The 115,297-nt window shown below is 46.2% G+C and overlaps 2 protein-coding genes, 1 long non-coding RNA gene and 2 pseudogenes across 4 annotated transcripts; 2 read left to right on the forward strand and 3 right to left on the reverse strand.

Annotated features, from left to right (window-relative positions):
- Nucleotides 1-13,321: 13,321 nt before the first annotated feature.
- Nucleotides 13,322-32,886, reverse strand: LOC144102554 (histone-lysine N-methyltransferase PRDM9-like). The gene is made up of 8 exons (XM_077635799.1): nucleotides 32,757-32,886; nucleotides 32,361-32,444; nucleotides 20,109-20,152; nucleotides 18,932-19,043; nucleotides 18,241-18,363; nucleotides 17,264-17,365; nucleotides 16,780-16,856; nucleotides 13,322-13,402 (listed from the first exon to the last, which is right to left on the reverse strand). Exons 1-8 carry the CDS (start codon nucleotides 32,884-32,886, stop codon nucleotides 13,322-13,324), a joined length of 753 nt encoding a protein of 250 aa, XP_077491925.1.
- Nucleotides 32,887-43,282: 10,396 nt separating this feature from the next.
- LOC144102556 (uncharacterized) lies at nucleotides 43,283-108,626 on the reverse strand (annotated as a pseudogene). Its single transcript, XR_013308219.1, has 10 exons — nucleotides 108,615-108,626; nucleotides 106,111-106,179; nucleotides 104,210-104,885; nucleotides 102,270-102,438; nucleotides 97,887-98,063; nucleotides 80,851-81,982; nucleotides 70,770-70,818; nucleotides 65,672-65,730; nucleotides 49,025-49,260; nucleotides 43,283-47,230 (listed from the first exon to the last, which is right to left on the reverse strand). The product of XR_013308219.1 is annotated as an uncharacterized LOC144102556 (transcript).
- On the forward strand, nucleotides 63,699-64,877 carry LOC144100486 (uncharacterized). The gene is made up of 2 exons (XR_013307685.1): nucleotides 63,699-63,875; nucleotides 64,713-64,877. It is a non-coding gene; the product is annotated as an uncharacterized LOC144100486 (long non-coding RNA).
- LOC144102555 (uncharacterized) lies at nucleotides 99,003-102,331 on the reverse strand (annotated as a pseudogene).
- An 821-nt stretch (nucleotides 108,627-109,447) lies between the features above and the next one.
- Nucleotides 109,448-110,533, forward strand: LOC144101962 (uncharacterized). Its single transcript, XM_077635202.1, has 2 exons — nucleotides 109,448-109,740; nucleotides 109,824-110,533. Exons 1-2 carry the CDS (start codon nucleotides 109,543-109,545, stop codon nucleotides 110,100-110,102), a joined length of 477 nt encoding a protein of 158 aa, XP_077491328.1. The 5' UTR covers nucleotides 109,448-109,542; the 3' UTR covers nucleotides 110,103-110,533.
- Nucleotides 110,534-115,297: the final 4,764 nt, after the last annotated feature.

Below are 115,297 nucleotides of genomic sequence, written 5' to 3' on the forward strand. Positions count from 1 at the left end.
AATGAAAGCCGAGCACTTTTAGCTAGAAAAGGCCACGAAAGAACAATGTACTGACTTAAACGCATTTATTTGAATGGCAGTGCCTCAGCCGAAACTTTATCGTTTTCGACTTGCAGTCATGGGGTCTATATCTAGCTCTTGTCAATAGCGTCACGGTTTTGAATATTTCAGTGAGAAGGAAAATAACACAGCATAGATTCTCGGCGATACCTTAGACGCTAAAAGTTACTGCCTACACAAACTGCCATTTGCAGCAGAGGAAGAGGAACGCACTTACCAGTGCACAAGCAATGCAAGTCCATGCGTAGCTGTCGCCGCTACATGCGACTTCATGGTGCACACCAGGGGCCCCGTCCATGTCTCTGAAAAAAAAATTGAAGGGAACACTTAAGCTCTACCTGAAGGTGTGACGTCATAGTGTGATGGGTTAATTTCCATATAAGCAGAATGTCATTCTCTACTTTACATTCATACATGCCTGGAAGTCCTCATACCCCTCCTGTCACAGTGGTGCAGTGGTTAAGTGATGCGCCACTGCCCTGCGATGACAGCTGTTCCCAGTGGTGGACCTTGTACGGACGGCCCAGGTTGATCTTCCCGAGCCAGCAATCGTTAATTTAATTGCCACCTGACACGGTGGGCAGTTTGCTCCCTACACGGTGGGCAGGTTGTGATGACGCTGCAAGGTCACGTAACCTACGTGCCCACCTGCCTTCTAGGTTAATCTCTGGGCACCACCAGCCATGGGCATGCTCGCGATTTTTTCCTCACAACGCCAACGCCGGATTTTCTAGGTAACGGGCCTTTAACGCTGTGACGTGAAAAGCATATTTAGGCTTATCACACACGCTTACTCCTAGCGTGGATGAGCTAAATGCAAATGCATTCATGATTTCATCTCACTGATGGTCACCCTCCTTTTAGCATCCCTGTATTTGCTGTTTGAAGTGACTTGGTCCATGTGGAGAACGTAGTCACGCGTCGTTTTTGAGAAAATGTCTCCACAAAAAACTGATTATCTTGGCAGTCGGGTACCAAGCAGCTGTCGCTAAAAACTTGTCCACGCTAATGCACATACAATCAAATCGTAGAATTGCACCTTGGGTAGAATATATTTAGACCTCGAAAGACAAGCCATTTAATTCTCGCGCTACGATGAATGTCATGAATAAGCCCTAGTTGGTAGGAATAAGCTTCAAGAATTCTGGTTTTCAGCTAAATATATCAAGCTAATAAAACCTGAAGAGAAACTGAATTCAACCTGCGTCGATAGACTATGTAAATTTAACGATATAAAGGCCACTGTCACCGAAAACAGGGCTTTACAAAGATACCAAAGCAGCAAAATACACGTGCTGCCATCGCCGGCAGATTCTGGAAGTAAACTGCATGCGTCGACACTGCATTTTTGGGGCGGATCCCAGAGGCCATGCTACACCGCCATCGACTTCAAAACGGCGACAACCGGTCTTTTCGGTGTAGACGTCGACTTCAAACGTTGTGGCGGGAAAATTTCTAAATTCAAACAGGTTTCCTGCTGCCGGACAAATATTTACATACCCTCAAAAAGATAGAAAATCGATCTTTACGATGAAAAACAGCATGGATTGGTCTTGTGATTCATTAATAAACGAAACATTCTTCACCGCTTCAACACATTGTGTGACAATGAACAGGACGGGCGCTGTCAACAGCCCCTGTCAAGCCTGCTGTATACGTCTGGTCTTTAAGCTGCGCAACTTCTCGTTCATTAAGTGTCATGGCTAGAACAGGTGGCGCGTGCTTAATACCGCGGTACAAAGCTAGAGCTGATGAATTTTGATAGAACTGGGGGGGGTGGACAACAATTGCTGGTGGTGGACTTCATTCTCACATCAGATTTACAGACTTGTTAGGTTTATACATTGTTGGACGTTGAACTTTTCCGTCAGCCTAAGTTAAACATTTAGCCTCGCGCTAAAAGAAGCACAATTCATTAGAACCACAGATAAGTAATGCAGTTTTATACCTTCAGTACTTTCCTATCGACCGCAGAAATAGAAGCTAATGTAAACGCTTCAGCTCAGCTTTAGGACACCAGGGCCTACTTGGAAAGGGAAAGAGACTAGGTGAACCTCTGAGAAAAAAGGAGGAAAGTAAATTAGAAAACAAATTCGAGTTCATTCGGAAATAAAAAGTGGGCCCGGTCGGCACATCAAGTGCATTAAGCCGACTACAGGCGGCCTGACGCAGAAAAGGCCTAGTTGGAAGGCGTTGATGGAAGCCTTCCTACTCTTAGGCATTCCTTACTTTTGTGCAAATATATAAGTTTCATGCTCACCGGAAGAAAGAAAGAACTTACCCTAGAGTTCAGATTAAGTGCGAGCGGCTGTGGACGAGCAGAAATGAAGCGCTCTTCTGCGGCACACTGAAATGGCACTTCACTGCGAAGGAAAACATATTTCAGGTTATACTTCAGGTTATATAGCAGACCCGCCGCGGTGGCTCAGTGGTTAGGGCGCTCGGCTACTGTTCCGGAGTTCCCGGGTTCCAACTCGACCGTGGCAGCTGCGTTTTTATGGAGGCAAAACGTTAAGGCACCCGTGTGCTGTGCGATGTCAGTGCACGTTAAAGATCGCCAGGCGGCCGAAATTATTCCGGAGCGCCTCCACTACGGCACCTCTTTCTTCCTCTCTTCTTTCATTCCCTCCTCTATCCCTTCCCTTACCAGGCGCCATTTCCTTTCCCCAAAAACCAATTAATATTATTATATAGCAGACAGACGTTCAATATGTGCTAACTGGACGCGAACAACGCTGTTAAACAACATGCGAATAACAGCAAAGACAAAGTAAATCATCAACATTATCATCATCACTATCATCAGGCCAAACTGGTTATGTATAGAAGAAAGGCCGCTCAATGACCGTCAGTTCAGTTGTATTCCAGCGAAACGACTTTACATCCTCCCTTCCCTACATTAATTCTATATCTCATAACCACAGCTGATTCTCTTGGAGACCCTGCCACATATGCTACCCCTATACAGAGTGTTTCGTATTTATCTGCCGAGGTTGTAGAAATTTATTTTGCGCAAACTATTTGCTTGTTTGGGCTCAAGCACACGAAATTTGGTAGCTTATGATAGCCTACGTTTTCCAATAAATAATTTAAACTTGAGAACTGGTCTGAATTTTCTGGAACCGGCGAAAAACTGCAGTCGTCGGCGCGGGGAATTTTCGCCTAGGCGAACGGAGCAGAACAATTTGACAGGCTGCGCCATCTCGGAACTGCGAGACCTACGCGAACTCTAAGGAGGGATATTGGCTGCGTAGTAGTTCGCGAGATCGCGCAGGCGGCTTTAGATTTTCCCTGATTCCAGGAAGGTCAGGCACGATTTGATGTTAAATTATTCTTTTAAAAACGCAAACTGTTACAGGCTACCCTGTGGTCTGTGCTTGAGCAGACATAGACCAGCGATTTGCGCAGGAGAATTTTTTAAACCCAGACAAATAAATATGGAACGCCCTGTATATAGTGCGCGATTCGAAGGGACTATTATTTTGTTCCTTTTGCATTGCATACCCTGCTCACGATTACTACTACATTTAGGCTAGGTTACCATCTCCCATTGTTTCCCTGACCCACTTATTTTGTGGGTCAGGGCACCATCAGTGAAGAGGCTGCAGCGTTGGGGCGCATGCGTTGGCTGTGGCTTCATTACTTTTCCCTCAGAATTTAATGGTATATCGCCCCTCCGGCCTGAAGTCTCAATACGCACTGCGAAACAGTATGAAATTCAATGGGGTTATGTGACACCAAAGCGCTGAGGGCCTCATTCATTTTGCGCGGGCTCACGTTGCTTTCGTCGATAGAACACGCCTTTTTAATGCGGTTTGGTTCTATTCGCAGCATTTTTGCCTATTTTCTCGACCATTACAATGTTTCCACCTTGGCAAAATGGCACTAGAAAACAGCAGCTAACAACCATCTGTGGATTATAGAGTTCATTAATGTTTTAAACGCAGAGGCGAATAAAACATCTTAGGACATCGCGGTATTAGACAAGAAACAACCTTCCTTCATATGTTTAATCTTGTGAGTGGCTTTCTGTGTTTAGGTGCTAAGAAAGCCACCAAGAACTCGCTATTTTACTTGGAGATGGGGAGGGGGTGATTTCATGGGCAAAGCTTCACTGCATACTTGAGTTGCATGCTTACGCATACGCGAAAACCATTCATATAATCTAGTTCCTTGGCAAGTGTGACGACTCTTAGCTCTTAAAAAATTGCTCGTGGTTTAGCTCCGGTTGAACCTAGTGCTTATGCGATAGCGATCAACGGGTTAAACGGGGTCAGTTTAGTTTGGGCAACCCCTCGTTTGGCTCCCCTTGCCAGGCCATCCTCGCTTCTTGGGCTCGCTGCTTACCCGCCTTGTACTATCCTACAACTTCAGGATCCGTCGACGTGGCTTCGAGTATCCTGTACTGCTGTCGTACTGAGTACGTGCGCTGACATTCCGCCTCTTCACGCATCGCGCATCTGACTAGGGAGCGCTTTGCACCGCCTGTTTATATGGAGGCGAGCAACGGCTCGCGGCGCATGCTCTACTGCGCATGCGTGGCTATGGCATAACGCGCGGCTCCGGGGCAGCGATGCCGGCGGCGGCAGTGCACCTGCGACGTCACGCGCGGAGTTTGCGCAGTAGAGGGGTGTGTCAGGCACGGCGAATCTGGCTCTACATGGCGTAATGAAGCTATCGCTGCAATAAATATGCTCTCAGCATCACAGCTGTTAGAGGTTTTCTCGGCAATGGTCACTCACCCGGCCGATGAGGTGAAACGGACGCTGAGAGTGACAGATCCTCTTGCAGGTGTCCACACGCGATGCAGGTATGCCACATGAAGACGAGGCTTGGCTCGCACGGCGGCTCACCTGCGCAGGAAAAGAGTCAAGTGAATGATAACGTTGGCACTGCGGAAGCTTACTCGAAAAGTCCTGCAGCTCAGAACAAAGTGATCAAGGACGAAAGCAGCTCGAGCTATGTCAGAAAGACTCCACTTGAGCTTCTGACGACTGCGCGTACGTTTATAAACAAACCCTAAAGTAAACGGCAGTCCGACGACATTCTAGGCCTAAGACGATGTGACGCGGCATTCGCCAGGACCAAAATGAACTGTTGTTATAAATGAAGTGAAAAGTTCTTCCTTGTTACAGCAAGCGAAAAATCACCTAAAACCTGATGAAGCGGTGCATTCGTAGCTGTTGATGAAACCATGCGACCACGCATCATTCCTCAGATAACGGCAATAGCTCAGTGTGCAGTGCAATATACCAGGTATTGCAGCGAAGGTGAATCAGAGTTTTTTATAAATAGGCATTTTGAGGTATGACGGTGGCTTTTGCGGCATAGTATTACCAGTGTTGTCCGGACACCAGAAAACGTATCATTTGTTTTAAGTAATTAGCTCATTAAGTTTTAATAAATAACTTTTTAACTAATATCATTTAAGGCGCCTAGTTGCAGAGATTTGCAGCCAATCTTTAGTAATAGCCATATCAGTCTTTAGAATTTCGAAAACACGATTATCCTTGGCGCTGTGGCCCAACATATTTTGCTAACATCGTTACAAAAAAAGATGGCTATTTCTATCGACCGGCTACAAGTCTCTAACTGCAGCCAGTAGCCTAACTGTGATATTTAAGAAGTTAATTATGAGAAATTCCTGTTATAGTTAAAGAAGTAATTATCACACCTGAAAAAACCTATTTTAAATCATTTTGGTTAATCTTCGCTGGTTCACCTTGTAGGAAAATTATGTGTTGATTATTGATTTCCAAATCTTAATGTTGAAATTCACAGGTTTTAATTTGTGAAAGTTTTTGTGATGACCGGAGTCTTTTATAATGGCTGAATACTAGCGCTGACTTCTAGTCGTAAACTGGAACGGTGACTACAATGAACCTTCAAATTACGGAGGCCAGCATCAGAGTTACCAATATCATATGTGCTTAAATATGCATATAAGTCTGTATATATCAGCATATAACTATTTCTTAATTGCGCTGAGCATGTGCGAGAACCTGTTTTCGCTTTCCTCTGGCTGGCGCGACTTATATTCCAGATTTCCAGTTTGACCGGCCTGCCATTGCTATTAGCGAAGAGAAACCCTTTGCTTTCGTACCCCCCGTCCTCCTTTCGCCCTTTCGCTGCCTGGCATTTCGTTCGGCCTCAATTCTAAGTTATGTTCTAGTTTATTCATCTAAGCCCAACTAGTCATACCATGACACCATGTCGCAGCTCCCCACGTATGGACACACACAGCCCTTCAAGCTCATGTTTGAAGGTTTGAGGGTTTATCTCCGCAACTAGGTGTTGCGAGGACAACCAGGAAAAAAGCTGTATAGACAGCTTGAAAGGTCCTGGCTTCCTCTTACAGTGGAGCGGCAGAAAAAGACATCAAACAAAATGTAAGGAAAAAAAACACGTATGTTTAGTACATAGAACGACACATGTACGTTCAGTACGCAGTACATTCTGCATGTAAAGGAAAAAAGAACTACTTTAGGTCCAAGAGCCTATAAAGGCAAACGCAGAGAGGAGAAAATAATTGACAGCAAAATTGACACATCCACTTAAAATGGTAATAGCAAGAAAAAAGAACTACACGAACAATTGGGGCAATTCTTTCAGAGAAATATTGGAGACATCAAGATTCTTGTGGCAGTACAACTGGTCCAGAAGTGTCGGTAAAGTATGCTGCAACATTTGTTTACCATAGATTGTGCGGCATTTCTTAACATTCCAAAGCTCTGCGGCGCGGGTATCATACACAGTTCTGCTTTGCTCTAACCCAGCAAGTGTAAGTAAGGAGTCATCATTTTTCATCATGTTCGCTGTCTTCCAACGTCCCCACCATAATGATTCTCTCTATTGAACTGGCGTATTTCTTTCCAAAGTTTTGAAGGTCAACTGGGTAACCCTGTTTAAGAGCCATCTAGCTGGACAAGCTTCCTGACAAAATAAATTCACATGCAACAATTCCTTGCCCAGCAGGTGATCCCGCACATCCTTAAAATTTCCCACGGGCTGAAAAGTGCGTTTCAAAAATTTTATCTCTAATACACATTAAACAATACAAGCATGCGAGACCAACCACCGCCGAACAAAGTTCTTGTGTCAAAGCGACTCAGGCTATGAAGGACGTCGTAGGGAACGGCTTCGGGAATTTCGACCCCCTGGGGTTTTTTAACGTGCACCGTCATCGCACAGTACACGAGCCTCTAGAGTTCAGACATCGGCTGCAAGGAACACTCCTCTGTGGGATTCATGCGTACGCTTCCCAGGGGTCCCTCTAGCCATGCATCAAAGATGTGCATGGCATTGCGTCAGTACATGTGGGGTAGCAAAGGGTTTTGTCATATAACAAGTACCACTGCACAGACGTGTACAAAGAGCTCAGTTTGAAGTGACCGCCGCCAGGACAGCAGGCTACGCGAAGCCCAGTTTGTCGTTCGCTGCGACCTCTACTAGCAGGCAGCAGAGGCAAAGCTCAAATTTCACAGCTGTCGCTTCACGCGCTGCGTCAGAATAACTGCACGGTATGAGTGCACTACACATCAACTGGCATTCAAAACTTATGCTACATAAACTGACGTGAAGCTCCACTGTAAATGCACACTTAAGACCATGGCAGTGCAAAATTCGGATGGTGCCAATGTGCCCAATTCGCTACCGATTTGCAGTGGGGTGCATGGTGTGCTGTTACACGAAGACAGCTCAGATGCCGCAGCAGTAGTAGCGGAGAATCTGCGTCGAATGCAGGATGTGCGGGATTCGATATCCAGTGCCGCCGGGTACCCATCGGGGGATACAATGGATACAAGCTTTCGCCTAGCCGGGTGCCCGGCTTCTTTAGGGTGAAATGCTTGAGTATTGTGTCTTCGACCCTGCCTTAAGACTACGAAAACCCATTGTGCCATGGTGCTCTTTGGCCCCAGATGCCCTTGTGCCATAAAAATACACAATCATCACGAAGTCAGCTGAGAAGCTTTCCTTATTAAAGCGATAATTACTGTGCTACAAGAACTAACCGCATCGCGATACTCGAAGCGCTTTTTCTAGCTTCAGATCAGACTTCAGCGAGTTGCCCATTGTTCAGTCAGGAACGATTTTAGCGCAGAGACATACATTATAGTTTTGGAATGCGAGATTTTCGCAGACTTTATTTAGAGTCCGCGCTTCGCGACACAGATTTCGCGCCTAAATTGCAGGGCTAATGGATACAGGGTAATGCACAAGCTACCCTGAATAAGATATCCTGCATAACGCCACCCAAGTCTTTGATACACGGCGTGAATGGCCGCGTAAAGAGCATAGGTAGGATGATGCGTATTCCTTGCTAAGCAGACTAGCTGAGTAATACCTCAACATGATGGTTTTGATAGGGTACACAAGGCTTGAAGGAGCAAATCGTGGGTATGCAGTTTTGCTGCAGTTGCAGCGAGTGTTCCAGGTGTGCAAGTACAAAGTTTCCCATCCTCAGCGGTATCAATGCAATAAAGCACGCAGGTCAGTTATGTGCGTAATTTTATGCTATGCACCTGGTGTTAGTTCACACTGGAGAATATCCCTTGCCCCTTCTTCATACCTGATCACTCAGCGGGGAGCACCCACGTGATGACTGCACTCCACCCGTTGAGGCAGGATTCAAATTCCTTCCACACCGATGTCTGTTCGCGGTTATAAGTAGGCAAAGAAAAAATAAACAGGGCACACTGTTAGGAAGCTCGAACATATAAAAGTCCTCTTAAAATCTTTTCGAGGTCATGCACATACCTGGTACATCAAGGATTGTCCGAGCCTGACAGCAGACGGCAGCGGTTGCTGGAAATATAAAATGACCACCAATGCCGATCATGACGTCACTGCAAGGAAATCTGATATAGGGAGGCCTACGTACTGAGCGCTTTCGGTTTCTGCATACGGGTCTTTCGAGTGTGAAAGCAGTAATCCTCTCAAACAGAAAGATCAAATGGCGTGCGGCGTGCAGCCTCAGAGGGTGTCCCGAACGGAAATGAAAGGCGCATAACTGGCTTCCTGAGTCAGTGGACACCTCAATAGCGCTTTCCGCTATGAGTGGTGATACCGATGTGCGCTGCTTGCCTTGGGGTTGACAACGTTCCAGAAAAAAATACGGCACTGAAGGAATAGACCACCGTTCATTGGCGCTGACGTTTTAAACTCTATTGATTTTAAACAAAGGAATGATGCATAAGTGGCAGGCTGCCTGGGTAAGTTCACACCTCAGTCATGCTCTGGGGTACGTGGCGGTTGTCCACAGCGGAAATCTGTGCTTTCGCACAATATTTAATAATCATAATAATAATTGGGTTTTTTTGGGGGGAAAAGAAATAGCGCAATATCTGTCTCATATATCGTTGGACACCTGAACCGCGCCGTCAAGGAAGGAATAAAGGAGGGAGTGAAAGAGGAAAGGAAGGAAGAGGTGCCGTAGTGGAGGGCTCCGGAATAATTTCGACCAACTGGGGATCTTTAACGTGCACTGACATCGCATAGCACACGGGCGCCTTAGCGTTTTCCCTCCATAAAAACGGAGCCGCTACGGTCGGGTTCGAACCCGGGAACTCCGGATCAGTAGCCGAGCGCCCTAACCACTGAGCCACCGCGGCGGTTGCACAATATTTCGCACTCAGCCATGCTGAAAAATTGAAATTCAAAATTAGTTTTTGTGGAAAGGAAATGGCGCAGTATCTGTCTCACATCTCGGTGGTCACCTTAACCGCGCCGTAAGGGAAACGATAAAGGAGTGAGTGAAAGAAAAAAGGAAGAAAGGTGCCGTAGTGTAGGGCTCCTGAATAATTTCCACCACCTGGGGATCTTTAACGTGCTCTGATATGGCACAGCACACGGGTGCTTTTACGTTTCGCCTCCAGCGAAACACTGCCGCCGCGGTCGCATTCTAACACGGGTACTCCGGATCAGTAGCCGAGAATTGCCTGCACCGAAGATTAAAGGATTACCTGATACCTGATTTAATATCTGCTGCTGGTCCTTGCACCTAAGATATTAAACTTATTTTTGGAATATGATGGAGTGCTAGACGCACTCTGGCACGGGTCGGCCCGGTATTGCACTGCCTCCGGGATCGACCCGGGTCCTGTGGACCTATTAGCGCGCGGCGTCTTTTCTTTCTATCTTTCCTCTCCTATCCTTTAATTCTCCTACTTTCGGCACGCGGCAGCGAGCGTGGCTCGGGTTGAGCCAGTAGGCAGGCCCGTGCACTTTCCTTTCTATCTTCCTGTCAGCAGCAGTACAGTAAAGCCGAGCTCCCTAACCTCTGCAATGCTAAGCCGGAAAGTTTTTGCACATTACCTCTGTGGGAACGCGGCCGCCACCACTGAAATTCAGTTTTGCGTCTTCGCGCTCAGCAGCCGATCGCAGTAACCACTGAGTTAACATGGCATACATTTATGACATACTAATCCTCTCGAAGGATGAGGTATTTCCATATCCAGTATTTGTACATAGTTTTGCTTATAGGTTATGGAGGGAGGGGGGTTAACATCTCAAATACACTAAGGCTATGAGGGACGACGTAGCGAAGGACTCTGTAAATTTCGCCCATGTGGAGTTCTTTAACGTGCACTGACATCGCACAATACACGGGCCTCTAGAATTTCGCCTCCATCGAAATTCGGGCGCCGCGGCCGGAACCGAACCCGAGCAAAACGAGCACAAACACAACTACATTCCCAAGAGTTCGCGTTACTCCATTATGATTAACGCACTCCCTAAGGCGCCCTTGCATGGAAAAAAATTGTCTGGTAGTTTAAAATTGCTGAGCACGGTTCTTTGCACGTGGGCACCACCGCCAAGTATCTCAAAGCGTGGTTGAGGTGTCCACTGAACAAGGGATCCAATTATGAAAGTCAAACTAACCCCACTGAATCTGATGAACGCCGGCGCCCTACTGAAAAAAAGTTGCTGTGGTTGAAGTACTGCTAAACCTGGTTAGAGAGCGAAAGCTGTGCTTAATCAGACCACTAGACGCGGCTTGGCGTCATTAACGTTGAGTGCGTTCATTGAATAGGCAGCGTGCCCACCCTGCCACCCTGGCATTTGGCAGTTAAAGGTTGATCGCGAGAGGTTGGTCACACAATGAAGGCTACAGCGTAATGCTGCAGTGCCGCGTGTCTGCCACAACATTGTCAGGGCTAATGCATGTAGCCCACATCTCCCTCTCACCCCCGCCGCGTACCTGCGATTGAGGCATCCACTGTCCCAGGGAGCCAGTTATGAGCCTCGAAAATGATAATTGTTTTTTGGGGAAAACCCGCCGCGGTGGCTCAGTGGTTAGGGCGCTGGACTACTGATCCGGAGTTCCCGGGTTCAAACCCGACCACGGCGGCCATGTTTTTATGGAGGAAAAACGCTAAATAGCCCGTGTGCTGTGCAATGTCAGTGCACGTTAAAGATCCTCAGGTGGTCGAAATTATTCCAGAGCCCTCCCTCTACTACGGGACCTCTTTCTTCCTTTCTTCTTTCACTCCCTCCTTTATCCCTTCCCTTACGGCGCCAGTCAGGTGTCCAACAATATACGAGACAGATAGTGTGCCATTTCCTTTCCCCCAAAACCAATTATTATTATTATTATTATTATTATTATTATTATTATTATTATTATTATTATTATTATTATTATTATTATTATTATTATTAATATTATTACTGGGGAAAGGAAATGGCACAGCACCTGTCACATATCGGCGGGCACGTGAACCGCGCCGAAAGGGAGGCCTTGTCAACACCAACGGCAATAGCCGCGTTTCTGCTACAACCTTGTGAATTCCAACGCTTGCAGCGCGCATCTGTCACTACCGCCACGTGGGTTACTGCGCGACTTAGGTGCCCATTGTCCCATGGGGCCATTTACTTGCCTTTTCTTTGCTTTCGAAGAAAATTGAAGATCAGTTTTGAAAATTGGTTTTCGGGAAAATAAATGACCCATTGACTGTCTCACATACTCTGGTGGACACCCGAACCGCGCCGAAAGGAAGGAACAAACGTGGTTGGGCTCAAGGTCGTTCAAGTTCAATCTCTTGCCCATGCGATGACAGCTTTACTTAGCGTAGCAAAGTTTTTCGCATAAAAATGGTTTTTGAGGAATGACGCAGTGTGTCCTATTATGGTGGACAACCGAACAGCGCCGTAAGGCAAGGGAGGAAGGTGGGAGTGAAAGAAAGAGCCGCCGGACTGGAGGGCTGCGGAAAAACTTAGCAAGACTGACACCGCACACGGGCGCATTCGCGTTTTGTCTGAAGCGCGGCTGCCATGCCCGAGCGCCCATCCACTGAGCCACCGTGGTGAGTGATCCACTGCCGCGTTTCTGCCACAACGTTATCAACGCCAACGCTTGCAGCGCACATGTCTGTCACCACCGCCACGTACCTAAAGCACAATTGTGGTGTCCACTGTCCCAGGGAGCCAGTTAAGCGCATTTCGTTTCCTGAAAAGAAGGCTCTTATGGAGGCCCTTATGCTTATGGAGCAGGTTTTTATGGAGGCAAAGCGCTAAGGCGCCAGTGTGCTGTGCGATGTCAGAGCACGCTAAAGATCCCCAGGTGGTCGAAATTATTCCGGAGCCCTCCACTACGGCACCATTTTCTTCCTTTCTTCTTTCACTCTCTTCTTTATTCCTTCTCTTACGGCGCCGTTCAGGTGTCCGCCGATATAGGAGACAGCTACTGCGCCATTTCCTTTCCCCAAAAACCAATTATTATTATTATTACATGAAAATTCACACAAGCTTGCAGGTCGGCGTCGGTAGGACGCCGACGGAGACGGGCGAGCCCACTCCCACTGCAGCCGAGCGGCGGAGGGGTGTCGGGATGCGCGCCTCGTGGGTTCTTCGAAACGCCGAATTTGCTTTTGTTAAAGCGGAAACAAACGCTTCTCTATACGCCCGAAATGTCGAGTTTCTGAGAAGACGCTTCCTAATCTCTATTCAACGCGGTCCACAAGGCGTCAATACGAAAACGCGAGTGAGGAAACTTGCGGCGGACGGAGCTTTCCAAGGAATGCGATTTCGGGCTTAACGAGCAAGTTCGCACAACGACCTATGCACGCGTGCTGCATGCAGTGTAAAATTGTCCAGATGAACGCTTTCGCAGTATTAATAGCAAGGCCCACGGCTACTGCGCGCCGAGACCACAATGACCAGCTGCATTTGCCCCGTCGTTGCGTTCTTCGCCCGTCGTACGGCTTTTGCCAGCGCTCACCGCCACCAAAGCTCTCGCCACTGTATGTATACGCGCGCGTTGTCATGGCACGCCATCCTCGCCCACCGACTCTCGGCCGGACTCGAGAGACTGCGAGGACTCGACGGCCGTCAAAGGTGGACACTTCACAGTTGCATTTATGAGGCGCACAAATTTGACCACTTCCGAGAACGCTTCCCATAGTGTAATATATTTGTGCAGACGGCCTACAAAGTCCAATGAGAAAAATGAGCGGACCCATGCACTCAACCCGTCACACAGCTCCATTAAAGGCGTATACGTACCTCTATGGTTGGGGTGGAAGCTATGGTTCCATTCTTGCTTCGTTTTGGTTTTGCTCTTCGCCCTCGATTCGTTCCGCCAAAATGAAGGCGCGCGAGGAGCAAACTGCAGGACTGCACAACCTCTCCCTTCTCCGGAGTTACTCCTTCTCCGGAGGTCTCCTCCGGATGTCACTGCCACTGTTGCCTGCACTCCGCGTTGACCTCCTGCATGTTTGCAAACAAACGAGGTGGCGCTGCAGCTGCTAGCGGGCTCGCGGTAGGGAAAATGCAAGGGAGTGGCGTCGCGGACAGGCGTTGATGGCGGCTTTCAAGGCTTGTAGGCGAGTTTGCAGTTTCTGCGAGTCACAGCAATGGTTCATGCTTTCAACTCAGTAATTTCTCGAAGTACACGAGCTCGCGTTGGCCACGTGCGGCGTATTCAGAGAAATAGCTTGATTATTATTGCGTTATTTCCTTTCCTCAGAAACCGGAGGAACGTTACATACAGCGATGTATTACCCACCAAATAGCGCATTCTTGGCCCGTATAAAAAGAAGTGTCATGTCAGTGCTTCAAGAAGCTTCTGCGGTATCAAATCGAAACCCAAAAGCGCTAGTGTGCTGTGCGATGCCAGTGCATGTTAAAGACCCCAGGTAGACGAAATTATTTAGAAGGCCTCCACTAAGGCACCTCTTTCTTCCTTTCTTCTTTCACTCCCTTCCCTTACAGCGCGATTCAGGTGTCCGCCGAGATGTGAGAGAGATACTGCGCCATTTCCTTTCCCCAAAAAGCAATTTTCATTTTCATTTTTATCAAAACACAAGAAGCAGCTATTACAGGTAGATGGCTTCCTATGCACTGTCTGCACAGCCCCTTGCGGGGCCTAGTTAGAGAAAAGAATTCACAGACACCACAAAAAGTCTGGCCAGCCCATAAAATCATTTTACCATATCCTTTTAATCATTTTTCTCACGCAACTAAATTCGTTGTTTATTAACTCAGCCCCAATGCAGTCAATTCACATTACAGCAAAAATATTTCTGGCCCACAGGAAATATTTCTGACCCACACTCCCTCCTTTATCCCTTCCCTTACGGCGCGGTTCAGGCGTCCAACGATATATGAGACAGGTACTGCGCCATTTCCTTTCCCCAAAAACCAATTATCATTGTTATTATTACAACATTGTCAACGCCAAAGCTAATGAACGAAATGAATGCCGGCGGCCATTCGCTCCGCTGCCGCGTTTCTGCCAGAGTTTTGTCAACGCCAACGCATGCAGCGCGTATACCTGTCACGACTGCCACCTACACAGCAAAGCGCGATTCAACTGGGCACTGAAACAGAAGCCGCAATTTACATTAAAACGACACAAGTCGGCTCCACCCAACTTTTTGAGGAAAGCGCAAAAACGTCGAATAAAGTAGAGGACGAGCAACTTATCTCCTTGTCAAAACTTGCCCTTTCCCTCAAAAAGTGGACAGGAGTCGACTTCTGTCGCATTCAAGTAACTTCAGCTATGGAGGCAGTTATCCGCGCTTCTCTTCGCAACTCTCTCAGTGGCTTCACACAGGAGTACGAGGCTAATAATGATTTCTCATTAAAAATCTCGTCGCAGCAAGTTAAAAGTTCATTGAGCGTTAGCTGTTAGCTGCAGTAAGCGTCAAAAAGAACAGCAGTCGAAAAACGCGGACGATAGAGGAAAGACGAAAACGCTGCCTAACGACAAATTTTTCAGTGCGCGTTTGTTTCTTTCCTTTCTACGATCCCCTAGCTACGTTAGCTTAACACTGAACGCACGGCAGCAACAAACGTGTATAGTACAACGCACAATACGCTCCACAGAAAAAATAGCAGTACGTGGCGGCACCAAGAAAGAAAAGTGCACGTGCCTATAGACTTCCGCCAAACAGGCCGATATCGCTGCCAGGTTCAGTTCAGAGAAATGATGATGAAAGACGTTTTTGGTGCCGCTGACGGGGCCTGAAACTAACAGGAACACGCCGCGTACGCGTGGTGAAAGTGAAGGGTGCTTCGAGGGTATATGAGCGAGGCTGCCATGACACCTTGGACCACACAACAATGCCTGCCGGTACAGAAAACCGGAAAGAAGAGAAAAAACTTGCGACCTTCTTAAACACATTCATAAACAACGCGCACACCAAAATATTTCGAAAGCCCTCAAATTTGAAAGCAGGCATACGCCTGAAAAAGGTGTTAAGCCGCAATGAAGGGGATTAGTACATTGGTTTGGATGAATCAGTCGGATTTAGTAGGTGGATTAACGTAATTAGTGGTTTATGCTTTATGGCGTCCCAAGGAGACTCAGGCTATTGAGGGACGCCTTAGAAATTTACGGAAATTTCAAACACGAGGGGTTCTTACTGGAAATTCGTAGGTGGATTAAGGGGAAAAAGTGGACAGAGTTAGTATAATCCTATATGAGAATACATCAAAAGCAAGTCGATAATTCTAGTCCTCAGATTTTTCATTTTTGCCGGTACGCACAGCTCGCGGGCGATTTATGCGTTCCGCCGCCTTCAGAACGCGGCCTCCGTGGCCAGAATTGAAAACCCTGGTCCTCCGGAACACTAGCCGAGCTCCGTAATCACTGACCCCCCACCGCGGGTAAAGCTACTCTTTGGATATAGTGTAAATACATGCTGCACAACGGAGCACACGCGCCTAAGTAATAGTCGCCCGCCTATGCTAAGTCCGACGGCTAGCCATCATTTCCGCTTAACTAACGCAAATAGCTTTAGGTTTTACCTGCCGCTAGTCTGAGGTGCCCCAGTGCAGCTTAAGAATGTGCAAAAATGACGGCCTCGTGACACATATGCTCCAGGACGCCAGGCTAGAAAAGCAGCGACGCACGGCGAACGCAGCAGCCAACCTCGTCGACGCACTATAGAACGCATCGCTCTGTCCAGCGAGTAAAAAAAAAAACACTTTGAACGGCGACCTGAAGCCCCTTTAGCCGAGATGCAGTCATGGCGGAGTTTTTTTATGGCTTATGGGGCTTAACGTCCCAAAGCGCCACAGGCTACTAGAGACGCCGTAGTGAAGGGCTCAGGAAATTTCGACGACCTTGGGTTGCAGCAATATCTCCGCTCGGCAAGTTCGCTGTCGTATTTTTCACTGGGTCACCATGTGCCGGCCGAAAACAGGCAGATGCGAACGCGGTCTGAACGCAGCTTTTCAGAATCATCATCCAAAGTTCGCGTGCTTGGCACTAACCTCCGCGTCCTTGATATGGGTCAGTGGTCCGTGTTCGGGGCAGTCGCCGGGATGGTTGATGCCGCAGTCATCGCAGACTGGAAGCAGATTACCAAGACCATGGTTTCCGAAAAAGATGTGAGAGGATACCACATTTTATACGCAATGCTCGCTGACTGGAGTGGAATCGAACTGCGCCTGAAATATGCCTGTCTCGGTGTTCAAGGCTCATCCAGGCCACGATAAAAGTGAATTCATCACAGCACTCCTTTTGTGCGTCACACGTTAACTGTATAAGAAGTTGCCCGACTGTCCGCTCCAGAAAATGAAGGATGTAAATAGCCAAGAATATTTGTGCTCAGAGCTCTCGACGCTATAGACAAGCCGCTCTGCATTTCATAAGCTCATCCATTAGCAGCTATACATAAAGACTCATTTACAATGAAGTGTGCATTTCCCATCCTCGTGTTGGAAGCCAGTAAACCGGCTTTCGCAGACAACTCACACAGGTATTCCTCGTCCGAGTTTTCCTCGCCTTCCAAGTAGTTGACCTCATTTCGCTGGCTCCTCGGGTAACAGGACCCGCTGGAAGACGTCTCGGGCGAGGCTGCATTTCATCCAAGGATAGTTGCAAGCATAGCTTGTCGCATAGAATCGCGCGCATCGAGCTGCTATAACGGAATGCTACTATTCTGCGCTGAAAAACAAACATGCTGCAGACCAATTAAGTGTCATTTACTACATTCTATTAAAGACAACAAAAACCAAACAGCAGTTCCCAGCACAGTAAAACATCGAACCACATATAATCATTAGTAATTAAGTGATGTTTCAAAACTTAAGCCCATAACGTCGCTCAAAGCTCTACTGATTCCTGGCCGGAGTATCGAGATCTCGCTTATATTCGCTTTATTGACCTATATGTCTCCAGACTGACTCTTTTTCAGCGAGAATCGGTGAGAGCTTGGCTGAAAACTGTGTGATTGCTTCCGCAGTTAATTTTCGCCGAATAAATTAGCTCGTAAAACTCACAACTAAAGAAAATACAATTTGCAGCTGGATTATTGAACTGCAACTAATGCCTTTCCAACTGAAAACCTTCAAATTCCTGCATGAATTATGCTTGTTTCCAGCTGGATTATAGAGCCAGGCATCGCGTCCACCTGAAACAGTTCTTGCTCCCAGCTGGAAAATTTTCATGCAGGAGACTCTCTTCAGCAGCCTCAAAGTGTCATTCCTGCTGGGAATTCAGCTGGCAAAGTACATTTCCAGCATTAGTACCCATGACGAAAGCCTACCTAGTCTCTATTTTCACCTGAAATAGTCTTACTGTGTCGCCCTCTTTTTCGTAACAGTCAAAGAGCTCCGACCGGGTCAATTCTGCTCGCCTTTGGTCTATAAATAGCGATGCAATGTGTGTTCTCCGGTTGGTTTAGAGCTGCCGCCCCAGCACTTCATGGAGATGGGTCCACGAACCCGCACACTCACAGGAGGGCTGGCCGGACCACCCCTGGCCGCTGTCTTCACCGTCCTCCGCGTAGCTGACTTCCTTGACGGCGGCACGCTTTGGGTAGCGCCTGCCGTCAGTTCCAACTGCACCGGTGACTGCGTCAAATAAGGTGGAGTATGTTCGGTGTTACGAAAGGCGGAGATGGATACCGCTTCTTTTGTGTGCGTAAAACATTGTCATTCCAGGAACATATTTCATTCGTTTACGCGTTTAGGGAAGCTGCATATATCAGATTGCGGCATCAATCATTCCCCACAGAACATGAAGAGGCTTTTAATCGCCACACTGTGCAAACCAAAGGCGTTTAACCCCAGCCAGGGAACGATAAAGAAAGCTAAAAGATGATAGCGCGATTCATAGGGAGGCAGAGGTAGGCAAAGTAACCTTGTGAAATCCACTAACCTTCAGAGCGAGCTAATGAAAAGGCAGTTATTAAATTTTAATTTTTTTAACTCGCTAATCTGTAGGATTTCCTCGTGAACTGACATCTGCCGTGGCTGAGACTATTTTCCTTGAAAGATTTTCTATTTCGAACATATTGTTTTTCGAAAGTTTAGAAAGTAGTCGCCGAAACACTGGTGATTATAGCAAATAAACAGATGCAATGTCCAGATGATTTTTCCCTCATCCCACATTGCAGGGGCGAAGAAATTGATCACTTACGTGTTTCAACACGGTAATCATCTTCCGAAGGTCCGCTGTTTTCTCTTTCGGCACGATGTTGCTTGACGGGAGGAGCCCACAGCTGGCGGCTCCAAGCAGCGGGCTTCTTTATCTGTATTGAGCTCTTTGTCAGCCGTGCATGGTAATAATAAGGTTCAGAAATAAATCGCTATACCCATTCCATGGTCCAATATCTGAAGCGGAAGACAGCGATGACGCTTAAAAAGGAAACGAATACTTGGTCGAAATTGTAGGAATAATATACCATCTAGATTAGTCCACGAGTGTATATAGTAGAGCTCAGATATCGCCAGAAAGTGTGGTTGATGGCCATCCAGAGTGGTATCTGGGCTTAGTTGCACATTCATTTACAACTTTACGTAAAATGCAGCAACCAGTAAAGTTGAGTTTCCTTGCAGGCTAAGCAATCTTCGAGGAACCCACTACAGTATCACCTTTCCGTAGTGTAGTGCAATATTTATACAGTACATCATACACACAGTATACTGTACTGTTACAGTACATCATACACACAGTATATCACCGTACTGCACCTTGCTACAGCATATTCATACATTCACTGCACATTGCTTCGCCCGCACGGGTCCTAAGGTCTCAGATGTTCTTATTGCATCTTAAAGGGTCTGTCTACTGTCAGAGACAAAATCAAAATAATGGTACAATCTGATCAGTCCTACTCTGTGGTTGTAGAAATGAATATAAAACTGGCGAATTGTTCAGCAATCAATAATTTAAATTTTGGAAGAGAAGTTAACTCCAAACTGGACAGGGCACGTGCAGTGCTCGGGCTTTCAATATGCTGTTAGGCGGTCTATACTGCGTAGCCTGTGTAGTCTTCATGAAGAAGACTTGAGTGCAATTCAAAGTTGCCATTATTATCGAAAAAAAACATATTCTTGTTATTACAAGAAGAAAAAGGCGGCAGTGAATTGTTTTGTAATGTAATTAGCGACAATGTACTGCGAGGTTTAGCGCATATTTTATCGTCGCTTAAAATGCTTAAGATTATATACTGCACGCCATTACAGTATTCAAAGCCAAACTCATTTGCAGCTTCCAAAGAGAAAGAAAGAACCGAGGGTGAGGGATAAGGCGACATCGGCTTGACCGCCAGCGTTGGCCCACTACAGATTGCAGGGAGCGGACCCGTACGTACTGGCGTGTCCTTGCTTTGCTTGCTGTGGTTTCGGGTCGGCGTTCCTGAAACGAATCAGTCGAGTGGATATATAAGGTATCACAAAAACAAGGATATATATATAACGCTTCTTGTTTTTCCGGAATAAATGTTGTGTACGTTATTGTGTACGTTCTGCGTGGTCAATATTTATTGTTGAACAGGTATTTATTGAAGGGGGCAGACACCGTTTCGCGTGCCATGCACTCACCCGTTCTTCTGGTTCAGGATATTCTGGCTACCTGGCCTTTCCGGTCGGGTATCTTCGTCCACGGATCGTCAACTGTTTTCGAAATTCACGGTTCAAGCCCTTACCTTGACGATCCGCCGACTATTTGAAACATGGATTCACGAACGAACACGGTGAATCAGCCCTCCCTCCAAGATTAGACAAAATCTGCCCTCATGTCTGGCAACCCGGGACATCACCTCGTGTATTTAAACGGCCACCGCAGCCACAGTCATTGGGGCAAGACACCGTTCCGCGCGCCATGCGCTCATCTGTTCTGCTTCAGGTTTGTTATTTAAATAATTCATGCACTAAGATCTGAAACCCTTCCTTGCTGATGGTGTCGTGCCCACTTGACATCAAAGAACCTGTTTCTTTTTTTTATTAAGCAGTACTTGACAGCAGTAATGCATGTTGCTGTGTCACATTTGTTGTTGATTTTGTCGGGTGATGTAGAAATCAATTATGGTCCAGATATGTCTGTGACAGGATCACAGACTGAATTATCGATGTCAGCCCTCCTAACCGGCCAATAGTCACATGTTTTGCAAGATTTAAGGAGCGGGAAGAAGTATTGGCAGCCTGTAGCAAATCGAAATGCACCGTGTTTTCAATTCGCGAGGATATTTCACACTCTGTTCGTACTGCTCGCTAGAAACTACCCGAATTCGGTCGGCAACAAGACTCAGTATTTAAGTTACGGCATGACAAGCTGACTATTGGTGGGTGTCACAAAATTCGGCGCATGTTCGAAACGAACAGGCGCTGCGCCTAAACAATCGCGCCCGCGCGCGGTAAAGTAAAACAAAAAAAACAGCGAAGAAGGACCCCGGAGCGCGCGGTGCTTTTCACTCAGCTCGCCGGCGGGGCGACAAAGTAAACATAGACACGCGCAGCGTCGATTCTTCTCGAATGTTGGAGAAGTTTTTGCTTGTTGTCGACGGAAGGGGGGTAACTTTGTGCGCACCAATTGATACCCTCCCCCCCCACTTCGCTCCGGCGCCGATGACTCAGCGTGCCGCGAATGACCTAGATTGTTCTAGAAGGTGGTTTCCGCGCTCGACCAATGGGGTCGCGCGCCCGGCGCAAGAAGGAGAAGGAGTTGGTGCGGTTGAAGCTGCGTGTATGTGCGCGCCTGCCCTGGCGCGAAGAACAAACCGACGCGGACCGCGCCTATCAATGAGGGGCTGCAACCGCTGTCTGTGAGCGCAAGCCGCCGTTTAAGCTTTCGAGAAGCGCTCGACTCCCGGGAGAACACCACTCGACCAGCCAAGGACGGACCAGTGAGGCAACGTGCGCCAGTCTGCGGATCGGCTTCGTCGTGCTCCTCAGGTCGTCGGACTGTGCAGTGCCCGGTGAAGAAATAGTGCTTTGTTTATTTGTCTCTCTGTGTGTTAGTGCACTTTGGGTGCAAAGATTTTGTTGAATTGTATCTCTCTCTGTGTTGTGACTTTGCATGACTAGCATTGTATTTGTGAATCTCTTTGTATGTGCTCGTACGAGTGATTGTAAATGCCTCTGTATCGTCTCTTAGCTGTGTAAACTTTTTTGTTTTGTGAACCTTTGGCTCCGACCCATTCTCTGGCTTGCGACCGGCGAAAGCTGGGCACCAAACGACCAACCCCCTTGTCACTTGGTAGCTGGTTTCCGGCTGAATTGAGGGCATCTCCTCTGTGACCGAGGCCGCTACCCCCACACTCTCTAAGGGCGTCTGGGAGCGCACGAAAAAGTGCGTCAAGTGGTGACGGTGGCTGTAGTTATTTTTATAACGCCGAAGCTGATGCAGCAAAGAAATAAAAAAATAATAATTTCGACAAAGCGTGTGCCTTTGCAGAATGCTTGAAAAATTGCATGAAATACACCATCGAATTCAGCTTCAGGCCCTGGCGGTATTCTGAACTTCGTTCTCAAATCATGCGCAACAATTATATTCGAATATCTAGCCATAATCTTTAACCTGTCTCTTACTATTTGTGATTTACCAGCAGACTGGAAGATGGGTAGCGTTGTGCCTGTTCACAAGGGTGGACTTCGGAACCAAGTGGTAAACTATAGGCCGATATCTTCAACTAGTGTTTGCTGCAAGAGTTTGGAACACGTTATCTACTCAAATTTAATCAAACACCTTAATAAAAATAACTTTCTTGTTGACTACCAGCATGGGTTTCGTTCTGGCCTTTCTTGTGTTACGCTGTTAATCGAATTTTCGCATGACATTTAGCTTCCTGTGATCTGGGCATACAGACGGATTGCTTATTACTTGATTTCCAAAAGGCGTTCGATGACGTCTCCCACATTCTTCTTTAGCACAAGTTATCCTTTCTCGGCTTGCCGCACAACATACTTTTCTGGATACAAAATTATTTGACAATACGCGGTCAAAAGGTCTTGAATAACGGCTCCCAATCGACAAACGTTTCCGTGCTTTCAGGTGTGCCCCAGGGCTCAGTGCTCGACCCACTACTGTTTGTGATCTACGTAAATGACATTGGCTATGGTATAACCTCCGAAATAAGAATCTACGCTGATGATTACCTCTTCTACCGAAAAATAAAACATGATTCCGACAGGATCGACCTTTAAAATGACCTGAACAGTATTTCATCCTGATGTCGCTCCTGGCTTATGGATCTAAATGTGTCTAAATGCAAGCATATGTTCGTTTTACCCGAAATCATAGACCGATCAATACACAATACTTTTTAAACGAGAAATGATCTCTCAAGTAAGCGAGGCAAAATACCTAGGAGTAACAGTTAGCTCCGACTTGGCATGGAACCACCATGTAGACATTTTAACTCTGAAGGCTGCCCGCTCTATATATTTTATCAAACTAAACTTTCAATATGCTCCACAAGATGTGAAAAAGCTGCTCTACGTAACAAATGTCCGCCCAATCGTGGAATATGCTTGGGTCATAAGGGACCCATACACGCATGTTCTTAACAACAGATTGGAAAAAAAATTCACAACCGAGCCGCCCGGTTTGTGTCCCACAAATATTCGCAGCGAAGCAGTATCACTGACATCAAAAGTAGCTTAGGATGGCCTCTTCTATCCTCATGTCGGCAATTTTTTCGACTCGTGTTTTTACGAGACTCATTTCAATGTCGCACCGTACTGAACAAAGATGCCAATCTTTTACCACCTACTTACATTTACCAGCGTCGAGATCACCCGGATATGATTAAAGAAATATCAGCGCGTACCTCAGTTTTTGCACATTTATTTTTTCCACGCACAATCACTTCATGAAATAATCTTTTCCGCGACATAGCTGTGCCTACATCTGATTGAGAATTTTCTGTTGCGCTAAAGGCTTGTCTGGTTTAACACTTATTACCGTAGTCTGTATGTCGACATGGTGGGGAGAACATTCGTTCTCTTTACCGTGTTTTAAACTTACCTAATTCTTAGTGTGCGCGGCGACATTGCCATGTATTTCCAGTCAATTCCCAGTGTTCATTTACGCTGATATTTTGTCGCATGCTCTTGCTATGTCCTATCGGAGTGCTTGCATTATCCTCTATTATTGTTTTACCTGTTTGTATATTTGTTTCCTCTGAGCTAATGTAGTGAAGGATACTGTGGTACACCCCATATAATGTCCCTGCGGGCGAATGTAGGTACATGTATAGATAAATAAATAAATAAATAAATAAAAGCACCCTTTTTATGTTATGCCCGCTCAGGTGTTCAGGGGAATTGAATAAAAAATGCATATATATATTCCTCTCGCCAGAGATACAAGTACTCACAGTGTAAGGTTGATTGTAAATTTTTACCCACAACGTTGCACGATAAAAGAACGCTCCATTATGGAGAAGTTCTTAAAAATTTTACCACAGAGGTGAAGAACAGTTGTAAACTTTTTCTGAGATATGCTGCAGTGTAACTGCAAGTTGCCTGTCCTTAAGAGGTCATTAATGCGGTTTCGTTTAGTGCTGAAGTTTTGTGGTAATATTTGAGTACTCTAACCTGAAAGATTAATGGGCGCACCGTAACGGTGGTGATACAGTAAGCACCGGCGGGAATCGGAGGAACGTTTCCACGGGTGTTCAAGGGGCTCTGAAAGGGCCTCTCAAAAAGGCGCGGTATTCCTGTGATGTTAAAAGATGCCGCTTGACGAATGTTCTCGAGCAAGAATTTTTTAAAATGTCTTTTCTATAAGCTGAGATATCTGTGGACAAAATTTAAATGTCAGCCTCTTCGTGCATTTCCTTCTCCTCTCGTCACTTTTTGCACGCTCAAAGGTCGGCGCTCCTCGCGAAGGTATCCGCCTTTTTCACGACGTGACTGCGCATGCGCCCATCCCCTGGCGGCGGTGTCGCGAAACATATTGGAAGGGTCGCTCGCTCCACTTGAGACCGGTCGTGGAAGTGTAAACAAACCGGCATTCTACGCGGGGTGCTTTGCTGCGGCCGTCAGGCGTTCAGCGCGACGCATTTGGCGATACCTACGAAATGTGTTGCATACGGCAGCAATGCCCAATATGTAAAGGGAAGTAAACTTGGATTTTTTCGCTTTCCGAGCGCTTCCCGGGACAGCCTTCGACGCGAAGCGTGGATAAAAGCAGTTCGCCGGCTCGACGATCGTGCCGCGCTTGGGAACCGTCAAGCACGTCAAGACTGTGCGGGAATCACTTTGTGACAGGTGCGGACGAGGTACTGTGTTTAAATGCGTGTGCAGTCTATCACAAAGTGTTTTATTCATGGGCAGGAAGGCCTCGAATGTCACCGCGGCACCCAGACTTCGTTCCGGCGCTTTTTGCTTTCTCAAACAAGAGGGCCAAATGGGCAAGTGCTGTGAACCGCTTTCAACGCGCGATGGAGCGGGCAACGAAAAAGAACCTACGAGAGCATTCACGCATGGTGCTAAAATTTTGTCATAATCTCCTATGGAAATTTCCTTGTTTATGCCACTACACCCTGGCCAATCCCCCCGTGTGGGTATGTGCCATGTATTAAGAGGCAGAAGAAGACGAAGGTGTGTTATGCGTGTGTTCGAATCATATCCATGATGAAGAGCTCTGCGTGGTATCGCCGGAATGGATTAATGTGCACCTCTCGCGCTCGTCTTTATGGACGCGCATGCTTGTTTAACCTATGCAGCGGTGTGTTGTGGGAAAATACAGTGAAATGCTAGCAGAGCTGCTTTGTTGCGAGTACGCTTGTGCTTTTATAGCTCGTGTAGCTATTCTGCAGCGCTTGAGTACAACGATTGCTTGTGAAAACTGTTGTCCCCAGTCTTTTTCTGTACTACGGCGTGCACGATGTAGTATCCACCTTTCATGAATGGCAGGCATATACAGCAGAAAACGCCAACCTCACTGATCGGGGATATTTCATTGAACATTATGTTCCGAATGTAGCCTTCATCTCTGAAGCGGCGGCCTTTGCTAGCTGGTGTTCGCATCGCATGCCGGATGATCGGAGATACTGAAGAATTTGCTCTTCGGTGGGCACTGCAGCTTGCCTCGGACTTTGCACCAAGCCATCAGTCAACCCTAGAAATCCTCCAGGTACCAGGTGCTGCCCAGGACACGCCATCGTTGACAGATTCCAACAAAACGTGCTCCGCAGCGGCACTCAGTCCGGCCGGGTTGGGCGCGCAGTACCCTACCAGTGAGCTTCCAGCGTTGTACGCGAGGTGGCAGCACAGGAAAATGAAAAAGGCGGATTCCCCAGGGGGTGGAGCTTCCTGACCCATCGGGGCGACGCTGCTGACTGGCCGCGGCCATGGTAGTTGCGTGACGCCTGAAAGAATCTAACCAACTGCTGTCTCTGAACAGAATTACGCAGGCGCGTGTGACGGAGAAGGACGCCGGAAAGGACTCGCCAGCTTTCGCGCGGGTTTGTGGGTTCTCTGCTGTATGTAGAAGTGCATTATTTGGCAGAGGTGTTCATGACGAAGGAATGTAGTGATTGAGCGCGATCATGTACTCTATTAAATGCGTTTCAGGGCTCCTTTGATTATAAATTCCGTCACTAATTTAGGCATGGCGTAGTTAAAACAGCTACTACGTGCCGGGCGTGTAGTCATACCGAGAATCTCCGAATTGGTTTACTAGTGCAGCAACTTCTACTGACGGAAAAGGAACCGTATCGCGTGCATTTCCACGCAACTTTTGCAAAACAGTGCGCGCATTTTTCTCTGCAAAAATTTCCCTGGAACAGTGGTCCATCCACACAAAGGAGCTCATTCATTCAAGAGGCCTATGAACGAAGGCATGGTTTACCCTGCCCAGTGGCCGTGTATTTGTAATTGCGTATGTGTGGTGGGTGCGCGCGTGCGCGCGTGTGTGTGTGCGCGCACGCCGGTGTGTGCCATTTGTTAATGCCAAATTAGGTCGTCCTCATGCAAAAACCATCGGGTTTCTCCGTAGAGTAATTCCCTGATTGGTCGAGGGGGCCATTACGTCATCAGCATCACCAAGTGTGAAAATCTGGGCAATTTTCTAGTACTTTCCACTGAATTATCATAGCCACACATCCTCCCACATCAATCCGCTCTCAAATCCCCACCAATCCACCTATCAGAATTAATATAACCCGTTAATCCGCATTAATCCATTTTAATTCATTTTATGGGGAGGGCTTACTTTCAAAATTTGGGGATCCTTCGGAATAATTCGGGGTGGGCCAACTTTCCAGTGCAATCGCATTTTATTTGAATGTGGTTAAGAAGGCCCGAAGTTTTTTAAAACTGCCATTATTATTGTAGGTGAGGTGAGGCTACCATACGCGACATGTATAGGGGCAGGCCGTGGGTTCGATACCTATCGCAGCGATGCGCGCTTCTTTTGTTCTATATTTTACCCGCTGGGGGCCCTCAGTGGATGGCACCCGGCTGTTAAGCCCCAATTAAGGACGCGGGATCGAATCCCGACCAAAGCGCACCTTCATTTTCATGGAGGCAAAGTGCAAGACACATGTTCTCTGCCATATATCACCGCACGTTAAATAACCTATAGCTAGTTAAGTGGTCTAAATCAATACAGATCCCTCCACTACGGCGCCTCCAATACACAGGTAGCTTTGCAACATGATGCAGACTTGTTGCACAATTAAACGCGTGCCGTATACAGCTTCCCTCAGATAAGCTGGTGAGTTGTTCGAGCTCAAATCGTGCCCAGAAATGGCAATAGAATTGTTTTATGCTGCATGTGGTTGGGGTTATTGCCTGAATCGATCAATAAAAAAGTCGGATATTCGCATCGCCTGCGGCAACGAAGAAACGAAACTAGCCGTTTCTCAGCGATTGCACCGGTAGCGCCATCTCATTTGTCGGTCGTGGATATTTGGCAAAGAAGTCGGGTGGGAGACGCTTTTTAGCGAAAGGGTTTATATTTAGCGGAGTTTTCGCCAAACTATGTTTTTTTCTTTGTGATCATTACTGGGTCTCTTCGATTTACAGCGTCCTGGCAGCCCGTGGCTGCCAGCAAGTTCGGCCCTGACAGGAAAGCGCATCATGATCACATGGGCTGGCGGCCACCGGAACCAGCCAGCGTCAATCACGGCGGCAAGCCAAACACGGATCACGGAGGGCAGATGCTCTGCATGGATTCGCGTTCTGCTGCGTGTCGTTGCTAGACGCGCGTACGACAGAAATTAATAGGCTGCTTGAGGTCTAAAACAGCGACCCGAAGTTATTGAGGGCTGCCGCAGACTGCAGAACCAACAGCTGATCGTGCTCGCACCCGTACACATTGGCGACGACAACGCTAGCGTGGCCTTCGGAGCACAGCGTGCTTGCTGTGTGAGCTTCGAGAAATCCTCAAAAGCATGCAATGAGCAATCGCAGTCTAACGTCTTCAGTTGACACCACGTCGGAGGCAAATACTGCCCGTGCGTTGTTCATCAGACGACACGCAGTACTCTCGGATTATCGGTGTTTGTTTACCACGCAGGAAGTATGACTGGTATATATGACCGCAGACGATCGGCCCCGCGTGGTGATTGACTCTGCGCTGCCGTCATTGCGATTTCTGCGTTCGAGAATTCATGAGGGCTGTAATCAGAAAATATTCGGTATAGGTTCCGCTCAGCTGCAGTCTGTCGGCCGCCGGCTTTTGCTGCCGGCAAGGAATGCACGCATAATTGAGCGACAAAAGCGATCAGCTGATTGAACCTTCATCTAGAACAGGCGGGTGTACTCTGCATATTTAGCTGCGTGTCGTGTCTGCAGTGCTACAGCATTACCGCAGAGGACTGGCACTCGAATGAAAGGCGCTGCAATAATAGTCCGGCCTTGCGTGTCGGCGCCACACGTACCGCCGTGTGCATGCATGCGTGATTATCCGCGCTGGGAAATTCTTTTTATCTCTTTAATGAGCCATCCGTGAGGAGATGCATGTGTAGGGTACTTCTCAGATATTTTAAGTGTTTGTGGCAGAAGGTCCCAGCATCAAGCTGTACGACAGTCGGCGATGGCAGAATCGAGCACTCTCCTCAATCGGATATGCCTGTATGACTCGAGCAATGTGCTCGTGAGGGCTTTCAATAGAGGACATGCTCCAATCAGTCAAGCGTTTCTCAAACTATATCCGCCTTTCCACTGCACAGATCATAATGAAGACCACGCTCTTATCGCGCTCAACTAACACCTCGCCAAACACGTTCAGCACATGCATATATGACCCGCCGCGGTGGCTCAGTGGCTAGGGCGCTCGGCTACTGATCCGGAGTTCCCGGGCTCGAACCCGACCGCGGCGGCTGCGTTTTTATGGAGGCAAAACGCTAAGGCGCCCGTGTGCTGTGCGATGTCAGTGCACGTTAAAGGTCCCCAGGTGGTCGAAATTATTCCGGAGTCCTCCACTACGGGACCTCATTCTTCCTTTCTTCTTTCACTCCCTCCTTTATCCCTTCCCTTGCGGCGCGGTTCAGGTGTCCAACGATATATGAGACATATACTGCGCCATTTCCTTTCCCCCCCCAAAAAAAACCAATTATTATTATTATTATTATGCATATATGCGCGCGTCTGAGCGCGTACTTGGAGCTGCAATCTGCGGCCGCCCTCATGAAAGGCCGCGAACACCATCGCAATATCAGGCAGGCGCACGAAATTAACTGCCGAAATATTTTGTGAATTAGAACTATGCGATCTTACTATGAAGCGAGCATTCGTGCTTGCAAAGTGGTGTGACGATCGAATTGCGATCACACACACGTAAGCAAAACAAATAGATAAACAGCGAGAACTATCGCAAAAGGTGTCATTGCAGGCGGCACAGACTATATGCACCGTGGTCTAGTCGAAACAAGTGCCTGCATCGCGCAAAACTTCTTATGAACAACCGCGGTCCTTCAAGTCGACATAAAAACGGCCGCGCGCGCTTCCCGCTACTGTAACCACCTCTCCGTCGTCTGCTAGATGCCCGAGCGCTGCCAGCCACGGAGGAAGATCAGAGGTCCGTTCGATCCGCCTGCACTCCCTGCTGCAGTTCTGTAAAGTTCCGTGGCGGTGCTGCGAGCGTGCAGCGCCAGTTCCAGCAGTTCGAGTGCTGTCTACTTCCAAAACGAATGGTCGAGTGCAGGCCTGGTCGTCTGCTAGCCTTGGCGTCGCCAGCAAATTACAGCTAGTAGCGTGGCGCACCAAATCAACGGCCGCCAACATCCCGAACCGCGTGAAGAATTTTCAAACAGCACATCGCAGCGAAGTGTTACCATGAATCAGCCTCGATGGAACCTCGCGGCAGCTAAGCGAAACGCACGTGTGTTCTTTTACTGAACACGACTGAGCTGCGCGCGTGCCGACTTGCATGCTAAGTGGTTGTTGCAACAACGTGCATCATGCGCTGCATGCACGTGTTTACTTTTTAGTTAACATAACCGGCTTCGAGAACTAATATAAGTTTATTAGTAGAAAGAAAAGACGCCAGTTACGGGTCCGTCGGGAGCACGATAGTCGAGAGATGCGAGGTGCCAGCGAGGGCCGCCGTCCCCACCTCCGTCGCCGCCTTCTCGGGTGGCCACTCACTTTCCATGAGAATCGGCAAGCCCGTGTGAGGCACTGTGGAATAATTTGAGTATATCCGTCGTTTATCGCAAAGCGCAATCCGTCGTCTGCTTCCATGGCGGCTGCAGCTCCACTTTCCTAATCTAGACCTGCACTTTTTTTTAAACGAATGGCGAAGTGCAGCACCGCGAGAACCAGTTCATGTAGTGTAGGCTTATCGAACGGACCGGAGGTCACACTTGTATGCGCCGACGGGGCCGTTTCATCATCTTCCATGGGCCGTATGCAGTGGCGGCGCCATGCGGAGCGTCGTAGAAGCCGCGGCGAAAAAAAAAAAATGCAGCGCCCGGGCAGACGGCTCCGGCGCTCTCTCCAGCGGCGCGCGCTCAAAGCAGACTACAAGCAGACGGCACGGCTGTTTGGTTCAGCGGGCACGCCGTGACGTTGTATTTCTGCGCCCTTAAGTCAAACAGCAACAGTTCTTGTCGGTGTCTGTCCTCAGATGTTTGAAGCGCAGCACCAGTTGCTCTTGGCCTACCAGCGGTAAAGAAGCGCGCGAGAGTGCCCTCAATAGAAGTCAGGCGCGCGCGGCTGAACGGAGGCGACACGCTCGACCGGTTGCCTTGTCAACCGAAGCCACGGCCTATGGAACTCGAGACCTGTTCACATTTGGCGGCGTCCTATGGGACTGCGTGCGCCAACTTTCGTTAACTTTTTGGCCGTTTAGGGCGCTCAATTGACCTGTTCGTTTGTCATGATATTCATCATCGCCTGCTTTCGACAAGTGATTTCACTCCTCTTACTGCCTCCCTGTGCATTTGTCCCGTCTCATTATTTTTAAAGCTAGCAATGAACAATGCAAATATGACATTTCTTTAAATTCTAGCGGTGAATATTTTGTTTGCTCGCATTCCAGGCGTGAGACTTTCTGGCACCTTTGCTATGCAATAGATGAATAATGAATACTCACAACGTAGACAAATGACAAAACTATTACATCCTTGAAGTAAAATAACTGACGCCTTCTTGCTTAAAAGGTTAATTGTAGCGCCAGGCCGCCCGTAGCTGCCGTTTCCTAGCGGCAAAAGCCTTAAACTGGAACGTGCGCGCTGGAGCAGTGTCAAATGTGCAGGTCTCTAGTTCAGTAGGTCTCGACCGAAACGGCGGTAATTTCTTTCCAGGCTGCCAGGCGCCGCCAGCATGATAGTGGCTCCGCAGGCTTGTGACCTTTTCTGGTCGCCGCAAACAGCAGAGTTTCCACTGCTAAAGGTTTTAGTCTCCGTGCTGCCAGCTGATTGATTGTAAAACATTTTATTCGCCGGGAAGAGCTTGGCAAGAGGTCGCGTTAAGTGGTCGAGAGTACATAGCCCTCGACGACTTTGTCAGCCCACTCCACCGCCAAAACTTGCGTTCGCTAAAGCAGTTGAAAAAGCGTCTTCAAACCTCCCGCAAAAGCACCCTACCCCTATTCTTTGCCGAATCTACACAGCCGGCAAACGAGATGGCGCCACTAGTGCAGTCCCTAAGATAACGGCCAGTTTTTATGGTTGTCGCCGCAGACGATGCGAATATCCGACTTTTTTTTTATATCGAATCAGGTAAGTACCCCAAAACAAATGTAGCATACAACAATTCTGCCGACCTGCTGCCCTTTCTCTGCGGAATTTGAGCTCGAACAACTCACCTAGTTTAGCTGAGAAAAGCATATTCTACGGCGCGCGTTTGACTGCGTAACACGCTCTATTTATTATCATATGCATATGGAAAGAAGCAGCTCACACTAACAACTTATGCGACCGTCCAATCTGAAAAGCTGCTTCCTCAATACCAACAAAATATTGGTTGAACATATTTTGCAACATCTATTTTAAAGGTCGAACAAAACTCATTCTAAGCGTATACAGTGTCGCGGACCTCTCCGATATATCGCTCTCAGATACGACGTGCATCTTTCCTTCAGCATATGAAGCAAGAAAGTGGCAGTAAAAATAATAAAAAAGAATTATCGCAGCACTTAACGCTGCGACAGCTCTTTATATACTTACGGGAATTGGACTTTTTTGGAGGTTTAGCCGGTATAGCTGGGGCCGGTTTTGGTTTCATAAATTCGGGAAGCGGTGGTTTCAGGTCTGCAAAAATACAGGTAAGGGTCATATCTGCTTCCGGCAATTCTTTTTTGTTTCTATCTCCTCTTATATATGCTAGCAGTCAGTGAAGCCTGTTTGTGTGCACGACTGTGAGCCGTTAATCCTGGCCACAAAATTCATTCAAATTTTCAAATCGAGGGGCATCATGCAATTTTCTAATATGCACAGCTGTTGTGTTTGAAAATTGCGTCATTCTGGTAGCCATGAGGTGTATTATTCACGGAAAATTGCTGAAGCAAGACCTATTTTGAAACAAACAGCTCCGAAGGAAGGCAGTAAAAAGAGTTCACTCACCCAGCTTCACCATCAGCTCGTAGTTCTCTTTTATGTTCGCGTACCGCGTCTTCATGTATTCCGTGAGGCTCTTCCATACTTCGTCAGTGAAATACTCGCGAATTTCTGTAAAGTCGTCCTCGCTCGCCATCTCAATCGACGGACGAAAGCCTCGGCAAATATCTCAACTGCGCCGTAACTGCCGCTCGCAAAGGCTGTCGTCTGCTTGAGCGCTTAGCGGTTTATGCAACAATAAGGCAGTTTAGGCATGCAGAATTAGTTTTGGTTAACTATCACGCATCTAGTAATTATTTTCTGAAGGTTTTGTGATGAATCGTATTAACACAGGTTATGCATTACAAACAACCACTCAGCCAGTGAAAAGTTTGGCGGGATCTAAATACTCATCTGGCCACTATGAAGTAAAACGTTTATTTTAGTTTTTTTTTTTAAACGAAGGTTGGTTGGAGGCTCGTTCAGGCGCGTTATTCGGAAGTATGTCGAGTCTCGTGAAACGCGCGGATATAGTGGTAAGGCTCACAGGCGTCGATCTAATTTTCACGGCATGAAACATGGCTCGAGCGCCGTTCATAATTTTCTGCGATGAACCGCTTCGTAGCCGCTTGTTTGAAAAGCGCGCACTACGTTTGGGTGGCGAGGCGGGCCTTCAAAATCATGCAGCGCACATAACTTTGCGGCGATCGATACAAGCCTGACGCACACTGTTCGACGTAGGTATAAGATTTTCTTCAATTCTGTGCCTGAGCGCCTGAACTTTGCGCAGCAGCTACAATCTCTTGATTGAGCTGGTGGGGTGAGCGATTCTGTATAATATGTGCAAATACTGTTCATGAACTATTCAGCTTATACGCTTAGGACAGCTACGAATGTTAGAGCAAATGTAGTTTCATGCGTACAAGTTCTGTATTGCTGGCTGCATTGCTCCTCAGGAAGGTGTCTTCAATTTTCAGCTCTCAGGCGGAAGCAGTTCCAAGTTGTAAATTGTGCAGAGAGTCAGAGACGTATTTTCGCGTATTGACTGGACAAGTATGAACTGCAGTCTTTTCTTTTTTGCTTGTTTGTACTTTCAAGATCAAAAATCACATTTGGTCCAAACTGCGAGATGCACTTTGTCACGACGCAGCTGGCGTACGTCGTGGTAAGGCGGGAGGAGAGCCGCCGAAGGGGAGCAGGGGAACGCGCCGACAAAAGGGAGAGGCTCTCAGGGCGGCGTCGCGCGCGAGTGTCGGGAGCCTCGGCCTAAGCGAGGGGGAATGGTCCGATCAGACGCATGTGTCGTAAAGGGTTTCTCTCCGCTCGTTGTGGCATGTTTCTAGTTAGTCACGGCCGCTTGCTCGATGGGCCAGCGCCGGAGGCGAGCGGGCAGCCTAGGCCAGAGCGGCTAACAGGACGCATGTGTCGTAAATGGTTTTTCTTACCCTCGTTGTGGCATGTTTCCCGTTAACCACGGAAGCTTGCTCGATGGGCCAGCGCCGGAGGCGAGCGGGAATCCGGGCACCCTAGGCCAGAGCGGCTAACAGGACGCATGGGTCATAAATGGTTTCTCCCCCCTCGTTGTGGCATGTTTCTAGTTAGCCAGGGCAGCTTGCAGCGAGTCGTGTGTTCGATATTTTGTGCTTTTCTTTTGCGTTGCAGGGCGTGTGTTTTATATTGTGTGCTTTTCTTTTGTGTAGTGGTATGTTGCTTCCGAAATGTGGCGGGAAAGTCACCTATTGGCTGAGGGTGTAGTTTTGGCGGGAGGACAAGGAGATGTGCGCGCGCTAAGGAGAGAGCGGGGTGGTTGGTCGGTGGCAGCCGGACAGATCGGTCGTGTGCGGCCGGTGGTGGTCCCGGGGTCGCAGAGTTGGAGAAGCGAGTTGCTTGAGCGGCGGCCGGGCGGGTTGGCCGTGTGGTGGCCGACGGTGGTCCGGAGTCGCGAGAGTGTTGGAGTTTTGTCTTTTTTTTAGTTAAAGTGGAGAGACCGAAATCTGTCACCAGTCGCGAAGTACGTCCCCCGGGTCACTCACGAGACCCGCCCGCTACCACTCCACGTTAACATCTGGATGCAACAACATCGCACAAGAGAGTGAGGGAAAAGCAATATCGTGACTCACTTCTTTGATCATTGCCTGTGACATCCACATCTACAACGCCATAGTCCAGACAGAAGGAACACGCACGTCACACAACAGCTAGAGCGCTGGTGCGTGCGTGTGTGTTCATTCGGTCTCCTCTTTAGCGCTGTAGATATGGAAGTTAGAAACCAACTCGCCCAGCATATTGTATTCTGGCCTGTGACATCTAGTGAAAGGGATGTTTACAATTTCTCTGCTGTGGATATATTCTTTAAATAAGGTTTTACGATTTTCTCTGCAGCGTGGACATATTTCACTCCCTGAATGCAGACCATTGAGATGTGTTGACACACACTGTAGACAGCGATGTAGACAGAGATTTAGGCAGCTGCGAGTCTCGATATCAACTAATGCATTATTCTCTGCCCACTGGCTCACCAGTTTCTTCTCCTGGACTGGCGCTTCCTGTCAGTCTCTTTTCCCATCTCCTACGCCTTCTCTCTCATGGTGGAGAGGACGGGAGAGGAATCCATCATTCGGCACATTTGCAGCACCAGAGTGCCGACCCATCTTCTTGGCGCATTAAAGACGTATGTGTTTATGAACTTTGTCTTGGAAGAAGCATTCACCTCTGATGTCTACATTACTGAGGATTTGAATTAAGCTGGTGGATGCATAAAAAAAAAGCAGGCCTGAAGACTATACACTCGCAAGAGTGACGCTATGTAGAAACATCAACGCATTGCAAGTTAAACAGAATCCAGTTGTCATTCAGCTTCAATGGTTACGTGAGTACTGATGCCATCATGCTTGCTTGCAGAGTACAGATTCTAAACAATGAAGAGAATGTAAGGACAACTGTGACTGAAGAGGCACCACATAAAGATTAGGATGGTCATCGCAGTCTCATGCCGAATTCTACCTTGGCAATAGATGTGACTAGGGGCTGAGCGTTCTGGTGGTTGGTCACAGTTGGGCATTATTTTGAATTATGTTCTCGCTACCTATGCTACACAGGAAATTGGCAGAAAAAAACTACCACATTAATTACTGTGCAATCGTCAATGTGGTTGGTTGCATTGAGGCATAATTATGAATACAATTCTTTTCACCTTTCGAAAATGGACCAAGGCCTAAAGAAACACACACTGCACAGATGACTGCTCTGTCATTGCTGATCCTATTTTGACTCTTATTCTTTGTGCCCATTGTTTACTCCTCATTCTTATCTATGTGTTATTTTTATTTACTGTTATTCGTATGCTTAAACTTATACTTTAATCCACGCCTGTGTCTTGAATGTAGGGTGAATGCAATTCAAATATTAAACAGCCAGTTCACTGTCTGCGATGAGGGAAATGATGAATTGTGTGCGTCCTTCTTGTAGCATCATATGCAATGTTACTGTATTGTGATCACTGGCCCAGCTATGCCTACTTCAAGTGGCCTCCTTATCCCTGTAGACTCCCCAATATAATCTGCTGCTTACCTTACTGTCGGTGCCGTCTTGTATGTCTGCTTCACCCGTAATCCACTCTGTTACCTAAGGAACTGTCGGTTCATGTCACTGCATAACAGATTGCAATTAGATGATGATTGTGGATTTTTATGGAGTAAGGGCATCTATGGCCAAAGAGCGCCATGGCACAAGGTGTTTTCAGATTGCAATTAGAGCTCACTCCTCTGTGGATATTGAACAAATGTGGCCGCTCATACTTTGCTATTCGATGCTGTGAGTCAGTTGGTACAGTGGAGTAAGTATGCCCTGTAAACATATGGGTGCAAATATATATTAATAGTGAAATATGCATTCGACCCATGAGTGAAAAAATGCCATGTGATTTTTTCAATTGCTTTTGCTTAGACCTAAGCCATCATTCGCACTCCTAATAATAGGTTTGCCTTTGTATCATTGATTCAAGGTTGGTCTTAAAAATCATTCTGAATAGGGAATAAGTGGGCATCATCTGTAGTGTAAGGTGTTTGTCTATGTTTTTTTGCCTATACTCCGTGCATTTTTCAGTATTACAGAATTGCACTACTTTTTCTACTAATATATAGCACCATTCAACTCAAGCTGAAATCTCTCTATTTCCTGCTCTACTGTGTGTGCACTGTGCTTGTGTTTTCAGACATCAGCATGAATATAGTCTTAGCAAGCAGACACTCATTTAGGCCAGCTGTCTCTACCAACCGTTGCTTGCCCCCTTCCTCCCCGTTCTTTGCACTGCTGTTCCACTTTTCAGTCATGCAGAACCAAATAGTCCAACGCTCAATGTTTGCGAGCAAGCCAAGGGACCCACCGCTGCTTCTGTAGTGCGCAGGCAAGCTGCGACATGATGATCCTGAGCATAACTGGGTTGGATTTACCCACACATGCTCTAAACGCTGCTTGGTGTGTACTATGTGCACTTCTCTCTCTCCCTTCACCTCCGTCATTCCTTCCCTCTCCTGGAGCAGTTCAGATGCCCAGCCAGTGTGATGCAGTTTACCTGCCTTTGCTCTCTATAACTTTCTTCTCGTCATGAAGATGAGTACATAGTATGAGAATGTCATTTACAAAAAACGTCTGCACTGAGCTGATGGTCCTCCATCACTCCCTTATCCCTAATTCCTGTTTATCTCTATACTACTGATGTGATTCCTGCCATCTTGTGATCAAGTCGGAAGCACTATAGCATTCTGTTGGCAGGTGAATTTGGCTAACTTTTGAGCCCTGCAGTGTATATTAGCGCCTAAAAGAAGGTCGCCTCTTTGGCTTTCAGCTTCATGTTCTGCCTGTTTGCAATTTTTTTTACAACAACGAGGTCGATTCAGGTCTGAAAGGCTGGGGCACAGCCGAGCGACGCAGGCTAAGAACTCGCGGCCAGCGACCATGGCTGATGCAGGACGCCAAAGCTCCAGGACCAGGATGTCAATGATACCCCTCAAGCTTCACCAAATGTTACACGGCAGCCAGCCGAAGAAAGAGACACAATGATCGATGGCAATAAGATGATTTAATGGCTGCTGGCCTAACGTGAGCGCTCCTGCCCGTGCCACTGCACAGTTCGACGTCTTCGTCACAATATCTTTCAGATGCAGCCTGCTAATTTCTTTCAAGAATGATAATAATTATTTATTTTATTCAGCCTCCAAGACAATCACAAATCTAGTGCCAGTTAAAGTTTTCTGGTTTGTGAAAAATCTTAAACCAGCAGGTTTGTAAACTGCACAGTGGGACTTATCACACCCCTTAGAGCTTTTGCTGTTTTAACGAGACGGCACTAAGGGCACTGTGTCGCAGAAAAACTGGCCTCGGCATTTTTGGCCATGAGTGAAAAATCTATGAAAGATCTCTGGAGAAGCAACCTAGGTGACAGGTGGGCCACCTTGGTTACTTGACCTTGTTACATCATCACAATCTGCCCACCAGTTTGTGAGCAAACTGCCCACCGTGGCAGGTGGCAATAAAATTAATGACCAGCTGAGAGAGGTTGTTCGGGAAGAGCACCCTGGGTCTCGCAACCTGCACCTATGGCAGCACCTGCTATCACAGGGCAGTGGTGCATTGAGTAACTGCTGCGCCACTGTACAAAAAGTGGTGAGAGGATTCCCAGGGATCTGTCAATGTAAAGCAGAGAGACCAATTCTGCATGCATGTGCTTTAACCCATTAATGCCATCACGTTCTGCCGCAGCAGTAGCTCGTTGGTTAAGGTGCTTGGCTGCTGACTCGAGAAACACGGGCTTGATCTTGGCCTCAGCGGTCAAATTTCGGTGGAGGTGAAATTCTAAAGGCATGTGTACAGTGCGATGTCAGTGCACGTTACAGAACACCAGATGGGCGAAATTTAAAGAGCCATTCACTACGGTGTCGCTCATAGCCTGAACCGCTTTGGGACATTAAACCCCCACAAACCAGCTATGGCATTCTACTTTTAAATGCATAACTTAAGCGTGCCCCTAGCTTTTTTTCTTTGCTTTTGCGCACTAAAAATCTCAGAATTCTTTCTGCTATGCCGTCATTTGGAGGTATTTGGCAATAAAAATGAGTCATTCAAAAACCTCTGGATGCATTTGGGACGGAGTTAGACGAAGTTTCTGGCGTTCTTGTATCGGGGCAGCATAGCTAAGTGAACAGTCTTTTCATCGAGATAAACACACTGCTTGGTGTAGCACATTCTTTTTCAGATGATTTTTGCTAACTGATGTAAACAGCAAAATACATCACAGTGACTAATATTTCCTTGCAAGCTTTCAGGTTTTTAAACAGCAACTCAAGCTACATCTCAAGTGCCATGCTGAGAGTCCTAATGACCATCTTGCAGATAAAGTCACACTTACTGCTCTCAGTATCATATAAAAGTTTATGGTATTTGCAGTCTGCATCCCTCTCTGCCAAAAAGCAGCACATCAATTTATGTCACCCTGAAGCTTAAGTCTTCCTGTATTGTCACGGCCATGTTCAAAAGAAGCAGTGAAAAAAAGAATTTTTTCCTGCAATAAATTTTCGAAATTCGCAACTACACTGTAATGTGGCATGAAAACTACTGCAAAAATATTTGCAGTAAGTATGTGATGCCATCTGCTGATGTGTAATTGCAGAAAAATTTTAAAGTGGAGATGGCAAATCGGCATCTTGAGAAGCAAATGGATCAAGGGAACATCAGTTATCTTGCCTTCACATTACATGCACCGCCCGTGGCCGTTTCTTCTTAATTTCAACTGGAATACTATCAACAAGTCTTTGTTCACTCACGCACTCTGCTCTTTTCTGGTCTTTTATTGTATTTTTTTCAAGGTTCAAGGTTCGTTTATTACATGTTTATGGTACAAGGTTAGAGAAAAACATTGGAATACAGAAGGAGGTCCCAAAGTCTGAGACTGTGGATGGGACCTCCTGTAAGAACAATTGTAAAAATGAATTACAGGCAGCAGATGCAAAAAAAAAAATTAAAGTTGTTGGCATCCTAAATGAGCAGTGAGTGAAATACGAGAAATAATGCAAACCCTTATTTGAATAAAAAATGATTACACACCTAATATCATACTGACCAATACAAAAGACAACTCATTGAATAATATAAATAAAAAAACTAGTACCATATACCAAGTAAAATACTATTAGGGGGATTGTAAAAACTGACGGAGAGCGGATTTAAAGGCATAGATATTAGGTGATTGCTTAATGCTAACTGGTAATGAGTTCCATAATGTAGTGGCAGTGAAACGAACTGTTTGCTTTCCATAATTAGTGTTAGGTTTAGGAAGTAAAAAGTTGATGTTATTAGCAAAACGCGTGTTGTTGCGACGCGGATTTTGATCACTGCTAGTTAACGAAAAGGGAAGTAGATTTCTAACACATTTGTACATAAGGGTGCATAATTTGTAGTCGGTTATTTTGGGCACTGATAAAATATTGTATGATAGGAGCAGACGAGGGGCATTTGCAGAGTTGTGACTAAAAGTGATAATTCGAATTGCTTGATTTTGAATAGTTTGCAGAGAAGATAAATGCGAATGATACGTGTTTCCCCAAGATGAAATGCAATACTGAATATAGGAGTGGATGAACGAGTAATAGAGGGAAATGAGAATGGGAACATAGAAATACGGGCGAACTTTAATTGATACTCTAATACCATACGCCATTTTTCAGAAAAATAAATGAGATGTGGGTCTGAAATTCAAGATGTTTGTCCAGTACTAAGCCTAAAAAGAATACGTGATCAGCTGAAAGGATTGAGTTTGAGCCTATGCTAACAGACGGGTTTTCGAAAATAATTAGACGGGTTTTCGCAAATAATTACCACTTACCATTTTCATTTTTTTGTAGCATACTGATTTGCCCTCAACTGAAGTTCAGCCCTTTACTGGAACTTCCACATTTATGCCCCTTAGATGAGTATCTTTAAGATACAGCTGGTATATACTATTCTCCTGAGAGATATTGATAAGCTACTATTAATCAACTGAGAGTGTCTACCAAGTGCACTCCAGTCAATTCTTATTCTCCTAATTATTTCACTCGTATGGTGTGGCACTGGAGTCACTGTTTGCTTTAGATAGGAGTATTCCCTTGAACATCAATGAACATAAATTCTGATAAAAACATCCTGATGTCTTTCTGTGACAAACATTATCTTTCACTTCTTAGTTACTCTTTCAGTGGCCGTGCTGTAGATAAGGTATCGGAGTAAAAGTTGTCTTGCTGTCGTTTTTGCGCATATCATGTCGTGGTCTAATCGCATTCACTACATATGTACCAAAAGCTCTAACAAAACTAGATTATCTACAGTGAAAGCTAAGGATCTCTCCAAAAGACACAATATTACTAATGTGTAGACCTCTAATCCTCCATTTTTGATGATGCTTCTCTAGTTTGAAACCCACATAAGCAGCCAGAGATTAACAAGTTAGAAATGCAATCCAAGGAAATTCTGTGAGTTTTATTTGTCATTGTTATGATCGTGACATTTCATCCTTTTGTACACTTCTTTCATAGAACTTGTTTGCACTCTCTTGCCACTGCCAAATTCAATCATTGTAATTCTTACATTTCATTGTCAGTAAAAATTCTGACATTGCATTATCAGTTCTTAGGCTACACTCTCAAATAACCATTCTATATGCTTTCTGCCAGAATCATCAGTGAGAAGACATCTAAGCTTGATACCATACTACACATGTACTCTACTATATACCGTAATGTCGTGTCAGGATTGCACCCCATTTTGGACAAGGTAACTAGAAAAAATATCATTATAATGTCATTTCGTGTATGGACTGCACCTTAAAAATTCACATCAGAATTTTTTAAAACAAAGTGTGGCCCTTACATGAGTAAATATGATGCGTTCCAATTCAGCTTCTCCCTCGCTCCATCAATGTCTGGAATTCATTACCAGGGTCCATTTGCAGGTGTTCTAACTTTTGCACCAGCCATCCAAGACGCATAATCACTGCAAATATGTGCTTGGTGGCCAATTGTAAACTTCCTCGTTTGTTTGGCCTTTCCTCTCTCTCTGCATTGTATTTTTTGTGTATAAAAGTGCTCAGTTGTGCATATCTCTGTTCGTTATACTCCGATGTGTACCTTGTACTTTATTCAACCCAATCCCGCCATAGCGCACAGTGCATTGCAGTATGTAGAAATAAATAAATGAACAAATAAAAGCTTGGAGGACACCTAATTCTCATTGGCTATGACAATGGGATAGCATAAGCACCTTGTTGTGAGCTGCTATGCACAACCACACATGCCAGATTGGAGAGGGAGATTTTCCTCCCCACTGCACCTGTGCCAAAAGTTGCACCATGTCGTAGGATCGGGGAGATGAGGATCTTTTTATGATATCACGTAAAAAATGAGTAAATTCAAGCAACATACAGTTAGAGGGGCCACTTCGTATGACACGAGTTCTAAACATAAAACCTGCGGAAGGTATGGGGCACAAGAAGGTGTAGAGAGGATGAGCACACTTTCAGTCTGAGTCTTCCATGTTCGACTCCTTCCGTTAATTTTTTTTGTTTTAGAACCAAGTTTGATGGAGTGCATCTGCTGCTGTCTGGCATAAAAGATATCTTTGATTTGCTTCACTAAACCTAAGCTTCAATCCGATGGTGATTATATTGCACCGAGTGGATATGCTTGTGTCTTAGATCATGTCTTGCTGCCACTCTGCACATTGTGTGGTGGCTTGACCTGGACCCTTTTCTTGCAGGCATGCGTGACTGCCACTACACTGAATTCAGCAGTGGTTGACCAAGGCAGTGAGTTAAGCTTCTTCCGGTTTTGAAGCCAGTGCAATGGAATATCATTAGTCTGGGCTCAATTAATTCACTACTCAGGATCATTCATCTGATTCCTCTGGCCATCTTTGTGCCTTGTAAAGTTGTGAAATAAATTTCCTTTGCTTGACTACCCATGATGCTTCTGTCATTGGCTTCTGGACAGCAGGGTGCAGCCTTTGCTGTTGTAGAGATTGGTGGGTTAGTGGGTGGCACTACTGGCAAGTGATAGCATCTGTCATTCACCCTCACTTGTCAGTGGTGTGATTTTGTGGGATGGCACAACTAGTTTTACTGTTTTAGTAAAATGCCTTGAGGGTTACCCATTTGATAACCTAGTAGACATTCACATCAGGAAGGAATATGTCTGGGCGTGTTGGTTCACCATCACAAATGCCCATCATTGTCACAAACAAAAGTGGTTCAAACGCCCCCTTTCTGCATAGACAACACACAACATAACCTTATAGTTGATAAAGTGCTGCATTCTGCGGTGACGCGCCAGGTTAGCCGCTCAGCTGAAGTGCTGTCCACAGCTGGTGCACTCATGCGGCATCTCCTCCAAGTGGACCAGCAGGTGAGTGGTAAGCAGACGATGGGCCACTCTCAAGTATGGGCCTGCGTGTATCTGGTAACACTGTTTCTGTGTGGAAAAGGATGAAAGGAGGAGCAGAGAGGGCACACTATTTATTTATTTTATTTCAAAGATACTGCCAGTTTTATTTGAGGCCTTAGGCAGGAGTGGGAAATAAGATAGAAACAAACATAACAAAGCACAAAAAGCACTGCAAAACATTTTTAGCACAGTTTTTGCATAAAAAAGTAAAAAAAATGTAGGCACATGAATGCTAATTGTAGACCATCGCTGTGGTAGAGAAAATCACAACAAATAAATAAAACAGGTTATACTTCATCTGTTTCCAATACAAGATTTACATACCTAAGCTTTTCTTTAGCGCGCTGCAGAATGACTCGGCCGATCGACTTTCCACTGTGTTTGGAGACAGCAAGTTCCAATCTCGGACCGTTCGTGCGCCAGCAATAGGGACTGAATATAAATCTTACCGATTTTCTTTGGATGCTCACCAACTTATTGATATTTTGCTGGGTCCATGGATCCCATACAATACAGCAATATTCAAGGATTGGTCTAATGTAGGTTTTATACGCTAGAAGTTTTATTTCTTATGTTGACTGTCGCAAACATCTCCTCAGATGTCCCAGTTTCTGCATGGACTTTTTGTGATGTAGGTTACATGTTCATTCCATCTGAGGTCAGATGTTAGAATTACACCTAAGTATTTGTAACTTAGTACAGAAGAGAGAACCTGTCCATTGATGCAGTATTTAAAGGGTAATGGTTGCCGTTTTCTGGTGACTGTCATTGCTACTGTTTTCTTTGTATTTATCTTCATTTGCCATGTCAAGCACCATGTTTCGATAGCGGTAAGTGAAGAATTTAATACGGCCTGGTCTCTTGGGCTGTTAATTTCATTATAAAGGATGCAGTCGTCTGCAAACAACCTGATTTTCACTGGTATATTTGTTACTATGTCGTTAATAAAGATAAGAAAAAATAACGGGCCGAGAATAGATCCCTGTGGGATGCCGGAACGAACAAGTGCTGGCCTTGAACACATTCCATCAATGAACACGCTTTGTTTCATTGATGAAAGATATGCCTCTATCCATTGTAGCAGTGAGGCATTTTTTAATATCGGTTTTAATTTTAGAAGCAACTTTTGGTGACACACGCGGCCAAATGCCTTTTCGAAATCTAAGAAAATCATGTCAACTTGGCCTTGCCTATCTAGAACTGCTGCGATGTCGTGAACAGTTTCGACTAGCTGCGTTGTAGTCGATAGCCCTTTACGGAACCCGTGCTGCCTATAATCTATGATGTTATTAATTTCGACAAACGTCATATTGTGCTTGAAGATAATATGCTCGAATGTCTTAGCAGATATGCAGAGTATTGAGATGGGCCTGTATGAAGTAATTAATGAGCGGTCTCCTGTTTTGGGTATTGGTGTAATCTTGGCATATTTCCAATCATTTGGTAACTCTGCTCGCGACAAGGATTTGCTAAATAGTAAACACAAGTATTTTGAACACCATTCGGCATACCTTACAAGGAAGGCGTTTGGTATGCCATCAATTCCTGGGGATTTTTAGTATCTAAGTTAAGCAATAATGACAGAACGCCTTCTTCTGATATGCAGACATTATCGATAGGAGGACAATTAGCGGGTAGGTTGAAACTTGGTCTTATACCATCGTCGTTTGTAAACACAGAGCAAAACAACTCATTAAATGACACTGCTATCAATGCTTTATCGGTCACTGTTTCATTATTTATGCAAAAACTGGGCAAGGGCTCCTTTTTTGAAGAGAAGTGGCGCCAAAACTTTGCCGGGGAAGAAAGGAGAAAATTCTTCATAAAAACAGTGTAGAAGTGTTTTTTGGCTTTACTGATACTGTCTTTCAACTGCAAACGTAATGCGCAAAGCTTATCTGCATTAGTTGCCGAAGGGCACCTGCGATGCTGCTTTCTAATTTTTTTCGCTTTTCTTCCCAGACGTACAATTTCTTTTGTTTTCCAGGGATTCATATGTTGTGTTCTCTTCAGCCGCACGGGAATGAAGTGCTTGATGCACCTCAGAACAAGTTCTTTGAAAAAGCACCACAGGTCGTCCACGCAGCATTCAGTTGATTCAGCAAGAAGGACAAAGTTAGAGAAGGAACTATCTAAGGCATCTAATATGTCGACGTCACTAGCACGTGAAAAGATTGGCACCAAACGTTCTTCCTTTTTGTTTTTTGTCACATGTTTGAGTTCCAAGGTTAAGCATATCATTTTGTGGTCAGATATGCCCTCAGTAACAAGTATTTTTGGATCACGCTGAAGTAGGCTACTGCTGACCAGGAAAAGATCTAATATCGAAGAAGTGTCGTTCAGGATGCGGGTTGGTTGCTTTACCAGTTGTGTTAAGCCGTGCAAAATTATTAGGTCAACAAGTGGTTCAGCTGCCCCAGACAGGGGATCGGGAAATGGGCCGTCCCAGCAAATACAAGGCATATTGAAGTTGCCGCCAAGTAACATGTTTGAAGAAAGACTTTTGGTAGAACATAGAAATTCGTTTAGTTCATCAAAAAACGTAATATTGCTATTTGGGGGCCTGTAGAATCCGCCTACGATGAAGTATAATTCTTTTAGATGTACTTTTGCGATAACACATTCAATCGCAGGTATGTCAGGTAGACGTGTTACATTTAGCGCTTCTTGAAATATAATTGCCACACCACCCCCTCGGGAATTCCTGTCTTTTCGAAACATACTGTAACCTGGCGGTGTAATCGCGTCGTCGCGAATGCTAGAGTTTAACCAAGTTTCTGTTACAATTATGAGCGGTTTGTACGCTGATACTATGCTCTCCAGGTCTTCAGATTTATTTATGATGCTCCGAGCATTAGGGTTGATGCATCGAAGAGGTTTTTTATTGCAAGTTTCGGTTCAGCTTTGACGGCTATGCCTGCTTGCTTGTTTGCCAACAGGAACCCTTCTATTGCTGTCTTCGTTCCATTGAAACAGCTCATTATTTATCTTGATTTTGTCGTAGAGCAGCTTAACTTTCTCTCCACTTGCTCTAATTTCGCTTGTACTGTCCCATAATTTCTTTCGCTTTTGCCTAGTGGGCACTGAAAAATCCTCCGAGACTGAGAGTTTTTTGCCTTTCAACTTGAAGCAATTCTTCAGTTCATCAATTTTTTCACGGTGGTCCATCAGTTTTATTATAATAATTGGCCGTGATTTATCTGGCTGAATCTGGCCTATCCTGTGTATTCGTTCAGCGGGAGTTACTCGCACACCAAGCGTGGTATCAAATACGTCCTCAACTACACTTTTAATTAGGTCATCATGTGTTTCTTCGTCTTTCTCGGGAATACCATAAACCAGGATGTTGTTCCGCCTTGAGCGGTCTTCTAAATTAGTCAGTTTGCCTTCTAAATTTCGAATAGTCTTCTCAAGGCTGCATATTTTTACATTCATTTCCTTGATGGCTGTTACTGGGGCTTCTACAAATTCTAGTTTAGATTCAATTTCATTTAGGTGCCTTTGGATGTTCTTTTGGCCTTCGAGTAGTTCAGCTAGCATTTGTTCAGTCGGGGGCCCGGGGTTGGGCTCTACATCGCCGCAAAGCATCAACAAAGATAAAACAAAATCATTTAAATCAAGGAGGTTCATAACGACACTATGTGGGCACGTCAGCTGAATGAAACGTCGGTCGCCTGTTTTAACAGTAGAAAATATGTTATTGACCTGCATGTAAAATACGAGCGGGTTTGACATGATGCTGACACGCAGCCAGCCGACGTGCCCACTGAAGGAACTTGTAGGCAGCGTTCTTTATATAGCCGGAGTTGTTGACGTCGATGAAGCTGGCCGTGATAGCACCCATCGATCGTCATAGCACGGTGGTTCTTGTGCGCAAGCTCTGTGGGAGAATGGCGCTTGGATGACCGGGTACACAGAAGCTTGACAGGATGGCTGGTATGCGCAGTCTCCGTAAGGGGACGGTGCGTCGATGACCGAGCATGCTGATGCTTGCAGTGTGCTGGCTGTCAGTGTCGAGACAAGGAGGAACATCTGCATGTAAAATACGAGCGGGTTTGACATGATGAACACACTAGCCTCGCCGATGGCACAAGGGATCAAGAAAACTAGGGGTGTGCGAATATTGAAATTTTCGAATACGAATCAAATACGAATATGAAGAAAAAATGGCTTCGAATAATGGATCAAATATCTGGTCAGCACAAAAAATAAATTCAGAAAAGATAAACAAGCAAACATTGGTAAAACAGTATCCAACCTGTAATGTAGTCAGGCAAAATGCAATCAATAACACGACAAGACTGGAAGCAAAAATAACATGATGGCTAGTAAAACCTCATTAATTCGGAGTTCAAAGAACTGACAGAAATGCCCGGCTTATTCGAAGGTCGGTTTATAAAAAGCCCCGCGGCCCCGAAAAAAAACAAAAAAACTACCGAAAATGCGGCAGTCAGATGAGGCGGCTCTATCGTGCAAATACGTGTAATCCCGTGACGAGCACATGTGTTTCGGCGAGCTGGAAGACATCGCGAACATAAGCGAGATGGGAACGCACATTGATGCCAGAATGGCAAGACTGCTTCTAAAGAAAAAAAAAATGACCAGCGACGCGTCAGTCAGCGTCTGAAAGCGGCACGGTACTGAGACACTGGACTACTGGCGAATGCGCGGGCCGACCGTTGCCATTGCCACGGGCGAGTGGCGAAACTCGGAAACCAAAACTACGCGGCCAAGTTATTTTTTTGACCTAGTGACAGGGACCCTCCGAACGTTATCACGCCTGCCGTTAAGCCCACTTAAGAGGTGCATGGGTTACAGTGCACCATGCAATAGGCGGGATTTTTACAGGATCGCTTGCCCTGTTGTGACACCTCTACTCGCCCCTTAAGGAGCCTCACGCGAAATTCTGCAAGTAGGCTTTCCCGCATAGCTTAGTTGACCAAAACAAAGTGGCGGTGGTCACGCTCAGACAGTTAAGATGACAGAACGAATGCCATGGGTGTGGGCTTTATTAGACAACATATTACGGAAGGATAAAAATAAACGCGCTTTCGCGCTGCAACTGTTAGAAGCGGGTTGTCCCCCATCTTGTTCGCAGCACGTGTGGTATGTGGGAAAGCCCACTTGCGGAATTGCGCACATGGTCAAGCCGAGCGGCATCGGAATGCGATTGGTCCACGCGATAAACGATGGAGAAGAAAGAGAACAGGGCCTTTATATTGTTTTCCTGGAACTTTATACTCTATATTCAGATCATTTGCCAGATATTGTGCTTTTGCCGCAATCAAATTTACGAAAGTCTATTCGGGAATTTTAGAATATTCGAAAATTAACGAATATCATTTCTCGAATACGAGTATGAACCGAATATCAAAAATATTCGATTCGTATTCGAAATTCCGAATATTCGCACAGCCCTAGAGAAAACAAAAATGCACACTACATAATGTATACCCATCTGTTGCCACCCAGCTATCACTTTCCGTTGCCCGCAGAGAGTACGGAGTTTTTTTGCGAGTACCAATACTCTATATCAGACCGTGCACTTCCCTGTCGAAACACTTAAATATCGCCCTTGTCCCCAAGCCCATTTATTCCACATTAAAGGGGCCGTGAAACACCTTCAGAGGCGAGTATACAAACTAGCTCAATAACTACATCATTGTTGTTGGAGCATACTACTCGTGAGGTGGCACCTGTTATCATCCCAAGCATTCCACAACTTTACAAGCAGTGCTCAAGGCCCCTTAAAAAATCCTCGAAGAACCGTCTTGCTGAGATGTATATCTACCATTAACAACGCTGAATGACCAAATTTTGCCTTACCTGTAGTCGCTGGTCTGTAGGCAGTATCTACAGCAGTGCCTCCCTTCAGACTTCAGTGACTGCATGTTTTAATGGTGCTGCTCCAAGAGGTGTCACATGGAGAATTGGTTGATGCATGTCTCGCAGGAGGTGGCCGAGTGCACGGCGGACTCAGTGATTCCACTCACTGAGGGCAAACAGCGCAGAGATGTGCTCTGCACAGAAATCATGTTGGCAGCGAGAGCTTCCGGCACAACCTGCAATTTAAGTCATCAGATATGAGGAATACACATCGGCTGCAGAGAAGCAAAAGTTTTTAACTACAGTGTTTCACTCAATGTTGTCACTTGTATAAATTGTTAGGATGGCACATTTCTGGACAGTTTTCACAGGCGAGGAGGACAGCAGCTGCAGCACAGGGGAGGAACGCCTTTCTCCTCTCGCCATGGCCTTTAAGTTGGATTAGCTGCAGGCTCTGCATATGCTACGTTGGGCTTGGAAACCAGTTGTTTTCTTGCACTTCCAGCATACCTTTAAAATCACCACTGATTTGTCTGCAATATATTTCAATATCTACAACTTCATAGAATTCTACTTGCTTAAAATTTCATCAAACCCTCCAAATGCAGAAATTGTTCAAATGATTCTGGAAAAAGCACACCTGTTCCAAAGTTTCAAGTCTTGAAACGGTGTCACATCATCAAAGGCGGGAAAATACGAAATGTTAACCAGCAATAGTTCGTACTAGTACTTACAAGTGCACCAACTACAAAGGAATAGAAAGCAACTGAAATAAAATTGGAATAGAATTGCAATGCTTTTAGATTACTCGCATGCAAGTGCCTCAAGTATCCTCAGTAATTACTTCAGTTGTTCTATGCCACTGAAAAAATGTCGACGGGATCCAACTCGCAGAAATATTTATGAGCAGACATATGAAATGCATACTTGACAAGCATGTAGTAGTTTGGACCTTGTGCTGCGAGCAGAAAATAGTCACTTACTCGCAGTTTAATATAGTTTTCAGGGTGAGACACCTGTGGCAGTCAAGCTGTGGTATAGTAAATTGGCAGCTGCAGAAATCACCAAGTGCTACCATCACTAATCATTCAGATAAGAATCCTTTCCTACCTGACATGTGTGCCTGTTTTTTTGCTTTTCTGGATCATGTCTTGCAGCTGTAATATTGGCTTAAGTACGCGTTTCACGCTGCCTTCATTCTCAAAGGTTAGACAGCCCTCTGGTATTTAACTGTGTGCAGCGCATCGCAATGTCTCGTCAATGTATGCTATAAGTTTAGCCACAGAGCCAAAAAGTTAGTATTTTTACGCGTCACCAGAACATTTCCCATCTGACTAGGTCAATACGTGCCACCAGTGAAAGTATAATTACAGAACAAAGAGTAGACAGAGGTAGGAGGGTAGTGGAAGTGGGGGCTAATTTCTTTCCTTGTGTTTTTAAGTAGGAATACACTTAACGACTATATTTTCACCTTCCTTGTCCAAATTTTTGTATATCTATCCACACCACTTCAAAGCACACAAACATAAAACGCTCAAAAGAAAACTTAGGTTTCAGTGGGATTGTGACCAGTGTCTCTTGGCTAGATGGATGTCCTACCCACTCGGCCACGGGCGTAAGGTTGTCGTCAAAGTTTCGGTCTGGTATTTCTGTCTGCCTAATAAGGAACTGGTGGCCCAGATGTTTCACAATTGGTCGCTTGTTATAACTCAAACAGAAAAAATTATGATGCCGAAAGGATAATGAAGGAAATCAAACAGGGTAGAATGTCGCTACTAAAAAATGCAATGTACATGAGAGAAGACGAAGCAGCGGGTATAAAAGGACCTGGGCTGATGTGGAGCAGATGAGATGGAATGGCACGAGGAACGTGATGCTACTGCACATATTCTACAGGCTGTATTTGAAAAAATACAAGAGCAATAGACACACACAGTAGAGAGGGAAGTATTGAAATCAGAGCACGAATGAAATGAAGCCAGTGGCATAAAAGTCGGGACAGAATTTAAATAGCGAAAACTGTGCACAGAATACTACATGAAAGCAAAAACACTTTGGATTACAAAACATGCCCACTCATTTCCTTCTCACTAAAAGCTGGAGGTACACTTAAGCTAAGCGTTTATGCTTGTGTTAGGTTAATGGCACATAGGCAGCTAAGGTCATCATGCTCTAAGCAGAAGGTATAGAATAGTTTTCTGCAGAATTCTTAAAATTATGAAAAGTGATCGGTGGTGTAGACGGCCTAGTTGTGTTGTGTTTTATGGCACATAGACAACTCGGGGCATCATGCGCTAAGCTCAATGTAAGAAAAATTGTATTGCAGACTATTTTAGAAATATTAATTATCGGTGGTGTACAGGGCATAAAACATTGTCTTTGTATTACCTAATAATGAAAAACAACTAAATTTCATGAAAGGTGAATATTAGGAGCTTTGAAGAAGGTCGATGAGTCTTAGCAGGCATTCTTGGATGGGCAAGGGTGTTGAGCCTCCCAACCAGTAAAACAAAACCTCAGCCTTCTTCTCAGGAATGAGAAGGTGGCTGAGGTGTTTCAAGAAATGAATCGAATCAGTGGGTAAAAATTTAGAGCTTGCTGGAAAAACCAGCTTCTCTTAAAAAGCTGAAAACACAAGTCGTGTCAACAATTGCATCTTCACTTAAAAGCAGCAATGGGTGTAAATGAATGTGTTTATTATAAAACTGAGTAAAACATTTGTTCCTAAGTTTTTCAAGTTTCGCCATGAGTATATATAATATGTGATCGACAGTTAGCTCTTCTACACGTTTTTCACAAACCCGTTTGTCTTGTATTGACAATAGAAAATTGAGTGTGATGCGTGTGGCCTATACGGAGATGACATAAAATAACTTTAATGAAACGCTCCTGGTGCAAATATGACTTCCATTCACTTAGAACTGGCTTCACCAAGTGCTGTTTGCTGTTTACGTCATTGTTCCAAGCTGTCTGCCATTTTTTCCTTCATTTCTTTTTTACTAAGTTATGCAATCCTTAAAGGGTATATTTATTTTCTTTATTTCCTTGCCACAAACTTGAGCAGCACACAGATCTGCTCTCTCGTTGCCTTTTATTCCCACATGACTCGGAACTCAACACAGTGTTATGTCTTGTCCTTGAGTTGTGGCTGCTACAATGTTGTGTATGATGTCACCAATCATAGGAGTGATTGTGTTTCTACAGTGGACAGCAGTAGGTAAATTAAGAAGTCTGCATAAATAATACTGTTTGTGAGGTTCTCGCTTAGTATTTGTTCAATGATTACATAGACGGCGTAACATTCAGCAGTGAAAATTGATGTGCACTGTAGATGCCTTACTATTTCAATCCAATTCCCTTGTATTATTGCGCTTCCAATGTTAAAATCTATTTTTGAGCCTTCTGTATAATATGGCGTAAAAGTACTGTATTTTTCCTCAAGTGCACAAAATTCTTGTGGAGTTTGTTTTTTACAGGACTGAGTAAGAGTAAAATCACAGATTGTAGGAAAAATACCATGGAGGTGATCTCATCTTCGAGCAGTGCTGGGTAATGTATCTACTAGGCCGAGGTTTTGGCACATATCTTCAAAATATAAGGGCAGTGGCCTGTTAGTCTGTGGCTTGTTGTTAAATGGTGCTTTAGAGGGGCACTTTGTGACCTTTGCTGACAGATGTATTTAGGTATTGAATGGATTTTCAGGATGTATGAACACGTGAGCTTCGTTCTTTCGTCTGTAAGTGATGGTTCGTCAGTTTCTACATAAAAACTGTCAATGGGCGACGTCCTGTATGCACCAGTGGAAAGACGCAAACCTAAATTATGAATTGAGTCCAATCAGTCAAGGTACGATGGTCTCACTGACCTATACACTTTACATTCATAATCCAGGGTAGAGCGTACGTACTAGAGAATGATAAGTTTGTAAGAGACACGCCCTGTCGGCACCGCAGTGTTTTCGCGACAGCACTTCGAGTGTGTTCAGTGATCAAGAGGCTTTCTTTCTCAACATGTTTATGTGAGGCACAAAAGAACTTTCTGTGAAAATTAACGCCAAGAAATTTGTGTTCATTTTTTAGGGGTAACTGTATTTCATTCAGATATAGAGTCGATCTGCTTGCACGCCCCCTTTAAGTTAGAAAAGAATGGCCACCAATTTGATCCATGGAAAGTGAGAGTAGCGCAAAACGGGACAAAGGGACAGAGAAAGACCGACACAACACAGGCGCAACAATAGCGCCTGTGTTGTGTACGTCTTTCTCTGTCCCTTTGTCCCGTTTTGCGCTACTCTCACTTTCCATGGATCACCGTTACCGACTCGCCCAAGTTTCTACCCTTGTGAGCCACCAATTTCTGTGGAGAAAACCGGAAACAATTTCTATCTGTCCATGTTGTCAGTTTATTTATTGTTAATTGTATTTGTCTTTCCAATGCTGATATATTGTACGATGTGCGAGCTATCTGAAGGTTGTCTACATAGACTGAATGAATACATAACAGGATTATTTTAGTAAGAGAGTTCAATTTTACAAAAAAGTAAGTTGTGCTTACAGCGCACCCCTGAGGTACTCTGTTTTCTTTAATGAAATTCCTCAAAAGGGTTGTGCCCAGGCGGACATGAAATGAATGGTTAGATAAGAAGTCTTCAAGGAAGTTTAACATTCTGCCTCGTGTACCAAACTCAGCAAGGTCTTGAAGAATCCCGAATCTCCAGGCCGTGTCGTATGCCCTCCCTAAATCGAAAAATACAGCAAAAGAGTGTTGTTTATGAACAAAATCTTCTCTGACAGTATTTTCAAGATGAACCAGGTGATCTGTTGTGGAGCATCCCTTTTTAAAACCGCACTGATGGCTGTCAAGAAGTTCATAGGATTCAAGGAGAAAAGTTAATCTTATATTCAGGGCACATTCAAAGGATTGGGCAATGGGCCTATAACTGCTAGGAGATATTGGTGGCTTCCCGGGTTTAAGGAATGGAACAATATTAGGTGTCTTCCTGGCTTTGAGTCTTTTCCACAATACTCAAACTTTGTTAAACAAGCTTAAAAGAGCCACTACGAAAGGCTGAGAAAGATTGGCCAGCATTTCATAGCGTATTTGGTCGGGTCCTGGAGCAGTTTTTCTGCCGGCTGACAATGCTCTATTGATTTGCTGGAGGGTAATTAAGTGTATTATTTGTTAGCACCTCCACTTGAGAGCCTGTATTTCATATATTTTTGTATTTTAGAAATGACTGGGTATAATATGTGACAAACTAGAAACTGCAGCAAATTGTTCTCCTATGTCTGCCTGTTTTCTTATATTTGTTTGTGTGCCAGGTGTTGTTAAAAGAGGAACTGTGAATGGTGAGAAGCTGCCATTTAACTTTCTGAACTGCTCCCACATTTTTTAAATGTGATCCGACTGTTTATGGATGATACATAACTCTGCCATGATGCTTTCTCGGCACAACGATGCACGTACTGAGCTTTAGCTCTTGCCTTTTTAAAACTTATGAGGTTCTCTTGGGTCCACCACACTTTGTGGTTTTGCCGTACCATTCCCGAAGACTTAGGAATAGCCAAGTGTGCAGCAGCTAAGATACAATCAGTGAACTTTTTATTTATCTCGTAGATGTCAAGATTTTCTAAAACTATTCTTTCTAAAGTGGCTTCTGCTCTAAAGAGTTGCCAGTTGGCTAAAGGAAGCTTCCAACGTCGCGGTTTTGTTGGGATGACTTCCAGTAAAGACGCTAAACAGAGCCATATGGATTGTCAATAACATCCCGTTTAAAATTGCTAAGAACAGACGGAAAACTAAACGACAAATCTAAACAGCTCATCTTTCCTGAGGCTGAAGAGCAGCAAGTGGTTTTACCAGAGTTCAACAGACAAATATTTTTGCTCAGAATAAAATCCTCTGTAATTTGTCCCGGGTGTCCATTTTTCCACTCCCCCAGAGGGAGGAATGTGCATTAAAGCCGTCAACTACCAGATAAGACTGTGGTATATTTGCTATAAATGATCTTCTAATTCTTGTATTGTTACAATGAAATGAGGGTCAAGATATATATATATACAACACACTGTTATTGTTTTGTGTGTAAGCAGGGTGGCTGCCACAGCTTCAAATTTTGGCTTTAGTATAAGCTCACGAGCTCGGATGTCATTTTTTACTATGATGGCAATACCACCTGAGAGCCAGCTTGCGTTTTCTCGATTGCGGCAAAATACTTTGTTACTTGAGTACATTTGTGCTTTTGGGACCCAAGTTTGTTTCTTGAATACATAAGGCCACAGGTTAGAATGTGGCTAGGATGTCTTTTATATCGCTCAAGTTATTAAATGATACCCTTCAATTCCAGTGTATTAGGAATGCAATAATGATTTTTTGGATATGTATTTTGAAAACTTAGCTCCCTATTTCTTTGGGGCAAGTTATTAGGATTTCTCCTTTTTTTCTGTCATGAGAGCTCCGCCACCGCTGCAGTGGAGGTGAGCTCAGTGTTATGTCCGTCGCCTCCTTAGAGGCTCTGGTCCACCGTGGAGAACCCACAGGTGTACTGTTTGTAGGCCTCTGCTGACTGGGAGAAGCCTTGCAAGCGACTGTGAATAAAATAAGAATGTTCCCTGGGTTTGTGCAAATTGTTTCTGTGCTTCCTGGAATGTTATGCTTTCTTTAGTTTTAAGATATAATTTTCTTTTCTTTCTTCCAGGAATGGCAAGACCTAGAATATGCGGGGGGTCCCTTCACAGTTAGTGCACTTTGGTGCTGTGTTGCAAACATCGGATTTGTGTTCATTAGATGCACATTTGGCACAGATTTGGCAGCCACGACAACTCTGCGATCCATGGCCAAAGCTTTGGCCTGAATTGAAACCCCAGCGAGTATTGGGGATGTATGGTCAGACTGCTGTTTTCATATAACCTACTTCTATGGTATCAGGGAGTTGGCTGGAGGCAAAAGTCAGAACTAGTTAAGTGCTTTGTTGGAATTTTCATCTTTTCTGATTTTAATGCACATTACATCGGTGGCATTTTGGTCTTTGAGGCCATCCAGCACTTCTGCTTCAGTCAGAGTGAGAAAGTCTTGTTCTGAGATCACACCTTCGACAGTGTTGAGGGATCTATGTGCACTAATGGAAACAGGTATTTCTACAAAGGTTACTATGTTTTAGAGTTCGAAATGCTTTGCTTTGTCTCTGATGTGGAGAATTGTAGATCGCCATTGGCCAGCTTTGTCATAGCTAAGGCCCAATGATTCTGTGAGAGATTTCGAAACTACAAAAGGAGAGATGATTCTAGCTTGCTTTTCTGGTACCTCACTCTGTATGACGTGGTATCTGAGGAAGATTTTTTTTTGCAGAAACAGTGCAGTGACATTGGCTTGCCATTATTTGTGAAAACGATCATTTCTAGAAGGAAAAGACCTATAAAAGAAAATTATTTTTCAGCTGCGATGGCAGCCGCCCACAACAGAGCTAGCCCAACATGCGATGGGACAGGGAGTTGCTAGCAAGTCCTGCCCACGCAAGCTCTACGGCGCAACTATAACATAATATGGTGTAACTTGTTGGTTCACCACACAACGTTATAACAAAGGAAAAACTGAGAACGAGGAAGTCACAGGACAGTAATGAGAAAGAAGATAGGTGAAAGATGGAGGGGAGGATAGGAAAAAAGGCGACTGCTGATTTTCCCCGGTCGGGTCAGGCCAGAGGTGCCGTCTACAGGAAGCTGGGACCAAAGTGGTGTATTGCCTCCACTGAAGGGCCTCAAAGGTCCAAACCCTCAGCATCGGCTCAGCCACCAGGATTCCCTTTTACCTGGACACAGCAGTGCCACACACAGCTAAGCGCAGGTGCTGGGGTCCGTGGTAATGCACTGCTCACCATCATCCCCCTGCAGGCATGTCCCTGCGGATGCTCGAACTCATGGTGTCACCACTCATCAGCATCTGCATGAAGCAGAAGCCCCCCTGTAGGGAGGAGAGTGTGGCCTAAAATGTTTGTTTTACTATTTAGTGACGCCAAAGGAAAGACATTTCAAAAATGGACAGTAGTAAAAGCTTTAGAGAAAGTTGGGTAACCTTTGTAATCATCCTTGCCTGCGCAAGGAATGAGAAAATGACTGAGGTGTGCTTAAAAAAGTCTATTTGTTATAATAAATTACTAAATATACTATCAGATCTACAATTCGTTTAATACACCTGCTCGCTTTAAAAACTTAAAAACGTGAAAAATCAACACGTGCATCTTCACCTAAGACCATTGCTGGATTGAATGGTATACGTATTTTAATTGTAAAAAACTGAAAAATGCTTTTTCCTCAGTGTTTCGAGTTTTCTGATTGAAAATAAAGCATGGTTTACCGTTAGTTCATCTTCATACGGTTCACATTGAGGCTTGTCTTGTTTTGTAAGCATGAAATTATATGTGAGGTACGTGTCTGTGTCCTATGCGAAGCCGGGAGATATCACATCCTTGATACGCTCCTGGTGGGTGTAGGATTTCCATCTGCTTAAAACTGGCTTAAAAAAGTGTGATTTGTTATTTGGTTCATTTTTCCAAGTGAGCTGCCATTTCTTCTTTAATTTACTGTCTACTAAGTTCATGCAATGTTTAAAGGGAATATTTACTTTCTTTATTTGCTTGTCATGAGCTTGAGCAGCATAGAGGTCTGCTCTTTCGTTGCCTTTAATTCCGCCATCACTCAATACCCAGATACCCAGCAAAGTTTTATGCTCTGTGCTCGATCTGTGGCTTTTGTTAGTTATATTGCATATGATGTCACAAAGCATTGAAGTGATTGCATTCTGGAGTGGAGAGCTGTAAGTATACTGAGTGAGTATGTGTAAATAATGCTGTTTCTGAGGTTACCATTTACTATTTTTCTAATGGCTACACACACAGCATAACATTCTGCTGTGAATATAGATGCACACTGTGGAAATCTTTTTATTTCCTTCACAATTCCTCGCACTACTGCGCTTCCTACGAAGGCATCTGTTTTTGAACCATCAGTACAAAAGTCCATGAAACCATTGTATTTTTCGTCGAGTGAAAGAAATTCTTGAGCTATATGTTGTTGTGGAGTTTCCTTTTGGGGAACTGTGCAAGAGTGAAATAGCACATCACAGGAAAATTGTACCATGGAGGCAGTGGATTTCATCTTAGCGCAATGGTGGGTAATGCGTTCAGTACGCCGAGATTCTGGCAAATCTCTTCAAAACACAAGAGTAGTGGCCTGGTAGTTTGCGGTTTGTTGTTAAAGAGTGCTCTAGATGGGCACTTTGTAACTATTTGGTGACAGATATGCTACGGTAAGGAATGTATATTCAGAGTGTATGTGAGCACGCTTTTTCTGTCTGTAAGTGATGGTTCGTTAGTTTCAACATAAAGACTTTACGGGCGACATCCTGTATGCACCAGTGGAAAGACGCAAACCCAAATTATGCACTGGATCTAGCCATTCAAGGTATGCTGGTCTGGTTGACCCATACGCTATATATACATAATCCAGGATAGAGCATACTACATAGCGGTATATTGATAAGATCTGATCTGTCGGCCCTCCAGTGTTTTCGTGACAGTACTCTGAGTATGTTCCAAGGATTGAAAGGCTTTCTTATTCAGTGTGTTTATTTGAGGCAAAAAAGTGAATTTTCTGTCAAATGTTACACCTAAAAAACTGTGTTCATGTTTTACGGGTAACTTGATTTCGATAAGGTGTAGGGTCAGATCTGCCTGTAAGCCTCGTGTGAGTGAAAAAAGAATGGCCACTGTTCTCTGTGGAGAAAACCAGAAACCATTTCTATCTGCCCACATTGCCAGTAGTTTATTTTTTGTTGATTGTATCAGTACATGTTGATATGATGGAGAAAGTGCAAGCTATCTGGAGATCATCTGCTTAGACTGAGTACACAATTGACCTTGGAGAGAGTTCAAAGAGAGTTGTGCTTAAAATACACCCCTAAGGTACTCCATTCTCCTGAATGAAATTCCTCAAAAGGGTTGAACCTAGACGTACATATGGAAGGAGCGGTTAGACAAGTCTTTAGGCAGTTCAACAATCTGCCATGGATGCCAAGCTCCATGCCGGTTGTGTCATATGCCTTCTCCAGAAAAAAAATACAGCAAGACAGTGTTGTTTGCGTACAAAAGCATCTCTGACAGTATTTCCAAAATGGACTAGGTGATCTGTAGTGGAGCATCCCTTTTTAAAACCACACTGATGGCTGTCAAGAAGGTCACGAGATTCAAGGATAAAAGAACTCAGTCTTATATACGGGACACTTTCAAAGGATTTGGCGAGGCAACTGGTAAGAGTCTAAAAGTTGGCGGCTTCCCGTGTATCAGACTATACGATAATAGCTTTTTTCCAGGCTTCGGGAATTTTCCCCGATACCCGAACTTTATTAAAGATTCTTGAAAATGCGTCTACGTAGGGTTGAGAGAGATGGCCTAGCACTCGATAATGTATTTCATCTGGGCCGGGAGCAGTCTGTTTACCAGCGGAAAGTACAGTATTTATTTCTTGAAGTGTAATTATGTTAATGTAAGGTTCATTTGTGGTGCCGCTTGTCGGCAGCCTTTGCTACTCTGCTGTGGTTTTGTTTTATAAATGAGTCTGTGTAGTGTGATGAACTAGAAACTGCAGAAAAATATTCACCCAAACGGTCTGCCGGTTCTTCTATGTTTGTCTGTATACCGGGAGCTGTCAGAAGTGGAGCTGTGAACGGAGGGTAGCTGTCATTTAACTTTCTAACCTTTTTCCACATCTGCTTCTATGCGGTTGAGCTGTTTATTGATGACACGCAATTTTTCCTTGCTGATTTTTCGACACTAAGACGAATATATCGAGCTTTCGCCTTCGCCATTTAAAAATTTGTGAAATTCTCTTCTGCTGGATATCTATAAAAATGTCCACGGCTTTTATTTGTTTCTTCTTGCTTCTTTGCATTCTTTTGTGTACCAATATTATGATTTTGTTTTACTACTCCAGAGGTCTGAGGAATAGCTTGGTGCGCAGCGGTAATACTACTGTTTGTGAAAAGTTCGTTAAGTTCGCCTACACTGAGGTTGCTCGAAACTATTTTATCTAGGCCGGCCTTTTCTCGGCCAGACTTTTTCTCAGTTCAGCTTCTACTGTCGTGGTTTAGTTGGGATAACTTCAGGTGAAGATGTTAAGCTGATTAATACAAGGAGATGACCACTTCCATATGAGTTGTCTACGACATCCAATTAAAAACCTATAAGAATAGGTGAATTAAAAGATAAACCTATAGAGCTCATCTTTCCTGAACTAGGTGAACAATATGCTCATTTCCCGGTGTTTAACAGACAAATATTATTACTCATCACAAAATCCTCAATAACCACCCTGTGCGCTAACAAACAAGATTTTGAGTCTAGGGGTTTTGAATACCCTCGAAGAGCTCATTGAGGCTGCAAGGACCTCGCCATATCAGAGACTTCTGCGCAGTCGTACTGGTCGCAGCATTCTGGAGAAGCTGGAGCACGAGCCTAGAGCGTGCTCGAGACGTACGAACCCGGTTCCTAGACAGGTTAGGGACAAATTAGGTACCCCCACTCCCCAAAAACATGCATCCCATCTACCATGAGAGCCGGAGGAAGGAAAGAGCAGTAGCGTTGCAAGCCCGCTTTCAGGGCAGACAGGATGTCTTGTATACGGATGCCGCACAATGCACAAACAGTACAGGGCGCAGTTCGGTAGCCACTAGGGAAAACGGAGGCCCGGTAGTGTGCTGGAGCACCAGACACTCGACAGTAACGAAGGCGGAAGAGTTGGCCATTGCGCTGGCTCTAACTCAACAACAGGTTAAAATTATCGTGACTCTAAATCAGCTATTAGAAACTTTGATGCGGCTGCATTTCAGCTACAGCAGCACGAGTGTTGGCCGGCAGTCCACCACCGGCAGAACAGGTAGCGCTCATTTGGACACCCGCGCACCAAGGGTTGAGGGGAAACGAGAAAGCGCACGCACTGGCCCGAGGATTAGCTACTTTCCGGGATCCCAGTGGCGTCTTGTGCACAACCCCATCCCCCTTGCACGATGAGGAGCTCCTACAGCTCTATGACGATCTTAACACGTATCAGGAAATCCTAAACCTTTACAAATTAGGCCGAGCGGTACTTCCAAAAGCAAGCAGCCAACCAAAAATGAAGAGGTTGTGTGGCGCAAGCTCCAAACCGTAGTATTCCCTAACCTTCAGCTTTAAAGCAAGTGGCACCCTGACATTTTCAGCCCCAGGTGCAAACGTTGTGACGGCATAGCGGACATGATCCATATGGTATGGACATGTCCGAGCTTTGGACAACTTGACAGAACAGATGAGTCCTGGGAGGCACTGCTTCACAACGAGGACGACAATCAACGAGAAGCCATCCGTCTCTCCCTTGCCGCTGCTGAGATCCAAGATATCCCGGTCGACGGCTGAGGGGGAGGACATGGCTGGGACCGAGCGGCGCCTCAGATACCCATCATCCTTTTGACGGGTGCTAACAAATGTTATTTCTCTCTCTCAATAACTTGATGTCTAGTGTCAATTTTTCAGTGCCCCAAAATCTGGAGTGCGCGTTAAAATGTAATATAAATATGGTTCAGGTAGCTGTTCTAAAAGATCTTCTAACTGATGAAAGGTTACGTTAAGATATAACTCCAGGTATACACAGCACAATGTGATTGTTTTAAATGTGTCTAGGATGGCCGCTACAGCTTCTAACCTGGTTTTGAGTTTCTGTTCTCGAGCTGGGACTCCATTTTTAACCATGATTGCAATTCCTGCCGAAAGCTGGCTCGTCTGCTCTCGGTCGCGGTGGAACACCTCATAGTCTTTGAGAATGTCTGTGTTTCGAGCCGAGGTTTGTCTCTTGTAAATACAAGGCCAGAGGTGAGTGTGTGGCTAAAGCATTCTTTTATGTCATTTAGATTAAGTAGGGGTCCCCTGCAGTTCCAGTGTATGCAAGCCATCTTGCATTATGTGGATAGTGAAAGAACTAGTTGTCTTCGGGCATCCTGATCCAGGGCCTCTCTTTTCGTGCTGATCCAAGAAGCCCCATCGTCCTTCCGACGTCAACGGTCCAGGACTGCCTTGACTGGTGCCCATCACATCCTCGGATACGCTGCATGCCCGTACAGTACACACCGCTGTTTTTGTGCTGGGCCTCTCCATGTGGGGAGTATCCTTGGGGGCCGCTGACCTGCAGGTGTGCGCAACCCGTTTTGTGGGTGGTGGCCATCGTACCACCTGGGGCACGGGTGGCCCTGCACCAAGCTCACGGCATGTGGCCTGAGCAGGAGCCGGAAGCCACTGTGGTCCCGTGCCCTGTTGCCCCACAACAGCGTAACTAGGATGTTCAACCACTGAAAAACGCCTTTGCACTTCCCTGAAAATAATGTTTTCTTTGACTTTGAGCGTTATTTCTTTTTCTTGTTTGCATGTTAGGCAGGTGCATGAGCAAGCAGGATAACTGCCCAGTCAAAAAAAACCATTGGGTCCAATTGAAGTTTCCAATGGGACCCATTGGACCCAAATGGTCAGCCAATGGGACCCATTGGACCCAAACGTTCAGCCAAAGGGACCCATTGGACCCAAATGGTCAGCCCATTGGGAGCCAACTGGTCAGCCAACTGGACCCATTGGGAGCCAACTGGTCAGCCAGTTGGATTGATGAATCCAACTGGACAGCCCAATTGGTTTCTCTAGTTCCGATTGGACCATCCACTTGATTTTGTAAGTTGGGTCGAACTGAACTTTCCAATTGGACTTATATTCCAACTGGTCAGCTCAATTGTTTTTCCTTGTTCCAACTGGACTACCCAACTGGTTCCCTGCTCCCAAATGAACTGGTCCAACAATTGTCACGTTGTGATGACGGCGGTCCAGCGGTCAGAAAGATGAAAACAGCTTTCGAACGAAAATCTTTCGGCTGACTTGCGCCCACAATGAACTGATCGAATGACGTGGCGGCGACGAAAGCAACAAGTATGGTCGGCGGTCGCCGAACAGAGTGCCCACTGTTCTCGGCCGTGTCCAACTTAAAGCTAATAGCGAACTTCTGAGATACGGCGTGCAAAGCTACCGTAAGTCTGGAACAACGCAGAAAAGGCTCCACCTCGGTGCGATCAACTGAGATAAATTTGTGTGCCAGCGGCTTTCATGAAAGAACAAACATACAGCACAAAGATTTGCGGCAATATTGAGTTTACATTGTGAATGAACTCGGCACTGGCGAGACAAGCAGTTTCACCTGTTCTTACAAATATACAAACAGTCAATATTTTAGAAACTGGCAGCTCCATCATAGCCTCACTCCATAGATCGCCACATTGCAGTTCAAGCTGATCCAGTCAGCCGGTGAGCGATGTTATCCACATTTTCACATAATGCAGAGTACTGCACAAAATAGTCAAATATTAACAATTTATACACAAAATCGCAATACTTAATTTTAAAAATGTATTAAAAAGTATTGTTGCTGTTAATCACTTTCAAAAGCTTTACTCTAGGATAATAAAATGATTCCTGTTTCGTATCACCACAACTGTGTGTGTGTCATGGCGTGCGCAGTAAGCGTGGTCGTGGTGGCTTGGTCCTTGTGCTGCAGTACAGTGCTCTAGGTGTAGTACTAGGATATACCTGTGTGCGCGATGTCTTCGAGTGCGCCTCATTTTGCGTACGTCAGGTATAAAGACAATATAAGCTGTGCGGTGGTGCCCATCACGGATGTGAAGGACTTTGCACCTGAAAATGCCCAAGACTTGATTCGCGAATCTATCATCAGGTGAAGTGGACAGATGCCGAAGGAGAAGCAGACTTTTATCCGGCCCGCATTCTCATGCTTGGGAGGTAATTACCTGCACTTTTCACTGTTAACTTTGTGTGATATGTGTGTGCCTGATGCAAATGTTAAGCGTTAATTGTGAACATTCACAGCGCAAGACGAACACAGACACGAGGGGAGACACGGCGCTTTGTGGTGTCTCCCCTCGTGTCCGTGTTCGTCTTGCGCTGTGAATGTTAGCATGAAGTACCAACTCGCCCAGCAACTGATTTTAAGTTAATTGTGAAGCTGTTGTAGAGCCTACGTCCGCGATCTATGCTTGGAAGCAGAGCACGTGGTCACATCTTTGTGTGCAAAGCAATTAATGAACGAACGTAGTTTGATAATAGGAACAGGTAAAATGATTGAATCTTTTTTCTGCTCGTAGAGGATGGCTGCAGCTTACGCACTTATTCAGCATTGATTATCTGGAGAATACAAATCTTCAGGAGTATACATTTATAAAAGTGCTGTATTTGCAGCGCAGGACATGGCTCCTGGAATGCAGTAAATTGCATTTTGCTATTAATTTGATCGCATTGCATAATTACGAAAGAAAACATAGCAAGTACCTGTGATGCTTTATGAATCGCCAACAACTGAACAAAAACAAGCTTTCCCATGTTGCAGTTTTCATGACGCACAAATTATTGTTTCTGTTGTGACTGCTTGTATCAAAACTCACGCAGTTACTGCATTGAATGCTCATCCATAACTTGATTCCAGAAAGAGCATCTTAGTGTGCAGCTTAATGGGTTTCGTTTGTTTGTTCACACATTAAATCTTATTCCTTGTTATTTGCTTTTCGATCTGTAGATTCTCTGCAGTAATGCAATCTGTGTCGTGCTTCTATTTGATTGCAGGGAGCTCGAAAAAGAAATGGAGCCTTCCAGCTAGGAGCTGCAACAAGATTTGTTTCAGGACTATTTATTTATTTATTCATTCTTATACCTACATGCCCATTGGGCATTATTGTAGGGAAAGTATTTTCATGCAAATACCAATAATAAACTGCTACAGTTAATAGACTGCTTGCCTCCTGACTGTTTAATAGCACATTTCATTAAACATTTACTGCGTTTCTGTTGCACGGAATATTCACTGCACTGTAGGCATTGACTTGCAACACGGTCTACACAAAAGCATGAAAATGCCCTTCTACAGTAATTCTTGCACGTCTGAACCTAACTAATACTGAAGAATGTCATGCAATAACATGAGAGATGCTACTACATGAACACAGTACTTCATCAAACCCCCTTCATATATGAGGCATTAGGTAGAAATTTCAGTTTTATTGGGACCTGTTTGAAGATACAGGGCAAGGACACAGCAGAATAACACACCACAATAACAAATGGATAGTGGTAAATGCACGTTTTTCTTTGTTTGATACTAGTTATGCTTAATAATGACAGTAGTAGTACAAATCAGGATGCATCTCTAGTGTGCATAGGCGACTTCTGCAATGTGAAGTAGCTCAAATGAAACAACGGAGTAATTACTCAGCAGCAATAATCTGAGCACTAATCTGCAAAGAATACCTGCACAACCTTCCAAGAATAATTGCCGTCCTGGCCTGGGGTTGTAAATAAGAATTATCCCTCAGAATTATGACCAACCGGTTAGGCTGCCTGGCCCCTAATCACAGCTGTCACCTAGCAAGGCTTCTGCATGTAACTTCATTCGGATCGCGGTGTGACACTTCGATGTCAACGGTCCTTAGGCTCTCTTCATTGTTGAAATTGTGTGGTTTGCAAGAAAATAAAGTGACATCTTGACGGCAGGACAGGAAGCTGGTCTAGTTCTTGCCAGCACTCACCATTGAGGCCAAATCCAAGAGACCATTGGAATCGCCTTAAATTAGATCGACGAGAGCACCTATGGAAAAGAAAATAATAAAATTAAGTGACCGGAAAACCACACGGTGGGTTAGGGAACAAATACAAATTGATATCAGGGTTGAATCAAGAGAGAGAAAGGGATATGGGGAGGCCACGTAGTGAGGTGAGGAGACTACTGATGGTTGCTTTGGGTAACAAAGCGGATTCCAAGGGAAGGCAGCAGTAGGACACGGAGTCTGCTGGGCGGATGGGATTGAGAAGCTGGTGGGGATACTAAGACAGCTGCTTGTGCAGCTTGTACAAGACGAGGTGAATTAGGAGATTAGTGGGAGGGGCCTTTGCCCTGCACTAGACGCAGTTGGGATGATGACAAATTCGTACAGGACTTTGGAGCGAGTTCCTCCTGCTGACATCGTGCCTTATTTTGTCCGAGCATGCTTCAAAGACATCTATGCATGTTGTGGCTTGGCTGCCTTTCTAAGCTGCCTTGCTTGAGAGTCTAACTTTTTGGGCCATATTTTACACTTTCACTTTCTCCTCTAAAAGCCTTCAGTAATGTAGAGCTCAGCAGTAAATGTTTATTTTGCAACACTAAGATCAGGAGCATATACAACTCAATGCTTTACACTAAGGGAGTGGAATTTAGTTCATACTGCTCAGAAATTTGTAACACTACAATTTAAATGTTTATCCACTGTAAAAAAACTGCAGAGGAGTATTTTTCACTCACCGCCAAAGGCAATCATTTTCTCCGAGAATTGCAGCTTCCAACATAGCACAAACACAATACTATTTCGTGATAAGAATTGTAAAACACAGTTGGTCTAGTATATTCCTGCTGTTATTACAAAAGAACAAGTATGCGCCCAATTTTCACATGAAGTTGGTAATTCAGGCCTGTAAACACCTCATCGAATAGAGCTATACGCAAAAATTTGCACCTCCCGCCAGTTTTATTAACTGTAACAGTGAAAACAGGCACGGGATGTACACTTATACCACCATGCACAAAATAAACTCAGACAATGGCACTACTGATTTTTGCAATTACATTTCAGCTGTCAGCGAAGTTAGAAATGTGCATTGTCAATGCTGAGCAGGGGAGGCTACAAGACAGCAGCCATTTTGCGTGCTGCTGTTTGGTCCAATGTATAATTTATTTTGTAATAAGGGAGTAATTACTCATTGACATTCACCCAAGTGCAGCCATAGGGCTACAAAGGAAAGCTACGCAGTTTTCTCAGAAACTTCGTAGTTTAAGAAAAATTTGTCCTGGCCCCTAAAACATTTTGACCACAATTTATTTTGCACTGCAGTTATGGAAGTGCAGCAAGCACTTGACGAGTGATGATACTGGCACCTGTCAAAAGCAATGTTACAGTATTTGCGAGAAAATAAGTCAGTTTTTCTTTTGAATCATCCATTTCAGAAGGCACCTCACACTATATTTGTGAACAATTAAGCTATGAATATAGCACAAATTATTCATTTTTTATCCCTCCTTCTTTCCTATAACCACACCGAGCTTTCCCACCAAGCTCATGAGTTGTGAGAAAAAGTAACCTTCTCCATCCTGGTCACTGAGACGAAGTGCGCAGCATGCAGTGACAAGAAAGGGTTGCTACAAATGAGGAGAGAAGGCGCCAAGAGCTGTTGAAAAAGAACAGAAGGCAGTGAAAGGACAATTCGGAACAGAACTCTGCGGCGGCTGCATTTCAATGGAGGCGAAGCCCCCTGTGCTGTGCACGTCAAAGTTCCCCAGGTGGTCAAAATAATTCTGCAGACCTCTGGCATCTCTTTCTTCTTTAGAAAGCTACTGTGTCATTTCCTTTCCTCAAAATCCAATTTTCATTTTTTCATTTTCAGAACTGTGCAGCACGAAACAAATGCCAAGCAGTGAGGCAGGAAGCAGTGGCATGCAGGCTGCAGCAGCATCAAAGGTCGCAAGCGTTAATGTGCGGAAGGCTCACACGAAATATTAAAGGTTCTTTGTTCTCCATTTGCGGAACTGGATATTTTCTGCTGCAGAAAATCAGGGGCCTTGCATCAGTCTCCCAAATGAAATGTGATTCATGCTACCAATAGAATGTAGCCCATTCGGATGTTACTGCAGCGAAGCTTCCTCCTTACTGAGCTGAAGAAGTTTTCGAGATAGCCTAGACACAGGTGAGATGGAAGAAGTCAAATCAAATCTTGGCAGAGCTCTTTCCACACCGTAAGGACGGCCTTCACAGACATGTCAGCCACAGAATGTACAATGCTGTCAAAGCTCTAGCTTAATTTTGATCTGTGCAACTGGCTTTTCCAAGGACTACATGAACAAAGCTGGTTCTGGGCAGTGGTGCTTCTCCAAGAGAGACGGTCAAACAGATGGCCAATTCCATCGCCTAACCCTGCTGTAGATTTTACAGTCACAGGCAGCTTCCCCCAGAACAAAATCATGCCTGTCAGTACTTCGCTCAATTGCATTTCGCTTCAAAGAGACAACGTGGATGATATTAACAGTTTTTGGTAAAACCAATTGTTTGGCACTTTGCAGATATGTTGAGCTTTGTTGGGCAGCAGGAAACATTGGTTGTAGAGAAAATAGTAGTATTTAAATATGCAGTGTCTTTTCCGCTGCCAGCTGATTCATTACTGTGACGTTAACACGTGGAAGTAAACGGCACATTTGGAAGGGAATGGCAGTGTGGCCTAGTGCCAGAGATCTGTGTTGAAATGTACCGTCACCACACTTTGCTTGCGAGAACGACCGCTGGCAGCTATGCCAGTACTTCAAAGTTAGGCCTTCTCTATCTTGTAACAGCTCCGTTTGCAGGGCAAGTGGACTTTGTTTTAACACTGTAATCTGTTGAAACGAATAAATATCAATTTGTCCTTAGTACACCTAAAAAATATTTTTTGTTTTCCGACCTTAACAGAGCTTGTCTGCACCTGAGTACATATGCCCTCCACTGGGATGCTACCCATGCAATCTCCAGAGTGCGAATCTTGTTTTTATCCAGACTGGAAAAGAATAGAATCTGGAAAAACAAAACAACTCACAGTAAGCCTATATATGCTGCTTTGTTACAGATACAGAATACAGAACACCAGAGTGAAATCTGCACGCTAATAAGTATGCATGCCATTTCTATTCTCATTCATTTGAATTTTTCTCAAGTTGGCAATTCAAGCCTTTGAGAAACACCTATGTTCTCATAGTGCACAGTCTCAGCTAATTAAGGCATGTATTTCATTTTCAGGTAAGGCCCAATTTTACTCAGTTCCTGGACCCCCTCCAGCTGCATGAGCAGACATTTCAAAATCAGACTGAGCCCATATGCTACTCAAAAAATGCACATTCAAGAAAGTGCACTTTGCCAGTGCACAAAGCTGAAGGCAACACATGTCACCTAGCAAAGTCTGGTATTCTACTTCCTTCAGACCTGTGCCTGCAGTTGTGGCCATGCTTTTAAAGCTTTAATGACCCAATTATAAAGAAATGAAACTTCAAAACTATAACAGCTACACTGTGAAAACTAGTGTATCGACATTTAAAAATGACGGACAATTTAGCATGGTTAAGCCAAATGTGATAGGTGTGCAAGAACTTCGGCTTTCACTTCAGTTTAAGTTCGAGGCTTGTTTTTCAAGATCAAGCAGGGACACCTAAGCTCCGCTTGAAAGGTACGATGTGACAGCGTTAATGGGTCAGTGTCCATATAAGCGAAATCGGTAATTGCCCACTTTACATTCAGATGCCTGGTGCACTGGCACAACAGGTTAAACGATGCGCCACTGCCCTATGATGGCAGCTGCTGTCACTGGTAAGAACATACCGGGCATTATAGTGCATTAAGGGCAAGTGCGATTGCTGCCTCTTCTGAAAATTCCGGAGAGCATGCTGCAGGAAGGTGGAGAGCGGCGATGGGTTGGGGTGTGTGGTGGTTAACGACTGCATCTTCGTCTGTGCAGGCTGCGTCTACCCATACGGCGTTGGCTTCCGAAACATAGTGTTTGTGTGGAGCTTTTGCATGGGCTATTTGGTGGACTGATAGGGGGCGTGGGTGTTCCAAGGAGGGGGGGGGGGGGGAGGGCTACTAGGAGCTGTGTGTGTATGGGGCGGCGGACTTGTATGCGAACTTGGAGGGTGTCAAGTATGTGGCACCCTGTGAAAGAGCGTGTTGTGCTTGTCTGTTGGCCCCTATAAGTTCACGTGTGGTGTTGTGAGCCCATACATGCTACACAACACTTGTGAGAAATTTGGAAATTCACCAGTAGACTGAGTTTCAATACATTTCTCCAACTTCAAAATAAGTAGCACCTATTACCAGTGCCACAAAATTGTGAAAAAGAGTAATATGCAAACCTGAATAAAAAACATGCATTCCATGACACGCAACCATCAAGGGCCCATCCTGTGCCAATGATTTTTCCTGTGACAAATGCTCGGCTCTACTTCTGGCAACAGTTCTCACAAAATGAACCATAAGGAGTCATTGAAAACTGGCCAGCTGTCATACAATGCCATCCTTTTTTTCCTTCACATTGCTTCCTCAAAGCTTTTCACTACAAAGCACTGACTAGTGGGAACACATTGAGATAAAAATTTGCGTCCAAGCTCTTTTTCAGAAATGAGTATGTTGTGTACATTTAGTGTGTCGAGAATTTGAGACACTGGCCATAAAAGGGTTAAATATCTTTTGAATGCTTACTGCATATGGCAGGGCCAAATCTGTGGATAAGTTGAACATGTTCATTTCTGAAGCAAGAGGCCAGAACACAGACCTGCAGGGCATTGTATTGGCAATGGTATATCAAGTATCACCAACTCTAATCAGGACCTTTTTCACGCTGTTGAATGTTTCAAATGCCCACTCTTATTTTCTATTGACTTATCGGATGGCCAACTCTCAAGGCATTTAACTGTGACAATGGTAGAAGTGACATAGCACAAAATCACGGCATTGGCTAGTGAGAGTAAAGGAAAGATGCCTCTTCCCGCCACTGGAATAAACTGGAAGCGTGAATTAAGTCAGTCCAAATTAATCAGATTCCACTGTACCAGCTTCCGAATCGAAAAGGTCAACTCACTGCCTTGGTCAGCCACTGTGGAAGGGGTTGGAGCACCAGTCAGACATGCCTGCAAGAAAACAGCTCAGCTCAAGCAATTACACAAAAAGTGCAGGGCAGCAGCAAGATTTATAAGGTAAGATACAAATCATTCCCATTAAGTAGAACATGGTCACTGCTGAAAAAAAAGTGCAGTTTTGGTGAAGCAAACCAAATCAAAGGAATCGTTTATGGCACAGTGTAGCAGATGCACTTCATCAGACTTCATTTTAAAATAAAAACTCCGCAAGTAATGAGGCACAGAAGATATTCAGACAGGACAAGTGCAAGCTTTCAACTATGACTAGTATTTGAAAGTCATTGTTTGTCCTGCCTGCACCTTTTCTATGCTCTAGAGTCCATAGCTTGTGCAGCTTTCATGTTATCAAATCATGCTGCATGAACTAGACCCACACAGTAGGCTCCTTGAATTAATCACACTTATATACGTAAGAACTATTCTCATTAAAGGGACCCAGAAAGGGGCTCTCAATAAAGGTGCGTTATGTCTGGGATGTTAAAAGACGACGGTTTGTAATTATCTTCCAGCAAGAATTATTTTGGTGCGTTTTGTGGAAGCTGAGTTCTATACAAAAAAAATTAGAACTTCCGCATCATCGCGCCTTTCCCTCTCCTCTTGCACGCCAAAACAGCGGCGCTCCTTTGTCGGCCCCACTCACTCTGTCCCCTCCCTACCTCCGCCGGCTGCGGCACGCGCAGAGTGACTGCGGCCACAGTAGCACGTGATGTCTGAAAGAATTTGGCGCTATGAACCATATATAACCCCCGGCTGTTGACGTCATTTGCACGACGTGATGTCGTATCGCAGGTTTTTGTACAAAATTCCGGCACCGCATGTCGCCGCGAGGTGCAAAAGCAAGAATTTTTAAGTGTATTGTAAATTTTCTGCTCGCTTTTCACTACGACATTTTCAGCTATATACTTGCACAAATCTGCGCAGCCCAAGCACATTTGTTGTGTTGTGTTGGGTTTTATGGCACACAAGCAACTAAGGCCATCATGCACCAAGCTCGAGGTATAGCAGAAATTTCGTGAATAATTTTATAGAATTATCCAGGAAATTTGTGATACCACCATAAGTCAGAGACATCGGCCTCACACTCATTACTATTTAGTTCAATTTGAACATGCAAATTTGCTTTTCTGCAGGGTACCAAGAATATCCATACTGAAGTGAAAGCTACACTATTCCAAATTACGTTAGTCCTGCCTGGTCACAAGTTTTTTTTGAGCAAGCAAGCAAGTATGAAAGTCATTAAATTTTCTCAACAGCACTTATACAGAGGCTTTCAGTGCTTCTGCTTTGTTGGGCAAGATTAGCAGAAGTACATAGATTTTATTTTCCAGTGATAACATGTTCTGCTAAATTCTCTGCATTCTGCCCCGTTTGAGTCAGCCTGAACATAATAATCATGTTCTTGACATGTTTTTAGTGCGAGTTATCGGTAATTCTTTCCAGCAATCCACGATGCGCTGTCAAAGATGTAATGGCGGAAGTGAATGGGTTAACGTAAGACAGCGGATTTTGAATTAAGGTACGCATGGCAGAGGCATACAGAATTGAGTCAGATGGTCACAGGATATTAAGAACGCTATAGCTGGCGCAGAACTATGCCAACCGGTGATCAGCGGGAAAGGCCTTTCTCATGCAGTGAATGTGGTTGGGTTGCTGCCGATGATGACAACTGCGAAACATACACCTCTCCAAAAAGAGTTAGTTATATTGGTTTTATTGGCGCAGAAGCAACTGAGGCTATGATGCAATCAAACACAGAGCTTTTCTTAAAGGTGACGCTTTTTACACCTAGAGTTTGTTTAAAACATTGGCTTCTCTGAGAACCTAAGAATGCATAAAAAGTCAACCAGTGCTTGATCACTTAGAAGCAACATGGTGTGTAATGGGATGTATTCATTGTAGAATGTTCTAAAATAATTCTTTCTTAGTTGTTCAACTTCTGCACAAGAAATTAAAATGTGGTTTACTGCGAGTTCATTGGCACACATTTCACAGAGAGGTTTGTCTTGATTTGTCTGCAAGAAGCTGTGTGTAAGTTGTGTGTGTGTCCGATGTGTAGCCGACATAAAATAACTTCAGTAAAACGTTCTTGATGTCTGCATGATTTCCATTCTCCTAAAAGGGGCTCCATAAAATGCAGTTTGTTGTTTGTCTGTTCTTCCCATGCAACCTGCCATTTATTTCTAAGTATACTGTGCAGTAATTTAAAAAAATCTCTGTGTGGTACGTTCACTTCTTTTACTTGACCGGTTCGAGCTTGTGCCAATCATGCATCTGCTCTCTGATTACCCTCAATTCCAATGTGCCTTGGGACCCAACAGAGTATAATGCTATGCTTTTGTTTTGTTATTTTAGGTATGTTGTGTACGATGTTTTAGATTGTGGGTTCAGCGGCATTTCGAGAGTGCAGTGCTTTGTGCATACTCAGGAGATGTGTGTAAATGATGCTATTTTTATGTGTTCTTTTACTACTTGTTCTACTGCTACAAAGATGGCATGACACTCGGCAGTAAAACCCGTGCGTACTGTGGCAGGCGTGTCATTTTTTTTTAAATTACTGCACTTCCAACATGACTGTTTTTGAGCCATCAGTGTAAAATTCAGTCTTGGTGTCATGATTTTCTTGTAGTGCAAAGAATCCTTGTAGTATGTGTTCATGTGGCGTTTCCTTTTTGTTTAAGTGTGCCAGTGTGAAGTCGCATACTGAAGGGAGGCTGTACCATCGTGGCAAATATTCATATCTTTGTGTAATATTCGGTAGGACATCTAGTACTGCTAACTCCACATTTATCTTCAAAGTGCATTATTACTGGCCTGAAAAAATGTGGTTTATTGCTGAATAATCTTTTAGATAGGCACTTCCTAACAATGGAATGGCAGAGATGTTTAGGAAGAGAACGGGTTTTTAGGACGTATGCGCATGCAAGTGTGACATTTCTATCTTCTAGTGTGGGCTCATTAGCTTTAAAGTAAAAACTGTTCACCGGGGATGTTCTATATGCTCAAGTTGATAGGTGCAGAACAAGATTATGAACAGGGTCCAGTCATTTCAAGTAGGATGCCCTTGCTGAACCATATACTATGCCGCTTTAGTCCAGCTTAGAGCGCACCAAAGAGCGATAGATTTCTAATAGGCATGCTCTATTGAACCCCTACCGTTTTCACGAGGGCGCCTTTAATACATTGATGGCTTGGAATGCTTACTTTTTAAGGTTGTTAATGTGTGGTAGAAATGAGAGTTTGTCAAAAGTGATGCCTAAAAATTTATGTCTTGCTTAATTGGTAGTGTGGTTTGATTCAAGTATAGGTTGGGATTGACCTGTAGGCCTTGTCGCAATGAGGACACAACAACTACTGTTTTTGAGGAGAAAACTTGAACCCATTTTTCTCTGCCCAGGCAGGTAGTTTACTTAGCGTGATTTGTCTCTTGCAGGACGATATGCTGGAGGAAGTGCATGCTATCTGTAGGTTGCCTACATAAACCGAATATATTATGGACTTTGGTATTACTTTGGCTAAGGAATTCAATTTTACTACGAAGAGTGTCGTGCTTAGAATGCACCCCCGGGGTACGCCATTCTCTTGGGTGAAGGTCAAAGAGTTGCTCCTAGGCGGACTCTGAATGTGCGGTTAGCCAGGAAGTCATTCAAACAGTTCAGCATCCTGCCACGGATACCTAGCTCTGCTAGGTCACGGAGAATGCTGAACTTCCATGTGGTATCATAGGCCTTCTCCAAGTCGAAGAACACCCCGATACAGTGCTGCTTGTGGATGAACGCCTCCTGGATGGTGCTTTCTAGGCAAACAAGGTGATCACTGGTCAAGCATGCTTTTTTAAATGCACATTGATGTAAGTCTACGAGTTGTCAAAATTCAAGAAGTGTGAAGGTGTCTAATGTGTATTACACTTTCAAAAGATTTAGCAAAGCAGGTGGTGAGGGCTATCGGTCTGTAATTGTTAGGACTTGTTGGTGGTTTTGCACATTTCAGAAAAAATACCATGACTTCTTCTTTCCACTCCTCAGGTATTTTCCCAGTTGTCTATATTTTATTAAAGAATTTCAACAATGCCCGTATGGCAGCCTCAGAAAGATGAGCAAAAGTAATGTAGTACACGTTGTCTGGGCCTGGTGCTGTCTTTTTACCAGGAGATAATACCCTTGAAGAGCAGTTTATTGTAGAGCTGAAAGGGCTGGCGACGTAACCGTTGCACAAACTGACCCAGCAGCGGTGGCACCAGCCGAACCTCTTTGTCGTCGTCGATGGTGCGCACTGTAGTCTTCTTCATTGCAACTGCACCGGAGACAAGAGGGAGCCATCCTGTCAACTCAAGGCTAAGAGATGACAAGGGGGTCGCAGTACGGCTTTAGCTGGCTGACGTGAACAATTTCGCGGCCCTGACAACGGTGATACAAAGAGGAGGTCACTGGCTCGACGTTATAGTTCATAGGTGACGCGCTCGAAGACACGGTAAGGGCCGAGGTACTTAACCGCTAACTTGGAGGCAGCCGGCACACACAACGAGACGAGCGAGTCAGTAGGAAAGGCCGCGGTCACTCTCATATGTGCGGAGGCCTTGAGTGGTATTCGTCAACGAGCGAGCCAGCTGGCGGCACTGCTCGGTATGACGGGCGACGTCAGAGAGAAAAGTGCATTCCGAGCTGTCGGGGCGGTGCGGAAGGACGGTATCCAGGAGACAAGAAGGTCCAGAGCCATATAAAAGAAAGAACGGAGAAAAACCGGTTGTGGCTTGAAAGGCGGTACTGTAAGCATAAGTGACGAATGCAAGTACTTGATCCGAATTGGAGGCGTCAGAGGAAATTTACATGGCGAGCATGTCTCCAAGAGTCCGGTTGAAGCGTTTGGTGAGGCCATTCGTTTGGGGATGGTAGGCAGTAGTTTTGCGATGGACGGTGTGGCATGCATCCAGTAGCTCGTGAACGACGTCAGATAAAAACACGGACGCGGTCACTGAGAAGTTCCCCAGGGGCGCGCGCTATGATGCAGGATGAAATGATGGAGGAAGAATGCGACGTCATGAGCACTAGCCGAGGGCAGGGCTGCCGTCTCCGCATACCTAGTGAAGTGATCCACGGCTACAATAATCCGTCGATTCCCGGCAGGCGTGGACGGCAGGGGACCATACAGATCGATGCCCACGCGATCGAAGGGGCGAGCTGGGCAAGGCAATGGCTGTAACGGGCTTGGGGAGGGGCGGACTTGCGTTGCTGACAGGCAATGCAGGAGCGTATATAACGGCGAACAAAATCGTACATTCCATGCCAGTAGTATCGCTGGCGCAAACGTTCGTAGGTTTTTTTCAGCAATCCTGCATGAGCGCTTTGTGGGTCGGAATGGTGAGGAATAAAAAAAGAGCCATTTGCGGGCATCCGGGTGATAGTTGCGGCGATATAGGAGAAAGTCGCGAAGCGTGAAACGAGAAGCTTGTCGATAAGGGCCCAAGGTAACGAATCCGTAGTCAGTGCATTGAGGGCATCTAGGAGTGAAAAAAATCCATGGATCTCGACGCTGTTCCATGGAGAGGTCCATGGCTGTGAGCGCAGCCAAGGCCGAGGCGAGGGCATAGGAGATGGCAGAGGTGAGCGGGACAAGGCGTCAGCGTCACAATGTTTGCAGCCCGACCGATATGCAGCGTTAATATCGTATTCCTGAAGACGAAGGGCTCAGCGGCCAAGGTGTCCAGAAGGGTCTTTGAGGGTAGAAAACCAGCAGAGGGCATGGTGGTGAGTAACAACATCGATGAGGCGGGCATAAAGATAAGGACGAAATTTTGTGAGTGCCCACACTACGGCGAGGCAGTCCTTTTCCGTAACGATGTAATTAGATCCGGCTTTCATGAGCGTATGACTTGAGTAAGAAACAACATATTCGGGAAAGCTAGCCTTACGCTGTGCAAGGACGGCTCCGAGGCCTATGCCACTGGCATCAGTGTGCAACTCGGTTGGCACACTGGAGTCGTAATAGCGCAGGATCGGTGGTGAAATCAGAAGACGACGTAGGGTAGCGAAAGCAGCGTTGCAGGCTGAGTTCCAAGCAGACAGATCAGCGGACCCATTCAGGAGCTTCGTAAGCGGTGCGATGATAGAGGCGAAGTTGTGCACAAAGCGGCGAAAATATGAGCACAGGCCCAAAAAGCTTCGGAACTTCTTAACAGAAGTCGGTTTGGGAAAGTTTGGGACAGAACGAAGCTTTTCCAGATCGGGCAGGATGCCATCTTTGGGGACGACATGGCCAAGTATGGTCAGTTTGCGGGCACCAAATCGACATTTCTTGAGCTTGAGTTGGAGACCAGCATCGGTGAGACAGTGCCGTATATTGTGCAAGTGCTTGAGATGTGTTGAAAAATCAGGTGAAAAAAAACGACAACATCGTTAAAATAGCACAGGTAAATGTGCCCTTTGAGGCCACGCAAGATGTACATCATGCGCTACAATGTTGCAGGAGCGTTATAGAGGCCGAACGGCATCACGTTGAATTCATAGAGGCCGTCAGGTGTGACAAAAGCTGTTTTTGGGCGGTCAGATTCAGCCATGGGGACTAGCCAATAGTCGGAACGGAGATCCAGCGAGGAGAACTCGGCTCCTTGCAAACAGTCGAGGGCATCATCAATACGGAGTAGCGGGCAGATGTCTTTGCGCGTAATTTTGTTTAGGCGATGATAATGAACACAGAACCGAATGAACCATCCTTCTTTTTGACGAGCACGACGGCCGACGACCATGGAGTAAAAGAGGACTGGATAACACCGCGGTGGAGCATGTCGTCCATATGTTCAGCGATGACGCAGCGCTCTGGAGGCGACACATGGTAGGGGCGCTGGGGGAGAGGGGCATGAGGGCCTCTAACAATGCTGTGAACGACGGTGGTCGCGCGGCACAAAGAGGTTGTCTTGTGGTCGAAGGAAGAGTGGAACTTGTGAAGCCGGGCAAGGAGCTTCTCGTGATGAGCTGGGTCGTGGTCGCTGGCCACTGAACGGTGAAACATTTCCTGGGAGAGCGGGTCGGAGACAGCACTAAGCAGTGTGAGGGCGGCGACAAAGGTACCACCGCAAAAAGCCCCATCGTCGAAGGGTATGAGCAAACCAAGGTGTTCAATGTGTCCAAGACATTCTCCACAGAGCAAGGTGCACTGATAGGGCAAGGAATTCGAGATGACGAGTTCGGTGGCACCGTGGCATATGTCAAGGTCAGCAAATGGAAGAGGTAGGTGTCAGCGAGAAGCGAAGATGGGTGAAGGCGCGAAGAGTACAGTCTTAATCTCTGACGGGCAGAATATTCCTTCAAATGTGGCAATGACGGACTCCGTAGGAATTTTTACTCCGTCAACCATCCTGCTGCATCGATGGACAGCAATCACTCCTGCAGGCGAGAGGTTCTCAAGTGTTTCCACAGGGCTCAATCGAGAGTCGACCCCTCGGACCAAGCCCTTGGAACATGCTAGATGAGGCGGAATGAATGCACTCGCCGGGTGGTTGGAAAAGGTCGTACACTTTAGCAGGTCTTCAATGCAGTCTTTATCCGGTGACTTGCACAAAATACCACCCCTGCCGAACTGCCGGACATCGGTAATGCGCATGAAGTGCTTTGATGTGGACTGAAGAGCCGCCTGCACTGCCTCCGGGTTGTTCGGTCAGATAGCGCCTCCATCGGAAAGCACTAAAGCGACCGGAATGCTCGGAACTCCACTGCGAAAAAGAGATCAATTGGGAGCTGGTGTTGACGAAGAGATCCCGACCAAGGGTAAAACCCCTGGCCGGGAGAAGAAGTAGACATTAAGCTCTCGTCCCGCGCCCAATCACCCCAGAACAGGAGTAAGCAGGCACAGACAAAAAGGAGAAATTTAGCAAGCTAGCGCAACACCGCCAGATACTTAGCCGCTGCCCCGCAGCCTGGGTTGCTGGGCCACGGCCCAACTTCTGCTTCCTCTTCCCCTCTGGCCAGACCGAGCAGCCTGCGGCTAAGCCCGAAGCCACGAAAAGCGGCCGAATACTGCAAAAGGCGGTGTAAAAACCACTAGCGGTCCTCGAGGACTGCCATGAATAGGTCATTGGTCAGGGACCACCGAGGGCTGCCCCAAGTTCGCAGAAGGGGTCACCTCCCCACGCAGAGGGAGGCAGCTGGTCTTAGCAGGCAGGGCTAGTTCCAGTGGCCACGTTGCAACACCACGAGTCCGTCAATGAAAAGAATGCATGACAACGAAAACGCAAACAAAAAGAAATAACCTCTGCAGAGGTGCGGACATTGCACTCCTGCAGAAACAAAACATCAATGAGGAACGATCGCGCAAGGTGAAGCACCTCCTGTTGCTTATTGGGAGAGCGAAAACCCTGCACGTGAAAGGAAGCGAACCCCATTCCGCCCTATAAGTTGAAAGAGAAGAGAACGTGGTCACGCAAAGCACACACGCCTGTCGGAAGAGGGAGCATCTCGCAGGATACTAAGTGTGGCAGTAGGCTGGCCTGCTAATGTTGTTGCTTGTCTCACAAATTGGCACATACCACAAGGGGGAGTGGCCATAACCAGGCGGTGACTCTTTGCATTGTAGATTTCATGCAGCAAAAATAGGATGACAAAAAATTGGCCAACTCTGGTTCTGTTGCAGAGGTGGTTGCAGGTGGTTAGGGGGTCTAACAAGCTTAAATTTTAGCAAGGGCGTAATTACAAGAAAAAAGGAGGGAAAAAGAAAAAATGAAGGAATTGCGAGAAGGAATTACCCAAATACGAAAGCTTATGATGGTATGAACCGTACGAAAGCTTATGATTGTAGACGTTTTGTTTCTAGCAGATAATTTTGAACGGCAGAGCAAATATTCTCATTGGTATGGCCAAGCATAGAAGCGCCAAGAGACAGAACATTCGCAGAAGACAGACACAAACTGAGACTGTGTAATAGAAATTTTAATAGTCGCCTCCTGAGCGATGAGTAGCGACGTCAATATAGAAGAAAGTGCTCTATTGTTTCCGGCTCAGCACAATATGGAAACAATGGGGAGATTGCAAGACCAGGCCTGTAGAGGCAAAAATTTAGATGTGGCCGCCAGCAACGTAGTCGTGTGATGGAAACTTCACGTTTGCAGGATCGCCAGCAGTACTTCTGCAAGGGAACAGGAGGTGCTGAAAATCTTCAATGAAGTAAGCGCTGATGCACCAAATTCTGTCATTAAAGTATACATGCGAAATAGTGCAGCCGTAATGTAAGCACTGGTTGGAAGGGGGCACGGAGGAAAACTATAAGGAGTGGAAACTCCGCTGTCTACAGCGACCAGAAAAGGTCACAAGCCCGCGGTGCCACTATCCTGCTGGTGGTGTCTGGCGGCCTGGAATGAAACCACTGAAATACAACGCCACGGCGTGTCCGCTGAAGCAAACACCCGTTTCGACTGCTTGTCGTCTGCTTTGAGCACGCGCCGGAGCCGCCTGGCCCCCTGCAGCTTCTACGACGCGCCGCATGGTGCCGCCACTGCATGCGACCCCGTCGGTGCACACAATTGTGACTTTATCCGGTCGCCTGCACTTGCTCGCGCAGACGGGAGTTTCACGTCCTGTATAGTCTTGCTCCGTGGAAGGGGGTCGACCATCGGACCACTCAGGGCTGCCTTCGCCCTGGTCACCCCTCTGCGACAGTGACTGTGACGAAAGCATGGTACAGCTCTGTGGGTGCGGTAAAACACCGGCGAAGGGGATAGTGTGGTGAAAATGATGATTGCGTGGTGAAAAGGTCCCGCCGATGCTCGCGACTGCGGAAGAAACACACAGTCACACGCGCACCGCCACATTTCCCCGCGCAAACACCCTCTATCGTTCGCCAGCCGCGCCGACAAAGCCAGTGCGTCGATAAGATAATGGCGCCATTTGAGCGCCGGAATGGCGGCGCCCAGGCTACCACCGAGTGGGGGAGGAGGAAGAGGGCCTTTAAGACCCGAGGTCCTAATCGGAGGCGTCGTGACGAAGACTAGGCATCTTAAAAGACGTCCATGAGGGCGTTCTCCTCGTTCGCCGTCCTCACCTTCTTAGGAGGTCGAATCGGCCAATGACGAAACACCCCCATCAGACAACGTGTGTCGGCACTTCGGCTCGTCTAGGTCCAGGACCTTGCGCACACGCCAGCCCGGGCCATCCTCGCAGCACACGGGGGGCGCAAGGCAAAGCGACCGGGCTTGGAGGCTCCGCCAGGGGCGACTGGAACTGCGACGCCTCCATGTCTGGCGAGGCCAACTCCACGGTGTCGGAGGCACCCTTGGACTGTAGCGCCGAGGAGTCAGTCGGCTCCTTCTCCACCTGGTCTTCAGCGGAGATCGCTGCAACCTCTTCCCGCTGAGCAGCGGGCTCGCTGTAGCTCGTAGGTGCTGCGCCTTCCACCTTGCTGGAAACGGTGGCGGCTTCGGAGGCGTACGAGCGAAGCTGCACGCAGTCCGAGGTCGCGTGCTATCCCCACGCAGCGCTTGCACGCCGCCTGCAAGGTCTCCGTCTCGCGGCCGTACGCGCCGCAATGACCGCAGCGCGTGGAAGTGCAGGCGGCGCCCAGGTGACCCTCTCCTCCGCACCGTGAGCACACCTGCTTCATGCCACGATACTCGAGCATGGCACGGTGGCCCATGACGGTGAGAAAGTTCGGCGGCGCCCGCTGCATCTCGTGCGGCACCTGTTCTGGACGTAGCCTCGGCTCTTGAAGACGGGCTCCGACACCATTCCCACCTTCCCGTAGGCGCCCAGGGCAGCAGCCAGGGCGTCGTCCGTGACTGTTGGCGGTAGACGGAGCACTGTCACGTACACCACTGGCGCGGCGATCTGCGTCAGCGGCGCTTGCTTTCCAGCGATGAGGAAGCTGCCCGCCGCTACCATTTTCGTCACCTGAGCCATCGAGCTCATGGCTCAAAGGAACTTTGTTCCGCTGAGGTGCTGCAGGTACTGCAGACCAATGACACCGACAACCGCCTCGATGGGGTCGTCTGCCGGAACAAGCTCCGGCACGGTAAAGTAGAAACATTTGCTTTCGTGGGGCGCGTCGCAGGAGGCAGGAGGGTCATCGAGCCCTAGACAACAAGGCAGCAGGCCTGGCGCCGGGGCAGGAACCGCTGGTTCTCAGACGTCGCTCGGGGGCGGGATCTGAGCGGGCAACAGCCCGCCGGGACCGCAACCTGGAATGAACAAACTTGTAAGCACAGACGGGCAGAGCGACGACCTCTACAAAGCCCGCAAGCTACACATGCTTAAACGTGCAAATCTGTGGTCTTGGAGACAATCTATTGCTGGGCATTATGCTTTAAATGTTGTTCACTATCACTGAATATAGCAATTCACTACCCTACAAAATTCCACATTAAAAAGTACTCGCAATATTTCTATACTGCATAATCTGTTGAAGCATGCTTCTGCAAATATGTTTAACATAGCAATCTAACAAAGCAGGACATTAAACAAAATAAAAACCATTGAGACTTTCAGCACCGAATGAGATTCATCGTGCCTGGTGAAGACAATACAGCAGGTGCTCAGTGTGTGCAAGGTGCCGACAATCTAGTAAAAAAAAAAGTGATGGTCGATTTGCGTAGTTAGGCCAAATGAGAATTAGGTGCAATAACACTTCGGTTTTTATTTTGCCTTAGGTGTTCGGATCTATTGTACACGGATGAAAGTTGTTCGGATAGCAATAATGGGTTAATGCCCGTAAATGTGGAATTGGTCATTGTCTATTGACATTGATACACTGCTGGGAGTCCTTTTACCAATCCTGGGGCAGTCGTGTAGCGGTTAAGCGATGTGCCGCTTCCTTGGGATTACTTGTGCTGCTCCCCAGTCGAAACATCAGTAAACCCAAGTTTTTAAGTTGTGTGTCAGTTCATAAGTATATATATATATATATATATATATATATATATATATATATATATATATATATATATATATATATATATATATATATACACCATACACACACACAAAGAATGTGTCCCTGCTAAATGTAACCATAATTTTCAAAAACGTATTGTCCCAGCCGCGTGATCTACCTTTACAAAACTTTTTAGTAACATTCTTTAGGAAGTCTTCAGACAAATGTTAATACAACATATAGACATTGAATAGAAGGTCTTTTAAATGTTTTTATACTTTGTAGTAACAACCTATCAACCATCTTCCAACAACCACCGTTATCCAGAAGACTCAAGTACATAGAAATTCTACACTTCATATAATCTCCTTACCTCCTTATATACTTCATATCAACCACTTACCGACAATGCCTACCAACACCCTATCAATGGCCTTCGGACAATTGGCCGCCGTTATCAAAAACTCAAGTACATAGAAAGTCTTTAAACTTCTTATCTTCCCCTTATCAACACATTTCACATACTTCTCATCCACCACTTACCAACACCCTATCAACGGTCTTCCAACAATTGGCCACCGTTATCCATAGGCTCAAATATGAAGAAAGTATAATTGCTACCCATCAACTTATCAACGTCTGGAAATGTGTTACCTACACTGTATAACATCTTGATCAACAATGTTTCCGCACTTCAAAATCATTTTGTGAACTCTCTGTCGGAGACAAAGAGTTGAGACGGCGCCGTGCGGTGCGCGATGTTATCGGCCAACGAACCCAGGACGGCGGGAGTGCTGTGTGTGTGTGTGTGTGTGTGTGTGTGCACGTGTATGTGTGTGCGCGCGGGCGGACCAGGCGGCGGGCGCCCGGATGAACCGGGCGGCGGTCTGCGGGGTCATCGGCCGGCTCGTTTGCCTGTCACCGCTTTCCAGGAACGGCGCGGGAAAGGAGAAAAGGGAGGACTCGGCCCGGCATCGGGACAGTGGTTGTGCGGGACGCTGAACGGAAAGGCCGTGTTTCCAACCTCTGCTGTAAAGTTTTCTTTTACCACTCGGCCAATTAAACAAGTTAAGTTTTACCGGATTATCTTTCTTCCTTGTGACCGGAAATATAGAACGCGTACGTGGAGCACGTATTCTTTCACGTACAACAAGTTTGGTGCCGAAACCCGGGACTTCTGCTGTGGATTTGTGAGATCATCGCTACATCGCTCCAACGCTCACGATCAACGCATCCACTTCACGTAAGTCTCGGCAACGACGAATATCCATGTCATCAATCCGGTAAACTAATTGGCTAAACGAACTGTAGAAGAGAATGGAGCGCCTTTTAAAGAAACGAAGAGTATTACGCTCGCAAATTACGAAGCTTACCAACGAAACTGAGGAGCGACAAGCGTCCCTCACGATTACAGAAGCTGTATCGTTCCACGCTCGACTCATTAAGCTGCAGCAACAGCTAGAGCACGTCAACGAAGAAATTGAGCCATTAGTACCGAAAGAAGATGCTGAAAACGAATATCAGCAAGTGTACGATTATCAAGACCGTATTACAGCGTGCCTTGCTGTACTGCAACTTTGAGTCGACAGCGGTTCGTCAACAACGCAGGCTGCCGTGAATTCGGCGGGCAGTGGCACTGCCATCCAAACGACCACGTCGGTGAAGACGAGAGTAAAGCTGCCGAAAATTGAACTGATCAAATTCACCGGGCGGCGCTCGGACTGGCAAGCCTTTTGGGAAGTGTTTCAGCAGGTAGTGGATAAAAACGAAGACTTTACTGACACAGACAGGTTTCACTACCTGCGAGCATCGGTGACAGGCGATGCGGCTGCTGCGCTGGCGGGCCTTCCATCGACGTCACGATGTTACAACGACGCTATCCAACTCTTGAGGAAGCGGTTTGGAAACGAAGAACTTCTTGTGCAAGAACACATCAAGAGTCTAATTGATTTGAAGCCGGTGCGTTCTTCAGATGATGTCCGTGGTCTTCGCCGTCTCTACGACACCTTGGCGGCGCACATCAGAGGACTGGAAGCGCTCGGACGGAAGTTGGACACCTTCAGTTCAACGCTACTTCCGATTGAACAACGAGCAATGCCACCGGACATTCTGCTAGACTTCAACCGAAGGTGCGTTGCCGACACCGACCGTCTCGCCAGCGACCAACAAGGCTCCGTCTCCGATGCCTCATCGCACACTACGAACGAGACTGGAAAAGGTACCGTCTCTTCATTTTCTAAGCTACTCTCCTTTTTGAGAGTAGAGGTCGAAAGCAGAGAGAACTTGGCTGCACTGCAAGGCATGGACCTCTGTCGACAACCTAAAGAAGGCACTAAAGAGAGTCACAAGCAGCTTCGTAAAACGCATGACAAGCATGTCCGATCCACAGCGATGTTGCATCAGAGCTCGAGCCCGCTGACCTGCTTCTTCTGTGACTCTAACGATCACCAAACGCACAACTGCGACGCCTCAAAAGGTCTAGAGGAGAAGAAACGACTTTTGCAGTCGTCCGGCCGTTGCTTTAGGTGCACGAGAACTGGACATCGGTCACGAGCATGCCGCGTAAACCTGCAGTGCAACAAATGCCGCAAGAAGCATGCCAGCACGATGTGCGACCCGACGTACTCAAGTAACAGGCCACCCGAAGCGAACCGAACAGTGACTAATGCACAGATAAGCCTCGAAGCTATGACCACGGGAGACAGCTCCGCTCTCAAAAGAACAGTTTTGTTACAGACCGCGACTGTGTTATGTAGTGGAGAAACTTCCAACGCGCAGGTGGGAGTCCTGTTCGACGGAGGAAGTCAGCGCTCCTACATAGCCTCTGACGCCTCACGGAAAATGGGATGCACGCTTCTCGGGCATGAAAGGCTGACTGTCGGTGTGTTCGGAGGCCACCAAGAGGAACGCGAGTTCCGAAGAGTCAGAGTTACGCTAAAGACGAGGCGCGGATGTGAGCGCGAACTCAAAGTGCTGGAAACAGACGTAATTTGTGACCAGCCGATACCTTCGCCACCGGGAAATGTACTGCAAAAGTTGATATCCGTCGGGTACGAAGCAGCTGACTTCTCTACAGACAGCGGTGCAGAAAAGGTTGAGCTGCTCATCAGGTCTGATCATTTATGGGACTTCACGACGGGCAGATGTGTCAAATTAGGAAAACGACTGAGGGCTGTAGAAACATCAATTGGGTGGACTGTTCAAGGGCCTATTGAGAGCGATATCGAGCAGACAAACTGCCTCCACACCGTGACACTGCGAATTTCAGTGATTGAAAAAGAAACAACTGATATTCTGACCAAATTTTGGACCTTAGAATCAATTGGGGTGAATGAGAGCGAAGACAACGAAAAACCATGTGAGGCCTTGGAGTTTTTTGAGGACAACATCAAGCGAGACGGTAATCGTTATGAAGTTGCGTTGCCCTGGAAATCCGAGATTTCACTCGAGGACAACAAGGAAATTCTGCTGAAGCGACTCAGTCAGCTGGCCAACCGGCTCAGGAGGGCTCCTGACCTGCTCCAAGAGTATGACACGACCATTAGGCAGTATGGCGTCTCCGACATTGCAGAACAGGTAGAAGACGAGACCATCCGCAACCACTGCGTTTATCACATGCCTCATCAAGCGGTCATTCGCGATTCCCGAAAACTGAGGGTCGTATTCCTCCCGCGGAAAGAATTCCAAGAGTCTCAATGATAACTTAGAGACTGGACCCAATCTAACTGCGGACCTCGTGGGGCTCCTTCTTAATTTCCGCAAGTACCGAGTTGCACTTGTCGCTGACATCCAACAGGCCTTTCTGCAAATTGGAATCCGGGAACAAGACAGAGACGCCCTTCGATTTTTTTGGTTCCAAGAGACCCCTCAGCCCGGTTCTCCGTTGCCTCCCATTGAAACGTGGTGCATGAAGCGAGTTCCGTTTGGAACCACCGCGAGCCCATTCTTACTCTCCACTACTCTTCAGCACCACCTGAAATCGTGCGAGGAAGGTTTTCCCCACACCGCGAGCCAGCTGCAGCAAGGCCTTTATGTAGATGACCTACTAACTGGTGCAGATGACGAAGAGGAGGCAGTGAAGCTATACACCGAGGCCAATGCAATCTTCCACGCCGCCTCGATGAAGCTGCACAAGTGGTCGTCGAACGAGAGGCTGTGCCAGCTATTTGGGCAAGACTGTAACGAAACCAAGCCTCTGGGATTTGTGTCCGGTGTACTCAAGGTATTAGGACTGGCATGGGACCCCATTACAGATCGCCTGACCTTTGCGTCTTGCGTCACAGACACTGGTAAACCAGACACCAAACGATCCATGCTACAAACTACGGCACGGATTTACGACCCGTTGGGGTGGCTGTCACCCTTTATCGTGCGGGCCAAGATCTTGTTTCAGAATCTGCGGCGACGAAACGTGGAGTGGGATGATCCCCTACCAAGTGATGTAGCCGAAAGGTGGCTTACATGGCACGGTGAATTAAAACACCTCTCTGAAGTACAGGTGCCGCGGTACTATGGGGCGGACGTAAACAGGCAGTCAACAAAGACGGATCTACACATCTTTGCAGACGCCAGTCCCGTGGCTTATGGGGCGGTCGCATACCTTACCATCGCCTCGGAGGACGGCCTGAATTCAACGGTCATGATGAGCAAATCGAGAGTGGCCCCCCTGAAAGAACTCACTCTAGCGAGGCTGGAACTCATGGCATGTTTGCTCGCTGCTCGACTATGCAGCTACATCCTAAGCACGATCGAACTGCACCCTGGTCGAGTAATTTTGTGGACCGACTCTGCGATAGCACTCCACTGGATACGAGGAGATGCGCGACGCTGGCAGCAGTTTGTGCGAAACCGTGTATGCGATTCAGCGCGTCACCGGCGGCTATGAATGGAGGCACTGCCCAGGAAAATAGAATTCTGCGGACCTCCTGACGTGCGGCGTTTCCGTTTCTCGCCTTGCGGCCAGCGACGTGTGGTGGACAGGGCCTCAGTGGCTCCGCAAACCTGATGGCGAGTGGCCACAGGGACTAGTGCTAAACGCGTTCTCTGATGCGGAACTGGAGCTAAAACAGCCAACGAAGGCGCTGCCGGCCATGTCATCCCAAGTGCAATCCCCTTCATTAATGGACATTCAGCGCTACAGCTCCTTCATCAGACTGATCAGAGTCACAGCTTGGGTGCTTCGATTCGTCTCAAGGATGAGACGACGCAACGATGAAGTCGGAGCTCTTACCGCCGAAGAACTCGATCAGGCTGAAATATTTTGGATCCGCAACGAGCACAGGGAAGGCTTTCACAGAGAGCTAAAAAGCGTTCATAACCAGCAAGCTTTCCCCGTTGACTCTCCACTCAGAAATGCTTCTCTTATGGTGGACGACAAGGGAATCCTGAGAATTGATGGACGGCTACAACGTAGTCACCTGGACTATGACGCTAAGCATCCCGTCGTGATACCTAAGCAGAGCCACCTATCGAAGCTGCTTGCTCTTTACTGTCACCGCAAAGTGCTGCACGGAGGGATACGTTGCACCTTAACGCAGCTCAGGGAAAGGTATTGGGTGATCGGAGCGAGGCAGATGGTGAAGAGGACTCTAAAAGAATGTGTAACATGCCAACGGTTCAACGCTCAACCAGCAAATCAAGTGACTGCTCCACTACCTAAAGACCGCATAACCGAGGCCCAACCCTTTCAGGTGACCGGTGTTGAATTTGCCGGGCCACTCGTTGTCAAGGGGACCTCTCCAACCAAGTGCTATATAGCGCTGTTCACCTGCGCAGTCACTCGAGCTATCCATCTGGAACTCGTCAGCGATATGTCAGCGAGCTCATTCCTTCTCGCATTTCGAAGATTCACCGCCAGACGAGGACTTCCGAGCACCATCTACAGTGATAACGCTCTCACATTCAAGAAAGTGAACAAGGATTTGGGACGTCTCTGGGATGCGATGCGAAGTGGCCAGGTGCAAGAGTACATTGTAAGCGCTCGGGTTCAGTGGAAATTCATTGTAGAACGCGGACCCTGGTGGGGTGGCTTCTACGAGCGTCTTGTCGGACTGACGAAGCAAGCGTTGAAGAAGACTCTCGGAAGAGGCTACCTCACACTTGAGGAAATGACAACTACGCTGACCGAAGTGGAAGCTGTACTGAATTCCCGCCCACTTACACACGTTTACACAGAGTCAAATGAACCGGAGCCCCTTTGCCCTGCTATGTTTCTTACCGGAAAACGACTGACCTCTCTACCCGCGCTACAACGAAAGGAAATCGCCGCTCTGACCTGTGACCACCTGCGACATATGATCTCGACTCTTGATAAAGCGTTGGAGGGGTTCTGGAAGCGCTGGTGCTCTGAATACTTAAAGGAGTTGCAGCTGACACATTCCAAAGGCGATCAACGTGGAAGACAAGTTGACATTGGCGATGTGGTCCTCTTAAAAGAGCTCTGCAACCGCGCCAAATGTGGAAGCTTGGAATGATTGAAAGGGCTTTCACTGGAAGAGACAACAAGGCAAGAGCTTTTGAGGTCCGAATGCCAGGTGGGGGCAAGACTTCGGCGGCCGATTCAACTTATATACCCTTTGGAACTCTCCGGCTAACAAATGACTTCCATCATTTGGGGGGGAGTGTGTCGGAGACAAAGATTTGAGACGGCGCCGTGCGGTGCGCGATGTTATCAGCCAACGAACCCAGGACGGCGGGAGTGCTGTGTGTGTGTGTGTGTGTGTGTGTGTGTGTGTGTGTGTGTGTGTGTGTGTGTGTGTGTGTGTGTGTGTGTGTGTGTGTGTGTGTGTGTGTGTGTGTGCACGTGTATGTGTGTGCGCGCGGGCGGACCAGGCGGCGGGCGCCCGGATGAACCGGACGGCGGTCTGCGGGGTCATCGGCCGGCTCGTTTGCCTGTCGCCGCTTTCCTGGAACGGCGCGGGAAAGGAGGAAAGGGAGGACTCGGCCCGGCATCGGGACAGTGGTTGTGCGGGACGCTGAACGGAAAGGCCGTGTTTCCAATCTCTGCTGTAAAGTTTTCTTTTACCATTCGGCCAATTAAACAAGTTAAGTTTTACCGGATTATGTTTCTTCCTTGTGACCGGAAATATAGAACGCATACGTGGAGCACGTATTCTTTCACGTACAACACTCTCTATCCTAGACTGTTTAAAGAATAACAGAAGCAAAATACAAATTATTACATTCATTTATTGCCCTCAAGCACTAATATACATGAGCAAGATATGCATCATACATCAAAATATATTACGGAGAACAAAGGGGAACAGAATGCTCCCTTCCGCACAGAAGCCCTAGCCCCTTCAGTTCTCTCTTGCTAACTATGATTGACAAACAGAAACTGTCTAACGATTTTATATCCTTTATGCAAAGGCCTGATCCACCAAGAATAAATGCTATTGTCTGTAGGCATTAGAGATAGAAATGGCTTTTTCTTATTAATATGAAATCTCAACATATATATATATATATATATATATATATATATATATATATATATATATATATATATATATATATATATATATATATATTGCCGTGAATATTTGCAGTGTTTGTTCATTCTTCAAATCTTCCGCCACACTACTTTATCGCTTTGTTTGCAATGCAAGACGCGACTAGATTTATCTCGATGGATCACATCCAGGCAGAACTGATTCTACGTTGTTCCGGAATGTTCTAGTAACTTTGCACGCTTTATCTCGAAAGTTCACTATCAGCTTTAAATTGAGCACGGCCGACAGCAGCGGGCAATCTGTTCGACGACCGCCGAGCACGCTTGTCGCTTCGCCGCCGCCGAGTGATTCAGTCCAATTTGGGCGCAAGTCAACCCAATAAACAGTTTTCTTTTAGAAGACCTTTTATCCGTCTTCATCGCTGCTTCAACTACCGACACCACTACGTGACATCTGGTGGAGGTGCGGGGTACCCTTCCATGTTCTGGACGCCCCCTTCAAGTTGTGACGCCAGCCCTCAGCGCTTCGTCTTCGCACCCGAGGATGAGCCAGCAGCTCAGCGAGCCACCCGACGTCTCCAGGGAGAGGAGCCTTGAGTTCGAGACCCTGCCGGACCGTACCGGACAGCGAAAAGACGCTGCTACTTTTACTGCTATCCTCCCCACAGCCACAAGCAGCGACTCTGATGGATGTGGTACGGGAAGAAGTGCAACAGGCACTTGGCACCCCGACGGCCACAGAACCCCAGGCCATGACCTAAGCCGCTGCAGTAAGGACTCCTCAGCCCCAACGACAAGCCCTGCATCCTGTCCGACATGAACGACTTGTTCCCAAACGCCACCTCCCTGCCCCCGCCTGCCCAGCCTACGATCGACACTCAAGCCCCAGGAAATGCGACGCCTGGTGGACTTCTGAGAAACGGCCGTTATGCTTCCATTGTGGTGAGGCCGGCCATATTCTTTGTCACTGCCCGTACCGACTTATCGGTCTTCGAGGATTTGCCGTTAACAACCCACGACCACGCTTCAGCCAACATCCGCCGGATATCGACGAGTACCGGCATCAAGAGGAGTACACGCTGAACCGCTTTTCGCGCTCACCATCGCTGTCAACCTCGCGCTTTGCGTCGCCACGCCGCAGCTACGCAGCCGCAGTACAAGGAAGGGCTCCCAGCCCCCGTAGGGGAAACTAAGGACAGCAACCTCTGGAGGCAAGGTTGCTCACGAGCGAAACACCAAAGATCCTCCACCGACCATGCCCCATGAAGACGCTGCACCCGCGACGCCGCATGCAGAACCTGCACAACCTACACTCGCTGCACCGACGCTGCACAAAGTGACAACCCCGACCACGACGCAAACTGCCTTCAAAACGACGCCACCACCCAGAAAAGCTTCGACCAGACGCCCCACCCGCGGCTCGCATACGCGACGAAGCCGTGACCCGACGCCGAGAGCGACATGCAATGAGAGCCAGGACCACCAACTTAGAAGTGACTATCGATGGCCCGAAAGTTACCGCTCTAGTCGACACAGGAGCCAAGTACTCAGTGATGAATGGAACATTCGCTGCGCAGCTGAGAAAAGTTACAACGGCTGGGGACGGCCCACAAATTCGCACCGCAGGGGCCACCTCATTACGCCATCAGGACAATGCAGAGCGTGAGTGACTGTCAAAAGACATACCTATCCTGCGACCTTTGTTGTGCTCCCGCGAAGTGATCTTGGGTATGGATTTCATTAATGAGCATCAGGCAATCATTGGCCTGCGATCCAAGCTGATCACGCTTTCGACGGACGAAGCCATCACTTCAATGAAAACTTGGAAAGATCACGTTGCCCTGAGTGTCCTGGAGGAAGACGTGAGCGTCCCACCCTGTTCAAGCGTTATCGTGACCGTAGGCGCCACGAAAGCCATTAAAGCTGAAGCCATCATCGAGGGGAACATGCAGTTGCTTCTAAACCGAGCAATCAGCATCGCACATTTCCGCAATGGTCAGGCCAAAGTACTGCTAACTTCAGCGAAGAATACCGGCACATTAACAGAGGAACGACGATTGCTTTCTTTGACGAAATATCCGACGTACGACACTCCTTCGCCCTTTCCGACCCCTCCACAGAAGACTCGCCTGACCAAGAGAACTCGCCCACTTTCGACATCAACCGAGCCCTGCCCCAGAACAGACAAGACCAGATCCGCAATCTGCTTCGAAGCTACAGTGAGTGTTTTTCGACATCGCCAAAAGTCCGACAAGCGCCAATTGCCAAGCATCGCATTATAAAGGAACAACACGTCAGACCTCTCCGTCAAAGCACCTACCGTGCGTCACCGCGAAAACGACAAGCCATCCGGCACCAAGTCGTAGAAATGCTTCGCAATGATGTTATCTAGCCTTCAAACAGCCCATGGGCGGCACCGGTTGTTCTAGTGAGAAAGAAAGACGGCGCACTTCGATTCTGCGTTGATTACAGCCGCTTTAACAACATCACAAATAAGGGCATCTACCCCCTCCCCGCATCGACGACACAGTGGACCGCCTCTGCTACGCCAAATATTTCTCATCGATGGACCTCAAGAACGGCTACTGGCAAATTGAGGTCGATGAAAGAGATCGCGAGAAGATCGCGTGACAATATATATATCAGAGGTGATTTCTTGGCAACTGATTGATCAGTGCAAGAAAATATCAGCAGAAATTGAAAACATAACAGGATTTAATTCACGACATTTTTGTAGAAGCAGCCTTTTTTGAGACTACTACAGCATTTGAAACAAACGCTGTGTGCTTCGAATGCTGTAGTACACTTGAAAAAGGCTGGTCCTCTAGTTGAGATGTCATGGATTAAATCCTGTTATTTTCTTATATACGAGGTGTTTCAGGGAAGATTAAGCAATTCTCAAAAAAATAGGTTTTTTGAGGTAAAGATATGGCTTTTCAACACAGTATTACCAGTGTTGGCGGGAACCAGAAAACTGGCGAATTGTCTTGAGTAGTTAGCTGGTTAACAAATTTTTAATAGAGTGATTCTACGAGAGATCAAACTGCTTAAATATTTCAATTTTTAAATATTCTTGATTATGTTATGCATTGTGCACACATTCAGCAGACCAAGAGTGAATTTAGTTTCGTGAAAATGCAAATATTTCAGGAGAAAGAAACTGTAAATGGCGTTATGGCAGAAGCAGCGTTTTTAAATAAAGCTCAATTTCACGAATTTGCTTGATGTAGGAATAAAAATATAAAAGCCATGATGGATATATTTTGCGTGCTAAGGAAGAGTATGTAAGACTTATTTCCACCATTGTGAAGACGTCGCTTACTAGACAAAATTTTGAAAAGACAAGTCTCAAATGAGACAATTTTCAAGGTTTTCTTTCTCTGCAAATATAATGCAGATCTTCAAATTTGCACAATGGATAAGCATCAAGTGCTAAAAAAGTGTACTAACTCTCATTTTTATATAATACAGAGAAGTGCAAGAAGTATTGCCCTAAATCTGGCACTTTTGAATAAAATAGTGCTTTCAAGAACATCACCAATTTTTCTTTAAACTGCTGAAATCAGTCTCTCGGAGGCAAAAAAGAATACCAAAGAACATGCTGCATTATGTTGTTTCTAACAATGACATCCAAGCTAAAACTTGTAGCTTTCTGAGCATTGGCAGGAGCGTCTAACTCCAAGTTGTTACCTGCACTCGACGATAGTGGTGCTACCGAACCCTGGTTACACCCCAGATCGGTGTTTGTCCACAAAAAGAAATTAAGTATGCTCTCTCTTGATAGAAAATGTTTCAGTCTTGGGATCTTGGAGAAATTTAGAGCAGCGGGGGGCGTGTTTGCTGCTTCCGCGCCCTCAATTAGGAACTCCTGCGGACGCTCAAAAAGCTACCAAGTTTGAGCTTGGATATCATTGTTAGAAACAAAATAATGCAATACGCTCGTTCGTATTCTTTTTCACCTCCTTCTAGAGACTTGTTTCAGGAGTTTTCAAAAAACTGAAGATGGGTTTCTTTCCTTTGATTTGTAAAAACACTACTATATTCATAAATGACAGATTTAGGGCAATACTTCTTGCACTTCCCTGTATTATATAAAAATGAAAGTTTGTACACTTTATTAGCACCTCGATGCTTATCCAATCCGCAAATTTGAAGATGTGCTTTATACCGGCGGAGAAATAATTCTTGAAAATAGCCTCGCTTGAGACTTGTAGTTTTCAAAATTTTTTCTAGTAAGCGACAACTTCCTCAAAATGGTGGAAATAAGCCCAACATATTCCTTCTCACCTGTACGTTTAGCTCGAAAAATACATCATGGCTTTCTTATCTAGATGTTTACGTCATTGCAACTTTGCGAAATTGAGCTGTGCTTGAAAATGCTGCCATCGCCACGACGTCGTTTATTTTAGTTTATACTTTTTCTCCTGAAATAGTAGCATTTTCACAAAACGAAATTCACTGTTGAGCTACTGAACAATGTGTGCATAATATATAAAAAAGTAAAAAAATTTTAAATTTGAAATATTTAGACTGTTTGCTCTCTCGTGGAATCATCCAATTACAAACTTTTTAACTATTAAAGTTAGGCGTCTAGTTGCAATTAAGAAATTTGCAGCCGGTCATTAGTAATAGCCACATCAGTTTAAGGAATTTTGAAAACGCGATTACAGTCAAACCCGCATATATCGAACTCACAAAAAACCGGAATTAGTTCGATAATCGTGTAATTTGATATAGAATGTTTAAAGAAATTGACAATGTACAAAACGCACCTCATCAAGAACTGTTCTTTAATACCTAAAGACATGTACGCCGTGCATATTAGCGCGAGAAATAGTAGCCGATCGTCTTCTGCTTTTTCGCTTTCAAAGAATTGTTTAGCATGCACTTTTTAATGTTGTCGAGTGACCGGGAACAGCCAAGTCCACAGCCTTCTATGGACGCGCAGTGGCGGCGAACAACGCTCAGCGCATGAAGTGCTTCAGATCACGTGGTCGGGTTGGAACTCGTTGGGTCCTCGCAGTTACCGTTGCCGGCAAGATCCCTAGCCAGATCGACAACAGTATCTTCGTCAGCGAGCTCTCCGGTAGTCGCAACATCGTCGTCAACGGAGCTGCAGTCCCATCAGAAACGGCACCTGGGAACTCTTACAGCTGTGTTAACGAATCATCAAGTTCCTCGAGTGGTTCATCGATGTCGAGGGGTTCATCGCAACTTTCAGTTGAGCTGGCACCTGCCTCGCCGGAAGCAGAGTCCACAGTGATGGAAACAATTTCGAATTGTTTCTTTTTTGACGTCGTTCTACGATGCATTCAACATCGTTATTGTGCCCAGGAGGTCAATTTTCAACTCCCGGCCCGTGCAGAGATTTAGCAATAATCGTTGCACAAGGTGCTTTCTGTAGCCTGCCTACAGTGCACGAATGACACCTTGATCCAAAGGCTGCAGCACCGACGTTGTGTTCCGTGGCAGGAAGCGAAGCTCTATGTTGCTGACGCTGCCCTTGCAATGGTGAGCAGAACAATTATCAACGAGTAAGCAGACCTTTCTGCCTTTACTTACCAGGTCGTCGTCCCAGGACTTCAGCCACTTGCCAAAAACTTCACTTGTCATCCAAGTTTTTCCGTTGGACACGTAGGTCACCGGAAGAGAGAGTGCATTCTTCAGGCACCGCGGCAATTTGCTCTTGACGATCACAAGTGGTCGAAGCTTGCTCGATCCATCGACGTTGGTGGCGAGCAACACCGATATTCGGGCTTTGTTAACTTTCCTGCCGTCGGACTTATCACGACACGCCAGCGTTTTGTTAGGCAGCATTTGCCAGAACAAGGCTGTCTCATCGGCATTAAATATATCGCGGGGATGATATCTTGCCGTGATGTCGCTCCAATTTCCGTCAATCCATTTCTGCACGCTGCTGACGTCCACTGCGCGGCTTTCACCGGTGACAGCCCGGCCGACAATGCTGTGGTGGTCTTTGAAGCACTGCAGCCAACCTGAACAGCCTTTGAAGTCGGGTCTATTCAGCATGAAAGCGAGATCCTTTGCTTTCTGTTCAATTATGGGGCCAGAAACAGGGATGTTCCGTGCCCTGACATCAAGGAACTACTTGTACACTGCTGCCTCTACGTCTTCATATGCAGCCGCGCGTACGCGGCGGGCGCCGGTAGCACCAGGCCTCTTGTCCGCCTTAGCCCTAATGTCGGCCTTACTTTTCAAGACCATACTCATCGTGCTTCTTAGGATGCTGTATGCTGCAGGGACATCCCAAGTTCTTTTCTTCACGTTCAACTCTTTTGATAATCTTTATCTTTGCGGATACTGTCAAGTTTTGCCGTTTCACGGCAGCCATCTCGTTAAACAGAGCGGACGAGCACTACGTTCCGAGGACGTGACTTGCAACTGAACTGTGTGCAGGCGCACGTGCCACGTGGCTGTGACAGAGAGATGGGTCGAACCACTTTTTCTAGGGGGTAGCTGTCTGAGGGAGGGAGAGCCGCGCCACACACACGCAGTTGGGCTAAACTACTTTGGGATGGGGGTGTCGGCAGCTGGCCCGGTGGCCGCGCGGGAATGCCAACTTCTGGGGAAATTTTGCGGTGTTGAAGTTCGATATATCGCGTGCAGCTGCTATATTTGTTCGATTTAACTGTAATTTTTCCTATATACTCTCATTGTAACATTACGGTGTTCAGAAATTGTTCGATATACGGGGTAATTCGATATAAACGAGTTCGAGATAGTCGGGTTCGACTGTACTCTGAGCTGTGGCTCGACAAAATTTGGCTTTTTTGACTAGTATAATGTACTGGAGCAGTTGCTTTGCCTACATGCTTTCAAAAGCGCATGTATTTTTGCACGATGCAGTCAAATTTTGATGAGCCACAGTGGAGAGGGTAATCGCGTTTTGTAAATTCTAAACACTGATATCACTAATACTGACGACAGGCTACAACTTCTAATTGCAACCAATTACTTAACTGTGATAGTAAAAAGTTTATCAGAAATTAGTTAACCAGCTTATTAAATACAATTCACTGGCTTTCCGGTGTCCACCAACACTGGTAATACTATGCTGCAAAAGCCATATTTTTAACCCAAAAAGCATATTTTTGAAAATAACTTCGTTCTCTCTGAAATACTTGGTGTATATACTATCACTGCTCACTTTCCTGTACAACAGAGAAGTTTAATAATTTATTCTGTAACATGAATGTTCCATGAGCCACATAACAAACCTCTGGAAATAACTCTGTGCATGCACACACTGTGAAGCACTGTTGCTTAAACAGTAAGAAATCAAGGCTGATTCCTTTTTAGCTTCCTGACATGCCAGTCAATCCAGAACAGTCGAGACAGCCAAATAAACTCGTGACAAAATAAAAAAAGTGCTTCACATCTTTGCTTGAAGTGCAGCAACTTAGAACTGCAGAAATGTGATTTGCTCCATGTAACTAGATGTGGACTTTTACCTTTGACAAGCATCAAAGCTACATGTTTTTTTTCAACACTTGAGAGCACTACAATATGCACATTTAGGCTCATATTTCTAAGGATGTGATTATTTACCTCTCTAAATAGCTAAAAAATCTCTCACAGTGAAACAGTACTTACACTGTCTCAAGACTGACATTCAAGGCAGCTAACACTAGCGAATAAAAGTTCTGCTAAATATATGCTAAATGTCTACAACGATGTAGATATCAAGCTTTGAGGTGATTTCAATGAACATACATTATCACAAGGATACTGAACTGACCTGGTTGGTTTGTTATTTGGTGCGCCATTCTGTCCCTTGTCCGCAATATCAGCCAGACCCCTTGTGGTTACTTGTCTGCATTACCAGCAGGAAGAGGTAGAGTCCTAGCCATGAGATGTGTGCAGCAACAGCACCAATAGGTAGCTTCTTCCATGGCGGAATGCAGCGGCAAGAGAACTGCGTAAGAAACAACTTCGAGATATACAGTTATAGTGAATTCTTTCATAACCAAACCTTGGAGAGGCAACAATCAGTTAAATGTGCACTAAAATGCAGAACTCAGAGCGGGTTTGATAAAGTTGCTGAGTAATGAGCACTAAAACGCAGCACTCAGAGCAGGTTTGATAAGGTTGCCGAGTAACAGCACAAGCAGCAGACACAACAAGTGAAATGCAATGCTTCCTTGAACAAGAAAAAGCCATAACATGCTGTTGTGCTCAATTCTGCCCCCCACTGATATACACAGGAAATGACATTAACATGTTATGCCTAATTGGTTTAATATAAAGAGATATTTAGTCATTCCAGTCATTTGAAGATAACTTGCACACCGCCAAATGTGAAAATTATTTCATCTTTCTTGACTGGTATATACCAAACTTCAGGCAGCTTTTGCTCACAAAAGCGGCAGCTCGAACACACTGAAATATAACGTTTGTTTCCCTTAGAGCAGCTAGGAGAAAGTAACTCAACTTTACTTGCTCTTCAGTTTATTTACCTGTCTTTAGATAATGTCAGTGGTGGTCCAGCCAATCTCAGATTTGGAGCAATTTTTGGAGCAGGAAAAAGGCTGTTTTGTAGCAATTTAGGAGCAGCCACATTTGCATTTTGTAGCAGTTCTGGAGCACAAAATTTTGCGTTTTGGATCAGTTGGAGCAGGAGAAAAGCAAATGCATGACATTTGGTGCTGCTTATTACTACTGCGCAATTGTTCAGTATTTCTTTACAGCAAACAGACACAAGCAAGACATTGACGCAGCGCAGCCATTTAACTCATGTGCCCACAGCACGAAACCATATTATGTTGCAAACAGACTTTATTTCTCTATGTAAATAGCACTTTTACACTAGTGAGAACAGTTTTATGCAACAAAACTTAATAAGAAGTGACTAGAAATGTCAAAAAACAATTTTGTGCTGTCAGCAATAAGAGAATGACTAGACATATAAAGCTGCATCAAAAGTATAAATAATCTTGCTATTAGACGTGCCTACATGCACCATCTGAGCATGTCTTGTTTACACGGTAAAATAGGGCTTAAAACATAAATAATAATTTTATCTATTTAAGCCACACATGTTGCACAATGAAAATATAGAAAGTTCTTTCAGTCAGTGATTTTTGCGATTTCTTTTTCTCAGCTCGTCAAACTCGAGGAGTGCAGTAGCCAGGCTCGCATTCCCTTCAGCTAACTACTGTTGCCCACTTTGGACCTGCTCCATGCTGTTGTGAGCCAAGCCAGTAGAGATTGTCTCTTCTGCGTGTTTAAGTAATGCACGGCATGACGCAACCTTTTCATATAAGCCCTTTTTCAGTCGTTCCACAGTAATGACATTGGGCTGGGTCTGTGTGGTTGCAGGGTTCGTCACCTCCGAATCTTCACTTTCCTTTTCAAGCCTATCTGCATAACATGTCCTTGCCTTCTTTACACATCGGACCAGCTTAAGTGACAGGGGTAGTTTGGTGGCATCCTCGTTGTACCTTTGCAAATACGTCTTAACCTGCCGTAGTCTATGTCTATTCAGGCTATTAAGAGACGAACAGGCATGGCCCTCAAGCAGACGCTTATTTGTACTGAACCCTCCCTCGCAATCTGCATTACTATGTGGGAGACAGGAGGGCTTTCACGAGTTTGGCAAGCAGTGGGTACTTTTGCTCACCAGCAGCTGATTTTCGTTGATATACTTAAGCCCATGAGCTGTCAATCCATTCAGGCACTGCAATTGCAGTACTGTTAACTGGATCGCATTTAAGCATGTACCATTCATCAATTAATGAAGACACTTCATTCAGCTGTAGCACTTGTGGCAGTTTTGAAGCAAGGTATCGCAGTGAGCGGGCTTCCGAGTCTGCATGTGTGAAGTGCAAGCCAAGAATGCTTTAGTAAAACGAGCTTTTGGGCAAGTTGGTTACTTTGCTTCCACAAAACTGCAGCGTAAAAAATTACAAGCACAAAAAAGGGGAGAAACACATACGACACGGACAAAAGCTGCACTCACAACTGATTTTATTTCGCCAGGAATGGGAAATATAAAGGTTCCGCCGCGAATGCGCGCGCAGCAAGTACACGTACCTCGATCACAAAAACCAAAAAACCTAAAAACCAAAAAACTAAAAACAAAACTTTATCACACCGTGAAACCCATCTTATCGCCTGGCAGAGAAAAGGTCACATTCAGCTTTATACAGATGAACAGAAGTATCGCTTACGCAAAAAACGCCCTTTTTCTTTATATGGTAAGCTTCCAGTAGTTCACGTGCATTTTGATCTTTGCTTTTGCCTAGAATCCTTGCACCTTCAAAATGCGGCGAACAATCCTGACAAGACCTGCAATGTTTAACTAAATTAACATCTTCATCTCTCTCTAAATTTTTTTCATGCTCCCTCAATCGATCGTTGACACATCTGCCAGACTGGCCGACATAGGCTTTTCCGCATGACAGCGGAATTTCATAGACCACTCCTGCCTGGCACTCTACATGGGGCTTAGTATGCTTTTCCCCGCAGCCAGTTTTTGTTGCCTCCTTACCGGAGATGCGCGGGCATAGTTGGCCGAGCTTTTTCGGAGCTGAAAAAACCAGCGGCACCCCAAACCTGTTCGCTACTTTCTTGAAGTTATGCGAGACTGTGTGCACGTAGGGGGCTACTTCCGGACGCACAGTGCGCTCAACTTCCCTTGTCTTCGAGGACGTCGCCTTCTTCTTCACCTTTTTCAGGAGGGTTTCCGCAACAGCCGTCACGATTGACTGAGGGTAGCCCGAGTCCAATACTCTTGCCAATTGGCCGTCAAACCTGGTCTGCATTTCATGTTCGCACGATTTATCTAGTGCAGATTCTAGGCATAAGTTCACAATGCTTCTTTTAATTATTTTAGAGTGTGCAGAATCATATGGCAAAAGACGTTTCTGCACACATGGAGAGTACCGCCAACACACGTGATCCCCCCGAACTTTAAACGAATATCCAAAAACTGTAGAAAATTATCGTTTGGCACTTCCCCAGTGAAGGTCAGTCCCTTTCCATGGTGTTTAAAAACGTCTAAAATCCTATCAACAATAGCGCAGTAGTGTAAAGGGCTCTGCTTGTCCAATAAGATCAACAAATCGTCAACATATCGGTACACCTTTGTGACCTCGTTCGGTTTAAAAACAGTTGCTAACAACTGGTCAATACTAGCTAAAAAATATCACTTAACACGGGTGCTACGCAGGACCCAATGCATATTCCTTTGGTTTGTAAGTAGTGCTGGTTGTTAAAAGCGATAAAAGTTCCTTGAAGGTAAAATTCTAAATGTGTTAGAAAATTGTCAACAGACATACCAGCAGAATTTTGGAAGGGGATGACGCCACTCTTGTCAATGCACTGTTTCAGTGAAGCAAACAATTCCTGGTGGGGTATCGAATATAACAAATCTTCAACATCCACAGAAAAAGCGAAGCCAATGCTGCGGTTGGTTTTTAGAAAATCAACAACTTCTCTAGAATTCTTTATAAGAAAAGGGTCATTAATGATGAGCCCTCGCAAAGATCTCTGCAGGAACCGACTAACAACCACCTGCCATGTACCATTTTCACTAACAATAGTTCGGAACGGTACATCTGGTTTGTGTGTCTTGGCACTAAAAAAAACTTTCAAAGCATTGCCTTTACAATTCATAATCTGCCTGGACAGTTTATCATTTCCCACGTCTTTGCAAAGGTTGGCCACTCTCTTTTTTACAGTTGTGGGACGGCTTTTCTTCAGGGTAAAGTTTTTTTGCACAGCCTGAAGGGCTTTTTCGCGGAAAACACCTTCCGGTAAAACAACAAACCCTCCATTTTTGTCGGCCTGGAGAAGAGAGAGCCCCTTATCTTGAAAGTAAGTAACCACCTTCCGCAAAGACGTGCCAACATGACTATTATATGAAAAACCAGCTGTTTTCAAAAGAGTGTCCGCACCTTCGAGTAAGCATCTCTCCCGTTGCTCGGTCGGCGCTTTTTTTGCTATACGGCGGTTGAGTGCTGCCAGGTCTTGAACAGGTACAGAAGGTGGAAGCCCGTACTTGGGTCCTTTGTCGAGTAGACCGTGTATGTTCTGGGGCAGTTCTACCCCACCTAACACCGTGAGGTTTCCACTGGCTTGTAAGTTCCTCTTTGTAGACTCAGGACCTCGAATGGCGTACCTTAGGTAGGAGCTCCACCAGAGCTCAGTCAGATGAGTCGTGGTCCGTTTGATATGGCGCATCTTGGATTCCGCCAGCCAAGGTGGATACCGGTCATAGCACGTGGCCGACAGCCAGTCCTGGTACAACCGGACCTGACGCCAGAGCTCCGAGCGTTGCGGAAACCCTCCTGAAAAAGGTGAAGAAGAAGGCGACGTCCTCGAAGACAAGGGAAGTTGAGCGCACTGTGCGTCCGGAAGTAGCCCCCTACGTGCACACAGTCTCGCATAACTTGAAGAAAGTAGCAAACAGGTTTGGGGTGCCGCTGGTTTTTTCAGCTCCGAAAAAGCTCGGCCAAATATGCCCTCGCATCTCCGGTAAGGAGGCAACAAAAACTGGCTGCGGGAAAAAGCATACTAAGCCCCATGTAGAGTGCCAGGCAGGAGTGGTCTATGGAATTCCGCTGTCATGCGGAAAAGCCTATGTCGGCCAGTCTGGCAGATGTGTCAACGATCGATTGAGGGAGCATGAAAGAAATTTAGAGAGAGATGAAGATGTTAATTTAGTTAAACATTGCAGGTCTTGTCAGGATTGTTCGCCGCATTTTGAAGGTGCAAGGATTCTAGGCAAAAGCAAAGATCAAACTGCACGTGAACTACTGGAAGCTTACCATATAAAGAAAAAGGGCGTTTTTTGCGTAGGCGATACTTCTGTTCATCTGTATAAAGCGGAATGTGGCCTTTTCTCTGCCAGGCGATAAGATGGGTTTCACGGTGTGACAAAGTTTTGTTTTTAGTTTTTTGGTTTTTGTGATCAAGGTACGTGTACTTGCTGCGCGCGCATCTGCGGCGGAACCTTTATATTTCCCATTCCTGGCGAAATAAAATCAGTTGTGAGTGCAACTTTTGTCCGTGTCGTATGTGTTTCTCCCCTTTTTTGTGCTCGTAATTTTTTACGCTGCAGTTATGTGGAACCAAGAATGCTTGCATGTTGCAGCAGTGTGTTTTCAAGAGCTAGCTTTTGCAGCAAGTCTTGTGAGCACACTATGTAAAAAGCGCGGGACCCAAGACGCAAATGCTTTCTTTCAGGGATGTCCCAGGTCTGCATTGCATCACCTGTATCCGTACCCAACTCAGGCTTTGTCTTCCACAGTGTGGAGTCTTGCAGGTTAAGACTCTTCAGATCATCAACAGTCTTGCCATGGTAAAAGAACGTCTTGCTGGGCAAGTTGGTACATCTTTGGATTACAAGCGCGAAAACAGACAAACAACAAGGTTTATCTACCTTGTGGTGTCCCGTTTATCTACCTTGTGGTTTGTCTGTTTTCGCGCCTGTAATCCAAAGTTGCCATGGTAAGCTTCACTGCGTAAGAAGCGGCTAAGAACTCGCTGAACTAATAACAATTCCGAATGAAGAGTGTGCAAAAGGGGTTCTTGTTTCTGAAACAGCTTCTAGAAGCCAGTGAATAGCTCAGCACAGTTCTTCAGGAAAAGTATCTTAGCACAGAGTGATTTCTGCGAGAATGCTACGGCCAGTTTGTTATGAAGACCTTGGGTGGCAGACCGCTGGCCAGTCTTGTTTGCTGTTTTAAAGTAGTCTTTAATGGCATCAAATTGCTCCTGAATATGGCCCAGTGATTCTTGTAAAGTGAGCCACCTGTTCGACACATGTCGCAAAAGCACACGTGAAGGAATACCTAGGACTTCCTGGCTTTCTCTGAATAGCTCCGAGCGGATAGCAGATTTGAAGTAATAGTAAACATTTCTTGCCACTTCTACATCAGATACAAAAGCATCTAAGCCCTTTGCAAAAGAATTGTGTACTTTGTGTAAACTGCAGTGACCGGCAATGCTTGATGTCAGATGCAGTTCTAGCTTCTGACACTCATGACGTTAGGACCGTCACTAAAGAAACAAATGATGCCCTGCCGTGGAAGCTGAACAAGTGCATCTCCTACACACCGGAGAATGATCTCAGCGGTGGCCCGTCCAATAGTATATGACTGGACGCGTTCCACGACAACATGCTGTTCTGCTTCAGAGAGGAACCTTGCAAGCACATCAGGTTGCGGCACTCGCTGGTCAGGTTTTGGGGTTTCATCCACCATGATAGAATAGAAAACACCCGGATGACATAGTTCATCCACCACTTTTGACTTGAAATATGGGCCTAGTCCATCAGACACAAAGCATGACATCTTTGACCTGCCACATCTGAAGCCCTTGGCAACACTGCTGTCTGGGAACATTTTGTGGTAGATTTCCGTTGCGGTGTCGCCCCATGAAAATTGGATGCACTTGGTTGTGGTCGACATGGCAAAAAGAGCTTCGGCCTTCCAAACTTGATCTTGTAGAGAGGTGCGAGATGCTCCCGGTGAAAAGTTCAAAGCCGCTTACACCAATTTAGGAGGCTGGAGGTTTCAATTTTTTGTCTGTTCTTTGCAGTCGCATGGACGTGCTTCGTCATTGTCGCATGACATTTTACTGCAGCAATACCATGCTGTGAGCAATCAATATTGCAATTGCAGACAATACAGAGTGCTTGTGTGTCTTCAACTCCATTTTTGCACCAAAGATGAATGGGGTCATTATTGCTATCAATTTCATTGAGCAGACTTCTTGAACTTGGTACTTCGCCCTAGAAAGAACAAGAAAATACACCAGTTAACTTATATTCTAGAAATGAGAATTAGGACACCATCAACACTAATAACAAAAAATCATCATTCCCAATAATCGCACTGGCGACATTCTTTCCCAGTACACCAAGCTAAAAAGTAAATATATGAATATCTTTTCCTTACACAAACATTCTTTACTATTGAACGTCATATTAATTCTTGCGCAGCAAAAGCAACACACCGTCGCAAGACTATCAACCCTTCCAGTAGTACGCGACCTACAAGAGCTGGTGTTGCACTGTAGTCTGAAACTAACGTACCCTACAAGCTAGCGGAAAACGCCGTAACGGAGAACCAGTCTCCAGTGCCGTAGACGTGTGCCGCGCGAGAGGTGTCCAAAGTTCGGCCGGCGCACTGCACAACCGACGGGCTAATCGACTACAATAGAGTTACTGTATAAGCGAGCATATAGAGTAACTCTAGACTACCGCAAATTTGCGCGCCTCTGCCGCCGGCAACGCAAACATCGGCTGCAGCTCCTTTCAAGCAAAACAATTTCCGCTAGATAAAGCGATGCCTAAATTTTACATTTTATGAAAAACGATATCCACTGTCAAACGTTAAACACCAACGAAAGCTCTGATACTTCTCGAGCTCAGCTGAGCACACGGCTACCGACGGCAGGCAACCCAGCCTGTGCTCGCATCGCAGCCGACGGCGCCGCCGATATAAGCGCATTTTCTTCTTCGTGTACAATTAATGCGATGAGCAACAACGATAAAAATATATTGCGGCTAGTGAGCGTCGGTTATTAATTCCCAAGCGCCTAGCGACGATATCGGCGCTCTCGAGCGATCAGCGGCTACGAGCGAACAAGACCAGAAATGTTTTCGCTCGTAGATGCCGACGTGCCCGGTGCTAATCCCGTGAAAATATCGCCGAAGACATTGTTTTATAATACTACTCCTTCACGCTATATATATATATATATATATATATATATATATATATATATATATATATATATATATATATATATATATATATATGCCACAGACTATGCCGTTTCATGACGTTTGCTTCGCTGTCGCTTTAGTACCAATGTGGTAGTACGCGTTTGCATGATGCGATTCACCGACAACTTGTTTCGACTGCTGCAATGTAATTACCGGCTCGTTTCAACTTTGCGATAACAGCTTCTGCGATAACAACGCAAGCGCCTAATGAAGGGACCATACTTACGTTTGCTCGTTCTCCGAACCGTGTGTTGGCGATTTCCTGTTGCTCAACACTGGACGAATGCGCGGGAAACTGAAAGACAAGGGACAAGCCATAGCCTGACAAGCAAGCCGATCGGCGTGTCTGGGGCTGGCTGCCAGAACAAGATCAAATAGAAGCTTTAAGCATTCTATGGTGGTGTTAGCAAGGCAAATGTGGCGCTTTGGCGCACTTGGCGCAAGTTGCACTTTGTTGGGCGCAGCAGCGAGGCGCAGACAAGTAGAATTGCAGCAAAATAACGCAAATGGCGCAGTTGGACCACCACTGTAATGTATCACCATTTGGAGCTATAGCAGGTGTGTGGGGCATAAAATGTATAAACAAACAGTAGACGGGTGAGCAAGGTTGTCGGAGTGCCAGGGTGGCCCTTTCTAAAGCATATATATCAAAACATTAAGGCACACACTGTCACATACAATGCTTGTAAGTAAAGCCACACAGACCTACAAGCAAGAAAAGTCTCAGCAACGTGCCCCTAAGGGAACAGCTGGACTGACAGTTCTTTACTTGTCCCACAACGCATCACTACAGTGCTGAGGCATGCTCAATACAAGAAAAACAAGTAAACAAAAAATGTGTTCCAAAGAAGATAAAAATTAGTACCCAGGATGTTCTTTAACCAATTATATGCCACTAATTGCAGCAATAAATGCCTCGTGAATGTGAATGAAATAATTTGCACACCTTATAGCAAAACTTGACGGCTCAGGAGGAGGGCAACGACAAATGCATCGGTTCAAGTAAAGCAAGGGGTATGGTTAAGGTCATGGTAATAACTGTTGACGTAAGCTCAGCTAGTGTAGTGCAACCAGAAATTGAATGTCTGTATGAATAAAAACAAGAATGAACAAATATTCTAAAGATTCCAAATGCATTTCAACTGTATAGTGCAATCAGTTGTGACAAAGGGAGTGTGAAAGAACAATAACCTTAGCGACACTCATGATATATCGAACAAATGCCTTTCAATATATAGTACAGCTTCAATATAAGCTTCACAGGGTTTAATGTAATGCAAGGACGATCTCGTATGGTACGAATCATTCATGCTAGCCACACCTGTGCTTCTAAAGCACAGTGTTCCACTCGAACGCTAATATTCAATAATGTACTGCCCATTCTGCTATGTCTACCAGTTATCACACCACTGGTTCACTTCAAACCTGCTGTGCCTTGTAACAGGTAGGTACTGGTGAAGTAAAGCTATGAAATTTAATTGCTGCTTTTAGACTACTACAGAAAGGTCATGAAGCACATATATTTTTTTTTATTTGGTCTATACTGTGGTCAAGATTCCCAAGCAGGAGAAGCATGAGCATAAAAACTAAAAAAAGCATTACACACTGTAACACAATGCGTTTGATTAGAGTCATGCTCTCATGACGCCTGCAATACCTTTTCCCTTCCTTCTTGATGCTCTTTCAAAAGATGAAAAACAAATGAAAGAGAGAGAGATATCCTGGACCAGAAGACTTTTGTCAGGCTACAAGCAAAGAGAAGAAAAAAACAACTGTCTGTGATACCCACACATACCTATTCTTTTATAGGTGTCGTGCTTGATATCCGGTGTCAATGGCTCATAGGCTGCACCAGCAGGTCGATGATGCCATTAACCTCAGGTTGAGGTAGTGTTGGCTCAATGACAGATGAAAGGAGGTGCAATAGCAGCGTGATAACAATGGGGTATATGTACAGTCCTTCAATGCGGACACATTTGAAGAAAGGCTGAATTAGATAGCGAGATGCTTTCGTAAACATAATCAAAGAAGCAACATCCCATTACAGCCTCTAGCGGTTCAGTCCAATGTATTCAGGTGTGGATACTAATGAGTAATTACCTATGCGTCCATTATTTTGCATAAAAATGGTTTACAAAGCCAGTCATACTCTCCTTAGAGCTATTATTCGCGAATCACGTTATACTTTTATCGCTTCAGACTGAAAATGGGGAATGCCATTCAGTATATTGAACGTAATTCAAATAAAACGACAACAGACATTCCAGTGAGCCACTACCTCAGTTGCACTGCAAGGGAATGGTTCTGATATTATTAAACGTAGTTTCGTTGACCAAAGGTATTAAGAAACGCAGCACTTCATGCGACTGCGACGTAGGACGGGCATTGTTCCATATCGAGTACACACTCAGGCAGCAGAACAAAAGACGCGCGCCGCTACAGCATTTTTCGTTCTAATGGTCTACTTTTTACCCGCTGCTCCTGTTCAGTCAGAATAACAAATCAAGCGGCACCTCACAGTCCTCAGCGCGCTACGAAATTCTATCACATGACTTTTTCGCAACGGTGCTGACGCAAAGAGCGCAAGGGGCCGAATCTAAAAGCCACATAGCTGGCACGCGAGCCTGTCAAAACATCTACTCTCTACAAGTGATCGTGTCGTGCTCGCATACAAGACGCAAAGACCAAGCCTAAATGCATTCGCAGCCCTGATGCATCCCCACGACGCACCACAGAAGTCATTTTACAGTTCTGTACTTACATTCGTCAGAAATCACTCAGTCGGGCGTCGCGCGCCGGGCCCTCCGGCCGCTCCGGCGTGATATTGGGTGCGGTACGTCAGAGCAGTTTTTGAGAACTCCATGCGCGTAAGAACGTCTTTCGCAGCGCAGGGGCCATACGTCAGCTTTCTAGTTCAGTCACACTAACACAGCACCAAGGAGGCCGCACATTCTACAAACACAAGCTGAAGAAAGCCACAACATCTACAACCGCCAGCACTCGTCGCAGACTGCGTTTAAGCGTACTAAAAGTGGTAGTGTAGCACACGGCCAACATAGAGGAGGCGCTGACACGGCCGACAGTACAGAAGCGTTTGGGTGCAGGTGGGCTGGAAACGCCGATTAGTCGGTGGGATGCGTGTCTGCGTGACGTTTTTTCGCTTCGCCCTCAATCTCAACCGGATGTGGGGTCGCCGCGCCTCTCTCGGCCTGTCCCTAGAGTGCCTAGGGAATCGCTAGGGCCGGCTGGCCGGCCGTCGCGCAGCATGGCATTCGGTTCGCGGGGCTCGGCAGCAGCGCTTGTTTCGGGAGCTGTCCAGCTATGGCTTTTTTGCGTGGTGTGCTCGTCGGCGACAGCCAGCTGAAATTTTTGTGCAGTTCTCGCTTGCGGCTTTCGCCGGTAGTGAGAACATGCACTTTCAGCTTTAGCGGCCACGACGCAATCAGCCTAGCTGAAATAATTCCCGAGACATGCTTTCGGCGCGCCGATTTTGTGGTCCTATATGTTGGCGGCAACGATCTCGACAGAGGAAATGACCCGCGAGAAATCGCCAGCCACATAAAGGTACGCATTTTATCTCAAATTTCGCTTCCAGCCACATAAAGGTAGGCATTTTATCTCAAATTTCGCTTCATGAAGTGCTGTACCGCTTACCTACATGTCTTGCGCATTCCAGGACCTCGTTTTGCTGCTGCAGGAGAACGTGGCCAGTGTCGTGCTGGTCTTCAATGTCTTGCCACGCCATTTCGATGAGCCACGTAAGGCGCAATTTGAGGACCGCCGGCGTCGCCAGCTGAACCGCCGTCTGTCAGCCACGCTGAAGCGCTTGTCGGGCGTGCACATTCTCAACCCCGAGGTAAGGGTTGAACAACATTTTCGCAAGTTTTCTCGAGCAGAACTCACCAAATTGCGGAGCTTGTAACGTAACTTTTTTTGCAGCATCGTTTCCTGGATGCTTCTGGCAAGCCGATGCTGTCCTTGTTTGCCGCAGACCGATATCACGTGGCGAGAGACCGGGGCATCGACCAGATGTCAAAGATTATCGTCGCGGCCCTCGTCAAGATCTACGGACCAGGGATAGCGTCGGTTTCAAGGGCAAGACCAGGAGAGGTGTACGTCGTGCACCGGTGTCGTCGGTGCGGAGTCAAAGGGCACAAGACGAACCACTGCTGGGCCTACTGCTCACCGCGCCGCCACGCCGCTGCAGGTCGCGGTTGAAGTGCTCCTGCAAACGGCCCTTTTTAGGGCCACCTCATTGTTTCCTGGCAGATCGCGAGCGTCCCGTTTCGTGCCCGTATTCCCTCTCTGTCGAAATCGACGCCGGACATCAAAATGGCGCGGTGTGAGCTAGTAAATCGCTGGTAGAGACAAAAACTCGTGCTTGTATACAGACTTACCCATCTCCAGTGCGCCTTTGTTTATTTCCGTAGGCACTACTCGCGCTTTGTAGAAATCGACGCCAGCCGCGAAATTTTACATGTTAGACCTCGCTACAGCATTAGCGCAGCGTGCCTTCGTCTCTTTACGTTCTAACTTTTATGCAGCGCACCTTTGTTTGCTCGTTACTTTTGTTCTTTTCAGTCGTTTCCTGAATCCGTCCAAAGAGCCGGGCTAAATGGATGATTATGGAACCACATGGCGATTGCACTGCATACAGCACGACTTTGGTCCCTGTTTTTAAATAAAAACATCAGATGTCGAAGGTCATGGCCGTGTCCGAGGATGGCTTCCACAGCTGGGGCCTAACCATAGGGACCGCACACGCTTTGTCGTCGTTGCCAAGTGGAGAGGCCCAAGATGGCGGGCATCCTTAATAAAGGTCCCTTCTCGGGGCCGCTTTAGTGTTTCCTGGCAGATCACGCGCTTTCCACCATGTGCACATGCTCTCATTTGCAATTAAAAAGGTCCTTCAAACCCTGCAGAAGGCTTGAATTAGCAACTGCTAATAACAAGATGTTGCATGGTACTTGAGAAACAATAGCGGCTACAATGACCAAGGTGAAGAAGGGCTGAGAGTTACACGGAAATAAAAAATGGTTGGGGGTGCCCACATAACAAGCTGGAATGGTTGGACAGGACTCCTAGTTAATTGCATTTGGAAGAGAAAGACAAGGTTTAAATTTGCAGTGTAAGCTTGCTTCTCTAGAATGAACAGAGAACGTTGCCTCACACTGCTTGGGCCACCTTCCTTGACCCCATGAAAAAAAAAACAGGATGCCTCTGGGAAACTATTTGCGGAATCTCCGCCCCCCCCCCCCCATTCAGGAGAAAAGGGTGGGTGGGGGGGGGTGACGGCCTCTTCTTTGTCGGGCTCGGCGCGACGCACGATGGACAAGACGGCGAAAGGAAGGGGGCTGTCAGTGAAGCATGTTCCGCGCTCTTCGCTTAGCCAGCGTACAAGTCCCTTCGACAGCCTGAAATGCCTTCGGTGGGCATCGTCACGCATGTCGGAAGGATTGTCATGCACGTGCGACCGCCGATAACATTCCTTGCAGGCTTACTCATTGCCGTGAAAATCACGTCCGCCCCGTATCTCGCCCCAATTTTTTTGAGCCGGTGTGAAATTCAATGGATGTATGGAATGCCCACCACTTGCTTACGTCCACCATCCTCTTTTTTACTAGCATGGGCCTCCCTCCTTTGAACAGGATCCTTTCGGAGATCTGAGCCAACTCAGATCAGGATACCCGGCTTCTTTCAGCCTCTCTACCTGCCCCAGGATGCTAGCCTCCGCTCTGTGTGTACAGGATTTCCCAAGAGCTCTTTTAAGCATGAAGTCGCTATACCCGCCTTGACGAGTGTGGAATGCCCCTAACTGACGTTCAAGAGAGGTTTTTTTTTTGTCCTAGGATGATATTCCCAACAGACCCTGCTCTCTAGATAATGGATCCTGAGGTATAAAAACTTTTTTTTTATGGCGCAAGGGCATCTATGGCCAAATACGCCTTGACACAAGCTATTTTCTTTTTCTCATGGTGGGGTCAAAGACCCATTTCCCAAGCATTTCACCCTAAATAATCCGAGCACCAGACCAGGGAAAAGCTTGTACCCATTGTATCCCCGGTGGGTACCCGGCGGCACTGGGGATCGAACCCCGCACCTCCCGCATGCGAGGCGGATGCTCAACCACTTGGCCACCGCTGCGGTCGGTCTAAAAACTGTAGGGTAGCTGAGCTGGGTAGTTCGAAGGTGAATCTCAGGCCACTACCTGTATCTTTGAAGATTTTGACGACGTCCGGAACTGCCCTGGGAGAGTTCGACTTAAGAATGATTAAAAAATCATCGACGTAACGGAACACATTTAGCGCGAGGTCAGCAAGATTGTGTGCCAGTTCTTGATCCATCCTGCTCAAGTAAATATCGCTCAAAACGGGTGCCACACGGGAGCCGATGCACACACCCAATTTTTGGACGTACACCTTTTCGCCCCGCCCAACAACGGTTGACTCTAGGTAAAATGATAGCAGCTCCAGGAAACTTTCTATGGAAACCCCCGCACCCCGCCACGAACACCAACTCGTCATTGTCTTTTACAATGCAGTCTTTCACTCTCTTCATGAGCTGAGCATGGGGTAGCGAATAAAATAAGTCCTCCACATCGATGCTGAAGGTAGAGTACTTTTTCTTATCCAGCCCAGACAGGTACTTAACCACACTTGCGGAATTGTTCACCAAGAAAGGATCCGAAAGCTTGAGTGAGCTCAAATGTCGCTGTAGAAATCCCGACACAACATGCTGCCAAGTGTTGCGCTCGGATATGATTGTCCTGAACGTTCAGGGAATGGAATTTCACACCGGCTCAAAAAAGTTGGGGCGAGATACGGGGCGGACGTGATTTTCATGGCAAAGAATAAGCTTTCAAGGATTTGTAGTGCTGTGCGAAAGAAGCTCGAGCCTGAGAGCAATCGTGCTGGAGCTGAGTGCTCGATAGCGCACAGACAGAAAACCAGGCTCACAGAGTGTAAGACTGGAGTCGTATACGAAGTCCCCCTCTCGTGTGGGAAGAAGTACATCGGCCAGACGGGTCGATGTATTAACGAGATGTTAGCAGAGCATCGCAGGTCGTTGAAGGGCGCACCTTCCTCTAATCTCGCCTTGCACTGCAAAGAGTGCAAAGATTGCTTCCCACGATTGAACAAGACCAGCGTCTTGTTTAAACACAGGGATCAGGTTTGCAGGGAGTCGGTGGAAGCGTACCAGATCAAGAAGGAATCAGATGACTGGGTAGCATCACCATCTGTAGGCCTCACTGATGGGGAGATACCTTTTTTGCGCAGTTTCTTTAGCGCAAGCAGGCGGTGTGGAGCGCTAGCTTGGCAGGAGTGTGCCTGTGAGTTCGCTGTTTGTTTGTTTTGTATCTTGTCTCTGACGATGGGAGATTGCTTTTAGGTTGTGATCAGTGGCATCACGTTACATGTGCCAAGATGGTGTGTGATAGGGTTTGCGCTTTCGGGTTTTTTAGCATGTTTTTCGCGGGATAAAGATGCATATATAGGCCTTTTTTCCTTGAATAAAAAATCGGTTGATAGTCTGCGCTCGTGTCGTGCCTTCTTGTTCTCTGTCTTCGTTTCTTTGAGCAGTTAAACATGATAAATACCCAGCTCCAGTGCGCCTTTGTTTATCTCCGTAGCGACTACTTGCGCTTTGTGGAAATCCACGCCAGCCATGAAAATTTACATATTAGACCTCGTTACAGCATTATCCCAGCGCAGCGCGCCTTCGTTTCTTTGCGTTCTAACTTTTATGCAGCGCACCTTTGTTTGCTCGTTACTTTTGTTCTTTTCAGTCGTTTCCTGAATCCGTCCAAAGAGCCGGGCTAGGTGGATGATTATGGAACCACATGGCGATCGCACTGCATACAGCACGACTTTGGTCCCTGTGTTTTTAAATAAAAACATCAGATGTCGAAGGTCATGGTCGTGTCCGAGGATGGCTTCCACAGCTGGGGCCTAACCATAGGGACCGCACACGCTGTGTCGTCGTTGCCAAGTGAAGAGGCCCAAGATGGCTGTCATCCTTAATAAAGATCCCTTCTCGGGGCCGCTTTAGTGTTTCCTGGCAGATCACGCGCTTTCCACCCTGTGCTCATGTTCTCATTTCCAATTAAAAAGGTCCTTCAAACCCTTCAGAAGGCTTGAATTAGCAACTGCTAATAACAAGATGTTGCATGGTACTTGAGAAACAATAGCGGCTACAATGACCAAGGTGAAGAAGGGCTGAGAGTTACACGGAAATAAAAAATGGTTGGGGGTGCCCACATAACAAGCTGGAATGGTTGGACAGGACTCCTAGTTAATTGCATTTGGAAGAGAAAGACAAGGTTTAAATTTGCAGTGTAAGCTTGCTTCTCTAGAATGAACAGAGAACGTTGCCTCACACTACTTGGGCCACCTTCCTTGACCCCATGAAAAAAAAAAACAGGATGCCTCTGGGAAACTATTTGCGGAATCTCCGCCCCCCCCCCATTCAGGAGAAAAGGGTGGGTGGGGGGGGGGGGGTGACGGCCTCCTCTTTGTCGGGCTCGGCGCGACGCACGATGGACAAGACGGCGAAAGGAAGGCGGCTGTCAGTGAAGCATGTTCCGCGCTCTTCGCTTAGCCAGCGTACAAGTCCCTTCGACAGCCTGAAATGCCTTCGGTGGGCATCGTCACGCATGTCGGAAGGATTGTCATGCACGTGCGACCGCCGATAACATTCCTTGCAGGCTTACTCATTGCCGTGAAAATCACGTCCGCCCCGTATCTCGCCCCAATTTTTTTGAGCCGGTGTGAAATTCAATGGATGTATGGAATGCCCACCACTTGCTTACGTCCACCATCCTCTTTTTTACTAGCATGGGCCTCCCTCCTTTGAACAGGATCCTTTCGGAGATCTGAGCCAACTCAGATCAGGATACCCGGCTTCTTTCAGCCTCTCTACCTGCCCCAGGATGCTAGCCTCCGCTCTGTGTGTACAGGATTTCCCAAGAGCTCTTTTAAGCATGAAGTCGCTATACCCGCCTTGACGAGTGTGGAATGCCCCTAACTGACGTTCAAGAGAGGTTTTTTTTTGTCCTAGGATGATATTCCCAACAGACCCTGCTCTCTAGATAATGGATCCTGAGGTATAAAAACTTTTTTTTATGGCGCAAGGGCATCTATGGCCAAATACGCCTTGACACAAGCTATTTTCTTTTTCTCATGGTGGGGTCAAAGACCCATTTCCCAAGCATTTCACCCTAAATAATCCGAGCACCAGACCAGGGAAAAGCTTGTACCCATTGTATCCCCGGTGGGTACCCGGCGGCACTGGGGATCGAACCCCGCACCTCCCGCATGCGAGGCGGATGCTCAACCACTTGGCCACCGCTGCGGTCGGTCTAAAAACTGTAGGGTAGCTGAGCTGGGTAGTTCGAAGGTGAATTTCAGGCCACT

The sequence above is a fragment of the Amblyomma americanum genome, chromosome 8 (genome assembly GCF_052857255.1).
Source record: "Amblyomma americanum isolate KBUSLIRL-KWMA chromosome 8, ASM5285725v1, whole genome shotgun sequence".
Lineage (NCBI taxonomy): Eukaryota > Metazoa > Arthropoda > Arachnida > Ixodida > Ixodidae > Amblyomma > Amblyomma americanum.

Bases quoted from the DNA above. Each gene is read 5' to 3' on its own strand.
- LOC144101962 (XM_077635202.1), top strand. From the start codon at position 109,543: ATGTCTTGCGCATTCCAGGACCTCGTTTTGCTGCTGCAGGAGAACGTG. The intron at 109,741-109,823 runs GTAAGGGTTGAA...CTTTTTTTGCAG, and splicing joins TGCACATTCTCAACCCCGAG to CATCGTTTCCTGGATGCTTC.
- LOC144102554 (XM_077635799.1), bottom strand. From the start codon at position 32,886: ATGGCGAGCGAGGACGACTTTACAGAAATTCGCGAGTATTTCACTGAC. The intron at 20,153-32,360 runs GTAAGTATATAA...GATTCGTTTCAG, and splicing joins TCCAAAAAAGTCCAATTCCC to GAACGCCGACCCGAAACCAC. The intron at 17,366-18,240 runs GTGCGGGTTCGT...GATGAAATGCAG, and splicing joins CGGCCAGCCCTCCTGTGAGT to CCTCGCCCGAGACGTCTTCC.